The following is a 144,179-nucleotide window of genomic DNA, read 5'->3' on the forward strand; positions in this document are numbered from 1 at the left end:
TAATTTTTTAGTTTAAAGAGAATAAAACCAAGCAAAATAAAATAGAATAAAGCTAATCAAAACAAACCAGTATAAGTTACACAGGACTTCAAAACAATAGGAAGTCAACAATGATTACATAATGCCTTTTGTTGTCTTCAAAACAGCTGTAGATACCTTCAGACATAGTAAAAATCGAACAAAACGAACAGAATAGAACAATAAAAACAAAATAATGAATGCAATAAAGGACTTCAAAGCTAGACAATAGTAACTCCAAAATGATTACTATAATATATCTTGCTATCTTTGAAGTAGCTGCCCATGCGATCAGATAAAACAAAATCAAACAAAATGAAACAGAATTAAGCCCAATCCAACAAAACAATGAAAACAAAACAGGACTTCAAAACAAGATAATAGGGAATTAACAATGGCTACCACTTTCAGAAGGAGATCCCCAAAGATGCCACACTACACACCATTATCCTGTGAACAGATGATCAGACCACCAGCCCTAGACCTGCGTGAAACACCAAACACCACAAGCATCACATTGCAGTTCACCTAATACCTATGGCTGAAGCCTATGTTTTCTGGATCAGCTGGTCACTTCTGGGAGTGGGGTGCTGGCTCTTCTTGTTTCCCAGCCTCTGTGTGAGAAGGGACTGGGGTCTGGCGGTCCCCCCAGCGGCCCATACATGGTGCTAATTCACAGGGAGGGCTTGCTTTTTGGTGACTTGTTCTCTTCCCTCACAGTCTACGAATGGCCAGTCATTTTTAATTTTTACAGAGCGTTTTTTTGAAACTGTGGTTTTGAGAAAGAAGTCAGGGTCTCATGCATGCTAAAGAAGAACACTATCACTGAGCTGAGGCCCCGTCTCCTAACCAAAGGTTTTAGATTTGTAATTTTCATTTCTTCAACTAAGAATGACTAAATAAATGCTCACGTTAGAATTGATTACATGTGAAATATTAGATGACTTAGACATCGAAAACATACGGTAAAATACTAAACTTCTCATTCTTCTTAATCTCAGAACTGAGACTTTAAGCCAGCTGTTGCTAAGGAAACCGACCCTCCACAGACACAATGCAAATTCTTTGTTGTTGTTGTTGTTTTGTTTTTTTGTTGTTGTTTTTTTGGTCCTATAGTACATTACTTCCTGATCTTCTTCACTTTATAAAATTCTACCTGTGACACTATGGTGTTTTGTAAAGGATATACAAGACTTTCATTCAAATAACAGAAATTTTCCAGTATCTCAGTCAACAATTCTTCAGCACTTACCTTTGAGTCATCAAGCTTATTTTTAAGAGATTTAGTTACCTCTAAAGTGCACTCTCTCTACAAATAGTAGCTGCCTTTAATAGGCCCTCAGAGGTGACTTTTCTTTCCTCTAATCTCTCTGCCTCTTTGAACTGTCCTAGAGCAGTGGAAAGATTTTATAAAGCCTGGCTTGGGTGGAAAGAACAGAGGTAGCAAACTAAAACCTGAACAGAATGTCCCTTATTGTATAGAATTCACTACGTTTACATTATCTCTTATATAAACCTATTATGCATGAACCCAGAGAAGTCATTCTAGCCCAAAGAAATAAAATGTGCAAAAGTATGGTGATGAAAGAAGAAACTTTGCAGTTCAGTACAGTACCAGGAAGTTCACCAAACATAGAACTGAGAAGGTGGGGTTTGCAAGGCTACAAAGCAGAGAGCTGCTTTTTACTCTTGATCTCAGATCAATAGAGTCTTCTTTGTCATCTATAAACTAAGAACAGGTTAAGCAGCAGGACTAGGGTAAGATTCTGCAATGGAATGAAACGGAGGAACATAGCAAGGGTGACATTTCATGCTTTACACTTTGCAAAGCAAGACTTCAAAATGGCTGCTTTCACATCCTGTGGTTGTCTTGTATTTCAAGGTAGAACTTCGGAATTCATCCAGCAGGAAACAAGAGCCCACTAGATGAATGCTAGATGAAATTATGTGAGCAAATTTTAATTTGACAGCAGGACTGTAGTCAAGGACTCATCCAGGGCCACTACCAACATCCGTGCCAGAAGTCACAGACTTGACTAAGGCAACAACTGCAACATGGAGAGAAGGAAAGGACTAAAAATAAACCAAGTGTTCCCTGTCACCTTGATGTCTGCTTTTGAGGACTCAAGAAGGACTTCTTGGGGTCTCTTGAAAAGTGGTGCATTTACACTTCAATGAAAAAATGGATGAAGGGATAATGTGGGCAGAAGAAGGTGGATCTCACATTTAGCAGGCTGGGTCTAAGATGCTAAGGATTAACCCCCTACAGTACTAGGCACAAAAGACATGGATTGTACAGAGCAACACTGCTGTCTCATGGATCCCTCCCTCTCCCTCTGCACATGCCTTCTAGGGGTCTCTGAAGGTCAGTGCATTTCTGTCCCTACCTTAGTGTACATTAGCTCCACCTCAACCTGGGTCTATACTCACACTTTCTACTTGAAATCTTATGGATGCCCAGAACTTCAGCCCACATTTCTCTCCTGAGGTTCAGGCTTTTACATCTACATAAGCATCTTCGTCATCTGTCACTCATGCCACACAGCTGTACCTGCTTCGCTTTCCACGTTCTCTCCTTTCATTGTGATTCTCGGAGACGTGGGTAGGCATCTTCACCAGTTCCTTCTTTCATGCCCAACACTTAACTGGATGCCAAATCTCGTTTACTGGAATTCTTACTTTCCTGTACATCATCCTCCCTTCTCTACTTCTCCCCACGATCAGTGCAGTCACATTTGTGTTTCCTGTACTTTCCCAGTCACTTCCTACATGGACTCTGTTTCTCATTTGGTTTCTTTCTCCAGTTATCCTCTGCTAGGAAGCTTTCTAAAATGGCAATCTGATGAGGCTGTTACCTATGATTGAAAACCTTGCAAATCTATGTCCTTCAGAGGACAAACCACCAACATCTAGGCAAAACACTGAGGCCACTAAGGTTTGGGTTTTGTCCTCACTCAGCTCCATTTCATGACCCACAGTTGCTGTGGCTGCCTCTCTCCTTTCTGTGTTTTTTGGAGCTGCGCCCTCCACCCTGATCCTGTCCATTCCAAGTCTATGCATGATTCATCAAAGAGACCTTCCTGATGTCTTCGGGCAGAGTTTGGTGTTTCTCATTTTTCCCTAGTAGCATGTTATGTGCCTCTCTTCTAAAACACTTCCCATGATAGTCATGTTCTTCTTCCCAGCACTTGAAATGGTGCTGGGAATGCAGCTATTGTTTAATACATGTCCAATGTATTAAAACAGATACGGAGAAGAACAAGAGTCACTCGTATGTCTCCTGGAAAACTGCCTATGATTTTTTATGCGCTCTCTTATCAGAATACAGTACATTTCTTTTCTTTTTCTTTTTCTTTTTTTTTTTTTTTTTTTTTTTTTTGTCTTTTTCTTTTTTATCGGTACCAGGGATCGAACTCCTGCTTGCTTGCAACTGCCTGCTTGCAAGGCAGGCGCTTATGCCACTGAGCTAAATCCCCAGCCCCAGCACATTTATTTTCATTCAGAGCTTCCTAACAGCCAGTGCATAAAACAGCAAGGTGTTCATTGTCTAAAAAACAAAACTGTTAGTTTTTCTACTAAGACAAATTTTTTTCCTGATAATAAACTTTTAAAAGAATCCATTGCATGAATTCTTGAAGAAGAAACATTGAACACCATAATGAGCCAGATCGTTAACAATTTTTACAAGAGTTACAGAAATACTCCTCACTGCACTGTTTCTAGGATTAAGACTTTAAAAAAGATGAAAACCTAGCACTAACACATGCTTCATAAAAGAGAAAGCACAGGCTAATGAACAACACACTTAAGACCTTTCTGGAGATCAACAATACATGTTTAGCACACATATGAGAGAGACTGTGCACCTCAAAACTGTAGTTCTTAAATACCAGTTATCTCAGGCAGGCTTTGATAGGAACTAACTGACAACTCCAAATTGGTTTCTTTCATAAGTAACTAGAAAGCTCCCCTTCATTAGAACGTAGCTATTTGTAGCGTGCAAACTCTAGCTTGACTGAGAGAAGAATTAGGCCCGGTGAATACACACACAGACAATAAATGCTCAAAAATTGCAGGAAAAGAAGGAGAGGTTCTTGAATGATGGACCAACCACACAACTTAGCTTTACTGACTGTACAGAGACACTTGAGACAGGAAGTTGGCAGTGTGTGAGCTGATCGCTGGCCACCCAGACACAGGAAAGTTCGTCTTCTATGGCTATGTGTCAAAAGACACTATTCACACACACACCCAGATTCCACCTACAAAGACAAATATGAATTCATCAGGAATTGTAAATGGCTAGAAATGGACCGGGGGGGAAAGTGTGAAAGGGGGAGTAAGATGTCTAAACAGCGAACGATTCTTCGGGATGTTAAACACAACAGAAGATTTCATTTTAGTCATTGACCTGCTTACAAGCAGAAAGCAAAACCAAAGATAACAACTCCAATCAGGCAGGCACCAGGCCCAGCCACACAGCTGCAGACTTCTCTCTGGTTCCGTCATTGTTCTAACAAAAAGATCTGAGCATGGCAAAGTTGGGATTCAGTCACAGAGAATCAATAAAGGAATCAGCTGAAACCAAGAAAGATGTTCACAATAAAGAAGAATAGAAGCCCAAAAGATCATTGCAATAATTATTTTCCACAGCTAACTGCTAAATACTGAGGGCTCTGATATAAAGAAATGAAACTCTAGCTTCTAAAATAAAGCTGTTTTTAAAAAAGCAAAGCAGTTTTCTACAGCAAAGCAAGTGAATATTGCTTCAGTATATTGATTGAAATAGAATCTAAACATATTGACTTATGTGTAATTAACAAAGGAGTTTAATTAATCTGCTGATTGAAAATGTCATCAATCTTATTTGAGTGAATTTTAATTCAAAGATAATATCATTATGAGTATTATGCTCAAGTAATTTCATTTAATTAATCATAAAACTTGTTCTCACATATGCCTTTAGCCTGAATAAATCATAAAATAGCTGACAAAATTTCTTTCTAGGAGAAAATTAAAGATATCAATTTGAAGCACTTTATTTTATATTATTGCTTGATGTGTTCTGAAGTGAAAATTAAATGTTATGAAAGAAATTTTCTTTCCTTTTTTCTCTGCTTTTAGACATACGGGATGACAATTCTTTGTGGGCATCCTTACATCTGTGAATAAAATTCTTTCAATTATTATGAAGGTAAGGTTGTGTTATCTCAGGCTTGAGGAATATCTGAGTTTGTTTTTCTGAAAATTTGGCAGAAAAACAAGGACTGACTACTGGATAATCATTCAAATGACAAGTCTTCATTAGGTTGAATTACTGAAATGAAACTATTTCAGTAATTATCATTCTCCTCTCGTCCTATATAGCAAACCAGAATGAGTAAAATGTACTTTGGGTCCAAAAAGCAGATTCCCCCAAAGCCAATTAATGCACCCAAGCTAGTAGGATACTAATTAGCAATTATTTCTGCCCAATGATGCCCAGGCATTCTGGGTTGCTAAATTTTCCCTTTTTCTAGGTCAATATTTTATAATCCCTAAATCACCCACATACATTCATTGAATAATGGTAGATCTTTCTAGGATATCTTATAGAACACGCATCTTATAATATCCTAAATGTCCTCTTTCCTCCTGCGTGAGAAAGATGAACTGTGTGCAGATAAAAAAGGTGGATTTAGACACAGGCATAAGATGGAGATTTTTAATGAATGACACTAACAATTGAACAGCCTTAGTGAGTGAAAAGCAATAAGAAGCAAGAAGGGGAGAAGAAGTTGTGTTTAGGACGAGATGTGGGAAAGAAACAAACAGATAAAAATTGAGCAGAATTATTTTTTCCACGTCCCTCTTCCCACAGTGTGAACCAAGCTGGGGTTCATACAGTGAATCCTAATTAAACTCACTTGCTCTTTGAACCTGTTATGTTAAGTAATAAGAATGCCAGGAGTTCATCATTAGACTCAAGAAGAAAACATCTACTGTGGAAATGTTCCAGGATGCTGAGCTGTTAGCATAACTTAACTTCCTCTAAGTGCAGTTTTCCTTCAACGAATAAATAAACTCAATGATTTCTTTCTCCTCCAAAAGAAAAGCTTAAAATATGAGGTAGTATGAAAATATCCTTCTCCTTTGTAGGTTATGAAGCCCTTTAAATTAATTCACCAAAGCTCTAGGAGATTCTCTGGGAAGCCATGTGCTCATAGCTGGCGTATTTTTTCAGTCAAGATGAAATGATTCTTATCTTTATTAAATTGCATTTAACAAGCATTTGTTGAACACCATTTATTTCCAAGGTAATATCCAGTGAGCTATAGGAAAATCAGGTATGAAATACTACAATCTCTAAAAACTTTACTGTTGAGAGGGTAAGAATGAAAATAAAGCAAGTATAGATCCACTAACAAATAAGCTCAACAGGTGAAAAATAATGTGAGAGCTTTGAAAAAATTCAAATAAACTGAGTGCGTGGCATTCACCTGCAACGTTAGCATGCGGTAAGTTGAGGCCAGAAAAGTCTAAAGGTGGCCCCAACCCGGGCAACTTAGCAAGACCCTGTCTCAAGATTAAAAAATAAAAATAAAAATGACTGGGATGTAGCTTGATACAAAGGCCTTAGATGTTCTCAGACACACCACACACACATACACACACACACACACACACACACACACAGAAGGAGGGAGGAAAAGAGAGAGAGTAGAGGGAGAGGAAGAGGGAAAGTGTAAGATATAAAAGAGGAAAAATGGATTACTGGTTTTATTGGGGTATTCATTTGTTCATTGAAAAATCACATGATTCCGCTCACACAATGTATCCTAATGCTAGACAGTACACAGCGGCAAATAAAATTAAAAGAGAAAAATAATAAAGTCCTAAACAGTATTTCTGTCCCTTTCAGTAGCTTATTATACATCTTTTCTGTGTGGTCACTACTATATGAAAGTGTCAGACTTTGTTTTTGACAAATAGAAGAGGAAACATGTTTTCTGTTTTAACTCACATTGCCCAGGTAACTAGTGAAATGGAGAGTTTTTTAAGATTGTGTTTCATGTTTGTTTTAATTTTTGGTGCTGGGATTGAACCCAGGCCTCAGTATGCAAAGCACGTGCTCTACCACTGAGCTACATTTCCAGCTTCGTATTTGTTGAATTTATTGTTCATTCACAGAATGTGATGTTTTCCATACCCTGTAAAAGTGTTTTTTCTATTTTGTTTGTCTGTTGCATATTCATTAGTAGGTGTTTTGAGTTTATTCCTGACACTGATTGTCTGTCGTGTACACGGGAAATATCATCACCTATAACTTGCTTTCCAAATTGATTTATCAAATGCTTCTCCCTGATGGAATCGCATTTATCTACAGTTTTTTTATTAATTGTGCTTACTGATCTTTTAAAAGAATTCCTTTCTTATCCAAATTCACTCCTTTGTACATTTTCTCAACACGCTTTTCCTAGTTGTTTTAGAGTTTCACTTTTACATTTTTGCCTGAAATTTGTTTGTATATGGTATGAATTAGTATCTAATCTCCATTTGTTTTTCTTGCAGGAAGTAATTTGTCCCTACACCATGTGCTTTATACCATATTTTCTCCCACTGATTTTGATGTGACTTTAGTAACACACCCAGTTTCATGAAGTCAGTTTCTGGGTTGCAATGCTAGTACATTGATTTTCTTATAAATTCCTCTACCAACTGTATGTTATTTTTGGTGTAATAGCTTTATAGTAAATGTCTACAAGAGGATACACCCCGTCATTCTTTCCTTTCAAATTAGCTTATCATGAATCACTTTTAATCAATATGAATGTTAAAATCACTTTACAAATCATCAAAAACATTCTATTGAGATTTCAGTTGAAATTAAGATTACATTGCATTTATCAAAAAATTGGAGGATAATTTTTATCTTTAATCTCTACTCTTCCCATTTATGAGCATGATACATCTCTCATTTATTCAGGTATTTTTCTATATTCATCAGTAATATGCTTTTATCCACAGAGATCTTACATATTTTATTTTATTTTTCTCAGGTATGTTTTAGCTTTTCTTAATTTTGTGAGTGGCATTTTATTCTATTTTACTTTCATATTATTATAATTTGTCAATTTCCTCATATAACTAAATTTTCAATTTAGGCCTGTGTAGTTAGGTTCGCATTCTTTGTGGACTATTCTTTTATTTGTATAACATTTTTTTCTGTGTATTCTGTAAGTGTACTTATCTCAAATGCTATTTTGTCTGTCATTAATATTGTCACACAAGCTCTCTTTTTGCCTAATAATTGCCTGATATATCTTTTTCCTTCACTTAATTATAATCTCATTATACTCTTTATTACTTTAGCGATGTTTTTTCTTAAATCACGTATTTGTAGTTTGGTGAATTGTTGTTTTGTGCTGTTGGTTTAATTTCTAAAATCTGGGCTATTAATAAGTGAATTTGGTCTCTTCGCTTTGCATTGAATTACTAAATACTTGGTGCAACATTTTCAGTCTCAGGTAATAACCTCAACTGATACTGTAATTAACAGTAATGATATCCATGCTTTTCCAGAACTGGAAGTTCAGAGAGGGGAAGCTCCTGATGGAGTGAGACAGAGTCTCAGTGATGTTGTGAAGGACCCAGGCATCTCCCTCCCCTTATTTGCCAACCTCAGTTTGATCTAAAGCTTACTCCTCTTGTGGCTTCAGAGAGGCTACCAGAGTCAACAGCAGCCACATGCTTCTAGCAGGAAGCAAGAAAATAGGCAGGATAAATCATGTCCTCCAGTTGGATGACACCAACTTAGAACATGAATCCCTCACTCCTTCCCCCCACCCCAGAGCCCTCAGGACAGCATCACTGTTGCCTTGGCCTTTGGTCCCCTGTGTAACACTGCTGTTAACATGCAGATGTCTGGACTGTTAAGGCTTATTTCTGTCATCCTATCTTGTGTCTTCTATTTCCTGTGCTTTTGTTCTCCTTCACTTATTCTCTTGTCCTGGTTTCTGTTAATTAACCCCATTTTGTTTTATCTTCCTTTGCCTATTAAAAGCTATACAGTCTATGTAAATTTCATTAGTAATTATACCTAATTTTTAACATATATGTGAAATGTATATGCATATATAAAGAGAAAGATATTTAAATTTCACTACTAAAATCTAAAGTTAACATTTATCTATCTTCCTTTCAAAATATCTTGTTTTCTGTATATTCTGAACACCCTTCAGAAATTGTATTCTTATGTCTGGTTTTTTTTTTGTTTTTTGTCTGATATTTTGGTTCTATTTTAAGTACATGTTATGCGCAATTTTCTCTTTATTATCATCGATTTCCATGTAGATTTAGACTTCTCACTATAATTTATGTGCTCCCTTTGCATCTTACATTCCACTATTTCCTTCTAAATAATTTTTTTTTCAAACCAAAGCCCAACCATTTTTATTGAGTGTGATCCATTAATATCACTGGAAACAGTAAATTTTTTAAATCGTATAGGCCTAAAAATGTCTTTATTTTACTTTAACTCTGCTGTTTAATTTATAGAGCAGGTAAAATAAGAACATGATATAAGTATAAAATATTCTCACTCCTAAACAATGGGTTGATTCATTATAGATTTCTAGATCCCCAACTATACACCTTTGAAGATTTTAAAAATATATTTCACCCCCAAAACATTTAAAATACATACATCTGACTACCTAAAGACAATTTCTGTTGTGAGAAGCTGCCAATCTTATTATTGTGATATTATAATTAACCATGTTATTTTTCTCCTCCATTGGCTTCAGGATTTTTCATTATACTTGCTATTCTGCACTTGCATTATGAAGTGGTCTAGGGAATTTATCTATGAGTCCATGCATTTATATTTTTTTCACTTTTTAGCCTTTCAGTTGGCCAATTGTATAGTTGTTTTGCCGAAGCACTAAGTTGGAAGTAGCTCTAAACCCAATATTAGGTTAGGTTATGGTTTCGAAGGAGTTCTTCGTCCATAGAGGTAGCATAAATTTGGGGTCCACGCCTAGACAGACATAACCCCTGGAGTCATGACCTTCTCCTGGAAATACCCTGTTCCCGGCACTTGTCCAAAGGCAGCTTGCTTCAGTGGGCAGTGATAGGTTTTTTCTCTATGAGGGGAAAGGAAGCACATTTGTAGCCCAAAACCTCGGACAGACTATGCAATTTCAAGCTTCCCTTACTCTAACCTGGAGCTTGTGGACTTAACCATGTCCCCACCATGATGTCAAAACATAGCTGTTAATGCCTCCACTGGCTCCAGACCTCCCTAAGTGGCATGATTTTGTTTCCTACTCACCTACCTGGATTCTCTTTTTGTTTTTAGCATTGGACAGTTCTATTCTTGTTTTCCAATATTTTAAGCATCATTTCTACAAATGTAGCTTGAGGAACGTATTATAGTATGTTCCATTCATTCTCTTACCCACGAAATTCCTTCCTACTTAAGGTCAACAAAGTTGGAAACCTGGAAATCACACAAGATCTTTCACTGACACACAATCAGTTATAAATCCCTATTTACTATATTCTTAAAGATGCCCTAATTTTCCAGGAATCCTAGCTGCTCAGGAGGATTACAAGTTCAAGACCAACCTGGTTATCTTAGCTAGGCCCTTTCTCAAAATCAAACAAAAAGGACTGATAATATAGTGCAATACTCACTGGGTTGAATCCCAGATGCAACATTTTCACACACTAATGAAAAAAAGGCCCTCAATTTCACACCCTTTTTTCTAATCCCAGTGTTTATTTTAGGCTACCTCCCTGCCTTATCTGAAAGCCTTTTCTCAACTACAAAGGCTTGGAAGCTCTAGGTTATATTTTATCAAGGAAGGTAGCATTGCAAGTGATTTAACGCATGGCGCTTATATGTCTGTCTCTTCTATCTTGACAGCTTACTCCCTCCCAACTGGTAACACAGTGTCTGATGAGAACTTCAAGTTTCTTGAATATGCTTCTATTTCTTCTTCCTGAAATATATTCTGCTGCTCTTTTCTGTCTGGCAATCTGTTGTTCTTTTCTGTTCCAACACTGAAGAACTTCTGTTACCCCTTTTTCACATATTGTCAGTATCTGTCTTTGTTGAGGGACGAGATTTCTCACCTGCTTGCCCGTGACTGGCTCAGGAATGGTCTCATGATGGCCAGGCATAGGAGGGGGATGATGCATGCATCAGTGTGTGCAGCAAAGGAGAACACTGTAAGAAAACAGGAATTGGGGCTGGGGATTTAGCTCAGTGGCATAAGCGCCTGCCCTGCAAGCAGGTAGTCGTGAGTTCGATCCCTGGTACCGGTAAAAATGAAAAAGACAAAAAAATAAAAGAAAACAGGAATTGCTGAGCAGCAGCAACAGCACCACCACCAACAGCAACAGCAGTGACGACTCAGCTTGCAAAGTACTACAATTTTAATTGGCTTCATTCAATTCTTCTTTGGGAGCCCAGACATAGAAAAAGAGAGTAAAAGCTCTCATGGGAGTGGCCTAAAGATGGACTGAATGAGAGGCAGGTGTCACCACTGAAGTGCTGCTAACACAGTGGCTGGTTGCCAAGCAACAGAGCTAAGGGAAAGGCTTAGGGTGGGGCTCAGGAATGGAAATGATGTAAGTTCAGAGGTAGGGTTTAAGGCAAAAGATTCCAGTGCCCTCTTTCCCAAGTTAGCAGGAAGGTACCTATGCAGGGAAGAAAAGTCTTCTATGTGCAATGTTTGGGAAACACTGGATTAAATGTGAAGGTATAGGCAAGTTTAGTAACAAGGTTTCTCTGAAACTTGAATTGGGTAAAGTGCTTTATGAATCTTGAAAGAAGTCAGTGCCAATTTTTACCAAATGCCTTTGGTTGGGTATATTAGTTGGCTAAGGCTGCTGAAACAAAATACCATAAACAAAGTGGCTTAAACAATAGAAACTGACTGTCTCGTTTCCTGGAGGCCAGAATTTCAGTCAGGGCATTAGCAGTTTTCGTTCTTTTTCAGGGCTATGAGCAAGAATGTTCTGTCATTGTCCCCTAACCTCTAGTAATTTGCTAGCAATCTTTAACATTCCTTGGCCTGTAGAATCTTCTTGACCTCAGCTTTCAGATTCACATGCATTTGCACCAGTGTATGTCTGTCTCCACAGTTCTCTTTATAAGGACACCAGATGTACTTAATTAGGATCCATGCTACTCTAGTAATTAACTAGTAATTACACCTTCTTTCTAGATAGTAGCACATTCTGAGATACTGAGGGTTAGAACTTCAACACAGGAGTTTGGGAGAGAAATAATTCAGTCTATAATATATGGCATAGAAAGTGTAGCCCAACCAGTGGGCCACTAAGCTCAGCTTTGGTAAGATTTGCCTAGACTAACTTATATATCAAGAGGTTCAGCCAATATAGGGAGAAGTTAGGGCTCATTCACGGCTCTTCTAGAATGCACTGACCATTCAGGGAAGGAGTAATGTAACAGCAACTTTATAAATGAGAAGACAGATTCTGATCGTTTAAAACACTTGCTCAAAGTGACCACACTGTGATTCAAACCAAGGTCTGCCTCGCTACAAAATCACCTCTTTCCTCCACTCCAACCTGCTATTTCCCAAAAGAATAGGGACCGCATTGCAATGAAATTCTTGGCATGGAAAGAATGGATTATTTTTCCACCCCTCACTAATACCTAATCCATACGAAAAAGTGGTTGGCGTTTGAAACAAAGCAGAACCAATGAGGCTTCCTTCTCATCGTTGAAATAAATCTGTTTAATACATATGAAGCACTCCTGGTTAAATGTTTACCTTTTGAACCCTATACTGAAGGAAATGATTTCCTGAAGCTCTGACTAGTCTTTTAGCAAACTGTCAAACTAAAAACTTGGGTGCTTCTTGATGAGGATTTTAACTGCACTATTGATTAGAGTGCAGCTAGAAACCATTTTCAGTCTTATCTTCATATGATTTAATTGACATTGAGAGGTATTTTAATTGAAACGTTAGATTTCCTCAGTAGAACTACCCTTTGTTTCCAGCGAGGCAATCTAGCTTTTATGCTTTTAATCGCCATCTGTTGTTCAATAAATGTCAAATTGTTCCTAATGGTCTCTCTAAGCATAGGGTTGGATTTTTTTAATTTGCTTTTGTACTCAGTGTTCGTTATGGGCAAATGAGTCCTTGCCGTAAAAGAGTGCCATTTCTCATGGTGCTTCAGTCCCGTTAGAACGGAAAAGTGATTAGAAGTAAAGAGACAGGAGAAATGCTGCTTCTTTTTTAAATTCTTCTCAGCAGTAGAGAGATTTAGAAAGTCTATAAAAATGTTTCCTCTCAGTAGTGCTGGTGATTTTAGTCTCATTTAAAACATAAAAAGAACAGAATTTTCTAAAAATCCTGCAGTCATTTGAATTGTCTGAAATGGTAGAAGCTGATAGATTAAATAAGGTAAATGAGATGAGGGGAATCTACTCACTGTACACAGTCAAGTTTAAGATGTAGAGAGAGACCCTTGACTTCATAAACCAGCCAATGGGAATTATAATTTTTCTCATTTTTATGTTTAAAAAGTTGTGGGGATAAATAAGAAAACAAATGCAAGAACTCCATGACCCAAGACCCTCAGTGGCCTCTGAACTGAGCAGCCCCCCTCTCCAGAGGTGGAGGAAGAAGATGACCACTAACTTCTGTTGACATTCGGTAATGGAAAGGAGCAAGAGAGAAGTTCCCGGAGGAGATTCAGAAACTAATTGCAAGAGACCTACGAGAGTTTTGCTTTGCCTTGTCAGCTCACCTGCACAGAGCATCCATGAAAAGGCATCTTCCAAGGTTGAGCAACCAAATGACATGCACTCGGTGGAGATTCCTATAGGAAAGGATTACGTGGCTGTTGGGAAGGAGAAAAGCATTTCTTAAAACATGTGTGACAGGTCATAAACAGCTTTCTAACCAAGAAATATGCTTGATTGCTTAGATCAGGGTTTAAAATATTCTCCAAGAGCTGAGAAGTATATTCTAAGAGGTAATTAGAATAGGTTGAAATACAGGGCTATAAATGGGGACTGGTGCGATTTTACAAGAAACAGATCATAACTCAACATTCTAATGACTTTTTCTTTGGAGAAGGTCAGCAAAGCTATTAACGAGGGAAGTGGGCATGCAGAGTTCTCCATCCCAGACTGTGACTGAACTTTGAACAAAGTACCTCCGTCAGGATTCTGACTCTAATTATCTGGGCTGGCTGCCTTTTCCCAAGAACAAATGCTGAGAGGGGCTAAATGGGCAGTTGGGCTTCTGAATGCCCTTCTGCTTTTCTCCAGCTCTTGTCCCCAAAGGGACAAGAATAAAGAAGCTGACAAGTTCATTTTTTAGCCACTATCACCAGAAACACAGAAAATTATTCAGAGATTAATCCCAAGTAGGCCTTCTCACACTAAAAACAAAACAAACTAAAAGCAGATAAGACTTAAGGCAGTCCCCTATCAATCTGTCCTCTTCCCCGAAAAAATGTGTAAATACACCCATACGGGCCATGCATGACAGAAGAAGTAAAGTCAAACCACATCCCTGGTGCTCCAATGTAAAAAACTGGATAATTTCAAAATATGCTCACTTCCCCATTGTTACCCTGTGTTATTCATGCATCTCTCCTGAATTGCTACTTAGGTTTGTGTCTATCTTGATTTTCCTGATTCTCCATCCTGCAAACTCAAAACACTGACTTGGAACTCACAAATATTTATTAAATTTTTCTAAAAATTGCAAACTAGAAGTTTTTGGAAGGGCCTCAAAGCAGCTCTGGGAGTAAAATTCAAATTTTAGTCTCCCACGACTGAACCCAGGGATGTGTGGAGTTGAAGAGGCAGACTATTACTTTTGGGCCCCTGTTTTCTCTGTAGATACAGTATCTGTCCTATTCTTTGTCCTCTGGAGTCCATTACATACTTCGGATGAGCTCAGTCCTACTCTGTGAGCCCAGGGCCAAGGTAACTCACAGAGGCAGTGTCAACAAACCACATGTGGGGTGGCGACTCCCCCAACATGTCCCCACTGAACTAAATTATTTGACCTAGGAATCCAGAATCAAAATTGTTAGTGATACAAAGGATATATATCTGGAGCCATCACATCTTATCTACAATATCCCTCAAAAACAACTCTTGCCCATGGTATCCTATATTTATATACTTGTATGTTTTATAATACCCTCTGTATAATTCTGAAAATGTTCTCCGATTATCTAATCCCCATATTTCTTTTGATTGCAACCCTAGATTCTTACGTTGGACTTATCCCTTATAGCTCCCACCTTTGATAAAACTGTGGGTTTAATAGATGGTGCCCTCTAACCCACCTCCCTTTTATCAGTGGCACCCCAGCCTTTGGTTCCAGGCTCCAGGGTGCACCCATCTCCTATTTCAGTTCATCTTCTGCCCATTTATTTCCTGACCCACTTGCTTAGACACCATATGATCACACCCTGGAGATAATTCTCTACAGCTAAGATAACAATACATGGCCTTATTTACTCTTTGAAGGTGTTTATTATAAGAAGGTATGAGAGGAGCTTCTTCAGACCTCCTGCTGTTAAGAATTCTAAAGGTTAAGGCTTCCAGGAAACTGTGATTAGGGGGGAAAAAGCAATAGAATAACTGCATAATCATTCTCTATATTTAGCAAGCTAGATTTCCAGAGTAACCTGGCATTTGTGCCCTGCAGCCTTCTTCAACACCTCAGGAAGTCTCCTGGCCAGAACATGTGATGTTTTGCCAACCCTGCACCTGGAGTAGGACTACCAACCTAAAATATCTCAGCATCTCACATAATAAAAGGGAGTTCAACTCCAAAAGAAAAAGAAAGGAAACGACTTACTATAAAATGGTTGGGTGAGGTACTGCTGGTTCATAAAGCAAAGCTGTTAAATAAAATTCCAGTAGGCTCTTGATTCCCTTGGTTCATGTATAATACATCCCCACTTCTTCCATTGCTCGAGACCCAGTAGTTACTGGCCTCAGTTAGCAAGGGTTCTGTCTTCCCCAGCAGACACTGTGGGCATATTTTCTGTAGTTTGTCTGCTCTCCATGAAAACATGTGAAATATTTAACACATGTTCAATCACACTTAATGAGATCCTTTGCTATTATTTAATTTCTACTTTATGGGTGAGAAACTTGAGGTACAAAGAGGCTAAGAAAATCATCGAAGGTCACCGCTAATAAGTGGCTGGTCTTTTGACTCTATAGACAATCTGATTCCCAAATTCACACTTCCTACCTCTAAATACCATACCTTTCAAAACCATTTTGTCATCACCAAGCCTCATGTCTTAGGGGAGACTGGGGTCAGATGATTAAGTCCAGGCCCTGAGACACAACTGCAGGTCCTGCCTGCACTACAGGTGTGTCTGTGTGTAACCAGTGAGTTTCAGACTCCTGGGAGGAGAAAAGAAATGGCAGGGACAGGCTGGTCTCCCACGTGATAAAGAGTATCTGTGAGGCCTGCTCACTAGGGCTTTCAAACTGCTTTTTTCTGTCCCCAGGATGTCATCATGGGAGTGAGGAGCGGCACTGAAAGACCCTCTGATTTCCACCACAGCAGCGCCATTTTTAGCTGCCAATCGCATAGGGTATTTGGGTGGAATTTTGATTGAACAAAGAGATTCATGGCTCAAGAAAGGTTTGGAAGCCACTGAGGTTGGAATAATCCCACAGGTGTCAAGTTTCTTAATTGCCAAGCCTCTTTCATGACTGATTTACACTGTTCATTGCTTCCTGGAGAGAACAGGAAGGCCAATGTGTAGACCCCAGGAATGTTCTGTAAATGTCTGACTGTCCATTATCATCTCAGTGACTGTCACCTGTCATCCTCAAAAGCAGAGAATTCCCAAGGGAAGCAGCCACATTAGGGAGGACTGTGACTTTATCTTGAGCCCATATAAGCAAACCTAAAAAGTGTTCAAGGGTAAGTGAAAATACAATGAACTTGTGAGAGCTCTTCTGGCAAGCACAAAGTATTTGGATATCCATTTCTTCCCTTAAATATTGCCCTGTGCAGTATTTAAGAACATCCACAAACAGATGCAAATATTCTGTGTGAGTGTGTGTGTGTGTGTGTGTGTGTGTGTGTGTGTGTGTGTGTGATTTAAAACACACTAGTAGGATCACATGTCTCAGCAGGGCTTTTTGGAGCAGTGAATCAATCCCCTGTTCCCAACTTATACCCTGACTTATGAAATAGATCATATTCAAGGTGCCTCAGATTTACAAGCTCAGGAAAGGCAACAGAGCAGGTGGGCAATGGGCAATGCTCAAAGCCAGACTGTAAGGGCTGGGTGTCTATCCCATTTCTGCAGCTTATGAGCTGTGGGACACTGAGAAGAATCCTAAGCAAACCTCTATGTTCTAGGCTTGTTATCTGTAAAATGGGAATAATAATAGTATATTTTGGTAGGATTGCTCTTCTAAGCATAAAGTGCTGGCAAGAGGCAAGACTTCCAGAAGCATTAGCTGTACGTAGCCCTGGAAGTGCCTGCCAGCTCCCTCAGGCCTTGCTATATTGGCCCAGTCCTAATTCTGCTTTGACTCCTACAAAAACTCCTGTCTGCTGTTTCTGTGACGCGCAGATTTGGCCCACAATTAAACCAGAAGATTAGCAGAAATTTTTGGTGGAGACAGTCAGTAGTTACAAGGTTCCCGGGGGAAGAGGGAAGCCTGCTGCTTCGCTAGCTTTCTTCCTGGCATAACTTAAAACTGAAAAGGCTGCCCCAAGCATCTTACAATCAGAACAAATATTTTTCATTCACCCACCATGTACTTATTTAGCACATTTTAAAAATAATAGCCAGCACTGCATAAACAGTCCCTATACAAATGCTGTACTAAGTGCTTTCCTTTAATTCATAAGGCTATAATGTTATTCTTCACATGTTGTACAAGAGGCAGAGAGAGGCAAAGGACATGCCTCAGGTCACGCCATATAAGGGAGAGCTAGAATTCCACCAGTGCCTTAGCCCAGTTTTTAACGTTGCTACCGCTTCCTGATGTCCAAAGAACTTAGCCCCTAACCCACATAAAACTGGCAGAATTGTCTGTGCTTCCCTGCCCCTCTCCATGCCCCACACTCCCTTATCTGAAGAGGAGCCTATAAATCTTACCTCCTTTCTTGCTAACTCATGGAAAAATCCCTAGGCTTCTGTCCATCCACTGAAACCGGAAGAGAACAATGCTGGGGTAAGCACTGTTATTTGGTCACACAAAATCCAGGCTTCAGTTTAAACTTTGCACAAAAAACCCTCTAATCTCTGTGACACTACATTCGGACAGGAGACATACAGAGGGGCCTGCTTGTTTTCAAGCCATACCAATGTAGTTGTGATAAAAATTGTTTTGTGCCTGTGTTAAGAAGTTTTTATTTTGATTCAGGTAGGTATTTTGGGTTGATGCAAACAAATATTTCTTTTTTTAAAAAGATATGAAATCCTTTGTACAGATAGTATAAAGTACAGATAGTATAATTGTATTCAAAAGGTCTCTAAAGCAATTTACAGTGAAATCAAGTTAAATCTGTATTCCCTTAGCACTCTACCACCTGCCAACCCAATCCCCTCCCACACACCCAGTGAAAGAGGGCGACAGAGACAGAGGAGACAGGAGAGAACCCAAGGTCACCTTGGTGGTTTAGCAGCACAGCTCCACTGCTAATCAAAGAAATTCACACAGCTAACATTTTATGCAGTGCTTTGAAATTTTTATTAATAAAAAAAAATTCATGGAACAAATCTTGTGGTTAAAATCATTTTGAACACAGAGACCCAGAGAGGGGACCCAGAACCCATTGTCATTTGGCCTCTTCGTCTCCCACGGGCTGAGCTGTGCATAGACACTGCAGACACCTTTGTTCATGGCATCCCCACTGTTGTAGGCAGGGGTTGTGAGAACAACAATTAGAATCAGGACACAGGAATTACAATATTGTTTTATGATGGTCCCAAGAGTTTAACACAAGAAAGTGCAGGAAATATGTCCATAATACTAAGACCTGGGATATTCAGCCAAGTGCCTGAATCCCACAGCAATATTTTGCATGAGTCCAGATGAAAACCTAGAGCCCATGACACTGCCTCCCACAAGTCCAGCTGGATCCCACAAGAAAGACTCTGTCCGTACTGGGAAGGCCCAAAGCTCAGCACTGGAAGCTGGAAAGTCTATGCCAGTGGGGTGAAGGAGCTGTGCTGGTCCACTGAAGATTCTATGCTGGAGCCAAGAAGTCATGCTCAAAATAAGGACCAGGGCTGTCCTGAAAAGCACCACAGCCATACTCAGTGATATAGAGGTCCTGAGCTCCTCCTACAATAAGAACAGTCGAGTACATGCCAGAAAGACAGCATGACGAGTTTCTCCTGGAGATTAAACAGCTCACGTCTTCCCCTTCAGAGCCAGGAAGTGATGCTCAATGTAAGGACCAGAGCTCCCCCAAAGTGAATCAAGCCACTCTCACCAACAAGATCCCGAGAACACCTCCAATGACAATGGTTGAACTCACACTGGGGCAGCTAGTCATGAGGAGCTCCTCCAGGAGAACCAATGGCTCAAACAGCAACACTTAGAGACACCCACAATGCCTTGCTCGTCTTCTCCACATCTCTACTTCTGCTGGCAACTTTCCTCAGGTGGGACATCTACACTCAGCACCTACATCTACACTGATTTAATTCATCTGGTGTTAAGTTGACCACCAGTTTTTAATCCATAACACTCACTCGCAGGGAAACTTCCCTTCTGTGATTCAGGATGCACAGAATAAAATATCTTCAGAATAATGAAGGTTAATATACTGTGTAACATGATCTTAAAAGAATGGCTAAAATGTTGTTCAGCATTCAAAACATAAACAAAAAAGACTGTCTTATAAAGAAGAAACAAACAAAAGGCAAAACTTTCCTTTTTTGAACAAAAAGAACTAGTAATATCAATGCATAAATGCAAAAAATCTTTTTTATACAAATAAAAACAGTTTGGTTTCATGTTCTTAATATCTACTTGTGTTACATTAAAAGAGAAAAATAAAAAGCAAGAATACCCCAGCTACCTTCTGTGTCCCAGTCAACAGTACCTACTCAAACATAGCCCTGGGAACCTCCCCTTCTCAGCAAGCTCCATCAGGACCAGTCACCCCTGTTCTCCACCAGTGCTAAGTGGCAGACATGTGCACTGGGACCTGGGACTGAAAGCCATTGTTGGGGATGTGGCCCTGTCCTTTGCTGAGTCAGAGACTTAGGGTCTGTTCTCTCTCTGAACCTCAGTTTTATTGTCTATTAGATGGTGACCACAGAACTTATTTCATAAAACTATTATGAGATAGAATACTCCCAAAACACTTAGAAAGTACAGTATTCAATTCAAAATGTCCTGATTTTCATACTCTGTATTTTCTCTTCTTAGAGCAATTTAAAATTGAGATGGTTGATTAATAATTTTTCAATAGTTGTAAGCAAAGTTCTGAAACAAGCAAAGCCAAAGAAGAAATTCTACCTGCAGAGAGCTTGCTTGCAGCTAGCCATGGAGGGGAAATTGTGCATGAGAAGAGGCTCAGTGGGTTCACCTCCTCCGGGTCCTTTGGATGATATCCACTGTGGGAGCCACAGTTCTCAGAGACCACACCACTTCATTAAGATCACATTAATGGTGAAGGGATCAAAATGTAAGTAGACAGGAAATAACAAGTGGCTAGATCTTTAGGGTTATACACTGTAGCTTACCCATCTTGTAAGGAAGCCTCCCTGCCCCAGTGTCCTCTCCTTCTAAGTGGTGGAGCTCACACTGCATGTCAGTAATCAACCACACCACTCTTTCTGATTACTGAATCCTAATCCTAGCCCTAGTACTCAGGTATCAACTACTGATCAGCTAATCCATCTAACTTTAGACTTCTCAAAGTCCTAATTGAAAAGGCCAAAGTTCAGAGAAGGACAGAGAATTTCTCTGACTGGTGGCCCAAGGCCCAGCCTCTGAGTTTTTGTTGCCTGTCTGAAGACATCTTGTCTCTAAGTGAATGACCTGCCTGGGGCATCTTATGTGCTAGAAGACAACGTCTACCCACAGAGGTGACCCCATCTCTACTAATCAACTCTAAATAACGCATTCATATGAACGTTAAAAGAAGGGTCCTCACAGAAGTCTCCACCTCACCTACAGGTCCAAAACCAACACCAGGGATATGGCAGCATCGGCTAAAGATAGGCATCTTCCTCTTGTGATCATTAATCTGCTCTGGTATAATCCTCATTTGGGGACAAAAAAGTGCAAGCTACAAGCTTGTCCTCAAAACTCTGTGGTCCCTACTATACCTATACAGAGTTCCACAAGCAACAAGGAAAAAACATTTCCCCAAAAGTAGGTCAGCCCCTGTATAGAGATGTTCTTAGGGTACACTTATATCAAAGCCCAATTCAGTATCAAGAAATTAAGGACTTCTTCCTCCTTTTCTGAAGTTTTCTGTTTCCCTTTACTCCTGGGGAAAAAAATGCTAAGTAAGTGCTTTATTTGTCATTAACTTATGACACACCACATCTATGAGATTGGTATTCTTCACACCCATTTTACAGATAAAATGATTGAAACAGGTAAGATGATTGAGGTTCAGAGCGGCTAGTCATCCTTTCCCAAAGTCATGTGGCTAGTGAGTATTGAGTGAGAACTTGAAATAAAGACTTCACAGGTTCGAGCCCTGAGCTCCTTCTATAATGTGCTGGCCCTATGACAGACCCTGACTGACCCAGGAATAGAGCCCTGTTACCATCATCCTTAGTCTTAAAAGGCATAGTTCTTCCCTCCATAGGAAGCTTCAGTTATTGTTCAGTATATTATTTACATGATAAATTTCATATAACAAAATAAATTCAAGAATAAAAAAAGTTGTGAGCGATTTGCAGAAATAGCTTTTGATGACCAAAAGCTGAAATTTCTCAGTGACTCAAGAATGTCCCTCAGTCATCAGTTTGACACCAAGAGGCAGGCAAATGAGAGCAATGGCTTAAGTCCAAGGATTCTAACCACAGTCAGTTCATCAGCAAGCACTAGCGGGTCATCTCCAACACAAATTTCAAATCAGTCCACTGTCCTCTACTTCTGCTGGTACAAGCCACCAACATACCTCTTGAGAAACATGGCAGGAACTGCTAATTTGTATTGCTTCATCTACTCTAATCAAACTCTTGTCCATTAACCACAAAACTACCTTCTCAAAACCATCATGGATTCTTGTTGTCATTTAGAGTAAAATCTAGTAACCCTGGTGATGGCTTACAAGTTTTTATTTCATCTAGCCTCTAGTTACTTGCCTCATCTCTATTTACTTAATATTTGTTTGGTGTCTGTTTGCCCAAATAGAATGCTTGTTTTGGAAAATAAAATTTCTGTTTTGTTCACTTCTTAACCTCAATCTCTACTACACTCTCTGAGTTTTACTGAACACTCAAAAATATTGATGGACTGTATAAATTAGGATTGTTTGTAGCATACAAGTGAATATAAACTGTCCTAAAGCAGTGTTCTAGATTCCTTGGTTTGAGAGCCTAAAGGAGTGTAATGGCCTAGCAAACCTAGGATTTGAGTTTCAGTGGTTGCATTTTTATTTTAATTAAGATAAGCCTAGAAAAATCTTGGCTACAGTTTCCTTATCTGCTGCTGTCCGTCCTCCCGTGAGCAGATGTGATGGTTCTACTTAAGAACAAACCCTACTGAATGACTACTGTTTGCAAACACTGTGTGGAGCACTGACAAGGCCAAACTAAATAAGACATAGCACTTACTTAGGAGAAATGCACAGTCTATTTATGATGAGAAGGGTGTGTAAGTGAGTCAGAAGTACGGTTGTCTTACTGTACACTCTAACAGAAAATCAGTAACGAGGCATCATGGGACTAAGGAAGAAGAGGACAGCACCATCTGACTGAAGACCACTCTTAAACTGGATTGTGATGACACCTACGATTTCCCCAGACAGAGGGCTCTGACTAAGATGTGAAGGACATGCACAGGCCTAGTGCATCGTATTCAGGGAGCGACAGGAAGCAGTGCACCATGACTGCTTAGAGAGTGTGAAGGAGCAGACACACAAGTGGAAAGTGCGGTTGGACAAGTAGACTCATGCATGGAGAACTACACTTCTGTGCTGTAAAGTCCTACCCAGTGGAGAAGGGTTTTAAGCAGAGGCAAAACGTTACTGAATTCATCCTTTAAAAGAATTATTCTGATAGATGCCTGGAAGTAGATTAGGAGGAAACACGGCAGAATCAAAGACTGTAGAGAGTAGGCTGTGGAAGTAATCTAGACAAGCAGGGTTCCCTGAAATATGAGAGAGACAGAGACCAAGAAATCAGGCAAGCCTTAATTTCTTGGACAGTTAAAAATTCTAGCCGAGTGATTTGTTGATATCATTTTCCCAAACAGCATGTGAAAGGAGAAGCCAGTTTCGGAAGAAATGTAAGTTGTGTTTGTGTTTGTTTTTGTTTTTTTGAACACTTGAGCCCACTCCACAACGGCAGAACATTGTGGCTGGTGCTCCTGTTATGTGCAGGTGGCTTCAGGAGTTAGCAGTTCTTAAACAAGTCACTTACCACTCCTTCACCTCCTCCCTGGAATGGGGACTGCAGTTATGATCACCTCTTTCCTCATGGGGGTGTAGTGAGGCTTTGTTTAGCTACACCACATTCAGATACAAGGATCTCTATTAGGAAACATAAGGAGACCAAACACAAAGAAATGCTTAAAAGGCTGCCTGAAGGGTAGCAGACAAGCTTGCAGGGGGTTCATTCTGGCTTCATAATTAGATTTAAAGATCTAGAAATGAAAAACAAAAGATACAGGCAGCAAAAGATATGGATTAGTTGTCTCTCCTGATGGATTAACATTTGGATTGTTTTCCTTAGATGTGACTGGCCTTGATTACAAACCTACCCTATTCCTCCTGCAAGAGGACACTCACATGGTGGGAGCAGAGACCTCAGGGGGACCCTAAAGACATAGCTGTCTATTCCTTAGGTCACCTCAGGAAACTCACTCTGCAGAGACTGAGGCCAGGCAGCCCCAGCCATAGACTGTAGCTCTTCAGCAGCTCAGGGAGCCACCATCAGTCCCCACTCTCATAATTCTCATGGGGAAGATACAGCAGACATTTAAGCACAGAAGTGTGGGGAAAAAAATAGAAGTTTGCTTGGTCCTGAACACCAGATGGCTCCCTTTCAGATAAGACTTTCCAAGGGTCCACAGCATCCTTTCTTCCCAGCTAACCTCTGAGGAAGCCTGTTCTCTGACTGCACCTGGCTCCTGCCAGCTGCTCCTCCCCAAAGGACTCTGTGAAAGTGAATCAGACTTCCTGGTTCTGAGCAAACAATTTCACTTTCAAGTTACCAGTCTCTGGATGAAATGGTAGCTTCTTCTGCCTGCATGATTGGCTGCCCCACACTCACCTTCTTTCCACCCACCTCGCTGCACAATCTCTGGCACCTGAGTGTTCTTATCTATTCTTCAAGGCCCCTGACAATCACACTCCCCGCAGTCTTCCCAGGCTAAGATTCTCTTCCTCTCCCTCTCTTGGTCTCGTGTTGCATTTTACTTGTTGTAACACTAAGTTAAATTTATTTGCATTATGGTTGCTCTGGTCCTAAGGTTCTCTCTCACTTTTAGTTTTCAGGCCCTGGAGAGCAGGGCTTTGTTGGACTTACTCTGGTACCCTCCAGGGCTCGCCACATCAATGCTGTTTAGTCATTGTTTGCCGCGTTCTTTGAAGAGGTAAGGAAAAATAGCAAGTTGCCTTCTTGCAGTGAGAAGAGGCAGGTGATTTCAAAATGACTGTTTCTACGGGCTGCCTGAGTTTCATAACCTAGTGTTATTGCAGGGGGACTTAGGGATGTCTGGCAGGAGTTGTGGTTTAGGGCTGAGAATATTCACTGGCCAGACTGCCAGTGGTTCACAGAGCAACTTTATGCTTCTGAGGAGGGTTATGGCTCAAACATGGCTTGGTCGAGCCCAGGCTTTTGAGACATACGAATAACAGGCAAGTCTTTGACACTTTCTGATTCTCAATTTCTTTATACCATCCCTTCATTTGCAGATAATGGCACAAGAAGCCTGTAATATATGTATAATCTATGGTACAGGTAGGCATTTTGCACAGTGTCTGCCACCAAATCGGCATGCAATCAATTCACTGAATAATTCATTCACTGATGGAGAATATTAACTAAATGAAGGCTCAGTCTGGAGTCATGGGAGATGTATGGCCTAGGAACAAGGCTGAATCTTGCTATACAAATTAGCAAAAACATTTCTTGTTGATGTATCTGCAATTTGGAATAGGGGAACTTGAATTATAACCAAGTTTCTGTGGCATCCAATAATGTACTGAATATTTTTCCTAGCATTGACTATACCAGGTGAAAACCATATCTCCCCACCATTTCCACAGGAGCATCATAGGTAATGCACCACACAAGGCTGTGGACTCTCTTATGAAATGGGAACACAGTTCACAGTAAACAAAGCTTAATAGTAAATACAAAGATAAGCCTTTTTTATCTTTTTCCCCTGTAGACTAAATTTTTTGTAACTGGAAATATATCAGTGTTGCTTTGAACTCTGTACTCAGGTCTTTAGTGTAGTATCTGAAAGATAAGGTGTCCTGGTCTTTAGGAAGCAATTAATGACCTGTCTGGTGGTTTTAAAACTCGGAAGCATGGAGGCTGTGGTGATCAGTAACATTTACTCCATTCTATTGGCATCCAATGATTTCCAGTCAGATGCAGTGGCCAGTTCAAAGCGAAGTATTTCAGCTGTGGAATCTGTGATTGCATTGTATCATGAATAAAAATAAATCAACATTTTTCTTTTCCTTCCTCAATCTAGTTATTATCTCTGTGGAATAATTGGGGATTGGGAGAAATTCTATGTTCTTTCTTTTTTAAAATGTTGACCAACAAACTTATGATCTTGAATGCATAATAATAATTAGTATTGATTAACTTGATTTACAAACTTGGGCAAATAGCTTTATGCTGGAAATTCTGCAGATCTGCTTAAGCATAGGCACTGAGAGACAACAATCTAAATCCATGCCACTATGCATTTCCACTAACATTAAGACCCACGCTTTTGATGCTGTCCAAACTCATGGCTCTATGAGAAGGAACAAAGAGGGAAGTAATCATTTTTAATGTGCCAGTCATGGGCAGGGACTTTGCATTTCTGCAGCAGTAATTTGGGCTACCCACTGAACAAATGCTTCAAGTTTTTCTGAATACACTTTCCATCCCCTTTGAAGTTAGATTTAGCTGCATAAAATGCTTTGGACAATGAAATGTAAGCAGGAATGACATCTATCATTTCTACAGTGAAATCTAAAGAGCTAGCATGGTTTTTTGCAAACTCACTTCCCTCTGCCTTGGCAGAGTGCACTGTGACAGAGCCTCCTTTATCTAAGCCCCAGAGGGAGGATGACCCTGGAACAGAATCCCTAGCTGATTCCCCATGAACATGTGTGCTTACCAAGAGGTAAACCTTCGGTGGTTTAAGGCATTGCAACCTAGACCATCATTTGTTGCTCCAAGTAGCGTGGTATGTCCTACCTGATAAAATGGGTTAGTTCATTCAAGTCTCAGTTTCTTAAAAAGTCCTAGAAGAGGGTGTTGGGAAAAATGTTTAATGGGTCTCATGCATTCTGTATGTCTTGTAAGCAAATCACAAACTGCCTTTGTTCCAGAATATTGTATCTTCTCAAAGACTTTTTTACAGCAGACAGCTAGAAATTGGAGAAAGTGTCCTTCTTCCACAGGAAACAATCTACTCAGGATACCTAGGCTCAGGATCCCTCATCTTCAACATAGCTCACTCTGTGTGGGCATTCATCTGAGATGCCAGGAAAATTTTATGAATATGATGACATTCATATTCTACTGCACCATGAATATTAAAGTTCATCTGTCTGACCCAAAAGTCCCATATCTTCTGCCAGTATCTTTGAAACAATGGCAAGCTAACACAGTAGCTTGACAGCAGATAAAATCTCTACTATCATTTCAAATCTCTTCTCAATACACATTAGCATTACTGTTCACACACGGTAAAACTGAGCTTCAAAGAGAATGTCACCTAATGTGACCCCACTAATAATTAGTGTATCCTATTTTCCCCATTATTTCCTACTGTTTACCATAGAAAAATACTTAAAATTGGGCTAGGGATTTAGCTCAGAGGCATAAGCACCTGCCTTGCAAGCAGGCAGTCGAGAGTTCGATCCCCGGAATCAATTAAAAAAAAAAGAAAAATACTTAAAATATACTATATACTGTATTACTTAATTTATTCCTGAATTTATTTTTTTATTTATTTAACTAATGTCTATTAAATAACTACTTTACTCCAAGCACTGTGCTAGGTGCCGTTTTCTAGAATTCTTTAAAAATTACCATTGAGTTTTCCAAACAAAATCATTTTGATACCTAATGTAAAATATTTGAAATTGTTTTTATCTTAGCATGTACTACCTCAGTGCTCAACTGCCTTCACCCAACAAGCAAATGACCTGGACAGTGTAGAAAAGAATCAGACTTACTGTAATTTGGCATCAAGAATACCTTTTGCCTTTTGGTGTCATATTGGGTCTTGGAACTTTGGAAGTCTCTGAAGGAAGCACAGAGTATATGTAGAATCAAGTATGTTTGGGGTCCTATAAATTAATTGCTACTCACCACCAGCACTCAGACCCAAGAAGGGGAATAACTCAGTTGCCTTGTTTTCTCTGAGGTCCTCAACCACACTGGAGAGAAACCAAGGGTTAGTTGTAGCTAAGCCGGAATAAAGATATGCACTTCTTTATACTGCAAAAGCCTCAGGGACTTAGGTCCACTAAAACTGATCCATACTCTCATATCTATCCTACCCTTCAATCCTTCTTTCCTAGAAGGTTAGGGAAAGGACCTAGCTCAACTGATATGGATTCAATTCTTGACTCCAGTCTAACCCACTACTACTCCAACAGTTTTGGGACAGGGTACTTTGTTTTGTTTTATTTTGTTTGGTTTGGTTTGGTTCTGTTTTGTTCTTTTCTGCTTTTTACCTCCCAGAGCTTTCCTTTCTTCTTCCATAAAATAGGATAGTAATACCTAATTTATGAAGTTCTTGTGAAGATTAATAAAAGAGACCCCATATGTAAAGCACAGTTCTAACACATAATTGGCTTTCAGTAAGCAGCAGGAACTTGCATTATTACTATTATCCTTTTGCTTTGACTGGGTAGAATGAAACTCCCTTTAAACAACAATAAAAAAAAAAATAGAAATTAGGTGCAGAGCCAATGGCTAAAAGCCAAAGGGGAACATAAAGCATTATAATTGCCTCTCCTGGGAAAAGCAATAAATCCAGGCAGCTGTGCTGCATCTACTCTTTGGCAGCCATAGCAGGGCTATATCTGAGGACTTCTGAGTTGGAACATGAACATGTCCACCACGCACAAGGCACTCTATGCATGATTCAGTGGGTAAGGACACAGGGCAGTTGCTCCTGCCCTCTAGGAGTTTATTATTTCTAGTGACTGGTATGCAGTGAGGCCTTGACACCAAAAACCCATTCGTATATGAGGCAAGCTGAGAAAAGACAAGAATGTGAAATAGGTGTTTATACAGGGTGGGCTTTCCTTCTGATGAAGGGAGTGGAGACAGGTTTCATATACTAGCATTTGACATGGACATTGAGAGATGAAATTTCAATAGAGAAGCATGGAAAAGGAAGGCAATTAAAGCAAAAGAAAAGCAATACATTTGACAAGGGTCAGGTCCATCTAGAGAACAGTGAGTGATACAGTTTGACTAGAGATTTTAATGGGAAACCAGGAAACAGAAACTGCATAATAGGTGGTCTTGAGAATGTGTTTAATGTGGCTGTCAGTGAAGGGTGACAGCCTTAGGACTATGCTGAAGGAAGATTAATCAGACAACTGCATTCAGACCAGGCCAGAGGAAGAATTTGCCAGCAAAGAGAGTAAATGGATAAGTATGCAACAACTGAGGTACAACAGAATGGAAGCCGTGTGAACTCAGTATTGACACATGAGAATAGAAATGATGACTCAGCCAAAGTGAAGGCTCTGGATTCACAGAAGTGAGGCCTGAGGACAAACTTAACAATACCTAAGCCACAGAGCAAGCATTCTAGAAGGGTTTTCACCTAAGAACGTGTAGGATGGCAATAGGACACCCTTACAATGGAGGGAAGACATATGCCTGAGAGCTCTGCTTCTCAGACCGAAATTAGCCAAGGATTCCTGAAAATTCTCTAGCGAAGGAAAAGTATTATCCACACACTAGACTAAGCAAAGTACTCTTGGGTGGACTGCTTTGAAAGATTTTAGAAATGAGCATGATGAAGGATGTCATTGCACTGGCTTGGGAATTTGGATTAGATTAGTGAAGATCTGGAAGTCAAGCTAACTTTTCAAACCAGTGCACACAAGGCCTCCTTTAGATATTCCAGTATTACCCTCAACTCATAGACATTTCCAGCTCTGCCATGTGCAGCTCAGGAGAAGGAAGAAATTGACACTTAATTGACCAAGTGTCATGGTTTGTGCTTGGATGAGCCCCCCACCCCCACGCCTCATGCAGTCATGGACGTGGCTGAATCTAGGTCTGCGATTGGTTTGTTGTCTAGCATTGGGTTGGCAACGTGAGTGCTGCACGCACCCGGGGACAGAGCCCACATATTGTATAAAGTGAGGAAGAAGGCGTGTCTTTTCTCTTTTGCTCTATTCATGCTTGCTGTTTGCGGTGGCCATGAACAGCTGCCCCACCACACTCTCTTGCCAGTTGGAGCCGGTTGAGTATGGACTGAAACCTTCAAAACTGTAAGAAATAAACCTTCCCTTGCTTCACTTTGGGCATCAGGTATTTTGTCTCAACAACAAAAGCAAATAACCAAGACACCAAGGATGTTAATTAAGAATTTGACTACCTCTTTCACAGCAACAACCTAGTGGGAAACCTTGCATCAGCTCCGGAGAATGAACTTTACAGAACAAAAAAGTGACTTAGTGATGTGGATCAAGATTCTGACACTCAATAAGTTACTTTTAAGAATATGCCCAAAAAATGATCAAAAGTGCAGACAAAGATTTATATGCTAGAAAAGTTATAAAGCACTAAGAAAAGAAAGGAAACAAAGGAAAGTATTTCAGAAGAGAGAAAAAGAAGAAGAGGAAGAGGAGGAAGCAAAGGAAGAGAAAAAGAAGAACAACAAGAGAAAGAAAGAAAAAAGGAGAGAAAGAAAAGAAGGAAAAAATTAAATCACTTTAGGGCAATAGTTAAATAAACTATGGAAGTCTATAGAATATTTGGTAAATACTAAAAATCATCGTTATCAATGACATAAAATCTAAAGATGTGAGGGTATTGCCTTAACTACTGCCATAACAAATTTATACATCCCCTCCACACCATTTTGAAAAATAATAGAGATGTTTTACAGAAGAATGCTAAGTTGTAAAACAATCTACTAAATTATATATACACTAGTACCTTGCGGTAACGTACGTCTATGATTATGATTTTGGTCATTCTGTCCAAAATGGAAAGAGTAGTGGGGGGGGTGAAATAGAGACTGTGGTTGTATCTTTCTTCACATTTTTATAAGGTTAGACGTTTTGTGTTAAGTATGTATTAACAGTAGTCATAATAATACCTTATGGAAGATTTACCACATTTCAGGTAAGCTACTACAATGTTTACATATGTATCATTGCTCACAACAATTACAAATCAGATCCAATGACTGTACCCATTTTATATCTGAGTGGTCAGCCTTATAGAGGTCATTCACTCAGAGTCACTAGGATGAAAAGAATGTAAAGCAAACTCAAAGTCAAATCCAGTGGCCCTGGTCTCTTGGCACCTAATTACTATATCAGCTCTCCTCTGATTATAAATATAAATGTGGATAATGCTTTTGAATTTTTAAAAACTGGTCTCTTTCCATTCTTTATTTTATTCTTCATGGAGTATAGGGTGTTCAGTACAGGAAAATATGACTCTTAGGAAGCAGACTTTGGTTTCCTGCCAAGACATTTATCTGTCATGCCAAAGTCACCACAACAGCAAATGATTAGAAACTTTTTCGCAGTAGAACAAATTTAGATTATAAAAGGCCAAAGAAAAAGGCTTTCTATTTTTAACAATTAGCTAATTAAGTAAATTGTGTTAAGTAGTTAACTCTAGAACTTGTTATTAGAGTTTACAAGTAAATTAAGAACAAATAAGAATGTGCTTTTTACTCTGGAATAAAATAAAATGAGAAAGCCCTGCCCATTTTACCCCTGGGACCCCAAAGTGTGTTTCTTTGATAGGCAGAGCAATGACTAGGAAGTATAATGGTCCTCACCTGAGCACAAGTCCAATCCAGCCCTCGTCAGCTGTTTGAGGGCCTTGGGGGAGGTTTCTCTGGTCTCAGTTCCTTACTTTAGAACAAAAGGACTTATATGATGTTTCTGGCTCTGACGATCTCTGTTTCTATGATAAATTCAGCATAGAGAGTAAACCTGTATCTAACACAGGAGTCTAACATTTTGCATGACCTTTCTCCTGTAGAAAACAGCTCCCTTGTCATTCTCCTCAGTCTGAATATTGCAGCTATGCACACAGGTCTTAGCCAAAGCTTTCTGCAACGAACAGCCAACGTGGCAGTGATGCTAGGACAGTGTGGTGGGGAATGGGCTGCCATAACCACCAAATCCATTGCTACCCATGCTTCCTCTTTGGAACTACTAAGAGCACTGCATTCTGACGCCCTCCCCTTTAAACACTTTCTAGGGGATTTAGGAATCATAATCCCAAGGATCACTGAGCTAATTTATGAAAAGAAAGAAAGAAGTTATTTCCTGTGCATGAAGCCTGATTTCCCCAATGACACTGCACTCGCGCACTGGGCTGGCAGTGCCTGGCTCGTTCTGCTGCACACCAATTGATATGCTCCGCACGGTGCAGACACAGGAGAGTCAAGGCCAAGCACACATGATACACAATAGAAACAGGCCAAGAGTAAGCTGTTTACTGAGGGATGGGTCCTGTCACAACCATCTCGCTTTGGGAGAGCCAAGATCAGAAAGAGGAGCAGGCTCTTGGCAACTGAAGAACACCTTTGCAAATCGCTCAGCCTCTACCTGCGGGAACTTCAGAGAACCAAGACATAATTCTGTGCTGGCTAACTGTGGTAAACCAGCCCCTTACCCCCTTCCTTAGAAGCAGTACTAATTACATATTTATTGATCAGGAGCTGGCATATGCTAGAGTCTATGGACTACACAGTTTGGATGAGTTGAATCAGATCTACACACAGCCTATAAGGAACATGAAAATTGAAATTGTGTGCACACCTGTAATTCCAGCGCTCTGTGAGCCTGAGGCAAAAGGATTGCAAGTTCGAGCCCAACCTGGCAATTAAGCAATTTAGAAAAAATAAATATATATATTTTATATATATATATATATTCCACATAAAGTGTTACAGGCTGGGATGTCACTCAGTACTATTCTTAAACACTACACTGGAAGACAGGGTGAGGAGAAACCTGACTAATGTTGTGGGCCATACAAGATACTAAAAATTGGAATATATTTTATTAGTAAGTCCTTCCAACTATTATATTTCAGTTAAGGAAACTGAGATTCAAGAATTTTAAGCAACATGACCGAAGTAACACAGCTAGTAAACAATGATTCTGGGAGGATCTGAACTCAGGTCTGCATTGCCCTCAATGTTCGCATAACCTGATGTTTCCATTGTGTCAAATCTCCATGTTGAATCCCTGTGGTGTTGTGTCTGTCTCTGTGTGTTCGTATCTCCAGCACCCTGGAATCTGAGCACAGATCAGTTGGGCAAACTTCCCAGCACTTGTGCTATCCACATTTCCTACTTCCAAGATTTCTCTCCTACTCAAGGAGTCAAGACAAGTTTTCACTTTTCACTTTCCTGCTAGAGCTGGGAGCAAATGTGACTGTATCCTTGCCCTCCCGCTTTGACCACCTTTGTATTATGATGCCCCAACTATGTATCTGCATCTTCAGCATACTGCACCTGAAAAGCTCCAATTAGCCCACTGGGCCATAAATAAGTAAGTCCACTGGGCCATAAATAAATAAGTCCACTGTGCCATTTTCCCAAAGCTTCTCCCACAGCACTATAGGTTTACTGCTGAGAGTGACCTTAGCCAGCATGAGGGGCTGAGTAAGAATTGACTCAGGTACCACAGGTTCAACTTCAGCCTGCATTTGTTGGCACAGTCTGATTTAGGCCTGCCTTGCTTTTGTCTCTTCAACTCATGTTTCGGTCTGTGAAAGCAGAAGATGTGTGTCTCCTTGTAACTTCCCTAATACAAGACCCAAAAAAGTGAAGAGATGAAAAGACAAAACAAATGATCTCTTCTTATAAAGGGGCCATAATTAGAGTGACTATATGACGTATTGCTCAAATTTGAATCCCCTTGGGAGTGAAGGGGAACCCACTATCAATATTTACACCAGGACAAAGAAAATAAACCATAGTGTGGCACATGTGCCATCTTTCCTGGATGGCATGTAAGTTTTGGACAATCAGTTCCCTAACCCTGCTGTTTTCTGTGCAGGATCAACTATATCAGGAAGTGGCCCTGGCTGCCGGTATAGCTTTTAAGAAAGCTACGAAAATCAAGAAAACAATCAAGAGTTCCCCAACCCAGGGCAAGGGACCAAGCCAAAGTGGAAAAAATTATGCCTTTTCCACCTGTCCTCTATTCCTATTCCTTAAACTGTCACAACCCCTCTGCACCCCACATTTATTCCCACCTTCCTCAAAGTCTTTATGCCCTGCATGATTCAGACTTTTCAAACATGATTTTAACAAATCAAATCATTCTGAATAAATTCTCTTTGCTGACGATATTTGCATTCTAACTGTGAACAAATCCCTAAGGCCAAGGAGCCATTTTCAGCATCTTGGGATCTATCCCAGCTAGGCAGTTCTCTTGTGAGGTCTCTTCATAATGAAAAAAGCACATCCCCTTCTTACTTTGCCAGAGGGTTTAAAGGAAATAACCTGGCCCTTATGCATAATGAATCCCCAGGATTAACTGATTCTAGGCTTTGTCGATAGAAGGTTAATGAGAGACAGATGCGGGGGTGGGTGATGTGCAGCATACACCTCTGTGAAGCCTTTTGGACTCCTCTCTAGAATCTTCTGTATCCTGTTGACAAAAATGAAGTTTCTTTCCCTGCAGGCAAGACAGCTTTGCAGACCAGGGGTCTGCTGCTGGCTCGCCTGCAGCTTAAATGGTAGTAGAGCAACACCAAGAGAGCTTACAGAGTATTTCTTAATTGGGTGCACAGAATCCTGTCTACTAATGACCGTTTAAATACCAGCACCATTAGCTGCTTCACTGTGGAACTACCTACCAGATGTGTAACAACCATGTTTACGGGGCTGTTTGCAGCTGGTTGTACCTTCTCTGGGCTCATGCCCCAGTCATCGAAATGGGTGTTTTGCCATCTGCTTAAGTGAGACACACACAGTACAGCCCACTGACACATCCTCTCACGCTGCACGAAATGCCCTGTGCAGGGTCAGGAGGGAGGGCAGTGTCAAGGTCAAATGACTGCAGTCATCTGATTTTTATTAAAAATAACATTTAAAAAGAATAACCATCTTATTGCTACCAGAATACTACACTGCATTTTTCTGCTGGGTGAAGAAAATCTCTCTGAATGTTTTATTCAACAGGAACTACTACACTGCTATTACAAACTTTCTTTCCCAAACTAATTTCCTGAGCTTATGCTGCCAGAATTCTTGCTCTCCAGGGCAACTCTGCCCTCACTCATTGCCTTCGCAGTTTCTGCTTTCAAACCTGTCACCCGGGTGCCAGCGAGCAGCAGATCGTCTCGGTGGGGTTACAGGGCTCATTGTGGTGCACCCCCTCCAGGCTGGAGCTGAGAAAGCCAGCAAACTGCATAAGATCACCTGAAAAGCACTCATTACTTCCTTCTGTGACTTACCTGGATTCTCCTCTAGTGGACACGGAACGTGTTGAGGGCCTGGGATGTTCTCCAAACACAGTGTCACATTAGGACTCTGAATGAACCCTCCCAGAAGCAGAGATTGTCAGCCAAGTGACCCCAGAGTTCAGCCAAGATCAGAAGCAATTAATAAAGGAAATACAAGGGACATGAAATACACAAATTTTGGAAATTTTGAGTGGCTCTGCAAATAAAAGATATTCTTATCCAGAGGTAAAAAAGAATTGAGGTTCCTGACCTTCTCCTAGAGCGCTGATGGGTCACCTCTGTGTGACTCATCCACCTTTAAGCTAGGATGGAGCATGACAGAGGGGCTACAAAGTTGTAAAAGCCATCTCCTCTTCAAAAGTTCATTCAGAGTCATTACTGTGGGAGAAGAAATTTTTTCCCTCTATCTTGGCTTGGGGTAAAGCTGCCATTGGCATAAGAACATTAAAAATATGCATGCATACATATCCAGATTGACTCCAGTTAAGATGATTCAATATACAAGTTTTTGATTTATGATGAGTCAAAGCAATACAAATGCAGTAGAAATTATACTTCAAAGTTTGCATTTGTATCTTTTCCCAGGATGGTGATATTCAGCATAATACTCCCTGGAGATACATGGTAGTGACAGTGAATTGTAGCTCCCAGCCAGTCATGTGATTATTTCTCATGGAGAAATAATCCATGATGTCTTGTAGGCTACATGTATTTGATCCATTCTTAAACTGATACTTTAAACTGAACTATACACTTACCCAGACGGAGCTCTTTGATTAAGTTGAAGAATATCTATAGTGATGAATGACCATAAGACAGACAAAATGCTAAAGAAAAGTAGTCACTCCCCAGAACTGGCACTGGAGGGCAAGTTCCAATGTCCACTATTAAGACACCTTCTGACTAATATTTGAAGTGAGCACGTAGAAATCTACCAAAGTCCATCTAGATTCTGAGCCCCGCCCTCTTTGGAGGGTGTCCAAGGATTTTGATTCAAGAATTTTGAGTCAAAAACTTCATCCTTGCTTAATAAGGTGCTCCCAATCTAGCCACATGAGGATCTTTAAATCTATGTATCAGTGCCTGAGCCTTACCTAGATAAAGGGTGTCAGCTTCTTTTAATAAGCGTAGAGGCCCAGACAAGGATAGCCTCTGGGTGACACTGCTGTTCAGCCAGCATTGAAGCTAGAACTTCATTGGTCAGTGATCAACTTTCACAGTTTAAAACAAATGTAAAGAAAGATATTGTTCTTTACAGAATTGACTGCATGACTAAGAGGATAAATAGGACTTAGAAAATACAGAAACAGTCACCAAAGACACTGACTGGGACCGTGCCTTAGAAATGTGCTTGCTTTGTAATTTCTGATGTGTCACTATTCACCTTTTTGTTGCTCCAGAACATTCTGGAACATAGGAGTCTAATTGCTCTTCAAGACGTGATAACTGTGTGAGATGAGCAAATACTCAGACCCAGAACCTGCCTTCCTCATCCTGAAGACAGCACATAGTCAGCCCTTGTCTCTCCTTTCCCGGGCTTTGCTTTTCAGTGGTTCACAAAACAAAAAGAGGGAAAAACACACTGTCAAGGTTAATGATGTAGACAAACTCCAAAGGATAAGTGCATTTTATTAAAAGAGGAGTACAAAATAAGTATCTATTCTCCTTCTGAAGACTGATAACTCTTGTTGACTACAGCAAAGATGAAAAACACATGCACCTACTTTAATTTTATACACAAAGAGGGTGAAAAGGCCAAAAAGAATAGGGCAGACTATTTCTTCTGTTCGTGTTGACCTGTCTCTTACAGTCCAAGTACAGAAAGTCTCAGCTCTGCAGATCAATCCTGGAGATAAATAAACAAAGGGAAGATGCTCCCTTGGAACTCTTCCAGGCCAAAATGCACCTGCTTTCAAGAGTCACTAGTGGTAACAACTATCACAAGGAAAAGATGTAATCTCTAATGCCGTTATTTTTATATTTTGTCAATTTAGTGACTACTTTGAACCAGAAATTTCAAATGAGAAACCGATATCCTTTGTTAAGGGCAGAACATATGCTGATGACTTTACTAAATACTTTATTCTTAATATCATTCAATTCACACCACAGGATTTTGAACTAGGTGGTTTTATTTCATCTCACATAAAAAAGACTGAGTCTTAAAAATGTTAAGGGCACCTTCCCAAAGCCGTGCCACTTACAAGTAATGAAAAGAGTCAAACCCATTTGTGTATGATTGGATCCTTTGTTCACAACTGTTCTACGTGTCAGTGATGGGTATCAGGACTCACTTGGGTAGGAATGCTTGAGACCAGGGAGAGAGACCTGGAGAACAAACTTTGAACATGGCTAGTAACAAGAAACTACCTGTGCTTTGAAAGTGAATCCAGGCAAGTTTGATGGATGGCAAGAACTAGACCTCTCCCCTTCATGGCATCTCCAGACCACTGGGGAACAATTCTAAGGGTAGTAGTTTATCACAACTCTCAGTATCCAGCCATGCAAGAAAAACAATAAAAAATGCGGGGAACCCTACCATCACCTAGAAATTACTTTCTGGGGTGATTTGAGCCCTTATAGTTCTCTTCAAAAGTAAACCTGAAGAAACCAAACTCAAAGGGCTACACTTTTAAGTTATTTCACACCTGCTGCATTCTGGAAAAAGTAAGTGTGTCATGAATGGGGAAAATACACACCAGTGCTTACCAGAGGCTGGAGGGTAGGGTAGGAATTAACTGAAAAACGATGTAAGAGAATGCTTTAGGTATGGTGAAATTGTATTATTTTCTAATTGTGATAGACTTTACATGACTGTCCATTTGTCAAAACTTACTAAATGTTAGATGAAAAATTGTCAGGTTTTACCATATGTAAATTACACTTCAATGAAGTTTTTTCTCTAGCTGATAAATCTGGAGTTAAGCTGTCCACTATGTAACTGCATTACGGAAAATCCAGAGGCCTGAATACCTCAGTCATTCAACATTCCCAGGGGGAAGATTTTCTGCAGATGGTCACTTCAGGCTGATACTACAACCAATGAGAAGGAGGTACTAAAGTGAGTTTTCTGACAAAGGCTTCTGTGGCAGTTCGAATAAGAAGCTGATTGCTAGGGTTACTAGAATGATTTTATGTCTCCATTTCCCAGCTCTTCAGAGGCCATACTGTATGCTTGATGGAAACATTCATTTGGAAAATTGGCTTATATCAGATGAAATATAACATCAGTGTTTTTAACCTATATCTCACATGACATACATATCTTTATTATCGTGTCTTGTTGCATTTCGAAGGCCATACTTGTCTCTGTATGCACCCCAGAAAAAAATAGAAGAGAAATTTCACTAAAAATACTAAACACTAAGGCTACCAGCAACCTTGGAAAGCTAAGCATTGACTTAACATAAGATTTCAGTAGGAATGTGACATCATCTTAATCTATTTGGCCTTCATGCTCTAGGTCACTTGTCCCCCTATACATTCTCTTTGGTAAAGGTACTTCTTGTCTTGATGTATCCAATTAGCCCCTTTGCTTTCTATCAAAGACCGCCTGCTTGAGGGAGATCTAGCCTTCTGATCCATGTTATTTAATAGCTCAACTGGAAAAGGAACACAAGGCACACAAATATAGTCTAGCACTGGAAATAATCAGATCAGTCATGCAAATTAATAAGTACTAAGGTCGTATCCCAAAAGATGATAGGGCAGTCCAGTATAATAAAAGCTGTCAGAAAGAAGGGATTGGAAAGACAAATGAGAATTAAAAAGCCAGTGCAATTTTGTACTGCTGTTTAAAGTTACGGATTATGTTGTTAGGTATGTGATCTCCTGGCCATACGTATTTGAGAGGTAGCCATTCTCAGTGCCTCACAGCAAGATGTAGGCTACTCTGTTAAGATTTTGTTGGATCTTTTTTATAATTTAAAAATAAATAAATAAAGACAACTGATTTTTTCCCAAAGGACATTTTAATCATTTACATAAAAAAGTATAGCATTAAAGTAGCCAATCCTAATACTAGGACTTAAACATCATGTAAAATAGCTAAAAGTGTGTGTGTTTGGGAGGGGGGGAGCCATCCAAAAGTACAGAACACCTAAACCTGCAAAATTTTCCAACTGATGTACTGATTATCAGATACTTTATGTAGATTTTTTTACATTGCTTCCTAGGAAGAAGTTAAATTTTCACTTTCTTATAAATTCCAAGCTTAAACAAAAACAAAAATTGCATGAAACAATAGACACAACTCTCACATATGTCCAAAGTATTTATTCTATAACCATAAATGCTATCATTTTATCATTGTCATCTGATTTTATTATAATCTAGAGTCATTCACATAAAAGTTCATGATGAGACACAAAAACTAATTTTTTAACATATGACTATCCTATAGAAAACTGGCTAATATTTATTGCTATTGTTGTTACTGTTATGGTTTACCAAAAAAATGCCAGCCATAGACAGGGGTTGGGGGCATTGAATGGTAAGTCTGATTTTAGCTGTATGATGTAATGTGCCTTTCAAATTAAATTACAAAGTAAAAGATTCTACTGACTCTTAAAGTGGTAGAAAACGAGAAAACAGGAGAAAAAAATCAAGCACCTCATCCAAAGATCCTTCCAAGACCCACAGACAGTATACAATTTAATGCATAAAATTTCCTTTCTCTAGAAAACCCAGAGCATTTTACAGACATAATATAGAATGCCAAGTTTACTTATCTGGTATTTTCAAAGTATTATTCCAAGAGATACTGAGAAAACAAAGTTAAAAATTTGGTCACTTGAGTACCTTCAGCTATATTAATCTGCCTAATTAAGCCTCAGTTTCTTTTTATGCATGGAAGAAGGGCTACAGTGAACAAGGGTTGTTCACAGAACAAATTTTCTTGTACAAAGAACCAACAAGACCTATGCAGAGTTCCCTAATTTAAGTTCCTTAATTTTTACATGCCTTCCTAGAGGCTCCATTGAACCCACTGTGCCCATTCACCTCTAACAATTGTACTCTGAAAGAACCTTATTTCCATGGGAAATGCATCTACAAGAGGCAGAAGATTCCCAAGAGGACTCATCAAATCAGGACGAATATCTTAAGTATCCAGTGATATAACACTTTGCACCTAAATATCATTATTAAAGAAAAATATTTCTAGATTCTCCTGCATATATCTAAATAAAAGGAGAAGACTGTTTATGACAAACATTTTATTTCTTTTTGACTCTAACAGCTAGACACTTTACTTGGGTTCCTTTTGGAAGAAAAGATCATAATTCACAAGGTAACCATCATTATATACATAAAGTTTTTGGTCATAGGGGTGGTAATTAATGCTCTGCACTACTTCCTGCATTTTAGGCATTGGAATAGCCAGATTACCTTCTTTTCCTGTGTTTGTGTCATAGTAGTAAAAAATTTCTTCCATTCTGGTATTCAAAGTACGAGTGGCATAGAGAACCCCACATACCATGAAGGTGCCAGAAACAGATGGCCTGTACATCTTGGTAACCCAAGTGTTTAGCACCTCAAGTGAGGTATCATTGAGGAGACTAATCACTATGTTACCAGTGCTGGCTTCCGTTGCATAAGTCACCCACAGACCTTGCTCATCCACAGCAAAGTCAATATCTTGCCAAGCGACATTGGCATATGAAAAACGGTTGTTATAGGCAGCATTAGGGAGCTGTCGAGTCACAGCCACTGAGTGGGGGGTTAAGTTAATTCTGACAATGTTCCCAGTGTAGTGCCAATTGACGTACATGTTGTTTTTGTAAACTGTAGCACCACTACCTTGGCCAGCGTTAATTGAAGATTCTTGGAAGTGTGTATACAACAGCAAGTTATCCAATGTGTTGTAGAGTCTGTAAGATGAAAGTGTCCTTCCATTTGTTTCCAAAGGTGCTACCCAATACAGTGTTTTGTTTGGATGTTCAGGAGAATAATCCCGACCCCAGGAACCATACTTATAAGAAAACCCTCTCCAGTTGAGCTGAACCACAGATGGTCTGCTGATGTTCACCACACCTCCGTGATTACAGGTTCCTATATAGAAAAGAAAATTTAAAAAGACATTCTTTAAAAAAATGAACAGCAGGATACAAATAAGTTATATCTGAAAAGCAAAGCATCCATCCATACTTTTCCTGTCAAGGTTCAATGATAACAACAACGCAGACGGAGAAGAACACAAATCCCTCTTGGTTTTAATCTCATTGTGAATCCACGCTCAGTCCTACAGAGAATCACCTTCTATTTCCACTGATGGGCTCTCAGTCTGAGAAATAGGAATACTAAAATGTCAGGAGCCGCATTTAAAGGTTTAGAAGGCCCAGAGAGTCAAAAATGGGGGAAAATGATGACTTTAATACAAGGGACCAATCCTGCTACAAGGTGACTTCAGAAGAGGAAGTTTAAAATACAGCATGTTATGGATCTAGGAAAATCATCTTATGATGGTGGGATTTCAGCCTTGAGAAGACAGGAAGTTAGTTCAGGGTAGCAATGCCTGTTGTGTGCCAAGTACATAATCCAATACATAAATCACTGGATGACCATTTTGCTGCAAGTTATGAGTTGAGTCCTGCTGTTCATAAGCCATATGAACAGTGCACATATTTCAACAACAGGCATGTGTTTCATCCTTCCTATTCTGATATAGTCATTGTCACAACGTGTATAATCAAGTGGGACCAGATGCACTGGTCCATTGAATCTACATTCCCTGTAACACTTGGGTAAATGACTTGGCTGGGCAACTGGCCCTTCACGCAGTCCCTCTGAAACGCCTGCCAACCCAAAGTGTTTATGAGCTACAGAAAATGAAATAAAATTCCCCCAGTGTTTTAATAACCAAACAAAGAGTTGCATACATATTTTTCTGGAATCTTAACAAACATTATCTTTTTAAAAAACTAATGATATGGTTTAAAAAAATCTAACTGTACATGAAAGGTCATTTTCCATTATCCTGCTGCCCAGGGAAGAGAAGGTGAGGAAAGGAAGGAACAGAATTTGAATCACTGAAATCTGACTTTAAACTCATGGAGGGAATCAGGGAGCTATGGAAGACACATGAGTGAGCTGGACCAAAAGCAAAGCTCCACAAAATTGCCCGAGATTAGCACTGTGGTGGTACAGGGAGCAAAGCTTGTCTCCGAGTCTCTGCCTTTGGCCAATATCCTTTCCTTCTTGCGTGCTTCCTCTCTATCCTCCTCAATCAAGAACTGCTCGGTGGTGAAACCACATCTGGACTTTTGTTTTTATTTTCCCTATCTGCTGGGACTGTTTATTCTCAGAATTAAATACATGTCCCTTAAATGCTCTCATATATCTATAGTTGGTGGAAATCCAGCCAACCATACAACAGGTAGAAAATGAAACCACTCTGTACCCAACCTCAAATAATTTTGCATATCATTAAGCAGAACACAGTCACAGGTTTATTTTAATAATGCACGCGCCATTTCATAAATAAAAAAGCAATGGGTGTTCAGCCAAGAGACTGCTCTCCACTAAAGAAATAATAAATAAAATTATAAATTATTATTTCTCCTCCTAAAAATGATCTCTCAGATGAATGCTTGTTTGCTTTGTTTATGAAATAATGTATGAATTATTAAAATAAAGTTAGTGGTGTGTGCAGTTTAATGTGAATAAAAACAGTTCCAGTTTCCATATGCTGCAAACTGAATTTTTTTAGTTAAAATATCTTCCTGACACCTTAGTCACGCAATTGCATTTCACTGTGAGGAAATGAAAGGAAGACTTTTTTCCTTTCAGGTTGGAAGATTTAAGAATTGTTTGCTTCACTGAGTCTTACTTTTCTAGAAAGAAAATATCACAAACCAACAGTAACAAAGTATTTCAGGAGAATTTATGATGCATGTAACTCACTCAAGCACTATTGTGGGGTTAAAGATAAACCATTCTGTCTCTCAATGTAGAAATCTGAGGAACCAAAATAAACTTCCAAATATTACTGTTCAGACTACTATTATTATACCAACAATCCTATTTTTTGTACTAAGCATCAGTTTCCTCATCTTGAAAGAAAAATAACATTCAAAGACGGAAAGAAAAGAAAGTTTTTAGAGTGTCTTAATGAATTGCAACATCAGCACTCTAATTATATCATGTTTCAGGTGAAAAAATTTGCACAACTGTCTCCTTTCCTCCATAGTGGCTTCTGGGAGCTTGTTTGTTCATTGCAATAACCCCAGAACCCAGAATACAGCCAGCCACACAATGGCATCAAATTATGTTTGTGAAATAAAAGACAAAAGACATAGACTCCCACTTAACCTCATTTATAAAGCGCAACCCCCACACACACTGCTTCACATCCGATTTTTCAAAGAGCCTACTATTTACTCTGCAGAACATAACATGAGGAACTCTTCTGTGCAAGTGAAGCTGTAGTTGTCAATCCCTTCACCATGCAACTCACTAGATCCTTCCCCAGTACTCCTATAATATCCAAGGAAGCCACAGTAGTGAAAGTTTAAACTATGTTTTTTTTAGCTTTCAAAGTTACCACAAGCTTGGCATGTGGTGTACACCTGTAATCGAGCGGCAGAGGCAGAAAAACCAACACAAGTTCAGGACCAGCTCGAGCTACGTAGTGAATTCAAGCATAGCCTGTTCTCCACAGCAAGACCCTATCTCAAAAAAACAAACAAAACTGGGTTTTTTTTTTAAACCAGAGAAACCTTAATCTTGGGTCAACGCACTAAAAATGCACTCTCTTACCTGGGCAACTAAACTTTATTTGAACCAAAAGGAGAGAGAATATGATCACCTTGGAACAAATTAGGCAATTAAAATGACCATAATCATAAAAAGTAAGACCAGACTGACTCTGAATTATCTGCTGGTTAACAGTCTTTTCTAATGCTGGAATTTCAGCAGATCATCCTGTTTTTCATGCCCATGTACTGAGGACCTACTGTGTACTAACACCACCAAGCAAAATAGTGATTGAACCCAGAGCATTCTCATTACATGCCATGTCAGTCATTTAGATTCAAAATAAAAAAGAGAGTGAAGTGAGTTGTTTTAAGGGAAAAAGTTAATGAGAAGGCCAATTATTTTAAATTAGAAAAGTCTATGAAATGAAGCAGAAAAGAATGTTATTTGCAGCAAAAATCAAATACAAAGTGCATTTTTAAAACCAAAATACACATACTAATTCTAAGTTCAAGATGACCACAGAATTGACAAACTATAGCCACAGAGAGGCCCCCAAAAAATGCAGAATTGCTTTATAGCTCAGACATGCACACAGCCTTTTTTGTTCTGTGAGGCTCTGCAGTGCAGAAAAGCAGACAGGCCAGATTTTAAAATCTCATAATAGTGAGTAACTTTAATTAAAGTCTCCATAGGCTCACAACTTTGTGGTTCCTGGGTATTTTCCAATTCTGCGTTATCAACCAATCCAAACAGAGAGCAAGCTATAGAAATTGATTTAAAAACAGGATAAAAGTCAGTTTAATATAAACATCATAAATATAACATGAACAAAGCTGGAGGAGGGCCAAGTGGTTTGGCAGTGACCCAGACAGAGCCAAAGTTGTGGGAAAGTGAGGGGAAATCTGGGTTCAATTTGCTTAAACAACACAGCAGGGCTAGATGGTTCACAGAAGTCTACGTGTGAGGGCTGAAGGGAAAATTCTGAAAAAAATTCTAATAAAAATAATCCAACAGGTTCACTTGTTTTCCTCCCTGCATGCTAAGCACTGTATTTTGTCCCTCACAACTCATACGCTGAGACGTCATGGAGTCCTTAGATGATCAGGGAGTGAAGACCCTTGCATTTCCACTTCAGCTCTGTTACCAGCTACCTCAGGGAAAACAGCATCCTCACAACTCAAGTCCCCTTCTCTGAGACATGCACAGGCTAATTTCAATGGCCCTGAGTGCCCTTTCTTGCTCTAAAATGTCCTAACACATTTGTAAAAGAAAATATGCCAGAAAAAAACCATTGCATGAGGGATATTTTCTGAGGAAGGGGGACACTTGTTTGCTGATTATCAGAGGTTGTCACATTGCTTGACTTCTGCTTCAGCGATCACCTGTGGTCCAAAAGAACCATCTCTCAATTCCAACACATACTTAGACTACTGATCCCCAGCCAAATTTAGCCTTAGTTTGTTCCAGAGAACAGTCTTCAGCCTAAACATCCTCTCATGGCAGGCTGTAGGCAGGAAAAGTGTCCCCTGACCAAAACCTAGAAGCTTACAAGGATGGTCAGATTTAATAGATGTCTTAAGCAAATCAGTTGCCCTGACAAGGAACCAGAAATGCACAGTCCTAAAGAAAACAAGTTGTAAAGATTGGAACGGATAAGAATAACAAAGGCTGTATGATTTGATGAAAAGAGACAGCCCTCCTGCAGCTGAGAGCAGAGAGCAGTTGGCTGTGACATTGGGTCTCCGAAGGATAAGGCTGAATGCTGCAGCCAAGAGGCTGCCTTTAGTCTACCTGGGGGGCTGCGCCTCAGTGCTCATGGATCCAGCCCTGCTTCTGTTCACAGCTAGGCTTTCCCTGCAATTATCATCATTACTGATATTATCCATTGCCAGAGAATAGGCGCTGAGTGAGAACCCTGAGCTCCCCAAGTGCCGTTTTACTAATCCCCATAGCAACCTAATAGTGTAGGCACTGTTATCCTTCCATTTAAAAAGTAAAGAAATTAAGGATTTTGGCTTATAGTCACGTGGCAAGGAAGCTCAGGTCTTCAGAAATGCTAACTTTTATGCTTTGAAGCCCCTACTTGGCTGTCTCCGTTCATGGGTGTGTTTCCAGAATTCTCTGTCCCAAAATATGCTTAACACTAGGAGAATCAGTGAAACTCACAGTCCTGGACAGGTGGCAGGACACACCCAGGAAGACCACAACAAGCGGGGCCATCCTTCCGTCCTCCCTGAATCCCACAGCACACAATGCAGCAGGAGCTCAACATGCATTCAAAGGAAGAATATTGGAAAAGGAGTAAGAGAGGAAAGTAAAGAAGAATTCAGCACTCACCCAACTCGTCAGATAAATAAGCCAACCAGCCCTTACTATCATTAGGACAACAGGTGCCACACAGACTTTTTAGGCTTTCCCCAGGACCCCTGGTAGCTCCTCTCTCACCAGAGAGATGGTTTTCCTGTTAGTGAATACAAAGGGAATCTGCGTAACTTGTGGATTTTGTTGTAAATCGATCGTGTTCTTTCTTTATAAACCCCAAAATATGACAGTGAAACTATTCAGAGGAGGAGAAAATGTCCTCTGAAAAAGATCAAGGGGCCTTGGAGAGAACAGAAAATTTAAAGTATGGAAGAGTAAGCTAAATAAAAATGCTACCCTACCTCCACCGCTAGAGCCCCAAATCCCTTTCCCAATCTACTCACAGCTCATAGAAACATGGTGTGCTTACCTGGGGCAGGAGCAGGAGGGACAAGAGAAGCCTGTTCGTTTTGGGCCTCACATTCCTTCAGCCTTTCCTTTAGTGCCAAAATTTCTCGGCGAATGACAAGGACATTGTTTTTGTCTAACGTCTCCAGCTTCTCTATCAGGAGAGTCATATTCCTTATCTAAGGAAATAAAAATTCACAGTGACTTTATATTATTGTGCAATTTCTTTCATAAACATTCCAGGGCTGAATTTGTCACTTAGTGAAACATTGCTGCAGAATACACCAGAGATTCTTCTGAATGATTTCATTTGGAAGAATACATTTTATGATTTAGTGTGAATGCCTGTCAGATCTCAGCAGATGTGAGTAACAAGAAGAAAATGGCAAAGGCTTTAACAGCTTTAATAATAGAGCACAGATTCACTCTAAGCATCCACAAATGTCCATTAAAGTTCATTTCTAATAACCTTCCTTTCTAAGCTCATGTTTACTCATGTTGTATTATAGTTAAGTTTCTAATGAAGGATGAGGGCTAGAGAAAACTTAAACTCTAAAATATGTAGCTCAAATTCTCAATTATACCCATGTCATGACTGCAAGTAAATTCTCATTGATATAAATTACCCAACCGTAACATTAATGCGATGATCTTTATCCACAGATCTTAAAAGACTTCACTAAAACATACTCACAAGAAATTTCTTAAATGAGGTTGCCAGTATGTGGAGAAGAATTCCAAGAGGGATCAAGATTAGTCCATTGAGAGAAACAGTTAGTGCTAATATTGTTTGATCAATTTTGCAGGCCTATATCTGGTAATCTGAGCAACTATTTTGAAGACAACAATATAGAATATGATAACCATTGTTGATTTCCTATCATCTTGTTTTGAAATTCTGTATTGTTTTTATAATTCTGTTTTTTGAAAAAGTAAAAAACAATTAGATGTCCATTCAAAAAGATAAACAGTTCTGACATGTTCACATTTAGGTATATTGTGGATTTCTAGACCCACTAGGATAAAACCAGAGCAGAGTAAACATCTGATCTAGCATAGCCATGGACAGCTGGCCAGATTCATTGCTCCTTCTTTCTAAAGAACTTGAAAGACTGAGGGACGGCGTTCTGTCCATTAAGCAATATCTGTTCCTCTACCAACATGTTCCAAATGTGCTTGATTTGCTATACAAAAACAGGCATCCACTCAGAGCAGAACATGGATATGCGTATCATGAAAGAGTGACAGAGTTAGAATTGGTAAAAGAGAGATTCCAATCCAAGTCTAGAATTTGCTAATAGTCACTGAAAAGCCATTAGTACTGACACACAGTTAAATGACTGGGTTCACTCCTTACCTCCATTTCTAGCTGGACAACAATTTGTTTGCTTCCAACAAAACTCTCCTTCAGCCGTGTGATCAGTTTTGTCATTTCCTTCACTTCTATCTTGATAAGCTCAAAGTCCAGTTCAGTGTAAGAAATGCTGTCCTTCTCCATTATTTCTACTCGGACAGTTAAGTTGAAAAGTCTCTTTTCGTAGGTAGTGATTAATTGGGCATATTCCTTCACCTGAAGGGGAGTCAAAAACCTCAAGTCAATCCCCAGAGTAATACTTCAGAATCTTCTATCACTATTAAACTCTTGAACACTGTTTGATCCCTTAAAATCATCAATCACTGTTTTGTTGTGACAAAGAAATGAACCAAAAATAATACTTAGGTTTTAAAAATCTATCTGTGGTTAATCTTGACTTGATTGGATTGAAAAACACCTAAGAAACTAGTAAGGCACACTTGTAAGTGTTTGCATGAGGGTATTTCTGGAGACATTTGGCACATAGGACAGAAAGCTAAGGAGGAGATACACCCTGACAGCGGGCAGCACCATCCAGTAGGTAGGGGCCTCGAGAGGAAAAACGGAGAAGAAGGTTGCTAGCACAGGCTCTTGCTAACTGCAGTTTCTCTGCTTCCTGGCTGACATGTAAGTAGCAACTCCTCTCTTCCGCACTGTACCATCATAAAGTTTCTGCCCCCACCAAAGGCCTAAAAGTGTTCGAGCCAGCTGCCCATGGACTAAAATGTCTGAAAACACGAGCCAAACTAAACCTTTTCTGTTTTAAGTGTTAGTCTCAGTAGTTGGTCAAAGCAGTTGAAAAGCTGACTTCTTCACCATCTTAATAAATGCAAATTAAAGGAACATATTACTTTAATGGGGGGGAGGGGCAGGATTGCACTTACCCAAACTGAAAAGTATTTTGCTTTAGGATCATCACATATAAATAATGTTTGAAGATATTAGCTCCCCAAGCTAAACTGGTTTGACTCAGAGCCTCTTTTCATTCGTCTTCTTTTCAACACATTTGCCGTACACTGGAGTATTTCAACCTCACCACTACTGACCTTTTAGGTAGATTTCATACAGAAGGCTGTTCTGTGTACTGTCGGCTATCCAGCTGTCCCATATGCCACTAGTACACTCCTACCCACCAAATGCAACAACCATTAATCTCTTAGGACGCTGTCAAATCTTCTCTGAAGACCAAGTGATGACCACCCTCTCTTTGTTTAGAACCGTTGCTCTAAATCTAAGAATTTTGCTGAAAAAATGGTATGTAGAATTTCACTTTTGATGATCAATGTGCAATGAGCTTTGAGCTTCTCTGCCTTTTATAAAATGGCAAAAAGACTCAACTTACTACACAATGTATGCGTGTGTGCGCGACTGTAAAGTGCACATTTCATTAAGTACGCTCACATTTATTCCAAGAACTGATTATTGCAATCAGACCTTTAAATCACACATTTGTTGCATATATTTGAATGTCTGATCATTAAGTTAAAATACTTCCAAAAATTCCCTTGGTGGTTTGGTATATAATTGGAATCTCCAAATGGATATTTCAATAAACAGTTGGTGGTACTTTCTGTGTCTGATCTCTAGAAGAAATGTCATGGCTTTTTAAAGAAACTACTCATTAAAAGTTGCTGGTTTTACTTTCTTTTTAAAAGCCTGATTACAAATGATGCTTCTCTCCAAACCGCTGTAATGTCAAGTAGCTGATCCACAGCTCCGAGATGAGTGCAGAGCCACATGCTGACCTCTAATCCTTCTAATACCAAAGGCAGCCCGAGCTTCTGTCATTTTAGCCCTCCACTTAACCCAGCTGTGCAAATTAGACCAGACTCACAGGCCACAGACCTAAAGGGCCAGGGCTTCAGGCAAAGAGGATTTTAATGAAAGTTGAAAATACAGCCCTTGGCGCTGCTGCTGTAGCTCCTCAGGCAACTGATACTCTGCCATCAGATGTGCCATTATTTGGATGCTGTTAGGACTGATGACATTTTGGTGTGCTGGGGCGGGCGGGGGAACACGCAACAAAACAAGTTGCTCTCAAAAATATACACACAGATATAAGGTAACCAGGTTTCAAATTCTACAAAAATAGGTCTAAAACTTTGTTTATGATTAATAATAATAATAATAATACCGGAGCACTAGTGCATTGCAGAAATGGAAGTTTGATAAATGAATGCACTTGTTGGCATTTGGCCTTCGCAGCTCTTGAAACAAATGAAACACCCTCAGCTTTCCTGGAACATTTTGGTGGCTCATTTCAGCTGCTGTTCTGCAAAAATGAGTGATTCAACTGTCAGCTCTGCTGAGTAAAATGTGACTCTCCTCGATTCTCGCAGAAAACCAAAGCATAGCCTGGAGTCTGAGAGCTGTGAGAAAGTATGTAGGCTGCCCAGGTTCAACTACAAAATAAAAGGGCTCACAATATGCTTGGGGTAAAAAAAAATTTGAGGTTCTTTCAGCTGACATTTAGAGGAAAGCTCTGTGTGCAGGAAAACTGAAATTATCCCCAGAATTATAGAAGGCAAGAGAAAATTTAAAGATGGGCCAGGAAAACTTCCCAGTGTGAACTTTACTAACTGAAGTAGATTATTAGTATCAATCTTTCATATGTTAAGTTGGACAACATGGATAATACCAAAAATTATAACTTTTCCTAGAAGTACAGGCCCAGCAGAGGCAGCTAAATTTGCCCAGGGATGTGTCTAGCCCCACATGCCTGGCATTTATTGTACTTAATGTATTGTGTTCCATTTTTAAGAAAATGCTTAGATTTAGAGCTGTAGATCTGAACAGATAGTTGGTGGTGGTGGTAGGGATTTGTCTTCAGGAAGCATTCAGCAATTTCTGGAGAGATACTGGTCATCACAAGTAGGAGATAGGTAGGTGCCACTGACATCTAGAGACAGGGATGCTATAAAATGTTCTAGCCAGAAACTGGATCTCACCTTAAGTGGACACATGGCTGCCTCAGCATCTCACCTTCTGACTGCAAATTTGAGAACTGCAAGGGCATCATGTGTGTTCACACTACTAGCCTAACACTCAGAGCCATCATTTTATTTTAGCTACTATGCACTTACTCAGTCATAAAGAATCCAAGGTTGCTTAGAGGTTGGTTTTGAGGTGGCTGAGTTTTTTGTTATTGTTTTGTTTTTCTGTTGTTTTGTTACAACAAAAATGTGATCTTGCAGTAAATGAAGATATAGTAATATTTAATTTAGCTATTAAACTAAAGCATATGTCTGGTTCCTATTTCTGTTAGTTCCTCAAAATCTGTGATCATGTCTACAACCAGATTATTTAAAACAAAAAAACATACTTTTCAATATATTATTATTTTCAACATTACCTGGAAAATAAATGTGGTAAGTTAGTTGAGCCTGAAGTAACAATTGAAACATAAAGTACTTTAATACTAGACTCATCCTAGCTTAAATCTGACTTCAATTGTATTTTTAAATTAATTTTATTGGTATATTATAGATATACATATTAACATTTATCGTAGGGAATTTGTACCTATACATAATATATCTTTTATTTTTGTACTGGGAATCGAACTCAGGACCTCAGTCTTGCTAGGCAGGGGCTGCTTACTGAGCTGTATCTCTGGCCTACACAATATATCTTGATTCTTCTGTTTTACTTTTCCCTTCCCTTCTTTTACCTTCAATCCTTCTTCCCCTCTTTATTTACAAAAGCTTCATTTTCATTTTTCCTTCTATTAATTTATTCTTTTCCCTTCTTTCCTTTCCCCCTCCTGACTTCAGTTCTTAGTGGAGAATCAATTTTTACAAACTTCAGTTTTCTTCCCAAATAGTTAATAATGGTATCAATGTTATAAAGGCTAGAGATACTGTATATTAAGTGCCTCGCTAGTGAATATTCTGTAACTTAAAGAAATTAATAAAGAAGCAGTGATTTCAGGGTTTTCTAGTGAAACCTTTTGATTTATTATATTTCACTACAAAAAAGCATTGCTCAATCAGTGTTGTTTGTTTATGAGTTGCCCAAATGTCTCCCAGGCTGCTTCAGCCTTCTCATGCATGAGGATCTATTAGCAAATGTGTCATATTAAATTAGCTGCCCCAGAGACCATGAGCCTCTAGAGAAAGAAAAAATCCTGAGCTGCCTTTTGTCATGTCTCCTTCCTAGCTCAGTCACAAAAAGACATGTCATAAACAACAGAAAAGGCTTTCAGCATCTTATACAGAGGCGGTGCCCTGTCTTCCCTGTGTACTGACAGATAATGAATCAATGTAAGGCAGTCAAAATCCTTTTTTATTGACCTGCCTCAAATGGGCATTCCCCCAAGACCCTCGGATAAAAGGTGATTTCCAAGGCAATCTGGGACAGCTACAATAATTCACCTGCCCTCAGCTAAGGGGATAACTTTGAGTTGAAAGGCAGTAGTGACCTACTGTATCTCTTCTTGGGTCTGCACTGGAGGATGACAACAGCCTGGTCAAGAGGAAAGAAGGCAGGGATGATTCCCAATATTCAAATTTTGATCTGGCTCTACCAGCCAAGAGAAGAATGACCTTAGGAAGGCACCTTTACCTTAGTGGAACCTAGAAGAGGGTACCTTACCTCTCAGCCTTAGCTTGTTTGACAGGGAAAAAAAAAATAGATCTGGAAACATTTGGAAAACACAAATGAGAGTCATTGTTGTTATCATTGTTATTGTAACTTGTCATATCAATTAAATTATGTAAATCCCATTGACAGGTAAATTTTTTTAGGTCTCAATCACAATTTTGGGGGGTAGGGGAGAGAGACCAGCTGCTGAAACTCAGAACTAAAACTTTTCCCACCTATTCTACCCTTCTTCTCTACCAACTATTAGCAAAACCAATACCACCTTCCCACAAGACTGGAGTTAAATGCCCCATATTCACAAACCTGGCAAGCTCAATAGTCTCCCCGGAGCAGCAGGAGGTTTCAAACTGCCCTTCACACACATAACAGCAGAGACTACATGCAAATCAGTGGCTTCCACTATTTAAGAGCAAATGATTCCAACTGAAAAGATCTTCACCTAAGATTTTCCTCTACTTGTTATGTTTTTATGCATAACTTCTTATCTGTGCTTGATTATGCTGGAATAAGGCTATGAATATTAATAGTTGGAATTTATAATTTAGTGCTGTGCCTTTTCTGCTGATTAATTCAAGGACATTTTATTTCTTAAGAAGCTGGGTTCCTGGAGTAGTCAAATACATTTTCTAGGATGCTCATTTAAACATAGAATATTTATCTACCAATTCAAGTTGAAGGTGGGTATAAGCCTCACCATAACTTTTGTTTGAAAAGATAACTGTGTTGGATGTTGAGGTAGTTAACCTTAAATTTCTCAAGAAAACTTATTTTGAGTCTTACAGTAAAGACAGAGCTCCTTGTAAATTAATGAAATTGAGTTAAATAATGCATAATGTGATTAGGCCCTGGCTTGTACTCCACCTGTATGGAAAATGGGAGGCTTTCTAATTGATTGGTAACTTGGCTAAAAACCTGAAATGGGTCAAAACTGGAATACTAAATCACATTGCTTTTGCCAGCTCAGAAAAAGAAACTTTTGGATAGCTTCTATTGGCTGGAAAGAAGCAGTAAACAGAGGATTCAAGTTAGGATTTTAACCAAGGCTTGGTACAAAGTCCCAGAGAAAACCTTTAATGTGGTCTAATGTTGGACACGCCTAATGAAATACCTTTTCTGAAAGAACAGAACTATCAAGAAAGAAAGGAAGAGAAGAAGAAATTAAACAATTTTAAATATTATATATATGAAGGATGGGAGGAAGAGAGAGAAAAGATCCTGGGGAAAAAGAAGTAGGTAAAGAGAAAAACAAGGAGAAGGGACCATACAAAAGTGAGATAACCAAAAGAATCAAAAAAGAAAAAAGTAGAAGAAAAGAAAGAATTGAGAAATAAAGGTAAAGACAAATTAGAAGGGATGGTCAAGGCAACAGACTGAGGCAAATGGAATAAGACAAGAAAACAGAAATAGACTAAGAATAAAAGAAAAGGTGAGATAAGGAAGGGAGAACTAGAGAGGATGGAGGAGGGGAAAGAAATGACCACAAAAACTGGAGGAACAATCTAGAAGAAAACCAGAGGAAAAAAGAAATAACAAATGAAATAAAAATAGCAGGTTGAGGTTTGCAAGGGGACGTCGCATTCCCTGTCTGACTACATGAGGGCCCCAAGTCTGGAGTCAGTGCATCCCTGGTATAAATAATCTCATCCTGCTTTCTTCTTTTCCCTTGCTGTGAGGAACACAGACACGTGCTGGAGAATAAACACTACAACCACCATGGCATGCAAGATGCCATCTTTGATACAGTAAAGAGCACAATGTTTAATATGTCCCGAATAAAAACATGTTTTATTTTCCTTGTTGGTGTGTTACTGCCAGAACATTTGTTGCAAACACTTACTTTAGAGAGCTCTGTCTTGAACTTCTCGGAAAGGACATGAGCTGTGTATTCCAGGCGTTCCACTCTGTCCACGGGAAAGGTGGTATCTGGCAGGGAGACAGAGCACTGGCAGATCCCACGGTCATCCACGGTGCCGGTGAAATTAGAAAATGGCTGTAAATAATAAGATGAGCGTCAGTAATAAACCGGAAAGTGAGCCCTTTTGAAAACAGGAGTGACAGAAATTGGCTTGTCAAAGGAGAGCTTGGAGGCAAGGAAGTGAAGCCCAAAACACAAATGAATAAGAGCTAAGACACTGTTTTCAAGAGGCGGTAACTATACAGAGTTCAGCTGCATCTCGAGCTACTGGACTGAGCCTCTGGTTGCAGAGGAAGATTCTCCACTCCTGAGAAGTCTTAAAGGAACCCTTACTGTCTCTATGCAAAGAAAGGCAACTAGAGAACTATAGAAGGAAGGAGAGCTCTAAATTTACATATCAATTCTATTTACTCCACGGGATACTCTAAGTCTGTTTCTGCCTCGGTGACACCATGAGGCCATAGTCACAGGGTTCAGCATATGGCAGGTGATCAGGGCCTGTCACTTCCTCTGTTCTTCTATTGTCATTTTCTTTCCCCCACCTTTATCCTAACCTCAAACCAGGTCCTCCCCGAAAGAGAAAACCATCTAGGATGTGGGCCATGGTGAAAATAGATAATGTAAATTCATGTCTTCTCCTTGGATGGGAATTGTGTAATCCACATTCTTCAGAACGGAAACAGTGCAGTCATTTGCTAAAAACCAAGCAATGTATGAGTTTGGAGGCTTTGTGCAATATTTTTATAAGTAAAAGTTCTCCAGCTTATCACTTGCAGAAAAGTCATTTCAAAATATTTGATGTTTCTTTAAGATATTCAGGCTCACACTTCAGTGCCGCTGCATATTTTAAAATGACAGGATTGAAAGATTCTGTTTTTCTTTTGTCCCCTTTGAACTACCCCAAGGGGATCCTAGCACAATTAACATTTTTTTATTACTACCATTGCTTTAAAGAGTAAGACCTGGCAGCTGAATGGCTGCCCCTTTTAATGAGCTCATCTGAAGGCCCTCCCAAAGCTCACCTGTGGAGCAGCAGCCTGAGGGCCTGTGTGAAGCTATGAAGTACAGAACAGTGATTTTTTAGAACTAAAGAATCTCAAGCCACGTCTCAAAGTTCAAGCCATCTGGCTAGGCTCAGGTTGCATGCTGTATATCCACCAATCTTCAAGACTCACAAACAAGCTGAGTCTAGATGCTTCTGTAATCAAGACCCTCTGGGGCCATCAGTGACCTCTGGACCAACCAAGGCATTTGCAATGAAGCTTTTGTTTGTTTTGTTCTTAGTTTAACCTAAGCTTTTTTAGGATGAGTAGAGAAAAATAAAATACATGTACCTAAAATCCTTCATTCCAGGTAACTTCTTACCACTGACCTTATTTTTTTCTCTAGTCACATCCTCACACCTGCAGGAATAAACCAGCAAAGAGGAAGAACATGGGGTGTTAAGTGGATTAGGTCTTTGCCAGGATGAATAAGGATTGGACAACAAATACCAGCAGCCTGCCAGAGAGGCTGGCTTTTCTTGGGCCTAGCTCTGTTTCCCTCTCAGGATGGACTCTAAGTGAAGTCTGCCCAGTCTTTCACAGGAAGACTCACATATCACAAGCTTTTGAAGAAATAGCTTATTACAATAACTGTCTAGCAAAAAAAAAAAAGAAGAAGAAGAAGAAGAAATCTTGCATTGCAGTTGACAAGGAGAGGTTAACTAGCTGCAAAAAACAGGGTTGGGCCATTCTTAGAGTCCTCTGAAAGCTCAGCTCTGCCAACTCAGGAAACAGTGGATATCATCAAGCAGTCTCTAGACAAATCAAGAAGGAACCACTAGTTAACAACTTTTGGTCCTGAAGTTCACCTGAAAGACAGGCAAATAATTATGAGCCCTGCTGACAGCCGTTCCACATATTTCTACTGAACATCTCTGCCCCAGCGTTGTGGACTCCAAACTTCCATCCCGCTTATCATCAGCCCAGTGTGCTCAGCTGACATCGCAATGGCCCATAAGTTTGATCAGTGCCTCCCATTAGAGATATTTCTGCTCCTTGAATTCAAAGACAATGAAGCTAATGGTGATGAGTCTGTCTCTGTGGGGAATGCTTAAACTCTATGTAAGTGTAACATGGGGAATGGGAGACAAAGACAACTGCTGTCTCCTTGGCCTTTGGAAGGAAATGTGATCCTCCTTGTGTAAGGAAATAAGACCCTAGGAGTTCTACAAAACATGTATGCAGCTACGCACCCCCTCAGCCTTTGATCAGTTAGTATTTACCGATGTTGCCAATGTAGCAGATTCTGGCACTACACATTGAAAACCAGTTCCTGCCTCAGAATTGAACCTGTTGTCATTTTGAAAGCCTTTGAGAGGTGGGGTATTTTTTTTCCTTTATTTTCAACCAGTTCCATAACTTGACAACAAAATCACATGGCTCTTAGTTTGTTCAGTTTCTGTGTATGCAACAAAATCCTGAATCTTTGCCCAGTCCATGAAATGAGGACCAGAAGGGCCATTTCTCTGAAGGCAGATAGAGGGTTCTGAGCATGACAGTCGAAGGTACAACTCAAATTTGTGATGTAAGCCTGCGATGGGTTCTAATTAGCAGCCAAGTCCAAGTGCCCACAAAGATTTAAGGCATAATGGTACTCAACATTTTCCAAGTGCACAAAATGATACATTTGGAACTTGTTCAATGACAGTTTCAAAAGAGCTTTGTGCCACTTTTCCAAGACCTCATCGTACTGACAGCCAGACTCAGAAAATTAATTAGTTCTATGGTGTGATAGTGGATGGACACCTAGTCCACTATTTTAAAAAAAAGAGGGGAGTTGGAGCTGTGATACTGGCTCACCAGAGGGAGATAAGTAAAGTTGGAAGGAAATACCTAAGTATACCATAGTGACCATTCCTTATCTCCTTTTAAGTATTTGTCTTCTTATCAGACAATAGGCATTTGGAATTTCTCTATTTCTTTTTTTATTTTATTATACTTTTTTATTATTCTACACTTTTTTATTATCTTAGTTGATGATTTCACTCAAATTTAGATAATGATGAAATGCCATAACAAATTTTATTGTTATCTTTACTACAAAAAATGTGAACAAGTACTAATTATCCCCAGAAATTGTTCAGTATTATGTAACAAAATCATGCACTTGATTTTTTACTACAAAGAATCCCTGTACGTATTTATGATTCCCAAAACTTTCTCCTGTTTGATATACATCTCTACTCCGTGGAAATAGAAGCAGAAAATTACACATAGGGAGTGTGTTTACTATTCACAACCTGGAAATGACTTACAACCTGGGTGAAATAACCAAAACCAGCATAAGCATACCTAAATGCTCAACTACATAACTTGCTAACTTTGTAACTTTAACAAATCACTTCAGCTCACTAAGCATTACTTTTAATCTCTCCAAAGTGGAACCATTCAAACATAATGCAATATTATACGTACATAAAGAACAAAATTTTGTCATTTTCAGGAAAATGGATAGATCTGGAGATCATCGCACTGAGTGAAATAAGCCACTCAGAAGAACAAATATGATACATTCTCCCCAATATGTGGATTCTCAAAAAAGTGGAAATGAAGCTACTATTTGGTAAGAAAAAGGGAATAAGAGAGAAGGGGTCTATGAGATCCAATAACAGGAGAATGGCTATGATCAAAATGTGTTACATGCATTGAAATACCTCTAAGAAATGTGAAAGGGGGGAGGAGAAAATGGTGGCTGAGAGGAGGTGAAGTATTCACAGTGTGTTATATGCATGCACAAATTTGCCAAAATGAAACCCATTAATCTGTATAACCAACAAAAAAAGAGCAAAAAGGAATAAAGGAACAAACCTAGAAAAAGAACAAAAATAAATAAAATAGGACCATTAGTTTACTTACCTCTTAAATTTAAACAATATATGTTGTGTATTTAACCTAGTCCAAACCTTAGGCAGACAGTAAATATTATCACTATGGCTTCTAGCTAGGGCCAATCCAAATGCCCATTTTTATTGTCTACATATTCCTAATAGTACAAGTGAAAACAAGCAAGAAAAAAGCCCCTTCTTCCCCTTCTCCCATTTGCCTTTCCATCCAGGCATGCAAACGTGGATACATTGCTGCCTGATTTTTGAGAAGAGCCTAGAAGCACAGAGGGAAGAGCTTTGATGGAGTTGGGAGCCTCTTCCCCAAGTTACGTGGCAGCAAGTCTATCCCAGAATGGGTACTTGTTTCTTATCCTCTCATTTCTCACTCATCCTTCCCATTTCTTTAAAAAAGATCCAAAGAAGTTCATCAACGAAGGAACTATGGATCCTAAAGAGGGATTTCAACTACACCAATCCTTCATAATACATGATTTTTGATGGTTTGGCTTGTTGCTACAGTTATCTAGCCATAGAAATGGCCAATTTTCCTTAAGGAAGATTGAAAGGAGTTAACACTCCCTCAGGAAATATCTACATGTAGTGGCACTTTCCAATAATTATTCTCCCTTATTTCTGTTACCCATTTTCCTTATAATCTAGAAGCAGGAAAACTTCCAGGACTCCCACTACATGACTAAGGCTGTCATTCCCTGCAGGTCTGTTGTTCACATGGTGGGCAGGGGTGTGAATCTAGGCCACAAATCAATTGGACAAACTTTCGTGGAGCTTTAGCCTGCAGTGTCTTCTCCCTAATAGTTTCCATCCCATACTGCATATTACAATCACCTGGGGAAAGCTTTTTAAATATATGCAATTTGTAGACATCTGAGCTATGGGTCGGACCTAGGCAATATGGGCTTTTAGAATCTACCTGGCCACTGATCCTAATGCACAACCCAGTTTGAGTCATTCAAGTATACATTCTTTCTCCAAAGTTCCCAGCTAGAGAATTGGGATATTGTCACTCTTGCTAACAATTTAATTATTTCACACAGATTTTAATTCATTTCCAGGGCACCTGCAATGAACAGAAAGCATCGTAAATCTTTTAGAGTGCTCAGTTCCAGCCATCCATGAAATTATATTCAAGTCCCCAAAAAGCAAGAGGAAGGGAATGAAGGTAGCTCACTAGGTTTCTGGGGACTCCTCACCTTGGACACAGCACCACCTCCTCCCCAAGATGTGGCTGCTGAAGTCTCTTCCCAAGGAGCTATGTGCAGAACTTCAGGTTGAGTTGAACTTGGAACCCAGGTAGGGCCAGTGTTCTGGGCTCCCACAGTCCCAGAACAAAGGAAGGACAGAAGGGCTAGTAAGAAGCCAAGTCCTTGACTCATCTTGTCCTCTTAGCTGGATCCACTTGCTTCTTCACAGAGCCCAAGGGCTTCTTATAGTGCCCAGTGGGGATTTCCCAATGCCAGTTTGTGGGGAAAGAGGAAGGAGCCAGAGAACACGTGACTCAAGCCAGGAGGACCAGGGAACCTGAGTACCTGAGTCACGTCCACACCTGTCACTGAATCCTGCTCTGTGACCTGCCCTTAGATCTAGATTATTCCCTGCCAAACATTTGCTCAAATGTGCTTTGTCAAGCCCAAATCTGTTACTTCCTTGAAAGAGATGGTACAGATATATTCCTTACAGTTCAGAGAGAGTTCAGTGGTTCCAGGAAGGAAAAGAAGCATTTGATCCTTTGCCTAGAAGCACTTCTGAGTATTTACTCTCATTTTACTGAATCCTGCTTTCCTGGGAAAAACGGGTCACTTGCTCTGCTGACTGTATTTTTCCCCCAAAGCTTCATGAAGCTGTCTCTTTGGTTCTCACTGTCCAGGTTACTTCTGACCTGTGCCTCATGGTGTCTGCCTCTAAACCAAGTTCTCTCAAAAACCCCACTCTGAAGCAAGGATCAGCAGGACTTTGTTCCCTAGAGATCTATGCAGAACTCTGTACTATGCGGTACTTACTTCTGTGCACTCTATGTAGGGAAGGAAAACCACCCCAGCAAATGAAGGGTCCCAAATGACCCAAGGCTTGCTCCCCAAAGCTCAGGTGTTATTATCGTAGACTCAGTTGAGGAGATCCGATGGTGAGCAGTTTACCTCTCCAGGGGCCCATCTGACCTCTCCTGGCCCTCTCATGAGCTAGCCAGACATTCAAGACTTCATGCGAGTGAGAAATAGGGTGCATTCACTCTCATCCAGCTCTCCTGGCCATGGGCTTCAGGCTCCATTTGCATCTCTCCAACACTGTACACACCTTTATGATCTCTGCCTTCCTCCTTGCAGAGAAGAAAAGATTGGCCTGAACTTAAAATGCAGCTAGATCTCTCATGAGTCAGTGGACCTAGCCGTATCACAGAACCTCCAAGGGTTATAACAATTCCTAAATTGCTATAATTAAATAAAATATACACTGAAATTTGCTGATAAGGTTTGAAGCGGTATACAAATGTCAGTTTTTTGGTTTCATGTTTAATTTCCTAAAGCTTAGATTAATATTAATGTGTGGTTCAAAACAAAGAAAGCAAACTCATGCTCTGCTCCATCCCTGTCCTATCCCAGGAGCACTTTGAGAGACCAGGTTTGCAGGATTCTTTCACAGCATAATCTCACAGGACTCCTCAACCTCTCAGAATACACATACTGCTAATGTGAACACTTAGTTAGGGGACTCCCAAAGTTCTACTTCTTCAACACTTGCAATATGCAGGAAAGATACATATAGTCATCACTTTAGTTTAATCCTCCTGTTATCAAAATGCAATGCCAAACCAGAATCTTAAACCCATGGTGCACTTATTCAGAGATTCAGGAAAGGACGTGGGCAGGAAAAATGCAAATAGATAAATAGAAGTGAAGGAGAGAGACTACAGAAGAAAGGAAGGTAAGTTTATCTCATTTAGGTCAATCCAAGGTCTCCTTGGGCTGCATCCTCGAGCCAGTATCCCTCAACTCAGAGGGAAGAGTGGATATCCCATCCAGACCAGTCTCCCCAACTTCAAAGTCCATATCCTCCCAGCCACCCTGGCTGATGTTGCTATTGTCAACCAATCTCCACACTAAAAACAGATTTGTGGAGCCACTCACGTATATTTTCTCAGGGCAGTCTCTTCTCAGGCCAATCTTGTGCCATATCACGTGATTGTGGGAAAGAGTAGCAGTTAGAGGAGACCCAGAAAGGACAAGAGCACTTTCCCAGCAGCTTCTAGAAACAACATGTTCTACCTACATCACCTACAATGGTAATTTACGGCAAAAATAAAGGTCAGCAATGAGTGATTCATGGTCAGCTGTTAGGAGATAAGAAAAGTATTTTTAAGCCTCCCTTTATTCATATTGTGCTCTATGTAGGGTTGCCAGATTTAGCAAATAAAAATGTAGGCACCTACTCTCAATTTGTAATTCCAATAACAAGTTTTAGTGTAAGTACAGTGGTACCTTGGTTCATGAACTTAATGTGTTTGATGATAGGGGGGAAAGATGGCCACATTTGTGTTTGTGTGAGGAACATGGCTGCAATTGTGTTTGTCACCTGATGAGCAGTTTGTGAGCAGAAGCAAAACTTTGTCAAATAGTTTTGTTTAAGAGCCAAAGTGTTTGTGAACTGAGCTATTACTATATGTCCCATGCAATATTTGGAACATACTTGGACCAAAATATATTACCTGCTTAACATTTACATTGAATTAGATATCCTGTATTTTATCTAGAAACACTGCTATTGAAACTAAAAGAGAACTGTGAAATTCATTGTCCTCTGTTAGAAGCAATTCAGACTTGACCTCTTTGGCCTAATGTTCTAGACCTTCAATGCCTGGTCCAAGATAGGGAAATCACAGGGCATGTGTGAGAATAGAAATTAGCACATGGAATCCATCACTCTGAGATTGAGTCCCATGAATATAGATAGAGAGAGGAGAACATGGCTCTACATCCCATCTCAACTCCTCTCTTCCTCCTGATTCTCATCAAAGCAAAGGGCAAAATCTGTTCTCATTTGCTTCTACTCTCTGCCTATGATTCTAATGAGCTTTCCTTGACCCCTTTTTTCAAAGAGCAGAAAAAGGAAAAACTTGTTAACAATGGTTGCCTGTCGTCATGACTACATTTGAGAGCTTCAGTGGGCAATCCTTTAGAAGACCCCCTGCCACAAAGGTTTGTTCTCCTGTGAAAAGTAGGACAGCACTTCTCTCCAACACAAAGGTACCTTTCCCAGGAAAACAACTACCCCACTGTGCTCCTAGGCTGCTTGTTCCTGTACGTATCCATAGTTTCCAGAATAAAGCTTTAATCTCTTCGGTAGCCCCAAATGCACAAAAGCATTGCAATGCCTTAGTAATGAGATTACTAATAATAATAGTGTGATCAGTTCCTCTGCAAATACCTTTGTCCTGAAAAACAACAAGCTTTCTGTTATTTGACAGCCTCAAAGATAAAAAAATGATCCAGGCTGCAAAGCAAACAGTGTTTTATTTATAAAACTGTATTCTGACCCTGGGCTTCCTCTAGAGTAAAGGGTCAAGGATATTCACCTGAGTAATACAGCATTCTTCACTGACAGATTGAAAGAAAGTTACTATTTATGCACTTAGTTTGGGGAACTCCCCAAGATTGTATTTCTTGAACAGTTGCAACACACAGGAAAGATACCCATACAGTTACCTCTTAATTTAATCCTCCTGTTTCTAAAAACCAATGTCAAACACTGCAGTACTTTCAGAAGATAATTCCCTTATGGTTACCTGATTTATACAAGAATAATAGAGGATGGTTTAGTCTGCAGATTGACAATGGAAGCTGTGTAGCAGTGACCTTTTCATGTAAATCGATTATGTCCCTAACTACCCTCAAATCTCTGTGAAATCTCTCTTAGCAATACCAGTAAATGACACGTATAATAATCAATTGCTGCCACGCATTCAATCTGAAAAGCAGTCCTTTAGCAAATGTGTATTAGAGCCTACTATGTGCAAAGTATCAGACCCTATGGTGGGCTACAAAGAAAGTAGAAAGGAGAAATTTGCTAAAGAAAATTCTACTTACTTAGAAATTGCAGGCCACTTCAGGTTCATAGAATAGAAACAACAAATTTATCACAACATCATTTACATGACCACTAAGGAATGATTGGTGATCCAGCCCAGGTAGGTGAATATGTGAAGAATTCATTAGGGGTGAACTTCTTGAGGATAAAGACGATGACCTCATCTATTTCAAGTTCCCAGCACCTATCCTAGTGCTGGCCCTTGGTGCCCAATAATATCTGCACAGCCAGTAATATATTTAACAAAAGAATGAGCATATGCATGGAATCAATAGGTCAATTTAGCAAAAAATTATGAAGGAAATTCTTAATGATGACTGAAGAAAATACCCATTGCTTAAGTAGTACTGGAGAAAAGGAAGAGAATTTCAAGCAAGAAAGTTTCATGAGTAAAAGAATTTAGGCAAGTTGTATTCTCTATAGGATAACCACCATGCCCCTTGCAAGCTCCCGTAGCCAACTAATTCATCCCCACATTGAAACTATCAGCGCTGTTATTCAACCTGATTCAAACCCCCAACTTAACTTTACCAACTCTCGTTTTTGTATCAGAAACTACCCAGATTTGACCATCTCATCACGGCTTAGTATATTTAATCCTCAACTTACATAATTTTCAAATAATGTTTACGTTTTTTCAACCTGCAGCAAAATCATCACTGTTGAGAGAATGCAAAACCAAACTAGTAAATGGGACAATTTTGATAGAAACCAATGCAAATGCCTGTGAAAATCCTGAAAGGAAATAGCAGAAGAGTTAAAAGGTAACGAATATTAATTGAGGTGAGGAAGAAACGTTATGTACTCCACAGAGGAATTTGAGACAAATGAGCTCCAACATACTCAGAAGAAATTCTATCTGTCAAGAAACACACTCCACCCACACCACCAGAGGTAAAAATACTCCGGAGACATCAAACCTCAGGCTTATCTTTGTACCCCTCCAGATGGGTCTTCCCAGATATCTAGAACCTAGGGCTACCCCAAAATTCCTCTTGCCATCTCCTAACTGCTGTAATGAGATGCTCTTCATTCCACCCCAACATATAGCAGAGTTTTCCGTGGTTCTTGAATATTATAAATCATTTGGCTATCCCTCAAAGGCCGAGTAACCTGGTTTCTCCAAACAGAGGTAAGATGCTTTATCTTCTTGCTTGTCTCTTTGCCAAAATCTCTACTTCTTTCATATCTAAACTGTCTAAGTTATATATCCAAGTTCCTAGCAAGATAGAGTTTCTCCACACTTGGCATGTATCTAGCCCTATACACTTCTTGCTGTGAGACAGAAACAAACTCTTGTTCCATCTACCATGAGATGTCACTTGGAAATGTTCAGTGTAACCATTACTGCAATGTTCTCAGATTTGCTTATGCCAATTCATCAGTTTCCATTACTGTAATGATAATTGAATAAAACAGAGATAATCAATTTAAAAGAGGAGAGTTAATTTTGGTTCACAGTTGGAGGAATTTAACTCCATGTATGGCTGAGTCTATTGCTTTTGGGCCTGTGGTAAAGGTAGCACTTCATGGCAGCGAGTGCTGGGTAGAGCAAACTGTTTCATAGAAGCTGCAAATCATAAGAAAGGAGGGAGAGAGCACTGGCCCACAACCTCCTTTGAGGACACACTCTCAGTGACCTAAAACCTCCCACTATGACACATCTTTTAATGTTTCCATCAATTTTCAATGACACCAATCTGAGGAGAAAGTCTGTAAGACACAAGATTATAAGAAACATTCCAGAACCAAACTATAGCTAGCACATGCCTTTTACATTTTTGTGTTTGCTAGTTTCTATTCAAATTTTCTCACACCTTGTCTATGTTGAATGTTTGTGTCCCGCCAACTTTTATATGTTGAGATTTTAGCCCTGACTATAATGATATTAAGAAAAAATTGCCAATGGAAATAAATTAGGTCCAGAGGGTAGAATCTTCATGATGGGATTAGAGTCGTTATAAGAAGGATACCGGAGAGCTCTTAGGCTAACATTTTACCATTTTACCATTTCCTGAAAATTTAGGAAAATCCAGAAGAGGGCCTTCATCAGAACCTAACAAGATTAATTTTAGACTTCCAGCTTCCAGGTTCTGTGGTTAATCAAACACCAAGTCTACAGTACTTTGGTATAGTTACCCAAACTAAAACATCCTACAAATATTAGCCCAAGCAAGATGTACAAATTCTGTACTTTATATTTAGGAGAAGTAAATTTGATGAGTAGGGTAAAGAGTACAAAAGAGTATGAAACACTGAGCAAACCCATCACATCTACCAACTTCTTAGCTAGATGACTTTGGACATAAAAATACAGTTTATCATTAGGATCCAAGCTTTACAATACGCTAAACATTAGCCACATGCAGCTAGCTATTGAACACTTGAAATATGGCTAGTCTAGTTTAATATATATTGAAAGTAAATATATATATGCATTATATTTCAAATATACAAAGTGGTAAAAATGTAAAGTAATTGATCATATAGTGAAATGTATAATATTTTAAATATATTGAGATAAAATATTTTATTAAAATTAATTTCATTTATATTTATTTTGGGGCTATTAAATTTTTTATTTCATCCGTGGCTTACATTGTATTTCCATTGCACAGTACTACACTGAATCGAGCACCATGATTGATTATGACAAAGCTTCTGGAGATTACCAGAACATAGGAAGTTGTACCAAATGTCTCTTACTACTTACAGGAGATTAGCTAACTAGGTGGATTGCTGTCAATAGATTTCAGATTTCACAAATGTTAAATGTTACTGGAGTTATCTCTAAAGAACCTCAAGATAAAATCGGAGAATTGTTTCTTTATCATAAACAGCTTATCATACGCAAGAAATGAAAAATATGTCAGTGCCACTTGAGACAAGGTAAAAGAACTATGTCAAGAACTACTTCCCCCAAACAGTCACTAAGTGATTTATTTGCACCTTCACTTTTAAAAATTGAAAGATTTAACATGAATTTCTACATTTGAGTGTCCTTTGGTTGAAGAGAGGAAGGTCTCCTAACACCAATGCTACAGCTCCGGTGACCACAAGAAGCTGGATCTAAGAAGCATGAACCCTTCTAGATGGTACACATTTGACAAGGTACCCCGGGCCAACTGCATCACAATTTACATAATGACCTGACTAGATCATATAGACTTCTGGTATACGCTTATTATTTAACATACTAAATTTTGGAGAATTCACTTTTCAGAAGCAAAGAAAGTTTTAAAAAGTAAAATAAAAGAATAGCCAGGTATAGTTGTGTGTGGCCCTAATCTCAGCACTCTGGGAAGCTGACGCAAGAAGATCTCAAATTTTCTTTTCTTTCTTTTTTTTTTTTAATTTTATTTAAGGAGAAAAGAAAAAAAAAGCAGAGAAAGGGTACAAGTTATACAGATTTGCAGAAAAAAAATGAACAGTAGGAAATTACTAGTTAATGGATTACATATTGTCATCTTAGAAATAATTGTTCAAGTCACAAAATTAAAGCTTGTAAAGTGGACATTCCATCAATGATACTGCAAACAGTTCTGCTCAATGATCCAATATAACTCTGTGATATCATATTCTATCTTATACACTTAAACATACATGCAGTTATAGAGTTTAGAGCACTTTCTTTTCCTCTCTTTTGTACAATGACTATTACACATTTTGGGTTTCATTGCTCTCACGGTTCTTATTACTTTTTTGGAAGAGAGTAAAACCAAATGTGACAGAACAGAATTGGTCAAGTCAAAAGGGTGGACATAATAGATAATGTGAAAACATAATACAAGGTGATCAACAATGGTTACCATAATGCCTCCCGCTATCTCTAATAGAATTGCCTATACCATTAGTTATAATACAATTGAACAAAACAGTAAAGAACAAAACCGACAAAACCAAACCATTGGAGACATTGTAGGTCTTCAAAAGTAGATAAAAGTCAACGAGAATGGGCGTTATAATGAATCTCATTATCTTCACAGCTGATGCCTAAATTTTCGAACCTGATACTATCCAGCAAAACAGAATAGGGGAACATCAGTTAAAAACCAGATGGTGAGAGTAATACAGGGCTTTGAATCGAGGTAATGGAAAGTCAAAGTGGGTTATTATAATATATCCTGTTATTTTTTTCCTTTAATTAAAAGGATAAAAATTTTTAAAAAGTATTAAAAAAGTAAATAATGGAGTGGAGATTGAGATAAAAGAGGGCATAACAACGAAACAGCACAGATCAAAACATAACCATTTAAGCAGAACAGTGTTTCACCACCAGATAATCCTGACCTAAAAGTAGTTACCATATTGTCTCTTTCCTTGAAATCCTTGAGTACAACTTCGTATACTGTAGCATTAAGTATATCAAAACAATGTAAAACCATTTAAGAGAATGACAGCATTACAGAATATTTAGAATCGACTAACAGAAAATGAATAATGGTTTCTGTATAATCTCCTTGTCTTTAAAAGGTTTTTGCTTATACTATCATACATAATAAAATCCAGTAAGATACAACCTATTTAGACCATTGGAGACAGAAGGACAAAAGCTAGATGAGACTTCAAAACAAGATGATACTAAATCAGTATTACCTATTAAGATGTCATTTTCTCCAAAATAGCTGTTCCTATCATCCAATCTTCTCTGCCTCATTTCTGTTGAGCTCTTATTCTGTCAGTAGCTGTCAGTTTGTCTTCTTCACTTTGTTCTCTGCTTCATTAGTTGTGGCCTCCACTATTTCTGGATTCTTTGTATTTTTCTTTTTTTAGAATATCCTGCAATACTCTCTGTAGAGTTGAATTGGTGGTGGCAAATTCCCCCAGTTCCTCTTTATCCTGGAAGCACATTGTTTTTCCATCAATTTCCAGGGACAGTTGTGCAGGATATCTCAATCTTGGCTGGAGATTATTATCTTTCAAAGCTTGAATTATTTCGCCCCACGCTCTTCGTGATTTGATGGTTTGTGCAGAGAAATCTGCTGTAATTCTGATGGGTGCTCCCTTGTAAGTGGTCTGTTTCTTGTCTCTGACAGCTTTTAATATTCTGTTCTTGTATTGAATTTCTGGAATTTTTATTATTATATGCCTGGGTGTTGCTCTGTTTGGGTTGTAGGTAGCTGGGGTCCTGTATGCCTCATACATCTGAGTATCTTTACCTTTTGCTAAATTAGGAAAATTCTCCTGGATTATTTCTGTGAGTAGCTTTTGTAGTTCATTTGTTTGTGTCCCTACTTCTTCTTTTATGTTCTTAATCCTTAAGTTATGGATCCTCTTATCATCTTCTTGTCTTTGTATTATTGCTGTTTGTTTCTTTGTTATTTTTAAGAAGTTTTTCATTTCATTCTCCCATATTACAATTCTGCCCTCCAGTTCAGATAGTCTGTCCTTAGTTTCTTTCAAGCTGTTATGCCAGTCTTCGATAGACTTCTTAGTTTCTTGGTAGTCCCTTTGAACCTGCTTCACGTATTCTATGCTTTCCCTGTTTTCTCCATCAAACAATTCTCCCCTCTTTTTCTGTTCTTCCATTCCACCATCTGTTTTTTCTTGGGTGGGGCTTAGCATTTCTCTAACTATTTTGCATACTTCTAGCTTCAGGTCGTTGATAACTTCATTCCTGAATTGGTCTATGAGGCTCTCTATATGGTGCTTTATGTGTATTGGTGCGGTGTCCGCTATTGCCTGTTTCTCAGAATTGGGGGCCGAGGAGCCTTTCTTGTTGCTGCCTCTTCCCATATTCTCTGTTCCTTATATATGCAAGCTTATATGAGAGGCCCAGCTTCTCTCCCTGTCAGCCACAGCCTGATCGAATTGCGCCAGTTAGGTGTTCCCACTCACCGCTGCGCACCAGGCAGCCTACGCGGGGGCCCGCCCCTCCCGGCCTCCGTCAGGCTCTGGGATCTGGTTTGGGCCAGCCTACGGGGTCCGCCGGCAGCGTCACGCAGGCCAGGCACTTTTCACCAATCCCACCCGAGAGGGGAATGTGTGGCTGGAGTCGCCACCACGCCCTGCTCCCGCAGGACTGCTCGGGCCCAGAAAGTCCACTGGAGTCAAACTGTGGTGGAATGTCAGTTTCTCTCACTCACCTCGCCACAAGTCAGAACATGCCTCCCTGCCCGTCCTGTTTTCGACTCCGTTCGCAGACTCCCGTTCTCAGAGTTTCCGCGCGTCTCTCTCCTTGCCGAGCGGATGTAGAGGCAGCCAGCCACTGCGCGGCGGGAAACCCAAATCGCGGCTTCCAATGGCGCAGGGTCCAGCCTCAGCAGGGAGACTTTTCTGTTCCTGTTTTAGCACCAGGACTGCATTCCAAGTTGGTTTCTCTCAGCCGAGTTCGTTCCTGAGTCAGCAGAGCATAACTCCACCTGCTTATGTCTCTTTAGTCCGCACCATACCTGGCTTCTGAGCCTAGTTTTTCAGAGAGCCTCCGGTAGTTGCTGTTATCTGTCCGCCATGTTCTCCCGGAAGTCGAAGATCTCAAATTTTAAACCAGCCTGGCCACTTAGCGACTTAATGAGACCTTGCCTCAAAGTAAAATTTTTGTAAAAACTCAGTGTGAATTCCTAGGTTCAGTTCTCAGTGCCACAAAAAAAGTGTAGCAGTTTGGATATTGCATTTCCTCCCCTTTCATCAGGAGTGCAGCATAATATTAAAACATATTACCAAAGATAATATGCTGTATCACTAAACTTAGATTTATGAGTTCTGGAAAACAATCAGAACACAATGAAACAAATTTTAAACTGCTATTTAAATGGAACAAAATTTCATGAATCATTAAATGAAGCAATGACCAAACATGTGCAGTAAATTTATGCAAATGAATTTCATAGAACTACCAAATAACTCAACCTCATCAATGACTGCATAAATGTAACTGAAGTGGGCTATTTTCTTGTCCATCCTCCTCCTCATTTAACACTCTTTAGCTTGCTCAGCTGACTTATGGATATGACTTAGCCCCTGTGGGGCACACGGTAAAGTGAAATTGTGGGGTCCATGTTAAAAAGTGATTAAGATTTCTAAGACACAGATAGCAAAGTGTTACAGCCTCTGTGAGGTCCTGTTGGGTGTCGGGCCCTGTGTGACTAGAGGTGCGTGACCATACAGCTCAGCCTTCGCCACAGTGAGACATCTTTTCAGCTCTGGAGGTTCTGGGAAATTTGTTCTTTAGAAAGAAAAATCTCAAAATGAGACTCGAAATGTTATTTTCTAATCTATATCATGTAAAACTGGGTCTAGCAGCACCAGGTTAAAAGCAGTACTCTTGGAGATGTCACTTGTGCCCATCTTGCAGCAACTGACAACCAAAACAGCTGGACCCTCAGAGACCCAGACAGACCGTGAGGAGAGGACCCTGCCTTCTGTAACTTAGTCACACTTTTAGGAGTTTGTACTTCAGTTGCTATGTAATCGTAGACAGCTTCAGATGTCCTTAGTGTATGCAAATCTTGCTACTATACTTAGAGTTTAAATGACTATTGCTTCGATGTCATCATGAAAATTAATATTTAATGAAAAATTTACAAGATTGCTTTACAATAAGTATGTTTATGAAACGTTAACCTGAATTTTTGAAGTTTATTGCTTAGTTATAACCCTCTGGTGGTGAGACCAACAATTACCAAATACAAATAGTGCATTACCCATCCTGACCCAGCATCACCCTCCTCCTCTGGGACAAACAATTTAACTTTGTGAGGCTTATACATGGTCAAATTTTTGTTTTTCATGTATATGTGTGTCTTCTTCTGTGAATGTTTGGTTTTATTTTTGGACTTAATGAATTCCCATTTCCTTCATGAATAGAATAAAGAAAAGAACAATAATATGCTTACTGATGGAACTATCCCTTCATCTCTTTACACATACTTGGGGACTGTGTCTTATATGTCAGGCACTGTTGTAGATGCTGGGGGACCTAGGTGGGGAACTAGAAGTCTCAGCCCTAAAGGGTCTAACAGTTTATTTGACAGAAAAATTAGACCACTAAAGAAATACATAGCATTCTGGGGGAATGTCAACGTGCAGGTGATGCACGTTAAGGTAGGATAGTCACGGAAATCCTGACTAGAAGGGGACACTTGGATAACACACACAGTGGTAAGGAAGAAGGCACAGGGCTATCTGAAGGGGAAATGCGAACCCTGAGGTAGGTATTTCACCTGGAATTGAATGACACAGCAAGGCAGCCATGAAATGAGGTGGAAGAGACTAGTTTGAGGTCAGGAGAGTGACACATTGTAGCGGGTCATCACAGCATCAGGAGGATTTGAATTTTACTCTGGACAAGGGGCAGTCATTTCAGTAGAGAAGCAATCTGATGTATATTTTAATAGAAGCACTTTGCCTGCTCTGTAGAGATTTAACTGTGCTGAGCAAAAGGGAAAAATGGAAGCCAGGGGAGAGATTTCTGACCTAGTCAAAACGGGAGGTGATGGACATTCAGCCCGGAGTTTCAGCACTGGAGATGGTAAGACAGGGCCACATGCTATATGACACGTGATGTTAGAGATGAAAATATAAGCTGTGGGTATGAAAGAAGAGAAGACTCGAGGGAAACTTTGAAGTTTTTGCTCTTGCACTGGAAGAATGAAACTGGCATTGACTGAAGTGGAGAAGACAAAGGGCGGAAGATGTTCTGAGAGAAAATCTAAAGGCTTGGTTTGGGAATATAATATTGGAAGTGATTTTCAGACATCCAGTGGAGATGTTGTTTGCACAGTTGGTTATATGGAATTAAGAGGAGATATCTAAGCTCATGACAAATACTTAAGAATTATTAGCATAGAAATTAAATTTTGACCCATGAAATTCAGAAAAATCAGCAATGGGAGAGTTTTGATAGAAGAGATATCTAAGACCTGAGATCTGAGAAGTTCTAAGATTCAAAGTCAGGAAGATGAGAAGCTAACGGCCAAGGAGATAGAAAGGAGCTGCCTGTGAAGTCAGAGGAAAACCAAGCAAGTGTGACGTCCTTGAAGCCAAATGAAGAAAAAATTTCAAAAAGAGAGCAACAGACAGTACTGAGTGACCCCAATGGATCAGATGTGATGAGATGACTGAGAAGTGACACGGGATGTGGAGCATTTGGGTCTTAGTCATGGTGACCTTTATGAGAATAGTGTCAACAGAGGCCACATGATAAAGGAGTCCATAGGAAGCAACTAGAAAAAAATTGTAGCCCTCGAGAATAAGCATCTCTGATCAGTGTTTTGTTTAAAGGGGCATTAAATAGAAGGACCAAATGAGATATTGTGTGAAAGCACTTTGAAGATCAAGCAAGCACTATGTAAATGCTGAGTATTGTAAGAAATACCCTTCTGTCTAAAGATATGGCTTTCAAAATGTCAAGACATCTAGACGGTCACTGTGCTTAGTTAAAGCTTTGTTACCCTCAAAAGATCATGTTTTTATTAAACTCATGGCAAGTCAAAGCAACCACCAAATTCCTAACAAAGGAAATCCAAAGACACCTACAGTACTAAGCATGGTCTACTTAGTTTCTCCCAACTTGGTTACATAATCAGCCAAAGAAACCCAGAACAAGGAAATAGTCAAAAGTTCTGTACGCAAAAGGAAGTTACAATTCCTCTTTTGAAAAAGAGTTCTTTGTTATTTCCGGATGAAGAAATTTTCTTGGAAAATCTTCAAGATAACCAGTATATATTGTTTGATTACATGATCAGGATATTGTAAAATGAGAAATTTCCAGTAAGTAAAGTGTCCTTGCTCATTGCTCATAAAAATAAATATCCCTGATGGTATCACAGGATGTTTTAATTGTTCAAAATGAGCTACTGTCCTGTTCAGTGAAGGATATCATGTTAACATTTTTGTTCCTGAAAATGTGAACATAAGTGTACAATGTGCCTACAGGCCAAAATCCATAGGCTTACAGTTGACTATTCCATCCCAGGCTGCTCCATTCCTTGGGGAGTCAGACTACAAACAGACAGCCAGGCTTTCCAGCTCAAACCTTCCGCATGAAAGGACTGTAAGATCCTGGAGCAAAACACCTGAGCTGAGATCCAGGTGTGAAGACAGCCACCTATTCATTCATAGAGATCCATGCACAGTTTATCCGTTCCATAGATGGGCAGACAATACATTGTAGACCAGTGATGGCAAATCTTTTAGAGACCAAGTACCCAGACTGCAACCCCAAACCACTTCTTTATCACAAAATACCAGCACTGCAATTAAACCTGAATATCCAGTGCTCAGTTGCAGGGGCAGTGCTGGGTGAACTGGCTCGCATGCCACCAGAGAGGTTCTGCATGCATGCTGTGGCACAGGTGCCATAGGTTTGCCACTGCTGCTCTAGGCCAATGCAGTCCAATAGAAACAATGTGAGCCTTACAGATGGCTATAAAATTTCTAGTAGCCACATTTAAAGGAAATTAGCAACAATTAATACTTTTGTCTTTTTCCTTTTTATCGGTACCAGGGATCGAACCCATGACTGCCTGCTTGCAAGGCAGGTGCTTATGCTGCTGAGCTGAATCCCCAGCCCCAACAGTTAATATTCTTATTTAACACATCCAATCCTAAGACTTCTAACAAGTAATCAATATTAAAAATTACAAATGAGAATGTAAAATTAGTCTACATTATCTTTTTGCACGAAGTCTTTGAAATCCTCTGTGTGCTTTACTCTCCAGCACACGTCTCAATTGAGAGGATTACATTTCACACGCTTAGTAGTCACTTTTGGCTAATGGTAACCACTCAGGAAAGACCAGCTCTAGGAGCAGAGATTCCACAGGAACAAATCATCTATCTTAACTGCAAGAAAGCTACAGAGTTCGGGGCAAACAGGACTGAGACAGGCTGTTAGAATGAAGCCAAAACTGGTTAAAGGCAACATGTTACTGGCATGCAAGAAAATAGCACCTAACAGAATTTGAGGAGAAGAGAATAAGAAAGCTGCTTCAGGAAGTGAAGTGAAGTCTTAGTCCCCCTCCCAGGAAAGTAAAAATTAAAAGGATTGCGATGCAGGGACATAAAAAAAACACAGGACAGTCTCTACAAGGCCCTGGGAAGAAGACAACCTCACATCACTCACTATTGCTAGCCCACAGAATCTAAGGAGGAGAGTAAAACTCAGGCTCTCATCGCAGAGGGACCAAACCATGAAGGTCTTTGTAAGCCACAATGAAGAGCCATGTGGGTGGCCATGTGGGTGATGGGAGTCCTTAAGGAATTCTGAACAGTGGCTCCAGACTGTCCCATTTCTCTCCCCAGTAACTCAAAGCATCTCTGCTGCATTGAGAAGGAATGAGAAGCTTGTACAGGGAAAGGAAAGAACTTATGGTTCGCATGAGGTTGGCAGCAAAGCAAAGAACATCTGATCATCCAAGGCCCTTGCAGTGCTCACCTGGAATTTGAGTAGGAAGAGAGGAAAATTCTATAGCTAAATCCATCATCTGAGGTCACTGTAAAGAGCATACCAGGAGGTAGAACAGCCCTGGGGAAGAAAAGGATAAAGAGTGACCATCCAGAGTGAAGATTCCATGCCAGTGCTGCTCATCAGCCAGAGCCTGGCTGGGAGAGAGCGAGACCCATCTCTGAGGAGGAGGGAAAGGACAAATGCCAGCTAGGCCAGTAGTCTTAGGACACGGGGATGGGACACCTACCCCAGAATCCCAAAAGGGAGTCGATTCTGGAATGAATCCACATTTGTTGTGATATGAAAATAGCACATAAAATGGCCATATGTGGTGGTGCATGCTAGGGCATTCTCCTCCTCTCCTGCTCAAATGCACCTGTGTCTTACCAGGTGAGCCTGTAATCGCAGCACTCAGGAGGCTGAGGCAGAAGGATCATTGCGAGATCAAAGCCTCCTATGAGACAGGGAGAGCTTAGTGATGAAGTCATAATTTCTGTAATGAAACTCAAGACACTGAAGGACAGAGGAGTCAAGATTAGGACCCATTTCTCCAGAGTCTTTGTCCACCAGAATCTAAGTAGACATAAGAGCTAACTGACTCAACAGAGAGATGGCTGGAATCTCTGCTCACCTCTATCAACATCTTCCTAGCTGTATAATCCTTGTGGCTTACCACCACTGGGAATGGACAAGTTTATAACTCTAGTACAATACTTCTCAACGCAAATTTCTCTAGGAACGTTCCAACCTTGAAATAGCATCCACTGACAGATTAAATAAGACAGAGGAAAAGTTGATGACCAGGGCCCATCATGAGCATGAAAGGCTCTGAGAGGGCAAAAGAGACTCAAAGACCCACCTTACCTTCTTCAACAGCTTCCTGTAACCAGGCCTGAGGCCGTAAAGCAAACACTTACTGAGCACCTAATGTGTACCCGCACTGTGTCTCACTCCGGGGATATACAAAGAAGAGAAATAACTGTCTCTGTTTTCTCAGAGCTTAAAAATCTAGGTAGGAGGTATATTTGATTCCATTCCTGCTATAACAATGCACCACAGAATTAATAGTTTAGAACAACACAGTTTTTTTATCTTTAAAAAGCAATATAAAAAAAGGGTAGGAATAATATAGAATTTCAACAAAATAACAGTAAGAAATTAATACTAGTAAATATATTACATATCATTACCTTAGAAGTAGTTGCTCATTACAAAATCAAACCATAAAAAGTGAACAATCAAACAATGACAGCACAAACTATTCTTTTTGTTGAACTAACAGAGAATTAGTAGTAGAATTAGTGGTATGGTTATCTATCTTATAAAGTTACACACAGATTTATTATCTTACTTTTCTGAAGATCAAAAATCCTGAACAAATCTCATCAGGCTAAAATTAAGGTGTTGTAAGGGCTTCACTCTCCACTGGAATCTCAAATAGAGAACTTTTCCTTGTCTTTTCCAACTTAGAGAGGGTGCTTGCATCCCTTGGCTTGTGACTCTTCCATCAGCATCAGTGGCAGTCTAGCTGGAGGAGACTTCCTCATATCACATCGCTCTGACTCTGATTCCTTTGTTTCTCTTTCTACTTTTAAGGAGCCTTGTGATCACACTGGCTCAAAGAAGATAATCCAGAATCATCTCTTCATCTCAGAATGAGGTGATTAACAATTCTATTTGCAATCTTCATTCTCCTTCGAAAGCTTTTGCATGTAACAAAATATTCTCATCTTTCAGAGGAATAGCCTCTCTCTCTCTCTCTCTCTCTCTCTCTCTCTCTCATGTCACTACTCTGCTTATCACAGGGAGGTTAACCATCCATATACAAAATTAACTCTTACATAATGTAAGAAGCATATGAATCATAAATATGGTGAAATTCAGGCAGTAAAAGGTCACTCTTGCCAAGGCATTAAGAAGACTTATCAGGGTGGTGTGCTATGTGTGCTGTAGCCCCTCTCCCCTGTCCAGTGCTGAACATTATGTTCCGCAGAGGCAGCAGCAGGAGATGAAACAGGAGTGGGATGATCTTCACTGTGACTGAAGGTGCCTGGAGAAACCACAGGCTCTGCTAGGAAAGGGTCACAGGAATAATGATTCCTGTGAAACGCATTGAGTGTGGACCCAAAACTGCATAAGATGGTTATCTCAGGGGCTGTGAAGATGAAGAGTGATGAGGCATGAAGAACAGGCTCCTCAACAATCCAACCAGAGGTAAACGGAGCGGGCAAGGGTGGTGGTCTGGGACTGGAGAAGGGGGTAAGGCACATGCATCTTGCAGGCCTCACAGAGAGGGCAGGTTAGAGAGAGCTGAACCAGAAGAAAGGTGTATAATGACAGGAGGGAAACGCAGCATTTAGGAGGAGTCTGAGGCATCAACAGAATCCTAGCAAAGAATAGTCTCACTGGCTGTGGAAATGCAGGCTGCCCTGGGCTAGTGTCAGACTTCAGGTCTACAAGGAACCAAGAGTAACAACAGAGGACAGAGCCCTGAGCACTCCACCTCAGGGAGCAGCCTGCTCAGGGTCTAGGAAAGAAAGAGGGAACTGAAGAAGGTGGAGGCAAATAACCCTGTGAGCAGATGCTCTGTCGGCCTCATTAAAGCGTAAGCGTCTTATCAGGAGGGTACAGTGTGGTGACTTATCAACCACAACACCTATCTGCTACTAAACTGCTAAACCCAATAGCTCACTGAGAACAAAGAGGCCCTGAAAGGCTGTGACAGGTGGGTCAGATTGTCAGCCTGGGGCTCTGCCAAGTTCAAGTGAAGCCAAGTGGGCACCATTCCTCCACAGGGAGAATCAAGAGTATCACTGTCTCTTATTGCTCTTCCTTAAGGGACTCCTTGAGCGGACAGCAAGGGCACTAAAATCAGCTGGCTTAGCATTGTCCAGGCTCCCTGCAGCCCCAAGTCCACTGAGCTGAGCAGGGCCCCTTCCTGGTTTCCTCCAGAGCCTCAGTTGCAGCATTGCAACATCTCTTGGGCAACTGGTATATCCACACCTGGCACAATGTCCCAAGTGTAACAGACCAGCCGCACATGCTGTTTGCAAGGATAGGCGGAAGGGAGGGGTAAGACCACTCGCCATTCCTGCCAGCAGGGCCTTTCTCCACACAGAACCACAGTGTGGCGAGAGTACACACACTGTTACCTCACTACAGAAAATGTTTTTAAATGGCAAAGCTCATGTCTGGTGGCAGGAGTCAGGAGGACGGGGATTCTCAGGGCTGGGAGGGTTTCTTGGTCTGGGGTTGGTTATATGAGGCGGCTTATAATGAATTTGGTGGAAATTTATTAAGCTATACTCAAATGTTGGTACATTTTCCTGCATGCCTTGTGCTTCCATGAAAAGAGCTACTTTTCTGAAATGCTCTTATAGAAGAGGGCCTTATATGTCTAACTGGGGGTCAGCAGAGTCAAGATAGAAAAGAGAAACGGATGCCAAAGGAGAGAAAGTTCTTGGCCATCCCTCATGGACCATATAGGGCTTTACCCCAAGGGGAAAATCTAACTGACAAAGAAAATCAGATTGGCCAAACTCCACAGGCATGGTCAGGTGAGAAGCACAGCTTGGAGACCGCTGCCTGCTGTGTGAAGCCACTCCAGGCCTGCCATCAGTAGGAAGCTTGGTCTCTGTGAAGTCAGTTTCATGCATCAACCTGGATAGGCTTTGATACCAATTTGTTTGGTCAAACACTAATCTAGGTGCTGCTGCAAAGGTATTTCCACATGTGTTTAAGATTTACATGAGAAGCCCAAAGTATAAATAAAGAGCAAAACAAAAGGTAGACAACAGGAATTAGAGAGATAGGTCTTTCTCAAAGGGGTGGGGAATTAAGAGATGGAGGGAGGGGTGGGAGAGAGAAGGGAAAGGTGAAAAGGGAATAAAGATGTGTTACATGCATGTACCAGCTCCACACCAAGACTGTGAGCACTGTACTGCAAACAGGTACGAAAAAAGAAGGAGCCTCAAGAGGTGGATGGAACGGGGAGGGAGGGAAGAGTAAGGGGATAAAAAATAGGAATTAAGACAAACATATACTGGGAGAAAAAGATTTCCAATCAGTTGAGATGAAGTAAAGCACATTACATTCCATAATGTAAATGGGCTTCATCCAATCAGATGCAAGCCTCAAGAGTAGAGGTTTCCCAAAAAGAAAAGAATTCTGCTTCTAGGCTGCAACAACAAAATTTTGCCTAGATTCCCATCTGGACTCAAGACCGCATCTCAGTCTTCCCAGAATTTCCAGGCTATTCCACAGAGTGTTAATTTGAAACTCATGAGTCAATTCCTTTAAAAATTGTATATTATATATATGATATAATATATATTAATATTATATACTATATATTAATACATAATTGGTATGTTATATATTAATTATATGTTATATAGCTATGTTACATATATTTTTATATACTATATGGATACATAACATACCCATGATTCTGGTCACAAGCCAGACTGGATAAGAACTACATTGAAATCAATGGTTAGGTTTAATATTGACCTTACGAGATCTATATCTATATCATCTATGTCTATATCTATATGTAGATCCTTACTGATTCTCTTTGCGGAAGAACTCTGAGTAAAACAATTTCCAAAAGGGTGTCCTTCCACGGCCCAAAGCATCTTTCTCAGCCTGCAACTGAGGGCAGACAAGGTGGGGCAATACTTCAGTTTGGGGACCGAAGCCTGAAGCCAGGGGCCCCTCTTTATTTGAAAAAGAAATAAGATTTCATCCATTTAATGGCTGAATAGCGTTTCGCTGTGAGCATATAAACACAGCTTTTGTATTCACGCATTGGCTGATGGGCATCTCCTAGCATCTTTTGTTGTCGCCTTCCCTGGCTGTCCAGATGCCCGTGCACTGGGTCATAGCCAGGCAGGTCTACCACTCTCTGCCTCCTATTACTCTTTGCTGAAAAATGACCACTCCACTCCTTTAGCCCACTCCCCCAAAGAGACTGGCGTCGTGATGTCAGTCTCAGAATCTAAACGCTGGCTCTGTCCTCTTGACTCTCTTCTTGACTAAGGTAACCAGGCAGATGCTAACAAAGTCAGAAAAAGGGGAAGTCCTAGAAGAAGGAAATATTGTTAGACACCTGTACATTTCCTCGCTCTCCTACTAAGGATCTTTGCATGACTCTTTTCAGAGTTCCCAGAAACTCCAGATTAACAGCCACATTCCTGAAGATGTATCCAAAGCTACCTAAACTCTCTGATCCAGTTAGATACAACATAGGGAATGAACAAAATAAACAAGAATGGTTGCAAGCACTTTAATCTTCTCAATGCACTGAAATATTGTCGAAATGTTTTATCTTCCATTGCACACAAAGGAGATTAAAAACCCATGATAAATAGTATGCTCTCCAGGAGAGAATGCCATATATAGGGCAATATATAATTTCCTGCTTCTGGTACCATTCAGAATAATTGTCCTGGTAATGTGAAAACAAGAGGGATATTAATTTAAGATTAAAGCACAATTATAAGCTTTGTCATACTGTTAATTTCTTTTAAATGTTCCTCTGAATAATTCCAACTTTGCAAGATGGAATAATCACACAATTAAAAATTGCATTAAATAAATGAATAATTAATTAATGAATAAAAGAAGATGAAAATACAACAGGCCATGCGATTTCTAAACAATAATTTTAAACAATAGAGCTTAATCCTTCAGATCTATGAAGGAATTGTTTGGGTACAGGTAGATAGCATCTCCCTCTGGATTTAGATGGGGAAGGGCTGTGTTCTTTGTTTACACATTGCTCCGTACTGGTACTGCAGGCAGCCAAGCTGCCCCAGAACCAGGTATAACTGAGCAAATAAACAATATTCTACCTCTGCAACCTTAACACCACTGCCTCCCCATAAGGCCTGAAATTCTACACTTTCCCTCATCTTCTAGAAAGAAATTCTAACAGGATCACTCTACTATTGATTAGGAATTCCATCAGAAAATGCAAATTTCATCAAGGAAACTTATGAACAGTAAAGGTTGATTGCTCAACCTGATATAAATCCCCTTAATCTAATTGCTTTCCACCCAACACTCCATGAAGCCAGTCGGTGTGGAGTGGGCCAAGGGAGAAGGGTGTTCATTTTCCACAAAGAGTAATAGGAAGCAGAAAATGGTAGGTTTGCCTAGTGATGACCCACTGCTTGGGCGTTTAGAAAGCCAGTGAAAGTTACAACACAGAACACCAGGAAGTGCCAGCATCTGGGGAATGGATATAAAAAAATGTGTTACATGTTCACAGTGCAACACTATTCAACCATTAAAAGGATGAGATCGCCTCATTTGTGACAATGGAATGAAACTGGGGCTCATAGTGTAATGTAGTGCAGGCACAGAAAATAAGCACTGCAGGCTCTTATTCGTATGTGGAATATGTAAAAAAGATTGTCTCATATAACCAGAGAGTAGGGCGGTGATTACCAGAGGCTGGGGAAAGAGAGAGAAAAAATGTTGAGAAAAATTGAGGGAAATGTTACAGTTAGTGAGAAGTAAATGTTTCTGAAGTGCAGTTGTATGGTAGGACTATGATCATATATCTCAAAAAGTTAAAAGAAATGATTTTGAATGTGTTCACCATAAATAAAAAGTAAATGAGGAATAAATATGTTAGCCAGATTTAAACATTATGCAAATATATCTGTGTGTCAAGTGGAGTCCCAAGATTGCACTTGATATATATATCTCAAGACTCCACTTGATACCCCAAAATATATATAATTTTTATGTTTTCATCTATCAGTGTGATAGCAAAGGTAGAGTGTCAGTTTGATTGGCTTGAGAACCACCCAGAGGACTAGACACTTGGGTATGCCGGGTGAATGGTGGAGGTGTGACCTTGGACCTACTTCTGGTGCCATTCCCCTGCACTGCTTGCTGTAAGCTAAGCAGCTTTCCCCCACCATGCCCTTCTGCCATGATTTTCATGCCTTGGAGTCAGCTGGTCATGGATTGAATCCTCTAAATCTGTGAGCCAAATAAACCTCTTCTAAGACATGGGTATCAGGTATTTTGTCCAGCAGTACAACACTAATTAATGCAATCAGTCAAAATTCTTAATTGAATCCCATAATGAATCCCCATTACATATCCACAAGAGAAGCCAGACTGAGAATGAACCTTAGGGGAAGAAGAAAGAGAAAGAACTGTCCTCTAAGGTTATCTTCCACGTGTCAAATGAAAGCCAGCACAATCACTTGACGCTGAAGAAATTAAGACTCTTAAAAAGTTACTCATGACTCAAGACCACACAATGACGTAGTAAATGCAAAAGGAAAAAAAAAATTGTCATCTGATCCCAAAACTCATATTCTTTCTTTTTTTAAAATTTTATTTAAAAGGAAAAAGAGAAATAAAACAAAACAAAGCAAAACAGTATAAGGGTACAAGTAATACAGAACTACAAAAAAAAACAGTAAGAAATCCCATTTAATAGGTTACACATTATCATCTTAGAGATAGTTGTTCAAGTCACAGGATTAAAGCATACAAAGTGGACATTCAAACAGAGAGACTGCAAACAGTTGTGTTCAGTGATCCAATCAAAAACATTAATATGGTCATCTATTTAACACACCTAAACACACTTGCAATTGTATCCTTTAGAGCACTTTCTTTCCCTCACTTTTTTTTATTTAAAGAGAGAAGAAAAAAAAAAAGAAAGGACATAAAAAAAAATACAGTAAAAGGGTACAAATAATACAGTATTTCTAGAAAAAAATATATACAGTACGAAATCACCAGTTAACAGGCTACACATTATCTTCCCAGAAACAGTTGTCCATATCACTAAATTAAAGCATATAAAGTAAACATTCATACAGTGGAATTGGAGACAGTTCCGTTCAATGATCCAACAAAAGCTCAGTTATATGGTTTTCCGTCCTACACTCTCGAACATACCTGCGGTCATATTCCTTAGTCCATCTTACTTTCCTCTCTTTTTTACAGTAACAATTAGACTTTTGGGGTTTTATTACTCTCATGGTTCTTATTACTTTTTTGAAGAGAAAAAAAACAAATGTGACTAAGCAACACAGAGTCAGAACAGAAGGGTGGGCATAGCACGTGATGCAAAAATAGAATAGCAGGTGATCAAAAGTGGTTACCATTGTGCCTCTTGCTATTTTCAAATTGAGTTGTCTATATCATCAGGTATAATAGAATTGATCAAAACAATATGGAACTCATATTCTTTCAACCACAGCTCATTTCCTCTCAGCAATCATAAGTCAGATATGGTCATCCCCAATTTTCAGATGAGCAAATAAAGTCAGATACTAAAGAGGCAGAAGTGTCAGTAGTTTCAAGCATAAAAACATTAGGCACGTTTGGAAGGTGTGAACTCTCTGGCCTTTTGTATTGAGTAGTAGCCCGGTGGGCAGTGAGGCTGTGAAGACCTGGAAAAAACAATAATGCTGCCCACAAGCATGAGTCACGTTCAGTTCCTAACCTTCAGGCAATAGCAGGACATTCTGATCCGGAAATAAGGCAAGTCTGAGCAAGAATTTAAGCCACACTTGAAAGCATTGTTTGCACTTCAAACCAGCTTGTTCTAACGGGCACTGATAAGAGCTGCAATTAACAGTTCGGTTATCAGCAGCAAATTGCCAACAGAAAACCCTGCAGTTGCTAAAATTATCATTTAAATTTGGAAGAGGATTAAGAGATAACTCACTTCGGCAGGTGTCAGGAAAGGAGGAGATTGCTGGGCTTACAAAAATGCCTGGGACTCACACCTGAGGAAGGTTCCCATGAGGCTGGCTGCAGGCATCACAGAGCCCCATTTTGCTTGGAACATCCTGTGGGAAATCTCCCAAGCCAGGAGCCTGCTGAAAGCCAGCCAGAAAGCCACCAGGCTGAGCTTCTCACCCAGCTGACATACCACCAGCACACAGGACACTCAGAGATATCCTGCTACCTCTTTTGCTCCATCTGGTTCCCCCAGTTCCACCCCTTTCAGAGCTCCCCTGTCCCAGGACTCCACCAGCCAAGCTTCAAGCACCTGCTTGGCTTAGAGGAGGAGTCAAGCACGACCCCTTCTTTGTCCATCACACCCCAGTCCCTCCTGTCCCTTCTTCTGTCCATCTCTCCTGTCTCTTCTCTTTTCTAGAGCTCATCTGCTAACTCACAGTGCCTACTATGCCTCACTTCCAGCACTTGTGCATTGCAGATTGTTGGGGCAATATCAGTCTCCATCCGTGTATTAACTTTCCACTATGTCTGGGCACTTGGGTGCAGTTGCAGAACAAGAAAGCATAACTTTGGTCCTTCCATTTGCCCTCTACATTGTAAGTGCCTTGGAAATAAGGCCTATGACAAATTTATCTTCACTATTTAATTCATTGTCTCAAAAGGTGCCTAATATACAGAGGTCAAATATCAACATTAAAACTAAGGGGCATATAATTACACTTTACAGAAGTTTTTGAAAATTGTTTTAAAGAGCTTTGGTATTAATACCTAAAGGAGAATCAATAGGTTTTCTATTGTGGATAGTATATGTGCATCTTCATGAAAAACTAAAAACCCTTAAAACTCACTAACTAAACCTACGCCTTCCAAACCCTTCCTGATTAGGTTATAACCTCCTTGATTCCAAAAAGGAAGGTACTATATCTGGCAGAGAAGCTCCTCCAACCACACTACGTTAGTAGGTTTCTACTCTCGGCATGAAAAGTAAACCTGTTGCCCTGTTTAGACTCATTGAATTATGGCTGGAGAGTAACATGTTCTGCATATCTCAGGGAGCTAAGATTTATAGGCCAAAGTCAAATTTAAACTCATACAGGTTTGTAAGGCTCCGTGTTATTTATAAAATTTGAATTGTATGAAGTGCACATTTTAGTTAGCCACAGGCTTCACAATTCTCTTACCTGGGGGACTAACCAACAGACATGTTACTTGCCTACTGATAGAATTCTGACACAGCTGAAAAGATAAGTATGAAATATAAATGACCTTTATTTAAGAATGTGGGGAGAGACCCCCGACCCACTGGGGTCTGGCATTCTCTCAGGTGTCTGGCAATCTCTCCATCCGACACGTGAAATGGAGATATACATGCACCTTAGGTTTGGGGTGGTGCCTGAGGGGCATTAGTGATGCTCAGGTAGCCCACTGCTATTCATTTTGTGCCATAGGTAAATTCATAGGGGCAGGGAATATGGAGTCACAGGCAAATTCCTGGAGGTGGGGAAGATAGAGCTCCTTGGTTCTGCCTCCAAGGCTTTACTGGCTACAGTGTCCCATCTGGGCCAAAATCCTTTCAGTCCCATCTTTTGATTATTAGGAAAAAGGGCGGAGATTTCTTTCTTTTCTGCTTCCTGCTGGAAGGGGGCGCTGTACTGGGGTTTAGGAGAGTCGACGGGATGATGGTTGATGCCCATGCAGAAGCTGGTGCCAGGTGTTTTAGCCAGGACAACTTTATCACTGGTGAATGCACATATGTTAGACTGGAAAAAAAAATAGACAAGATATTATGAGGAGGCATGGCACTATTGAAAGAGTTGCTGGCCCAGGCCGGATACTTTAACCAGGAGAAGCCTCAGCCAAATTAAAGAGCTCCTGCCTCCCCCGCCCCTAGGAATTTACCTGTAACCCTATACCCCCATCCCTAAGAACCTGTCCCTGGTGCCAAACGTGTACCAATGAAATACCTGTGCATCCCTAATGGCCTTAGGGCACTGCCCTAAGCTTAGGCTATTTATATTCCCCCACACCACGTGTCCGAGTGTGTGAGAGTGAGTGTTCCAGAGAGAGACTGCCGGCCCCGGGGTGGAGATGCTGCACCCCGGGGCCGGGGGGTGGAGGTCTCTTCCCGCATTCCCGAAATAAAGGTTACTTATATTTTATATTTCTTATCTTTGCAGCCACCGCTGCCCACTCCTTTCACGGCCGTCCACTCCACTCCACTCCACTCTTTCCTCTCCTTCCCATTCCTTCCACTCCACTCCTTCCACGGCCCTCTTTCCCTTCCACTCCTTCCTCTTCCCCTCTTCCTCCCCTTCTCAGACCTAACACTATCATATTTAAGGACCCAGGTGAGGTAAAAGGAAAGGTGCCTTTGATTTTGATATATCAATTCTGAAAAATAAATGTGGGGTTAGGAGGAGTGAAGTTATGAGAGGTGATTATTCCCCCATCTGAAAAGGTAAAAGTTAAGAGGGTAGGTAGATAACGCTTGTCTCTGGTATGCATGATGTGGAAGTCTTTAAGAAATACTATTGAGAGTCCTGCTGTAAAAGGGATAAGAAATTAGGAACCAAATTGGATAACAAAACATGACAGCCTGAGAGTTGTGGCTGTGAGGCCCTGGTGAGGTGGAGATGAGCAGGCAAAAGGATGGTTAGGTATAGGGCTGGAAGGGCACCACTTAGCCTGAGTGATGTGAACCAGGATGGCAATCTAACAACTTTGATCACTGTTGAGTTTGTCAAGAAGACCAGGTATGGACTGCTTTAACTTGGTTGTAGTCCTTGTGATGATTTGCTGTAAAAGGACTTTTAGTAAGTATATCAGCAGTCTCCCTGGTTGTGGGAAAGGCTTTTATGTATTCTGAAAAAGTATAAACAACGGTGAGAAGACAAAATTTATCTGTTAGTCTTGACCAGGGTGTCTGAGAAATTGTTGAATAGGAAAGGAAGGGGATATATATCCCTGAGGAGAGGTTTATGAGCAATAACAGGTGTCTGTTGAGACCTCAGAGTGTCTGGGTCAGTCTGTATAAACACATGGGAATAAAAATCATTTTTAAGATTTAGGACTGTAGAGTGAGTGGTGGAGGGAAGATTTGGCAGCGCTGGGTGGATTGGGAAGAAGCAGTCTGGGACCTTCATGAAATAGGCCCTGTTTGTAAATGGCATACGTTAACCATCAATACCCCCAGAGGCTGAGGATTTAATATAGCAGCCTGAAAACTCAGGAAGAACTCCGTACATATGGCCTCTATGTCCACAAGTAGAGAGAATGTCTTACCTGAGACTTTTAGTGGGACTTGAACTCTGAGACAGACACCTTAACGGGGGCTATTGTTGGCCCTGAGCCCAATCAGTCTTCAGCAACAAGTTTAAGCAGATCTGTCAGCGATGAATCTGGCAGTGTTGGCATTTCCTGTGAGGGCTAGAAGTTAGGACGGCTTACCCACTCTCTGGTGGCTAGGACAGTCCAGTAGCCCTGGTGTAAGGTCCCAAAGGAACGCCAGGATGGGGCACTCTCTTGCCCAATGTCTTCAGCTGCATTTGAGGCATGGTCCACGGGGGGCCCAGGCAGCTCCACCTTGTGCCGGTTTACCTGTCTCAGAACTCCAAGTGTCACTGCTATTTCTGTTGTTAAAAACATGAAAAGCCATATTAAGGAGGTCTCTGTGGGGTTTGAGGGTCAAGTTTTGCCTTTTGTTTTTGGGATCTGGTCTACAGTAGAAGGTATCTGTAGAATTAAGTAAGTATGCAGGAGTCAAATAATATAATCAACAAGGGTATTTATGATTTTAGTCTTGGCTTCCCATAAAGAGGACAAGGTCTAGGGAATTTTAAGAACTGACATGTCATTTATGTCATATATAAGTATCTGTTTATGTTAGTAAAATGTCTGATACCATCTGATTTTTGGAGGATGGCCTGTTTTATTAATTTTTTTTTCCTTTTTATTTAGGAGAGAAATCAGCTACGATGTCATTTAACATCTAGTGGTTTTTAGCAAAAGGAATTTATAATTACCTCTTAATTTTAGTTGTTAAACATCTAGAAGATTGGTAACAGTACATTAAAATATAGGCAGTAAGCTTAACATAAAACATTAAATAGCTATTAACCATGAGCATTTTAACATTTAAACGCCAAAGAAATATATTAAACATCTCTAAGCGTATATCTGCATCTGAAAGAAAACATTTGCCATGGCTGGAACACAAGAAAAGGCAGCAGAAACAATCTGAATTTTATATTTGAAAGCACGAATACACCATCAGATCAGCAACAATGAATTGTCTGCTATGACCTGTTGCATTTGTCTCTGCACTGGCAGCCAGAGCTGTGTTTGCACTTTGGGGGGGGGCTGACTGCTCCAGCTCGCGTGTAGGGTGGGCAGAGCGGGCCCAGGGTGGGGGCGACACACACAGAATGACTGGCAAAGTGCATGTCGGGCTGCAGTGTGTGGGGTGGAGCTGGAACTGCTCTGGAGATGCACACAGGGTGGGGGCAAGCACGGAACTGGGGCACACGTGAAGCTGGGACTGCTCCCAATGCACTGGGACCGGTGTGGAGCTGGGGCACCATGCGAAGCCGGGACCCCACATGGAGCTGGGGCTGGGGCACAGCGTGAGGGCTCGGAGCAGCCCGTGCAAACCTCCCAACACTGTCGGTGGGAATGGGTCGGTGCCCGTGGAGGGGTGGAGTGGGGAGGAAAGAGGAGCCGCTGAGAAAGATCTTGAAAGGCTTGCCTCAGTGTGGGGAGTGGGGAGGGGGGAGGAATCGTGGAGGAGCAGGAAAAGACACATTCCTAAAATAAAGGCTTAAAGATAGAGAGTTTTGTAAACTTGTCAGTGTGATAAGCTATAAATAGGTATGGTTTTGGGGGGAAACAGGAAGTGATCCCCAAGATAAAATCTGGTGTGGGACCTGGCCCACAGAGTTAGTCAGGTGAGGCAATGGATCATGGTGCCTAAGCAGGTCAGATCATCATCTTTCCTCGTAGATAAACGGTATCAGTAATTTAGTTCCAAAGCTCATGATTGCTTGGTCATCACCGGGACCACGAGTGGATTTCCCGTGGATTTTAGTAATGGCTCTGCCCGTGAGAGCTTAAAAAGCTCTAAAGGATGTGAGAGTTTTCCAGGGTGGGGCCTGGCCCACGGAGGAAGGCTCTGCTTTGAGCTGTCTAAGGATGTGAGAGGGTCACCCAAGTCCACAGAAGGTGGAGAAAACTCGCGTGGGGCCTGGCCCAGCGGCTGAGTAATCTCTGGGGGTTGCTCACCTGTAGTAAATGAATTAGACCGGTGTTGTTTGCAAACCAGCAGTGACAAGTTTATCAGCTCCCAAGTGTTGAGAAGTGAGGAATTAATCCAGTACGCAGTCCAGTCTGCGAATGGCAGGGGACTCACTGGCAGTCTCTCTTCTGCTGTTCCCGGTCAGGGAACCATATGATAGAATTCTGGCGTGGCTGAAAAGAGAAGTGTAAAATATAAATGACCTTTATTTTAAGAATGCGGGGAGAGACACTCCCCACCCCCGACCCACCAGGGGCCGGCATTCTCTCCGGGGTCTGGCAATCTCTCCATCCAACATGTGGAGTGGGAGCATACATGTAGCTTAGGTTTGGGGTGGTGCCTGAGGGGCATTAGTGATGCACAGGTAGCCCATTGGTATTCATTTTGCGCCACAGGTAAATTCCTAGGGGCGGGGAAGGTGGAGCTCCTTGGTTCCACCTCCAAGGCTTTACCGGCTACAGTGTCCCATCTGGGCCAAAATCTTTTCACCTACTCCTAAATCCAGAGGCTTTTATGAGTTTTATTCCAAAATAATATATAACAATTTAAAAGTAATTTAATATCTATGATAATGAGTATGAGCTAAGTAGGGCAATATTATTATCACCATTTTGTAAATAAGACTTTCCTGGTTTTTTGTTCATTGATTTTTGTGCACCACCTGGGCTTTGCCAGTAAACTCTGCATCGTCTATGCTTGGAAAGAGGGAAAAAGAAGGGCGTCATTGGTCCTTAGAAGTGGTCCAGCTAGAAGTGAGCTCAGGCTCTTCTGGAACTATCTGTCACAGAAACTTAAAATATTATTCATGGGCAGAGGAAGGAAGATGCGGTGTCTTAAGGCACTGAAGGTGTCCTGAGGATGATGGGAGGGGCAAAGCTAGAAGGTAAAAATGACTACATAACACAACAGACTTCAGCAAGACAACCATAGGGGTCCTTCCTCCTTGCTGTAACTTCCCCCTACTTTACCCCACTCCTGACACTCAGAACATTCATGATCTGGCAGTTTCCTCAGTTCAACAACAGTGATGCCAAAGAAACATAAACCTGCTCCGACTGAAGTCTTAAAGGACAGATGGAACTCAATAGTGTCTTCTATAATTTCTTTGTGGGTTTTGTGTTTTTTGGGAATAAAACACCAAGTCAAAAAAGATGAATCTCTTCCAGGAGAACATGGCGGACAGATAACACCAACTACCAGAGGCTCTCTGAAAAACTAGGCTCAGAAGCCAGGTATGGTGCGGACTAAAGAGACATAAGCAGGTGGAGTTATGCTCTGCTGACTCAGGAACGAACTCGGCTGAGAGAAACCAACTTGGAATGCAGTCCTGGTGCTAAAACAGGAACAGAAAAGTCTCGCTGCTGAGGCTGGACCCTGCGCCATTGGAAGCCGCGATTTGGGTTTCCCGCTGCGCGGTGGCTGGCTGCCTCTACATCAGCTCGGCAAGGAGAGAGATGCAGAAGCTCTGAGAACGGCAATCTGCGAACGGAGTCGAAAACAGGACGGGCAGGGAGGCATGTTCTGACTTGTGGCGAGGTGAGTGAGAGAAACTGACACTCCACCACAGTTTGACTCCAGCGGACTTTCTGGGCCCGAGCAGTCCTGCGGGAGCAGGGCGCGCTGGCGACTCCAGCCACACATTCCCCTCTCGGGTGGGATTGGTGAAAAGTGCCTGGCCTGCGTGACGCTGCCGGCGGACCCCGTAGGCTGGCCCAAACCAGATCCCAGAGCCTGACGGAGGCCGGGAGGGGCGGGCCCCCGCGTAGGCTGCCTGGTGCGCAGCGGTGAGTGGGAACACCTAACTGGCGCAATTCGATCAGGCTATGGCTGACAGGGAGAGAAGCTGGGCCTCTCATATAAGCTTGCATATATAAGGAACAGAGAATATGGGAAGAGGCAGCAACAAGAAAGGCTCCTCGGCCCCCAATTCTGAGAAACAGGCAATAGCGGACACCGCACCAATACACATAAAGCACCATATAGAGAGCCTCATAGACCAATTCAGGAATGAAGTTATCAACGACCTGAAGCTAGAAGTATGCAAAATAGTTAGAGAAATGCTAAGCCCCACCCAAGAAAAAACAGATGGTGGAATGGAAGAACAGAAAAAGAGGGGAGAATTGTTTGATGGAGAAAACAGGGAAAGCATAGAATACGTGAAGCAGGTTCAAAGGGGCTACCAAGAAACTAAGAAGTCTATCGAAGACTGGCATAACAGCTTGAAAGAAACTAAGGACAGACTATCTGAACTGGAGGGCAGAATTGTAATATGGGAGAATGAAATGAAAAACTTCTTAAAAATAACAAAGAAACAAACAGCAATAATACAAAGACAAGAAGATGATAAGAGGATCCATAACTTAAGGATTAAGAACATAAAAGAAGAAGTAGGGACACAAACAAATGAACTACAAAAGCTACTCACAGAAATAATCCAGGAGAATTTTCCTAATTTAGCAAAAGGTAAAGATACTCAGATGTATGAGGCATACAGGACCCCAGCTACCTACAACCCTAACAGAGAAACACCCAGGCATATAATAATAAAAATTCCAGAAATTCAATACAAGAACAGAATATTAAAAGCTGTCAGAGACAAGAAACAGACCACTTACAAGGGAGCACCCATCAGAATTACAGCAGATTTCTCTGCACAAACCATCAAATCACGAAGAGCGTGGGGGGAAATAATTCAAGCTTTGAAAGATAATAATCTCCAGCCAAGATTGAGATATCCTGCACAACTGTCCCTGGAAATTGATGGGAAAACAAGGTGCTTCCAGGATAAAGAGGAACTGGGGGAATTTGCAACCACCAATTCAACTCTACAGAGAGTATTGCAGGATATTCTAAAAAAAGAAAAAATACAAAGAATCCAGAAATAGTGGAGGCCACGACTAATGGAGCAGAGAACAAAGTGAAGAAGACAAACTGACAGCTACTGACAGAATAAGAGCTCAACAGAAATGAGGCAGAGAAGATTGGATGATAGGAACAGCTATTTTGGAGAAAATGACATCTTAATAGGTAATACTGATTTAGTATCATCTTGTTTTGAAGTCTCATCTAGCTTTTGTCCTTCTGTCTCCAATAGTCTAAATAGGTTGTATCGTACTGGATTTTATTATGTACAATAGTATAAGCAAAAACCTTTTAAAGACAAGGAGATTATACAGAAACCATTATTCATTTTCTGTTAGTCGATTCTAAATACTCTGTAATGCTGTCATTCTCTTAAATGGTTTTACATTGTTTTGATATACTTAATGCTACAATATATGAAGTTGTACTCAAGGATTTCAAGGAAAGAGACAATATGGTAACTACTTTTAGGTCAGGATTATCTGGTGGTGAAACACTATTCTGCTTAAATGGTTATGATTTGATCTGTGCTGTTTCGTTGTTATGCCCTCTTTTATCTCAATCTCCACTCCATTATTTACTTTTTTAATACTTTTTAAAAATTTTTTATCCTTTTAATTAAAGGAAAAAAATAGCAGGATATATTATAGTAACCCACTTTGACTTTCCATTACCTCGATTTAAAGCCCTGTATTACTCTCACCATCTGGTTTTTAACTGATGTTCCCCTATTCTGTTTTGCTGGATAGTATCAGGTTCGAAAATTTAGGCATCAGCTGTGAAGATAATGAGATTCATTATAACGCCCATTCTCGTTGACTTTTATCTACTTTTGAAGACCTACAATGTCTCCAATGGTTTGGCTTTGTCGGTTTTGTTCTTTACTGTTTTGTTCAATTGTATTATAACTAATGATATAGGCAATTCTATTAGAGATAGCGGGAGGCATTATGGTAACCATTGTTGATCACCTTGTATTATGTTTTCACATTATCTATTATGTCCACCCTTTTGACTTGACCGATTCTGTTCTGTTATGTCACATTTGGTTTTACTCTCTTCCAACAAAGTAATAAGAACCGTGAGAGCAATGAAACCCAAAATGTGTAATAGTCATTGTACAAAAGAGAGGAAAAGAAAGTGCTCTAAGCTATATAACTGCATGTATATTTAAGTGTATAAGATAGAATATGATATCACAGAGTTTTATTGGATCATTGAACAGAACTGTTTGCAGTATCATTGATGGAATGTCCACTTTACAAGCTTTAATTTTGTGACTTGAACAATTATTTCTAATATGACAGTATGTAATTCATTAACTAGTGATTTCCTACTGTTCATTTTTTTTCTGCAAATCTGTATAACTTGTACCCTTTCTCTGCTTTTTTTTTTCTTTTCTCCTTAAATAAAATTAAAAAAAAAAAAAAAGATGAATCTCTACCCATACAATTTCTAACATCAATTCACCTGTGAGTGAAAGAGACGTCTATGTTGCCTCTGAGAAACCTCTAGATAAGCTTGATAAAGAAGTCAAATACATTAGACCTGGACTTCAACTTATCTTACATGTTGGGTTTCCTTTTAAATAAAGATCCCTTGTCTTTTAAAAGTGGGTAAGGGTGGTTGAAATCATCAGTTTAAATATTTCTAAGGTAAGACCTTTTAGTATTTAAATACATAAAATGAATATGATTCCTAGCTTTGTGCAATATCATAATATTTATCTGAGGCACAATTTTTACTAATTTAAAAGACTCTATGATTCCAAGGATAGATATCATATACAAACCCATCCAAAAGTCGGGCCAAAATGTCTAGGTGCTCAAGATACACATACAGAAGAACTAACTTTAGGGTTCCACACCTGCTCACCAACCAACCCACCCACCTCTGGGGCCAGCACTCCAGAAGCGTTAGTATTCACCTTTTTCTTAATGGCACCATTATCCATCTACCAGCTGGAGCCAAAACCCCAGCATCTTCTTCAAGTCTTCTCTTTCCTTGGCCCCCATAATCAGCCCCATGGTTTTACCTCCAAAACATGTCTGGAACCTGACATGTTCCCCCAGCTCTTTGCCCATCTGCATGGACAGCCGTCACCACCTCTGCTTCTGACCATGGAAAACCTTATAACTGATTTTTCCACTTCTGCTTGGTCCCCTTTCCCATCTGTTCTCCCCTAGCTGTCAGGAAAGTGTTTTAAATTATAAAAGGAATCTCCTTGGAGTAAGAGTAATACATTTCCTGAGGTTTCATCATCTGCTCCTTTATTTCTCCATCTTCATCTTCCATCTAAATCTGATTTATTCCACTACCTGAACTTTTCCATTCATTTATTTAGCAAATATTTATTGATCACCTAATCTCAAGACCTAACGTTCAAGACCTCATCTAAGTCTTGACAATACAGTAATGAACAAAACAATTTTTTTAAACAAAGCAACAAAATAAACCTGCCCTGTAGAGTTAACATTCTGATTTTTATAAATAGAGTTTATTTGTTTATTGACTGTCCTTCCTGCTAAAATGTAAGTTTCTTGGGAACAGAAATGTTGATCTTTCTGATCACAATTATAGCCCAGGTACTCCTGTTGCCCAATAAATATTTATTTAGTGACTAAATGAAAGTGAGCTTGAGTCCAAACTAGCTTTGCCCACTGTTCAGAATGAATATCTGCTTACACTCCAATTTGGAAGAATTAAACACAGTCTAAAGGGACCCATGAAATGGTATCGCCCATCTGGTCTTCACCACACCCTGGGAGACCTGGGACATGGCTGCTCCTCCACAAACCTACTTCTGACCTCAGGCAACCAGGCTGGCTAAAAAGGAAAGTTGACTTTTCCAAACCAAGGGTCCCAATCTATCTCTCTACCTTCTAGGAAGCCAGCTAGAGTCTCCCATCTCAGGGTATCATGCCTGGCTCATCATTACAACACTTTGTTCCATCCTCACCAACTCCTGAGACAAGAAATCCCAGAAGGGGCCCTGCCCACTCTGGCCTAGGGAGTTTCTGCTCTTCCCTTCCAGTGCATCCATAAAGTGAGCTAATTAACTTGATGGCTGTTTCATCATCAAATTCCCACCACCACCACACCCTGTGGCTATTTCACTCTGGAGAATGAAAGACATCCCTACCAGATTCCTATTAATGTGTGGAGATTCCCTATTTACTGAGAGCATTAAAGAGGCTCACTTTGGAAGTAATGTTCAGTGCCTTCCTCAGCCAGAGCTTAAAACACTTCATAGGCAACATCTAATTAATCTTCACCAAGTCCCTAAGGGGGAAAAATAAATTATCCTCTTTTAGCATCAGCAAAAAGAGAGAGAGAGAGAGAGAATCAGCATTTCCTCCACAGAGTGGATCTGGACCAAACTATCGTGGGAAGCCACAGAAGAGGGCACAGAAAAAAAGAAATCTAAAGATCCCTCCCACAGTGGTGGGACAAGATGTCAAAGAAATCCCATGTCATGTAGCTGTTAGGACTCTTCCTTCTCTCCTGTCCTTGGGAAGCACCAGCAGGCTTTCTTTGAGATGTAACAAGCTTTCACACTGAAAGATTCTTTTTCATCTCCCCGGGAAGTCGGGATACCTGGAGACTATGTTTTGAAATACATATATTGACAACCAATTACACAGCTCTCCCTCATGAAGCTGCTTCTCTGTCAGGTCACTCTCCAGTCCTAGCTATGATCTCAGAACTGCTGCTGCATTCCTCCTGAGTAAGTCTCTTGTCTGTCTCTCTGCCTCTCTCTCTCTCTCTCTCTCTCTCTCTCTCCCCACCCCTGGACTTCTCAGCAGCTTGCTTCCCCCCCCCTCCCGCCCCAGGAGTGATGACCCTGCATGGGAGGAGGCAGGAGGTGAGACAGTATCAAGAGCGTGGCAAGGACAGGTGCCCCAGGAAAATGATTACACCAGAAAGATGATGCGTGCAAACACCTACTTTGTGCCTCCAGCTACAAAGGTTTCTTCTCCAGTGCCCCAAGGAGAGTCTGCCCTTGGTGTGCCATGCTTCAGTGTGTCAGGTCACAGAACTCATCCTGGTGTGGTTACAAATATCAGGAGCTCAATAGGATGGTGCAACAGGAGACAGCTTAATCACAGCCTTCTGAGAACACAGTACACTAACCTAGGTATTCTTGATCTGGACTTCAGAAATACATCAGCTCCCTAAACTATAGCAAAATTATGTAAAATATAAATAGGTACATTGCTAAACAAGTCAGTGTTTCTAGCTAATTTTCATAAGTCTGCATCCTTCAAAAACACTGGGAATTATCTATACAAAGTAATAGCTCTAGGAAGGAATTTTCAAACAATCTGACCAGAAAATGAAGGAGAAGGGAAGGACAAGCTGGTCGTTTTGAGGACAAGCTGGTCCTTAATGCTAACAACTGGCATTCACAAGAATCTTCTTAGGTGCTAGGAAGTGTTCTAAGCACTCTGTTTATAAAGTCATTTAATCCTTATAGCAACCTCATATAGTGTAACTATTCCTCAGCCCATTTTACAGATCATGAAACTGAAGCACCAAGACTCAGAGAAAGTGAAAAACAAGCCTAGATTTGCAATAAGGCATCCTGGGGGTATAGTGTCTGCTCTCAGTCACAGCACTGTGCACGTGGCTGTCCAGCCTCCTGTTCCACACTTACAGGCTCCTCCTAGTGGCAACACTGAATAGTGAGTGTCCAGCTGCAAACCAATCCCTACCTACTCCTTGCAAGTCACTTCCAGAACTATACGTTTGTGATGACTTATTATAAGGAAGTGTCTCATGGGCACCACAGTTCTGCTTAAAGAGGTAAATGAAGATGACGACTAAGGTTCACATTTTGCCTCATAGAGTGTAAGTTTTTTAAAACTTCCCGGTACCCAGGGCATCTCCACTTGACACAATCTGCTCCTAGCTTTCTTCACTCTTGATCACATTTTATAGCTACCAGTCACTGCTCGCAAAGTTACTTTACATGGATGAATTCTGACATCCCTGATTAAAAGTACTGGAAATGTAAAATTCTCACAACTAGAACATCTGGCCTCACAGCAGCACAGATGGGTGTGCCATACATTTAAGGGGTTTGGGGTTTTTTCCAGTACTTTGCACCCAGTGGGTGCTCAAATATTTTGTCAGTGTCAGAGGTGGCATTGTAAAGAGGTTGCGTTTCTCCTAATGCTATTGTTCTTATTTTCCACTTCAAAACATCCAAATAATTGAATATGAAGAGTCCACGAGAATTATCCAAATAAAAATCATCTTCATCCGACTGAAAGCCTTTTTCTCAAGATCCCAAAACTTTGTAGACATAAAAAAACGCAGCTTCGGTCTGATTTAATGCCTCCTCTTCTCTAGAGTTCAAAACGAAACAAAACACATACCTAAATTGGGCTACAGAAAGATCAGACCAGGAGGACAAAATTGAATTAGTCCTGCAACTCACCTCAGTCTTGAGCCTATTTAGGATGGCTTTTAGCGGACTTCTTACTAACTTGTTCATTCATTCATTCATTCAACAAATATTTCTTGAGCACTTCCTGTGTAACAGACAACATCTTCAATTCTTGGTCTGCAACATAAATAAGGCAGGCAGATTGCAGCCCTCACAAATCATACAGATTCATAAAGAAATCGGAAAATAAATTTAAACAGTAATGAGTCAGTACGATAAATATGTTAGTAAGTTTAAAAGTGGTGAGCGCTCTAGGAAAAGCAGGGTGGGTTCAGGCAATCGTGAGAACCGGGAGGTTGGGGGTTGCAGTTTTACACAGGATAATCAGAGTGACCTTTAGGAGGAAGGTGAGAAGGAGCAAAGTGTGATGATGATAAAGGCCACTTGGGGATCCAGGAGCAAGGGATCCAGCAGAAGTGTGAGTGAACAGCCAGGGCTTTGGGGGCAGAGGGTGAGACCGGAGGGTGAGGTAGGTGGACGGTCCTGGCCTCCTCCACACGAGATGGGAAGCCACTAGCGGTTCGCAATGGAGACGAGGAGAATCTGACTGTTCTATCAAGAGCAGTCCCATTCTGGCTACTCTGGAAGGACCACGCAGCTGGGGAACGGAGTGGGGTGAAACCAGGTAAATCAGGAGCAAAAGCAGGAAGCCCATTCAGGATGCTTCTGAAGACAACAGGACAAAGCGAGGGGAGCGGTAAGTAGGGAATTAGCTGTGGAGATGGGGACATGTGGCCAATTTTTGGAAATAATTTTTGAAGTACAGCATATGGGATTTCCTGGTGGATTAGATCTGGACCATAACAGAAAAAGAACAGTCCAGGATGACCGAGGTGTTTGCCTGAGCATTCTGCTACTGAAAAGAGCCAGTTCCTCTTCAGTGTTCTAAATGAAGACTCAGGAGACTCGTGGGAGACGGCGATGGGCTGGGCTTAGTGTGGCAGATGGGGCTGCGCGGTGATAGAGAAGGACCCAGGTGGCTCTTGGCTGTCTGCAGTCCTACCCCAGGAGAGGCAGGGAGGTCACTATTTCCTGTGTCCCTTGTCTTCCTCATTCATACAAACACAGCACCCTCCAGACTTAAAGGACCAGGTGAATATCTGCGTTCAGTATTTCTTTTGTTTCCTGGTGGCACTTGTCTTAATTTTTATTCTTCAAGCTTCCAGCTGGAAGCTTCTTCCAAGCTTCTTCAAGCTGGAGCCCTGGTCTTGTGGGACTGATGAGTGAACATGTTGTTCATATTTTCAGAGATACAGATTCTATTTTGATTTTATTCCCCTTCAACTTCCAACTCTGTAGACAGAATGGGTTAAACAGAAATGTCATAGATTAAGAATATGTCACGAACTTTCCTGAACATATCTGTAAAATGGTTTAGTAGGTGACATATTAGGTACAATCTAACCCAGGCCCAGAAGTTCATATTTGTTCTTTTTACAAAAGGCACCTCATTAAATCACTGTCTAGTCCGTAACTGGCTTTATTGGGACATAAATTCATTTCACTAAACCAATAAATGTTAATTCTTCACCCTGGAGATTCTAGTCAGTCTGGTTTTACCCTGCTCGAGCTCCTGAGGCTGCCATCAATTACTCATGTTTGGGTTTATCTGTCATTATGGAATCGCTTTAGCTAGAACTAACGGGAAGTGAAAGGACAATAAAGCTAAGCCTCATTCCAAAGAGAATATACCGAAGAGGGCATTCACCTGAACCCCATTATTCTTTTCTATAAATTAAAATACCCTGGCATTCTGCAGCAGCAATCCATTATATTTAGATTCCCTGCAAAAGCCAGGGCCGACGAGTGGTGGATACTAATGAAGGCGGCTGGTGGGTCCGGGGAGGAGAACAAGCTGGGACTCGGCAGGTTTGGGCTGGAGACCTGCTTTGCAATAACTACGTGTGACTTTCAGCCGGTTGCTTAATGTCATGGAAACTCACATTCATCTGTAAATCCAGTACCATAATACCAATTTCACAAACATGGAGGAGGGCGAGAAGCATGAGACCTGGGGCTGGGAGTGGAAGAAGGGTATTACATCTCTGTCTCTGTCTCTCTGCCTGTATGTGTGTGTGTGTGTGTGTGTGTGTGTCTGTCTGTCTGTCTGTCTCTCTGTTACTGTCCGTCTGTATGTGTGTGTGTGTCTGTCTGTCTGTCTCTCTGTTGCTCTCTGTTACTGTCCGTCTCTGTGTGTGTGTGTGTGTGTGTGTCTGTTGCTCTCTGTTACTGTCTGTCTCTGTGTGTGTGTGTCTGTCTGTCTGTCTGTCTGTCTCTCTGTTGCTCTCTGTTACTGTCCGTCTCTGTGTGTGTGTGTGTATGTGTCCCTCTTTGCCTCTTTTTTTCTCTCCCCTCCTTCCCCTTCTCTCTCTCCTCTCTTCTCCTCCTCCTGTTATCAATCTGGCTGCTAGGGTCAACTGCCTGCCCCATCACCCTCCTATTGCAGTCTTAAACAAGTGATTTAACCTCTCTGAGCTTTAATTTACCCACTTGAAAAGTAGGGCTGATCGTATCTGTCTTCCATTCTACCCTCTCAAGGTGCACTGATAGGAATCATCTCTGTAAAGTTCTTAACATCTGACTGGAAACAGGGTCAATTTTAGAAGACAGTAATACCACTGAAGCAGGAGTCCATTTTTAAAAACAAAAGCATTATCTTCTCAAGCAAATGTTCTTTCTTATGATGGAAGGTTTCTCTTTAAAGCTGTCAGCTCTTTTTTCCCTTCTGATAGAAAATGGCTTCCTCTCCTAGAACCATATATAACTTCAGAAGCAAGAGGGAGCGGGGAGCAGAGTTGCCAAAAACTAGAGGTGAATTGAATGCCTACACATTGCACTCAGGATAAACTGCCCTTGGTGTAAAACACTCAGTAACATTTTACAAGGAAAAAGTGCGGATAAATGACTGCAGTCCCTGGGCGGTGCTCGGGGTGGTTTTTATAAACCATGCACGCTGCCCGGACGCCTCTGTGCCTCTGCTCCACCTGGAGAGTGTGTGAGCCGGGCCTCAAGGCAGCCAGGGGCTGCCAGTGCTCTCTCCGTCTGCAGGCCAGGCCGGAGAGCCTCATGTTAGCACCAGCTCCTGACCTGGGACTCAGAAGGTTCTAGGGCCAGACCTAGACCTGAAAGGAGCCTCAGGCCTTTGTGCCAGGCCCTAAGCCAGGCATCACACAAAGCAGAGGCTGCAGAGCAAAACAGAACTGGTGTGGGCTTGGCCTCCTGGGAGACCAGTCTATTGTACACAAACAGTATGACCTTGAACCATCTCCTGCTTCTAACAACAGAGATTTATAAACCTTACCATAGAGGTTCCCGAGAGGATAAAGTGCTATGACATCATGAATGAACTTTACACACAATTGATGTTTTTCCCAAGTTGCTAAGGTGAGCTCACCTGTCCTTCCCAGAATACTGCCAAGTAATGAGGAATTCGTAAATAAGCAAAGTGACCCACAAAGTGAACTGCTTATAGCTGCTCATCTCTATCTCTAATTCACATTTATCCTTTTTATGTAAAGAGCCCAAACTCAGAAGTGAATGGGTTGGTTAAACACCTTTCTGAAATCTCTAGGACTAGATCTAGATCAGGGCTGGTTGTTTCCAGTTTAATGCTCTTTGTGTTAGCCTAGAGCATTAAAGATCATCTTTATTTCACAGATAAGGAAACTAAAGCCCAAAAAATGCCTTAGACAGTGACTTAGATAAAAGAACTTGAGAGTTTTCAGGGTACTCTAATGTATCTTGGTGACCTATGAGCTCATGACCCACAGATTTTTAAATAGTTTATTGGGAGCCTGCTATGTACCTGACCTAGACCCTGCTTTCAGGAGTTTACACCAAGTGAGAAAAAAAATTTCCACCTGCATCACGAAGGCTATCACAGAGATAAACCCAGGTGGAAGGGAACATATGGGTGGGACGCATAATCCACCCATGGAGGATTGGGGTTGCTTCTGCAAGGGAAATAGGTATCATTAAGTCAAACAAAATTCAAGGAGCAAGGTGTCCAGGGAGTCAAAGTACAGTGTCAATAGTCCCAGTTTTAAAGAATGTGACCTATTAAGAAAATTGGAGCATGAAGGGAACACAGTGGAAAACAGGATGCAAAGGCAAACCGCTAACTGAGGCACGGTTATGTAGTAGGATTGAGCTCAATGCTGCTGGAGGCAGTTGCTTCTTGGAACTGTTATACGTACTTGTGCTTGGAATAACAGTACCAGTATGACTACGAGACAGCAATGGCTTTGTCTGGTAGAAGACACTTCTGGTTTCACATCAAACTCCAGTTCCCATGAACATCCAATAGAAAGAAGTAATCAGGCATTGCACAACATATTTCGATGTTAGTAAACCATTTCAATAATCCTCCATGCTTTCCCTGCAAACAAGATGAAAAAACTTACTTCTCACATCAGTCAATGTTTACTAGAGGAACAGATATAATGAGACATACGATTGTGTAAGAAATTACAAGATTGGATTACAATGACCAGCCACAGAGTGACTGTGGGAGTATGCAGAGGGTGTCTGCACATTGGAGACTGAAGGGCCCAGTCCAAGGTCTGGAGCTCTTTGCAGTGTCCCGTGCAAGTCTGTGTTAAAAGGATGGTGGGTCTGCGGTGGAAGGCAGAAGAGTCTGTGAGGGAAGGCTAAAGGATCCACAGCAGAAGCCTAAGAGTCTGCACTAGCGGCAAGGAGATGACATCCAAACTGAAAGCAAAGACTGGAGCTCCTCTGAAGAACAGAAGAAGCAAATCCATCCTTCCTCATTTCTCCTTAATACCATGCAGACAATGCGTTGCCCTAAGCTGAGTCTTCTGTACCCTAGGGTGCAAAATCACTAAGCCATTTTAGTTAAGCTTCTCCTAACTAAACTTCTCAAGGTGACAGTCAACCATTACAGTTCCAGTCTGTGAATATATAAATAACTATCTAGACATAAGTCATTCGAGGAGCTGGTTAAACCACTGATGTCTTACTCAAAGGAATCCTCTAGTACCATGCCACAGGGCTCTCTTCCTGGTCCATTTCTGCAAGGCAGGTGCTTATGCCACTGAGCTAAATCCCCAGCCCCTGGTCCATTTCTGATAGGCATGTAAAAAAGCTTTGAGGTAGAAATGGAAGGCTAGCTTATCAATAGTAAAAATGACTGCAGTATGGGAAGAATATCAAGTACTTCAGAAAGAACAAGATTAAGATCTTCAATAAAGTCATGTAAATAAACTTAAATATAGCAGAAACAAATGTAAACTGCAGTTAGCTGAAAGAATTTAGTGCTAAATGTGGAAAATTTAATTGGTAGTAGTAAGCTGGGGATTTAGCTCAGTGGCATAAGAACCTGCCTTGTAAGCAGGTAGTCATGAGTTCAATCCCCGGTACCGATAAAAAAAAAAATTAAGTCATTAATTAGTGGTTTGTGAGAGCTACAAGAATATTTTTGCTAACTGAAAGACATGATTGCTAAACAAAAAAAATTGATTGATGCAATTCTCATTAGAAATAGGAAAAAATTGAACAAATGAATAAAATATGCTTCCAATTTCCAGGCTAGTAAGGTCTAGGGGAACTTGAGGAGGTCTCAGTGAGTCATGAAGCTATGTTTCTTTGTAGCACAACTTGCCCCTATCCCCCCTCTTGGGGAGATGTGTACCTCTTGGGAAATGTGTCACAGTGCTGTGACCTGTTCTGAATCTCTAGTTTTAAGCTCATTAACAACGTTAAACTACAGCATTCAGTGACTTAGAGAAACTATAGGGTCACCCTTCCCCTGAGAGTCCATTATTCTGCTAAAATAGCATTTGTCAACATTTTTTACACTAGGACAGGTCTCTTCCTGTGGCCTCTTGATTCTACATGTGAATAGACCAAATGAATCTGCGCTGTGCTCACCCTCCTGCGCTGACCATGTGAGTGTGAAACCAAGGTCTTTTCTGGCATGCACAGCCTCTCTGCATTAAGCCTATACCCAGATCAAAAGAGATTATAACCTAAGTATGTTTTGTGATGATCACCCCATATTCTCTGGACACAGTGTTATAAGCACCAAGACTGAAATAGTTACCCACAATGGTGAAGTGGGTTCTAGAGACACTCTGTTAGGAGAAATGACTGAAGGACTTGGACAATTTGTCTTGGAAAAATATTAGTGCAGATATGGTATTTGTGTCCCATAAAAGAAAAAAATACACATATTTTTGTAGAACTCAAATACAAATAACTAGGTTTGAAATATGTAAGATGCAATAAAATATATTTTGGTTCTTGTAAGGCAGAGCCCCCTAACAATTAAAGCTATCCATAAATGAAATGAGCTGCCTAGGAAAGTAATGATTTCCCAAGTACTGGAGTTGTTCCCAGCATATTCCTGGAGGCCTGAGAGCAGGGGCATTGCAGAAAATGCTTCTGCTTTGGAGAGAAATTGGACCAGAAATTGGGTTCTTTCCAAGTCTGAGGTTCTGAAAGCAGCTGAATTTTTGCTCAGATGGCCAAGGTGCTTTGTGGCCCCCACGTAAGCACACAGGTACCGGAGTATCAAAAGACAGGCACAAAATCACAGGAAACTTGACTTGTTATCTAGTCTATCCTCCCGCTTTTATTATATGCAATAGATGAGACTCTGGAAATTACATTATTTCCCTAGATAAACTATTCTACTTTATATCCCTTATCAAAAAGATTTCTATTTTCCTCCTCCTAAATCTCTAGGCCTAACTCTTCAGCCTATTCCTTCTGGCTTTATGCTCAGCGCATATGAAGAACAATCAATCATATCCCTCATTATACCAATTCACACAACTAAAACTGGATTTCATAAGGCTTCTCTTCTCCAAACTGAGAAATTTCAGCTCATTTCCTGCTCCTCTTAAATGTTCTTTTTAATGATCACTTTCCCAAGTTCCTCTAAAAATTATCTAAAAGGAAATGTAGAACTTATAATGACTCTTTGTTATCTATAACAGTGCTGCCCAAATGTGTTCTATGGAACATTAGTTAATAATTATTATTTTTGCATGCTCTCTGACCAAATGAATGTAAAACTATCCAGGGGTTAGTCAGGCCGGGGATATGGCTCAGCAGCACAGTGCCTGCCTGGCAAGCACAAGGTCCTGAGTTCGATTCCTGATACTAAAATAATAATAATGTTAATCAGAATACTCAGTTTGTATTATGAATCTCCTAGACCATGATAGAGTATGTAGTATTTCCCAAACATTATGACAGAGAGATATGTTTCAGAGCATGTTCAAGGCCTAATGTTTCACAAAACATCATTTTGGAAGCATCCTGTCAAAGTCCAAAACCCACACCCACCCCTCAGAGCTCTGTATACTCAACCACATAATCTATTTCTCACTGCTTCCCTACAGAAAGTCTCCTTCCTGCCCAGGCTACTGTCGGGACCTCATCTTCCCTTTATCATTCAGGTTAACCCTTCCCTCACCAACAAGCCAGGAATTCTTCAAACTTCAATACCAGCCACACAATGGTACCACTGAGTGACTATCAGAGAGGCAAGTAACTACAATCTCAACAAAAACAACACCTCCAAGAGAAAGACAGGCAACTAAGAACAGAAAAGCTGGCTTACCCAAGTTACAAAGACAGGCAGGGACTGAGAATTGAAACTTCCTGTTTGGAGCTTTTCATACAATACCAGTAGGTTAATCCTCAAGCTAGGAATTCACTGAGACAACATATTTCTAGGTCTCTTTCAAGCCTTCTAAATAGACTGTCTTGGAAGTCTACTTTTAAAAAATCTCTCCTTATCCTGTGCCAGGTTTGAGAACCTCTATATTATGTAACATTATCTCCCACAGCAACATCACACCTACCAACCAAGCTGGCGCCCACTCCCAATTTAGAGTAGTTTGAGTGAGTCAACGAGTTCTGAGTGTCTTTTTCTCTATTGGTAGAATAAGTTGGTTGGACCACTTCACCTCTAAGATCCTCCCTAGCAATTTGATTCTGCTATTTCTAAGTGTTTATTTAGTTATGCTCAACATTTACCCACCTATTCCAGTGGACACCCTACTCTCCAGCCTCTGAACATTTATATAATATATGAGGACTAAGCCATAATGTATTATTTGGTTCACCACCTCAGAGCAATGTTTGTGGAGTGTTCCAGTGGGGCAGGTGTACTACAAATGTTATTGCTAATGCCTGAAATAGTCCCAAAGGTGTTAATATCCATATTTTGGTATAAAGACACTAGGAGTCTAAAGTATGATATAACATTTCCTATTTCCAAAGTCATATTACTTTTAAGCTGTGGAATTGGATTTCTAAAACAGGTTGGTCTGATTCTAGATGCTCTGTCCATCATGCCATGCTGCTTATGAATTTGAGTCACATTTCCTCATTATAGGTAGTAGCTGTCCTTATCGTGTATCCCCTTCAACACTAGCACCTTGCCAAGCATCAAGTAGGCACTCAATAAATATTTGTTGATTTGATTAGTGGATTAACTGTCTCCTTCTACCTGGAACACAGACCACATCTTTTCAATGTTAAAAAAAAAAAAAGCATGCTACACCCAGAGACCATCTGCAAGTTTTCGGTTAGCTCAGAGCAGAAAATTACAGCTGTGTAGACTGCACCTGTAGACTCAAGCTTAATTAATAGGCTTATCTAGGATTGTGTCTGTAGCACAGATATAGTACTGTATGCACAACACAGAGCGTGTTGACATAGCGGGGGCATGTTTTATTTCTCTCGTTTCATACCATTAAGACCATGTTAATGAAAGTGAATTATTGGTAGTGATAATAATAAAGATGAAAATCTTCCCCCTCCTGATCCCTTACAAATGTTTTTCATTTCAAATCTCAAATCCTCAAGGGAGAAGTGGGTGGGAGTGTCACCAATCCCGATAATGATCTTGGGTATTACACTGTTCATTTGGAGCTCTGATTTAGCTAAGCTGACAGATGTTGGGGAAAAACATGTCTCGCCTGAAAACTCTCCGGTGGCTGCCCAGCTGTGGCTGCAAAGAGAAGCAGAGTTTCTCCAGGAGAGCTTCCTGCTCATTTAAATTCAGGATTTGACATGCAGAATCATCCTGCTCTAAAGGTGGAAGTTGAAGCTCCCTGATTTTAGGAAATGACTCCAGCTTGATGTTTCGGAGACAGATTCCACCACTAATCACCCAGTTCCTCTCAAGGTTCTTCAAACTGCGGTGCTCACTGTGCTCTGGTATCTTGACAAACCTTGTCTTGTCGTGACACAGTTAACCATGTACACCAGAGAAGAGGAAAAACATCTCCGTGTTAACCAAGATCATGTGACATGTCCTTTGTTCTCTCCCCAGAGCAGTTTAGACAAGGGGAGTGTTTAATTCACCTTTAAATGATAACCAATTTCCCTAATGACAGTCTGAACTCATCGCGTTCTTTTGTTTTGCTTTGCCTTGTTATTTTCAAAATAAATAGACAAAAGACGCCACGGGAAAAGACCTATTCTAGAGAGAAAAAATGACTTACAGGGTGACCTTTGATATCCTTAGGTCTTAATTTTCCCACTTGAAAATTTTTTAAAAAGCATTTTGATCTCCAAAAAGGAAAATCTGCCAATTAAATATAAGGCAGAAGGCCAATTTCTTCCCAGCAACAGTAGAAGGAGGTCGGCATTCACTCAGCCATCAGAGAGCAGAGGGGACGCGGGGACAAAGCCCAAAGCTGTCTCTGGGCTCAGGACTCCAAATAAATGAATGAACCTGGATTTCAGAAACTCATAGCACAAAATTTACATTGCCTAAATGGTCAACGTGTTTTCTGAGAAGCACAAGCCTTCCTGTAATCTAGAATATGTGGCTTCAAGCAGTGATAATTTTTATCAACTGAAGTTTTTGGTAAGACAAAAGTGAGGGAGATATTTGTAAATGTAGTTACACTGATTCACAGAAAATCAGAATGGCATCAATAGTTAAATCATCAGTGCAGATGAGTCTTAAACAAAGTTCTCTTATACTAATCTCCTCAATCCTGAATCCCCTCAACCGAATAAACACAGGGTTTGAAACAGGTGTTTCAATGAAGGAAAAATTTAAAAGCCAATGATACCTATAAAACAGAGGGCTGTGGGGAGGCCACTGGTCCCCATCCCTCACCCCTGAGTCATTACCAAGATGCTGGTCTTCCTGAACTGCTATCTGCTTCTCAGATGCTGGGCTCCGGGTAAGCTCCAATTATTTTAAAAGCCGGCTACCTCGTTTAGACATTAGGAGATCATTATACCAGAAGCAGCTCTGCTGCCATCTCATCAAAATTCACCTGTGTCTTAACAAAACCAGGAGAATAAAGGCATTATTCCAGGGTCAATTGTCCATAGGCTGCCTGGAATTTGCACTGCACCTTTATTCTAAAAGGACTTCAAAGTCATCAGGGGAAGACATCTTCAGTTAATACAGTCACGCAAAATGCTTATAAGGTAGGAGAACTATAGCATGATTTCCTTTTCTCTCCATGCTTATGAATGGAGGCAAAGGCTCCTAAGCACAGAGTTTGTGCAGCTCGCTCGGGGTCGTGGTCACTGGGCTCACTCATCTCACAATCATTTACAGATCATCTTCTCAGAAATAATGGTGACTAGAACTCTGTGCTGCCCTGGAAGAGGTTCCCGGCCTATAGGATTGGCTTGATTTACAGACTTCAATATAGAAGTGATGAGGTTGTATTTTAGGATATATACAGGGAGCTATTGGAGTAAAGCAGCTCTTTTTAACTTGGAGAGAGAAAATCCAGAGTAGAACCTAAATCCTAAAAAACAGAGGGAACCATTTTGAAAGAAAACTGCTTTCTTTCTCTGAAATCAGTAGTTTTCGGCCCTTAACTTCATATTAGAACCCCTAGTTTTTTTTCCCAGTACCACTGCTCAGGCCTTTCTCCAGATCACTTTGAATCATAGTGTCTGGTATGGAGACCAAACATTCGTTTTTTAAAAATCCTAAGGCAATCCTGTGATGCAGTCATGATCGAGAGCCACCATATTAGCAAAAAGGCTTTAGCCACAGCCACAGAACCATATCAATTCTCTCTTCATATGTGTGCTTCAACTCACATTTCCAATCATTAGCTTCTTCAGGACAGGAACCAAACTTTTAACTCTTCCACACTCCAATCGGATCCCCATGGTATCAAGAATGCCACAGCTTCTGGATAAATGTTCAGCCAACACATCTCCAATGAAGAAGACAGCAAAGTGATCCTTAAACTTGTCCATGAAAATGTGACTCAAAGGCTTCACCAACACGATAACGAGGTATAACAGGTAGATTTAGTTCAGCTGGATCAGAAAGATGTTTATGATTAAATCCAAAGAGTGGCTGACTTGATGACTAGCCACCATCTGCTAATGAATTTTTCCTCTTTAAAAAAAAGTAGAAAACAAAAAATGTTGCCCAAGATGGCACACTGCCATTGATCAGAGGGCAAAGGACCTCAATTCCAGTAAAATGGGTTTAAAAAAAAAAAAAGCAAGTTGATGGCATCCAGCTCTCAGCTGGCAATCAATGGGTATAGAGGGAAATGAATTCAGGCTTTTGTTGGACTAACTGCTGGCCTTGTAAAACGGAAGCTGCTGCAAAGCTGTGCCAAGTTTGGGGTCCACTAAATCAGTCAGAAGTTTCCAGCGCTAAAGTCTCCCTCACAGTGGTTTCCTGGGACAGCAGGACAATCACAGTGGCTGGCTGAGGCCCACCTGGTAAGACACTGCTCAGTCAAGTGCCCACACCAGCCCTGCTTCTCCTGTGCCCAAGACAGAGTGGAACTTTTCTGACTGAACTAAATCCTCCAAGCCTCATTAAATCACGCTTTAGTACCACATTGTTCGGCCATTGCCGCTCCCAGTGTTGTATGTCAAACCTGTCCCCTCACCGTCTTGGATAATAAAATGTTTTATGGTTTTGCTGGATGATTGCTCCGCGTCCCTTTTATTTTTGAAAAGGCACATAATAAATACCCCCGCAGAGCAAAGACTGATTTGATGGAAAACACTGCATAGTGGAGCCAAAAGCAATCAGGCTCACCCAGAAAAGATGGCACAGCTGGCGGGGTTCTGGGGATGTGTCATTTGCAAATGTTGCCTCGGCCATTCAGGAAAAGCACAATTAGCAGGATATGGCTCTGAGCCTCCAAAGAAGTGGCCAGAGAGACAGCCAGCCCAGCCAGTTTCATCTCCTATATGGTCAGTCCCAGCCAAGCTATGATGACCAGCCCTAAGTTCAGGCAGCATACGTGGTAGAGTGTATAGGTGGACATGTACACTGTGCACTGCAGAAGCACCAATGGCTCATGGTAACCACAAGAGGAAGGTCAGGCAATCCTTGTTTCTATCTGCGCCTTCCTCTGCAGAATAACTGTGAGTCCTACCATGCCAGTGATGCGTGAATCACATCATCCCATTGTTTGACAGCAAAGCTGTTATCCCCCTGCTTGAAAAATCCAATTTAGCTTAATGCAGAGGGACTCATTATCTATAATCAGGAACATATGGAATTCTCTGATTCAACTTCGGCCTGATATTTTGATAGTCCAATTCAATTATTTTAATAATGCATAAGCTCAGGTTTAAATCCAAGCAAGCTCAGCCAACTCTTAAAAAATGAAACTTTGATTCCTTTTTGTAAAAATTAGCCTTTGACTTTGGTTTTCGGTTACTAACTTGGTGTGATAGATTCTACTTTGGCTCTGGAGCTTTATTTAAGTATTTTGTTACAGTTACACTTATTGTCTTAGGGATGGCTACATCTGTGAGGTGTGTCCTCCATCGCAAAATCACTGACAGTAGTTCTGCACATAATTCAGCTCAGAGGTAGCACAGCTACCCAGCGGAAGGATTATACTTATCTCTGCATCTGTTTATTAAGATATACTTAAATAATTTTCTATTATTATTATTATTATTATTATGAGTATGAGGCCACCGTTAGGATAACTTAGAGACATATGAATTATAAAGAGAACAGTCTGTTTTACTTCCTAATAGAAAAATGCGAATGTCAAACATCTTCAAAGAGTGAACAGATGCATCTGTTTGTGGTCACTAATAGCCACCTTTAATCGTGACACCATCTTTTTAAGGAAAGAAATGAGTCAAATTTGTCTTGTAGGTAAGAGATAATTCTTTAATGAGGTTATTGCTCTTCCCAGCCAGGACATTAGCCAGCAACTGATAAAAATGAGCCTTCTTTGCCAAAATCCTATCAGCCAAAAAAAAAAAAGAAAGAAAAGAAAAGAAAAAGCAAGATTTCTCCATCACAAATCTCATCTGGAATGTTAAAACTTTCTTTAAAGTGAAAGCAGTTTGTCTCAAATACCAACAGCCAGGGGAAGCCCAACCACAATATAGGGTACAGTCACTTTAGATGCTTTGGATAGCGAGTATCCAAAGTGAACACCTAGGTCATCCATAGTCAACATCACAGGCCCCTGTGCTATTGGCTACACAGTACAAAATACACCAACCAGGTATCAGCTTCAAAGCATAAGCGCACTTCCCAGGAAGGAAGTTAAACATTTGCATAATTTTCCTAGCCTCCTCCCCACGACACAAAATCAACACAGAAGCCTTAAGATTCCCAGAAGCTGGAGACCTTGAAAGCATCCTTCTTTCTAGGTCACATCCACAGGCACTGAGGAAAAGGGATGCCTCTGAGATGTGACACCTGATAACTTTACATTTACTCATTTGTAAATTTCATGCCCACATAACCATGTTAATAACACGCTTTAAATTTATAAGTGAATAAGCACAAATTTACAAAATAGACATGTTATAAAAATGAGATAAAACATAAATACAGGACTCCTCTTTTTTATAACAGACTAGCTAACTCAACCAACCCTTTCTCATGAAAATAAAGACAATAAACAGACATTTAATCTATATAAAATTGAGAATAAGCCAGCAAGAAAGTAATGGATTTTCAGAGGCCAAAAACAAACTGAAAGATTGATCCCAGGAAGACTCAACAGAGGACACAGACATCTTCCACCTAAGGGCGTTTGCTTACTCTGGTGAATTTAAGCTTTAGTTTTACAGCCTGTGAACTGAGTGCAGGAGAAAAGGACAAAAGCCCTCCAACTGTAGAATTCTGATTTGAGATCCTGGTTAGAAAGTTACACTTTCACGCAAAAATAAAACAAAAGTCAACTAATCACTCCCCTTAAAGACAGCCCAAGAGTCTACAAGCTGGACACCTTGACCCTAAATTCCAGAATTTGTAACCAGTGGTTTAATCTCACCCAGCATTTAGCTCATGTTCACTGTGTCTTACACCAACACTAGTGATGCTGAAGTGGTCCCAGGCAGGCGATACTCTAAGCACTTCATAAAACAAGTGCAAGGAGTCTCTGAAAGAATCCGCTTTTGGTTCAAGCCTTAAAGAATTCAAACTGATAAAAAGTTTCAATAAATAGGATCTCATGGTAAAAAAAAAAAAAATTAAAAATGCACAATCCATAAGGAACTAAATTGGCCTGTGAAAAAGCCTACAAACGATTATTGATAGAATCAGGCTTGGAAAAATTTGAAATACTGAAATAATTAAACACAGTATATACAATGAAACTATACCATAGCTAAATCTTGGGAATAGCCTATATGCCCATCAACAGATAAATACTATAGACTAAAATGTGTTATGCTATAAAGAAAGATAAACCTGAGGCATTCATAGGTAAGTGGATGGTCCTTGAGACCACAATAGTAAATGAAATAAGTCAGACACACACACTTTAATAGCACATGCATTCTCTTATGTGAAAAACTCAAATATGTAATATATATATAATATATATATTATATAATATATATTTTATTATATATTATATATTATATATATTATATTATATATGATATATTATATATAATAAAATAATATATATTATATATTATATATATATATATATATATATATAAAACATAAATGATATACACTGAAATGGAAGATAGGTAAAGTAAGTAGGGAGGTCTTTTCCAAAAGGATAAGAGAACGAGAGATGGACAGAGGAGGAGGAGGGGAGGAGGAAAAGGGAATGGGGGAAAAAAGAATTGAAGAAGAAAAAAATGAAAATAGAGTTTTCATAAATGGGAAGAGGATCGAGTTGGAGGGAGGTGAGAGGAAAGGGATGGGAAGAACATTAAGATGTCTCGTGTGCATGTAGCCTAATAAATGTAATTATCATGTACCGCAAATGTACTAATAAAAAGAGAAAGATATGTTTAAAGAAATGAAAATTTTAAAGTAGTGTAAGGAATAAATTCATTTGGGAGAAAAAACTGATGGTAGAAACTTTTAGAAGTCAAAAATTGATTTGAAATTAAAACCCAGTCGATAGATTTAACAGCAGCTTAGACATAGCTAAAAACATGAGCAAAGAAGAAATACCTCAGAACTATTGGAATTTCAGTCCAGAGAAACAAAACTTTGGACACTGCTTAATAGATATTAAGGAACAGAGAAGATAGAGTGAAGTGATTTGTCATACATTAAATTAGGGTTGGAGAACAGGAGAGTGTTAATTGGGTAAGGATAGCTATCAACACAAAAGGGCAAAGAATTTTTCTGAAGCGATGAAAGATTACCTCAGATTTGAACCTCTAAATATATCAAATAGCAGAGTCAAATTTTTAAAAATCCACACCTAGACACAAAACAGTGAAGCTGCAGACAATACTAAACAAAGAACAGATATGTTGCCTATCAAGGAACAATTTCTAAACAGCTCTATTCTCAAAAGCAGCTGGAACACTCACTATAAGGATGGCAAGCAACCTGGATTATTTACCCAGCAAAAATATTTCTCAGAGACACAAGTGAAATTGTCAGACAGGCAAAAAGAAAGAAAGAAAGAAAGAAAGAAAGAAAGAAAGAAAGAAAGAAAGAAAGAAAGAAAGAAAGAAAGAAAGAAAGAAAGAAAGAAAAGAAAATGTGCCATAATAAGCTCTAAAATCCTAAAGGGTGCAACTTAATAACAAAATTTTTCTCAAAATATATTATCTAGAAGAAGAAAAATTATGAAGAGGAAATTAGTAAACATGTGGTTAACTCTCAACACACATTAACCACATAAAACACATAAAAACATAAACTGCTTTGCTGGACAGAGCAGCAATAAGATAAGACCCTGAGCCCCTGGTACCTTTAACACTGCAGCTTTTGATTACCTTCTTCAACTTTTCCCACCAAAATGCTGCAGGGATTAACAATAATTTATACAGTAAAATGCACATAATGTAAATACTCAGTAGAACAAACTTTGACGATTAGATATAACCATGTAACCACACCTATACAAGATACGGAATCCTTCCCTTACCCCAGAAAGTTCCCTCATTCATCACCCCAGGACATCCTGTTACAGGGTTGTAGGGTGCAGAAATCGCCTTCTGGAGGAGGTTTCTAGGTTCTTTCTATCCTGAGTGAAGAATTGGTCAATGTGAGTACAAATGGTAGCAAAGGTTTATTAGAAATAAGAAACAGGCTCTGCAGAGTAAGTTTGGGCCAAAACAGGAAAACAAGTCCACTCTACGAGTGAGGGGGTCCACTACGACGAGAGAACACAGTGGCAGAAACTCGGTGTGGATGTCCTTTTCATATCACCCAACCCTCAGGCTGATCCCAGGTCTAGGCCATCTTAGGCTTAATTCTCACAAGATATCCATGTGGAGAGCTTTGGGAACTGCACCTCTGCCCTGGGATCTGTATTACCAGGTGAGGCTGCTACCAGCCAGTTTGCCATGTCCTAATCTCCTATCTCAATCCCTCTCTGATTTGTATCCCTAAATTAGTAAAACCTGTTCCTGAACTCCTCATAAAAAGAACATATGAACCATTCTTTTGTGTTTGCTGTCCCATTTCTCAGTGTAACACAGTATTTCTGAGACTCATGTGTGTTATACATCAAGTGTGTCTTTTTTATTGTAATAACATTGTATGACTTTAAAAACAACTTATTCTCCTATAGTGGACATTTGGATTATTTCTAGCTTGGAATTCCAAATAAAGCTACTATGAACATTCTTGTTCAATATTGTATGAATACACATCTTTATTTTTTTGCATAAATACATAGAAATAAAATTCCTTGGCTTCTACAGTAAGTGTAAGTTTATGAATACATAATTACCAAACCGTGTGTCATAGTAATCACACCATTATGCTCCTACTAAGCAGTGTGCAGTAAGTTCTGATTTTCCAATATGTGATGCTGTCAGTTCTTCTTATATCAACAATTCTAATGGATGGTTTTTTGAAAATTTTTTGTTGGTTTTTGAGAGAGGGGCTGGGTATGTAGTCTAGATTGCCTTGAATGCTTGACCCTCCTGCTTCAGCTTCCTCTGTGCTGGGATTACAGGAGTATACCACCATTTTCAGCCTAGAGGGTGGTTTTAATTTGCATTTCTTTAATGATTAATGAAATAGAGAATATTTCCACATCAGAAAGTGAAGTATTGACTATTGACTATTCGTATTTTTTTGTTGAAAAATATTGATTCAAATACTTTGTAAAATACCATTTTACTGTGTTGCTTCTATTTGTTTTGCTGACTAGTAGGAGATTTTATTGTTTTATTTTGTTTGGGGAGGTTGTTTTGTTTTTGGTACCAGGTATCAAACTCATGACCTCACGCTTACCAGGCAGGAGCTTATACCACTGAGCTATATCCTCAGCCCATTAGTAGGAGTTTTTTTGTGGATTCTAAATGACTCTTGCCAAATATAGGCAGTCTGATGAATAGAAAATTTTATTTTTATGGAGTCATTTTCTCCACAAATTGATCTACAAATTTGATATTACCCCAGTAATAATTCCATTTAGAGTTTCTAAGACCCTCGACACAATCTAATCTGTATGGATATAAATGTTTACACATAGTTAACCTAACAGTGAATCAGGAATAGAGCAATTGACCAACCAGGCTTAAGACACTTTTAAATAATGATAATAATAATAATAATCATAATCCAATTTTGGTTCAAGAAACTCATAGGCAGATTCATAGATATACAAGAATCTATTATGCAATAAATGTGGCATCAAAAATCAATGGAGGAAAACAGATGGTTTAGTAAATACTGTTAGGAAAACTGCCTTGCTACATAAATGAAAATAAACTGAATTTCTTCCTAACCTGTATACAAGGATGAACACTTGAGAAAAGAACATAAGTATAAAACATAAGAGGATAGTATTTCTAGAAGAAAACATTTATTTTCTTTATAATCTATTGTTGGGAAAGATTTCTTAGCGGGGCATGGTGGTGCATGCCTGTAATTCTAGCACTCAAGAGGATGAGACAGGATTGCAATGCATTTTGAGACCAGCCTGGGCTACATTGTGTGTTCGAGGTCAGTTATGCAAGATCCTACTTCAAAAAATAAAAAAAGAAAAAGAAAACTTCTTAAGTGAAACTTCAGAAGTATAAACCATTAGACAAAACAATTGATGAATCTCATAATAGCAAATTTAAAGAGTTCTCAGCAAAGCTCATTAAGGTAAAAATTAATAAATGGTCAAGAATATCAGAGAAGATATTTGCAACATCTAAAGCTGACAAAAGCCTAATATGTCATTCAAGAAATGCCTGCAAGTTAATGAGCAAAAAACAAAAACTATAATGGAAGTAAAACATCGTGAAAAACATATGAGCATGCAGTTTAAAAAGAATATCCTGAAAGGATAGTTAGTACATGAGAAAAGACCCTGAAGCATTAATAAATTAAAATGTAACTTAAAACAAAATGCTTCACTTTACAGCTAACAGGGCTGCTAATATGGGGAAGCTAGATGAATTCAAGAGATAGGGACACGTTTAGGGTCTCCCACCCCCTCTAGTGAGATTGTAGTTCAGTGAGTGAAATCAGCCCTACTAACTCAAACTAGACACAGAGAGCCCTGCAGGTCAGACACTCCGTTCCTGAGTATCGTACTCAAGCAGGCTCATGCAGAGATACGTTCTAGGGTGCAAATTGTACTACTGCTCTGGAAAATAGAGATTTGGGGCAACTTGCAGTTCACCACAGGAGAGTTAATGCAATAGGGATTATTTAAAAAGCCAAAAAGAGAATTTTTGAAAAGAAAAATATTGATGAAACACGAGCTGTATCATTCAAGAAGAAACAAGGAACAAACATACATTCTCAGGAACAAAAAAAGAGGTACCTGGGAGTAATCAGTATTTAAGAGTATATTATGAATAACTCTAAGCCAAATAAACTTGAAAATTTAGAGAAGATGGATAAATCAAGAAAAAGTCCTAGAAATAAAAAAGGAATAATATTAAAAACTTGAATCAGTAGTTTAAAATCTTCCCATGCAGACAACACGAAGGGTTTATTCTGGATATTGTACCAAACGTTCAAGAAACACATAATTTCAAACTTAGAAAAATCTATACAGAGAAGAGCAAAAGAGAATTCTCTTTCATTCAGTGTAAAGGTTAGCAGCACAACCTCAACTCTAAAGCCTGACAAGGACAATTAGAGAAACAAAAATTATGTATCCATCTCATTCATAGACATAGATGCTAAAATGTTAGCAATCCAAGTCCAGAAATCTTTTTAAAAATTCCGTGAACATTTTACATTTGTACCAGGATTGAAAGTTAGTTTGACATTACAGAATTAATTTTATGTACTTTACATCAAAAGATTAAAAAATGTGGACACTTCAGTAAATGCAGAAGTTGCTTTTGATAGAATACAAAATATTTCGGAGTAGAAGAAAAAGTCTTTAGCCTGGTTAAAGGCATTTAATGAAAAGCCATAAGTCTTTATAATCTTGGGGCAGGCAAAATCTTAGCTATGACACCAAAATCAGGTATAGTCAAATAAAAATAGATAAAACAAGTTTTACGAAACAAAAACTTCTGTATTTTAGGCAATGTCAAGAAAATGTAAAGACATCTCGTCTGAAAGATCATGTATTTGATGAGACTTTTTCTAAACTGAACAAAAGACACAAACTCATAATGAAAAGAAAAATAATCTAATTTAAAGACAGGCAAAGGATCTGAAAAACATTTTTCCAGATACAATATGGAAATTTCAATAAACACATGTAAAGATGCTCAGTATCATTAGTTGTCACTGAAGTGCAAGAATCCCAATGAGATAACGTTTCACAATAGCAAGCGCTGGCCAGAATGTAGAGAAACTGGAGTCTTTGTAGGAATATAAAATAGTACAGGCACTTTGGAAAACAGTCCGGCAGTTCCTCAAAAGACCAAATATAAAGATAACATATAACACAGAATTTTACTTCTATAAATGTGCTAGAAAAATGAAAACATCTGTTCGCACAAAAATTGGTACATGCATATGTACAAAAGCATTATTTACAATAGCAAAAAATAGAAATAATAAATTATATATATATATCATCTATCAGCTGATGAATGGATAAGTAAAATATGGCATATCCGTATAACAGTCATGTAATGGAATATTGTCAATGAAAATGAATAAAGTACTGATCCATGCTACAACACGAAAACACTGTGCTAAGCAGAAGAAGCAAATTACAAAAAAATCACATGTTGTATGTAATATGATCTGTTGAGATGGAAAGTTGCCTAGCAGGGCAGTGTAGGTCAGGAGTGAGTGGCTCTCATGCACAGAGTGTTTCCTTTTGAGGGTAATAAAAAAGTGCTAAAATTAAATCATGGTGATAGCTACATCATTCTGTGATGCACAAAGCTATTGGATCAAACACTGTAAATGGGTGAATTGAATGGTATGTGAGTTAAATCTCAAAAAGCTGCATTTTTAAAAAGAAGACAGGGTTTCTACCATCTATTCGACACTGTACTGGAGACCCTTGGCAGTGTGGGAAGGAAGGCGAGCAAGAGAAAGAAATAGAGGGTAGAGGACTGGAAGGGGTAAGAACTGGGAAAAGATGAACAAAACACAAGCTGACTTGCACGATTTCCCAAAGAGAGCTAAATTACTGCAAGTAATAATAAAGTTAAACAAAACTGAAATATAAAACCAGTATTTAAAAATCAATTGCATTTCTATAAATCTCTAGTAATACTAGGAAAATGCAGTTTTGAAAAATATATTTGCTATGACTTGAATCTAAAATTTCTCTCAAAGGGCTCATGTGCTGACGGCTTGGTCCCCAGTGCAGCAACGTTCAGAGATGGAACTCTGGGAAGGTGATTGGATGGCGAGCACTCTAACTTCATCAGTGAGTTAGTCTATTGATGGATTCAACACTTGGCGGTGTTACTGGGAGACAGGGCCTATTTGAGGTGAGTGAGTCACGAGTGCATCTTCTTGTCCCTGCATTCTGAGCCCAGACATGTCCTCTCTAGGTCTCTGCCTTCTGGCTGCCGTGAGGGGAGCAGCTTTCCTCTGACACACCCTTCTGCTGTGATGTCTCTGCCTTGCCAAAGGCCTAAACGCAATGGAGCCAACCAACTTTGTGCTAAAATGTATGAAACCACAGTCTGAAGTAAATCTTCCCTCTTTAAGCTGTGTTTCTCATGTATTTTGTCACAGTGAGAGAAAACTGACTAACACGATATTCATTATAATATTTTCCAAAGACACAGGGTATATGAGAATTGCAAGTTCAAGCCTAATCCAGGCAATTTAGCAATTGAGCTAGATCCTGTCACAATTTTTTAAAAAATTTTTTAAAAGGCTGAGAATATAGTTTAGTGCAAAGGTCCCTGTTTCAATCTTCAGAACCACAAGATAAATACATATATAAGTAAATAAATCACTCTGTATACGAGTTAAAGAACCCTGTAATGTAAAAGGTGTTGATGTTTTTCAAATTGCATCTACAGATGCAATGTGATTTCACCAAAAATATTGCAATTTACTTATGGAACTTGACAAGCTAATTCTAACCTGCACACAGAAAAGCAAAGGCCAAAGCAATAATGCTCTATAAATCTGGGACTTGATGTAACACACATGAAGAATTATTGTAAAACTAGTACTGTAATTAAAATTACGTGCAAAGATTTACCTAGGACCATGGTGACAAACCTATGGCATGTGTGGTACTGTGTTTGTGTTTTATGACAAAAGATGTTAAGGTAGAGTTGTTTTTTTCTAAACCAAATCCTCAGCATTCAGGTATGGGGTGGCAGTTTGTCACTTGGTCTGTAAAGGTTTTGCCATCACTGATCTAGGAAATGATGGGAAATGACATTTATGTAATCTGGGCACATTTCACAGAAAATAATACAAAATTGAAAATACTAAATCAGGATCCATGCAAATAAGCAATGCTGAAGTGAGGTACTGAATTTAAGTTTTTTATCTCCTTGGTAAATTCACATCTAACTGCATGGTAATGGTGTTGAAATAAAAATACCAGTGAGACAGATTTGAGAACCTCAAAATAGCACTGTGCTTAAATATGCACACTGGATTTGAGATTTAAGTAGAATAAAATCAGTTGAGAAAGGATGATTTTTAAATATTGGAATAATTAATTAATATTACTTTGGTGCCTTGCTCATATCATAATCCAAAACCAACAGCAAATTAATTGAAAATGAAAATGGAAGGTATATCTATAAAATATATAGAAGAAAATATTGAAAAATATCTTTATCTCACAGTAGGGAACACTTGTTAAAACACAAAATGCAAAACCATAGAGAAAAAGATGTTAAAAAATTGGAATATATTAAATTAAAAACTAGTTTGTATCAAGAGACTATATAAAGAAGTATTTTGTAAAATAAATACCAATTGAGAAGTATTTTGTAAAACAAAATATAAATTTAGAGGCTGTACTTTAAAATATACTTAATTGCCAAGGATTAACATTCAAAATATATAACATTTTATCATGATAAACTGTGTATCTCTTATAGCTTAACATCTCTTTATTCAGGATGCATCTTGCAGTGAACAGTGTCACAGTTTCAGTGTCTTCCTATCTTACTGGTAAATAACAGCACTGCCACTTAAAATGAGGTCTCCTAAATTCAGTGAAATGTAGCATAAAGAACTACATACAAATCAAACACACCAAAAGAGACAAAGAAAACTCAATCAAAAGCAGCAGGCTATCTGAACAGACACTTACCAGAAAAACACTTGAATAGCCTGTAAGTGGGAGTAGGGGGTGCTCAGCCTCATTAGTAATCAGAGAAATGCAAATTAAAACTATAATGAAATACCACTTCATACTTGTCAACTCGGTAAAAATTAGAGGTTTGCTAGAGAGAATAATGAACTAACGTGCTTACACGTTGAGGCCAGGAGTGTAAAGTGGCGCAATTACTATAGAGAACCTTGTGGTTTTGTCTAGCCTACGACTCACATAACCCATGAGTCAGCAGTTCCAATCAGAAATTCACATTCAGGGTAAACTCCTGCACATGTAGACAGGGGACATACACAAAGCATGTTAACAGCAGCTGCTTGTACAAACAAAGCCTTGAACCAAGCCAGCAGGATGAATAAATAGATGTCAGGTAGCCTCAGAATGGGAGACAGACATCAGAGAAGCTGAATGGATTACAGCTATGTTCACTAACAAGGAATGATCTCAGGAACAAAATAGTAAAAAAAGAAAAAAAATCAGGTTGCTGAATATTTACAGTATGACTCCATTTAAAAGCAGTTGGCAATATGCAAAATTAAATATTGTATTATCCAGCTTTAAATGCACATTTTTGAAGTAAAAAGCTAGATAGTCATGAATACAAAATTCAAAATAATGGTTGCATTTATGGGTAAAAAGAGAGAGAGTAACCAGAAAACAGCATCACCACATTTTAGCACTCTTTTTTTTTTTCACAGTTCCATTAAAATGTTGTTTTTTGAAACAGGGTTGAGGGTACACATGTGATCTTTAAATTATTAGTCTTTTTATTCTATGTGTATTTTGTACATTTTCTTTTAGGACTAACTCAGTATTTGACTTCTTACATTTAAAAAAATGAGATCTTCACATAAAAGCAATTTCTCTACCAAAATACTGTACAACCCTGGTAAAAATCATAAATAAGTACACTTTAATGTCCCAAACAATGATTGTGATCAGAAAAAGGATGTAAATCAGTGTACACCTTCAAAAAAGGCAGAAAGAGTTGTGTGCATCCTGGCAGTATTTTTTAAAACAGAACATAGAAAAAATGTTTTGGTGCTAAATAAGATAAGTTTTAGTTATTTAGAAAACTCTCTAGTGTGGAAAGAGTTGCATATTCATGAGGACAGATGAAGTTCTGTAGTATACCACATTCAAAATAAACTCGTTAGGAATAACATTCCTACATTTTCTTCCCATACCAGTGGAACACGCCTTCATTTTGGAAAACACTGATTGAAAAAACAAAAAGGTAATGGAATTGTCTGACTCTATCAAAAACTCACTAGTCCAAGTTTCCCAACCCTACTTCCCCTCCCTGACCTTAATCTAGTTCAGATGTCAACTTTTGACAAATATATTCAGAAAGGAAATGTTCCGAAGTCTAAAGTTATGGAATCTTTAGTTTGAAAAAATCATGAAGGTTTTAACTAAATAATTGCAAACCTACTAAGTGCCAAGATGCTGGGGATGAAATAGAAGGCAATGACCAACGATCCACTGAGAAAGCTCACTATCTACTAAAAACATGATCACTTAGATTAGCAATCAATTATGTGGCTATAAGTGCTCCATGTGGTGAAAATTTATGTCCTAGTCAAGTCAAAGATAACTGGGATTAGCTGTGAAGAAAAACAGGCTTGAGCTAGCGTGGACAGGAGACAATGAAAGTTGAAGGGAGGCCCATTCCAGCAGAGGGAGGCAGAAACTACACCTAAAGTCCATACCCAAACTAAAGAGAAATACAAGCAATAATAATACGCATATGATAGTTTTCTAAACTGAGTAAACAGAGTGTCAAATTATTCAACAAATAGTGACTCTTAGCTAGACTTTGGTGTTTACAACTAATCTTTGAGTGTGACCAGCAATATTTGCACCACCTATTTCCTGGTTTCAATTCAGGCTATACTTGGGAACACATGAATATTTATATGGTGAACTCAAGAGTAAAATGTAAGACAACAAGAAACTGTTGGATTCAAAACACTGTAGTGCCATATTTAGCATCTGAAAGTAAGCTCACTTCAGGCATTTAAAGCCTAGAGTCATTTGTTCAACACTCTATGGAAATATAGTGATTCACTCATTCATCAAATATTTAATGAACGTGCAATAGGTACTAGACAAAGTAACAGGTGCTCACAGATGAAATGATAATGAGCTCCCTTAAAAGAGTGGATTCCTTTGTAGTGAATTTACCTACAAGAGACGGTCACGTGGAAGGGAGAGAACAAAAGAAGGATCTAAGAGATTGTTAGAGTCCAGTATATCACTGAATATTTGAGATTGAGAGGTTATGTTAAGAACAAATACTAAAAAAAAAAAAACAATTAGAAACATGAGCAAAACCAATAGTTGTTGAAGACAACATATCACAATACTATACTGACTCTAAAGTACAAGATACCCAAATATTTATAATAATGTGATTCCTTCATTGTTACATCTAAAAATCCTTTTTTGAAGAATACAAGGAGAGAGGATTTGGAATAGAGTGTGAAAGCTAAGTGATCATAGTATAGAAAGATAATAAATAATATCTAAGCCAATAAATAGGTAATAACTACATAAAAATAGCTATGAAAGTTAGAAATGTTGCCACTGAAAGATGAGTGGGTGGGACAGTTTCTATTGCTGCCTGTTCTAATGCTTTTTGCAGTCTTGGATTTTTCATTATGTTTACATATCACTTTGATTATTTTTAAATAAAAACTTTTTAAAACACTACTATAATGCAAGGTCTATACAATCTCATAAGCTACATATAAATAAATAAGGAATATAAGGTGGTCCTTGCTTTATTAAAAAGACACATTGGAAAGAATGAAGCATAGATTGATAAAATACTATCCAAAAACCCTTTTAGAGCCCAGTTTAAGCAGGTTCTAATTACAATGTGGTTGATTCCATTTTTGCTAACTATATGTTAGCTTTCCACTACTATGTCAAAATACCTAAGATACCAAGTTATAAAGAGGAAAGTTTATTTTGGCTCACAGTTTTGGAAGTTTCAGTTAATGACTGATCAGCCCATTGCTTTGGGGCCAATGATGAGGAAGGACATCAAATCAGGGGGATCTGGTAGAGCCCTCATAGGAAAGATGAGAGAGAAAAGGGAAGCCTCCTCAGGACATGTCTAATGACTGCAGACCTCCCAGAAGGCCAAACCTCACAAGCCACCTCTCAATACTGCCACAGGCTGAAGGCCAAGTTTCCAGTACAGGGTCTTTGGGGGACATTCAAGATCCAAACTACAGCAAGCTATGTTACTGCCCTGTCCACTTGCTTTCATTCCAGAGGGATTTCTACAGGCCCAAGGCTCTTCATATGACTGCTCTGCCTGTGTGTGCCGTAACTCCTGGGCATGTGTCCTCAGCACCCCGAGGACATTTTTCAAACTTGAAAAAATGAGGCCAGCCTTTCAACCTGCCACTCGTATCACTTCTTGTCTTCTCATGAGGAAATAATAATATCATCCAATTTTGTCTCCCTATTTCCAGCATGATAACTTTCCCATAGAAATAAGAAGGTAGAGATGGGAGGGGAGATGCAGGTATCTAATTATCCTAGAAAATCCTCTGGGAAGGGATTTCTTCTAAGGAAATTTTCTTTTTATGGGAAGGAAAGCAAAGGCTGACCAGTTCTCAGACTGCTATCAATTCAGCCCGCCTTCCAGAGGGCAAGGCAATCACTCCCTCACCTGTCAAGGGAAACACACATACTTAGCGGGAATCTCTCTCCTGGATTCAATATATGAAATAACCATTTACCTTTGGGTGATTCTGAGGTATCTATCACCACTCACCTTTCCTCATCTATTTTGCCTCCTCCAGCCCCAGCAGCATCAACAAAAAGCTATTGATCTTGTTGAGTGAAATACTGAAGAGGTTATTGAGAGTCAAGGGGATCCTGCTATTGAGGGCCAGGAAATGCAGCCACATTCCCAACTCAATCAAAATTGTATCCTCAAAAAATGGGCACTATATATCGGCAGGCGCTACCTTCCTTCTTGTCAAAGGAAAGGAAAGTGAGGGCTCATATCTGCCCAAGACCAAAAGTCCCCAGTTAGGAGTCCTAGTGATAGTTTGAAAAACTCTATGTTTTGTTCTTCTCCATAGTTTATTTTTTGTACCAGGAATTGGAACTCAGGACCTTACCCTTAGCAGACAGGCACAGTGCCGCTGAGCTATATCCCTGGCCCCTTCCATAGCTTTTAAATGAGTAGCCAATCAATTACTTTACTTAATCCCTCAGCTTTCCAGTTTAGGAATCAATTTATCCCTTAGTTGGTGAGACACAGAAAATGGCAAGGATAAAGCTCCCTAACTTGGAAAGGGTGCCCATAGTTACCTAAACGGGGACAAAACAAAGTCTGAAGATGATAGTTGCAAAATGTCAGGTTCTAGGAAAGTGAGGAAGGAAACTTGATCTATGTTTTTCCAAAATGAGCTGCTTGTTCACTCAAAATATCTAGCAATACTATCGTATCTCAAAAGCTGACCAAAATTTCCTTTTAATCTATCACTCATTCAACAGTTATTTGTAAAATACCTCCTCAGGGACCCTCCCCTGACTCTGAATACTCTGTGCTCTTGACATGCTAAAGTATCACTTGTCTCCAGGAAACCTATTCCACATCCTGAAACTTCTACAAGCACCCCTGAAACGTGCTCTATAGTATCTCTTATTTCCCTGGTGGGAAGAACAGCAGTGCTTGCCGACCTCTCAAGCAAGGCCATGCGTTCCGCAAGTATTGCCACCAAATCTCTACAACAGGGCCCAGTCATCTGTAGAGTAAATAAATATATACTCCAGAATGGTACTGCTATACCTGACACTACGAAAGTGTAAGATAAATTATTTCCCTGAATTCAAGGTCAGGCAACTGAGGTGAGAAACATCAAACAAATACACAACAATTACTGTACGGCAGGCACCAGTGTAATTACTTTGCATGCACTGACTCACTCATTTAATGCTCACTGTTACTCCCCAAGGTAGATACTACTAGCATGAGCATTTTCAATTAAGGAAACTGAGGTACAGAGTGTCTTTGCCAATGCATTAGTCAGCTTCCCTCTTGCTAGAACATAATACCTGACATCCATGATTTAAAGGAGGAGACGATTAATTTGGCTCATGGATTCAGGGGATTCGGTATAGACTTGGCCAGCACCATGGAAGGAACATCATATTGGAAGGGCATGGTGTAACAAACCTGCTTGGTTCAGAGCAGCTAAGAAGCAGAGCAGAACAGCACCAAAAAAGAAGGGGCTGGAGACCAGATACAGATTCCATGGTCAAGCTCCATGACCTACCCCTATGCACCCAGAAGTATGTCTTACTAACACTTGGACAGCTCCACAGCAATCTAGTAGACAGTACACCTTAACGAACAGCTAATAGGTGGCAGAGGTGGGATAAAACACCAGCGGCCGGATCCTGAGTCCAGGTCCTTAGCCACTTTGCATGTAGCTCTTTGTATCCCCTAATGAGAACATTAAACAGGACAGACGCGACACACTCCTAACATGAGGTACCCGCTGTGCTTGGAAAGAAGAGGGAGAAATTGACTCCAGATGAAAAATTTTCTGAGGTCAGACACCAGCAACACTTCTCTGTCCTCTCACTCTCCCTCCTCCTTCTTCAGGCAACCAATTTTGGAACCAGTTTAGAACTTTAGAACTAACCAAAACTTTAGAACCAATCAACACCCAGTCAACTCAGTGCCCAAAATTTAAATGGAAAGTTAAGGATCTAATTCTAATAAATTTCAACCTTTGATCATAAATTACATCATGAGTGGAGCTAGTAAAAATCCTTTACTTCCCAGAAGAGAGAAAATAAACTTGCTAAATATTATATATCACACAGCTTGGCATAAAATATTGTTCAAAAGAAAAGACTCTTGTCCTGACCCCTATATTTATGGGCTTAGAAGTTGAAAAGTTTTTAAATGAGGGTTTTTTAAAAATGTTTGGCTTTTTTGTCTTTCATTGCTCTTAAAATAAAGTAGCAATTCATAGCTACAATGGATAATTCCAATGCACCCTATAGAAACTAAAGAGGAAGGAACCTTTCCTACTCAGTATTCATATGTTCCTGTGGCCAGAACCCTGACCTTGTGGCCTCCAGCTGCTAATACGAAAAGTAAAACCCTCTCATTCTCATGCTCCTTCTTGTTCAGAAGGCTCCCCCAGCATTTTCAGAGGACAATGAAAACATTCCTGGGCATCTGGTCTCCTTAACACCATCCTTCCAACAGTGCATTCTATCTTTGAAGAGGTCAAGATTTACTATTGTAATAAACAGCATTTCTGTGCTTCTTGCAAAGCTGAAAAGGGAGGATTGTCTAGCACAGAAAATGAGACAGAGGTTGAATTGCGTTATGAACAGTCACTGTGCTTGAGATGCATAACAGAGGTCTCTGAGAACAATCACTTTAAGTAACCTTTACAAAATAGAAATTTTTAACAAAGGCTTTTAAATTTCAGTACTTGAAACACTTGCTTTTCCTTCCTCATTCATTTAAACTTCAGAAAAGATAAGAAGGGAACCGTGAGAAGATAGAAGGTGATTTCCTCATGAAGGAAGAAACATTTCATCTGTAGAATTCCTATTTTCCAAACATTTTGATATAGAGAACATATTTTGTTATAAAGATTCCAAATATATTTTGATATAGAGAAAACCTAAATGTGAAGGGGTCAAAACAGAGTCAGCACTGGGATTTCCTTTTATATATTCTCTTCTCTTTGTTTCTGAATCAGTTTCAATCTCTGAGAATACCACTCCTCTTCTCCCAAAGCCCGTGTCAAGAAAGCCTCTCCTCTTCCATCCTAGATTATCATACAGTACAGTCCATGATGACCTTAAAGGAATCAGTTGAGCATCCCTCTTCTGTCCACTAAGTTCATTGTGTCTTTCCTGGATACCAAGTGGGTCTTCCTAAAGTTACTTTTTCTTGATACCATCATCAGCATCATAATAAAGCCTAAATAACAAGCGCTGTTTCCCATCTACAGTGTTTCATTCACTGCTCACAACAGCCCTGGGAATCAGGAAGTGCTATTCCCACTGGACCTGAGCCTCCTAGAAATTAAGAAGCTGATTAAGATTTCAAGGAGCACAGGTAGGTTTCATCACAAGACCATTATTCCTAGCGTCTAAAAGGCATTCAAATGGGCCTTGATGGTATCAGATCATTGAGAGTCTAAGAGTGTGAGTGGAACTTAGAATTGTGGGAGCATCACAGTAGAACCTGCTCACACTGGCATCATAGAAGAGAACAAACTGAGCAAGTGGGAAAATCACGACTTCACCGAATTGAAAGTTACCTTACGAGGCTTTTCAAACTCCCTGGTAGAACTAAATCTTATAGGAATCTTATGCAAATGTAGATTCTGATTCAGTTAATGCCTTACTTACTTTCTTGTCACTGTGACACAAAACCCAACACCCACAATTTAAAGGAGAGGTTTATTTGGGTTCACAGTGTCAGAAGTTTCAGTCCATCATTGAGCAGCTTCGTTGAGTCAGAAACAGCATGGTAGAAGGGCCAGGTGAAAGAAAGCTGCTTGCTTTGTGGTAACCAGGAAGCAGAGAGGGAAGGGAGGAGGTAGGGCAAGAGATACACCCTTCCAGGTTACATCTCCAGCCCGACCCCACCGCCTAACAGCAAGTGAGTTACAGCGCCACCATGATCCAATCATCTTCCAAAAGCCTTGCCTCTGAACATGAGTCTCTTCTAGGATGGTCTAGATCTAAACCATAACAAGGGGTCTAAAGAGCCTGAAACACCATCCTCATTCACCTTCTAAGTAGTATTAAGTGCATGTGACCCATGAACTACACTTTAAGAAACAAGACCCTTATCTATCTCCAGGACATGATTATTCTGCACAGATTACCAAAAGACAGGAAAAAAAAAAAAACTTTAGGGAAAATTTGATAGCTATGAAGCATCTAGAAATGTAGGGCCTCTAAAATTGACTTTATTCCTCTACCAGAAGTTCAATAAGTTTGAAATTTTATACTATTACTTTATTGTGAATGAGAGTTACCTATTAGCATTCTAATTTGTATTCAAGCAATATCAAAATCAAACTAGAAATAGACCCAAAAATGCATTTGGTAATGGAAAAACACACTGATCTTAACTTGTGTTGTGACACGCGAGGCTTTAATTATTTACCAGTTCTTAATGCCTGATTCATAATTAATACCAGAATGCACTTCTCTCCCTCGCTGTTCCTTGATTGTTGCCATGGCTAGGGGATTAGCATATCAAGATCAAATTCATCTTTTCCTGGGAAACCTATGAATATGTATCCAGCTCAATGCAGGAGAAGTTTAGAATGCAATTTGCCAAAGCATTAAGGAACTAATAGGAAAGGAAATTGATAATGGTCACCTTCTTAATTTGAATTAATTTCATTAAATGTAAATTAAAAATTAATATAGCTGCAAAGTATAAATAGGTCCTTCTCACACTGACAAAACAGCAAAATTGTCTGTAAGTTTTAAAATGTCCCTTGTGACATGATTAGAATTCTAGCTTTGTCCATAATAGCATAATTTGTTAAAATAGACAGACCATACCTGAAATTTTACCTTCTAGAAATCCAGAATAGGAATACTTCTCATTGAAGATTCCTCTTTCCAGTGTGGGAATTCTTGGCTCTAATAATCCAGATAATCTAAACACTACCTTTATCCCCACACTCTGGCATATAGCAAACTGTTTTCACCTTCAGAACTAAATCAAGAATGAAGCAGATGTTTTGGTGTGTCAGCGGTGCTCTTGCTATGATCACTTTTCCGGAAAATTTGGAGGCTTTGCTAAATAACAAGCAGAAGATTTAGAAAAACAAACAACCCTAATTTACGTTTCTAGTTTGAAGTATGCAGGCAAATTTGCATTAGGAAGGTTTTGAGTAGTCCTCGCCTATGGTTTTTACTGATCTAGTTAAAGTCAGAAAGTACAATTTTGATCTTAAACTGGATGATTTCTTCCCAGCAGCACCCTAATCAACGTTTACAGATAGAGCCCATCCTTCCTCCTGCCCACCTGACCTCTGGACATAAAGCAGTACCTCCCTCTCTCTGTGTGACCCATCCACACTGGGGCCCTGCTTAGACTACCTGAGCTCCAGCTTCCCCTCCCGCCACACACTCACGGATTTTCCTGACAACTGTCCGCTGGTAGTATGGAATGCCGATGCCTCCTACCCTGTGAAACTTTCATGACTCAGCTGCCCACACCAGTACTAGTGTTTTCTCTGTGCTGTCTGGCATGGGGAGCATGGTCTCATCCTCATCATACCATTTTTCTTATGGGTCCACCTGCCACCTGAAGAGAGAGGAGATGAGCTGAGTCCTTAAGGAAAAGTTCCTACACTTCTTGGCAGGTTAAAACCTATAAATGAAAGAACAATTGAGTGAATTATTGTCCACATTGTTAAACTAGTAATTTTGGGCAGTCTCTTGAATCAAATGAGACTTCCACGAGTTGTCCAATCTGTTGTGCAGTGATCAGTGGTTACTAGCGGACTGTAGATTCCAGAGGAACACAAACTACATCTGTAGACCCAGTGCCTGGCACATGCCTAGCATATCCAACATTTCATCAAATATTTCAAATAAATGAATGACACACGGGTCAATAACAATCAACTTTCAAACTGACCAGAATGGCATACCGTAGCATGAAGGAAAACCCTATAGAAATTCTATCCAGGAACATCACAAAATGCCCCAGACAAAAGGACACACACACACACACACACACACACACACACACACACACACAGTATGGCTAAGGGCTTAGGCCTCTGAGCCTTCCTCTTCTCATGCCTTTCCACTAACTAAACAGTATCCAAAGATAGAAGATGGTCTGTAACTGCGCAGCAGCAAATCACCTCTCCTCTGGTTTCACTTCAGATCACTTTGTTTTAAACAAAGCTTTCCAGAGCCAAGCTGCTACCCAGAGCTGCCAAACTGAACAGGTTCTCAGCAAATCCTGGAGGCTACATTGAAACACACCGGGGCTGACAAGCATCCAACCCAGAGCCATATTGTTTTTCAAAATCAACAGTGATGTCCACAGCGTTTAGCAAGCTGTCGCTGCCACTCACCACCAGGCTGTCCCGATTGCGGAGTGGATGTGCAGCCAGTTGATGATGCCCAGAGAGTAATGGCCTACTTGAATCTTCTTTCTGATGGATGTCACCCACAGGGAGACTGGGATTGAGCCTTCTGTCCCTCCTGCTTGCAATTTGAGTTCAATCTTCAGAGATAACATCTTCCTTTCTGGCAGAGAACTCTGCAAAGGTCACTCTGTCACCACCCTGCAATCTCAGCCATCCTTTCTCCCTGGCTCCCAGCCATCCAGCAGCTGAAAGACTTTCTGAAGCAGTTCTATGTGTCTGGAGAGCAGGGCTACAGAATGAGCAGGATATTCTATGACTACCATAATCTGTGACAGCCAATTTGTGCTATGCCACTGTCCAGGGCATAAGAATCAGGACATGTCTCTTTGGAACTTTTAGGGGCCCTTCCCTACTGTGCCAAAATAACAGACCATGACTCTGCAAGAGGCCCATCTCAAGGGTCTTCATAATATGAGACCTCCATGACTCAGCCACCATCACTAGTCTAACAGCTGAGCAGGTTCCCCCTGTTCTATGCTCTGGATATTCAACTCAGGTTCTCATTGTGGTCACATTGTTCATCCAGGGTTGTCCATAGATGCTGAAGAGGGACCTTGAAGCACCCAATCCCAAGAAGCACTCATACACACCCTTTTGAGAAGGCCAGCAAATGGGTTCACATATTTGTATCAAGTTTCACATTTGGGGACACTTTGCCTGCTCAGGACCTTCCCTTCTCGTGTCACAATTATTTTATCTTGACCTGGTCTGATAATATAATAGCAGAGAAAATAAAAGAGGCATAAGAGCAAGAGAAGGTTCTCTTGCCCTTAGTATTACTGTTCAGGGAGAATCCAGAGCCAGGAATCCATTGGAATAATTTTGCATCCTACTCCCTGCCGCAGAAAGAAGGAGGCTCAATTCATCTCCTCCGTGTGTGAATCAGCAAACACTTCTCAGAGCTTATCATGGCCCAGCACTGTGCATGGCACTGGAAAAACACAGCAGGTGGGAAGAGAGAAGAAACCCAAGACATGGTCTATACTGACACTAAATTCTGCTGCAGATTGTAGGTTGAGTGGGGCAGCAGGGAAGGGAGAGAACTCATAGAAAAAATCTTCATGGAGCATATGGGGTTTAATGAGTCTTGAAGAATGAGTAAAATTTAGGTAAATGGGTGCTGGTGGTCGAGAGAAGAGGGTTCCAAGTCAGCTGCACAGCATGCACAGAGGTGGGAAGGCATCCAGTGTGTACAAGGAACAGATGCACAGATTTTGCTTTCATTTTCACTGCCTCCCACAAATTTCAGTGAAAAATGATCAAAACAGGAATCCCAGAATACTTCAGATTTGTCCTGGTGGGTACAGTGTAGAGTAGTCTTCATAGCTTTGGGTAGATAAGCCTGGTCCCACAGGCACCTCGCATGCTTCTGAGCAAGCATTTTCATTCTGCTCTGGACAAGAACAAGAGCAGTCCCAGGAGTGCTGGGATGGGACACTCATCCTCTTCACGTTCCATCTTCAATATGGCCAGGTGGCAAAATACCAGCCCATTAGCGCCTATTCTGGAGGGTATTTATGGGCACATATATTTTTTCTTCCCTACTAGATACAGAAAATGGATGAAGTTTGAGAATCCCCAAAAAGCAAGAGCCCAGGTCTCCCTGAGAGTTTGTGCTCCACTAATTCAGCAATCGTGTCCAGAGCTATTAAGGATTCTGAACCTCTGACTACAAGTCAGAGAAAAATAAAAAGAAATACAAGGAGTAAAAATGAGCACTCAAAAATGAATTCTTTCACACAAACCATTTCTCCTGGTTGAACATTATCAGCCTTTGGACCTTGGTTGAAACCAAGTAACTTCACCGTCAATTCACAAAATACAATTATCCGCTGTCTGGTTTTCTGATAGCAATTCTTTTCTAGGTGAAAAATGCAACTTTTGAGTCCACTATTGAGAAACCTCGATGCCAGAAAACAGAAGAGCCAGCAGCAGGCAACTCATCAAACTCTGCACCTACTTTCCCAGCACCCGGGTAGTGAACTGAGAAATTTGCACTTTGGGGTGAACATGGGGAAATTAAACACCTACATAATCATCAACACCAATATGAAGAGAAACACTCTGGTTTTCAGGCTCCGTTTCCTAAAATCTTCTTCAGTTGGTGTGGAGGTAGGCCAGGGATCCTAAGTAAGGAATCATGGAGAAGTTCATTCTCTGGCTCTCATGCAAATAATAACAAAATTAATTAATTATCTCTCTTCCTTGAGCTATGGGCTTGTAATTCCTACCAACAAGGATGGGAATATTGGACCCCATTCTGTCGTGAGCTGCAAAGAAGAAACACTCTCCCAGGGAGCCAAGTGCTCACATATGTGAAATAAATTACTTCTTCAGCAGTGCAGAATGGTTAGGATCCTACCATTTGGGCCCAGGAAAACACCCTCTTGGGAGTGATATGCTCAGCCACATGTGATAACTTCAGTCTATTTTTAAACCATGGTCTCTAGCATGTCTGAGTGTGAGCCCAGGTGAGGAGAACCAGCCAAAGCAAGTCAATCAAGTGAACTTTTCCTCCTATCTCGTCAGCTTCTTTTTAAACACTCTCATTTCCCCTATGCATGTGTGCGCACACACGCATGAGTACACACGCACACACACACACACACACACACACACACACACACCTCTTTGTTACTCAGCCTTTACTCTTTCCCTTTGTAATCCTCCTCATACTATTCCCTATTCCCCACCTCACCCCCACTGTCCCCTCCTCTTTTTTTGGATTCACTCCTCTTCCCTGAACCCCTCTCTCCTCCAGCTTGCCTCTCCTAATAAATGAGTCCTGGCAAGCAAAAAGCTCTAGCTTTTCAGTACAAATAAATAGAATGAAAAAATTCATCAGGAAAAGAAAATAAAAGGGATTTCTTCTTCATGCACAGTGTAAGCCTTCCAAAGGCTTAATAAAATGTTTGCCACACATATGGCATGCGAAGCCTGCAACTCTGCATTATAAATCTGACATCAACTCACGGATATAATGATTTTGACTGTTTTCCTTTCTAAAAGAAGACAAAATGTTTGCAGTCATTATTGGCGTTACTGTCGAACTAGAGAAAAGAAGATTCTAATTATGACTAGACAAATCACGAGCAAGGTTCATTTCATTGCGATCCTGGGAAAACAATGCATTGGGGAAAATTAATGAGGGCAAGGAATAGATAAGAGAAATGTTTTCAATTTGACATCTGTCCTCAATTGCTCTTCCAATTCAGCCACCATGGAGTATGCCTTCCTGGCTGTGTGACTGTCCCCCAAACTCTCCCATCTAATGTCCTTTTTGTGCTACCTTAAGGGTTGTGCTGCTCATACCATAAAAAGGCACTTGAAAAATGTGGTGACCTAATTGAGGAACACCAAAAACTTCTTAGGAAAATTCATAGTTTACAGGATACTGGAAGGAGGCCTTCTGTCCTAGGAGTAGCTATGCCCTCATTTCTTGGCTTTCCATGGTTTTTGTATCAAATTCTCTTGAAATAGGAGTTTGCTGGTCACCTCTGAAGCCACGTACACAGAAGCAGGTCAACAGCATTCTCAGCATACACAAGAAAAGCTTCATTGTTCAGGATCCCACCCGGGATCAAGGAGCAGGAGCCAAGGAAGCTCAAGTCAATGATCTGCCCAGGCCACATAAGGCACCAAAGATTTGCCTTTCAGGGAAGTGCCTACTTTTGTCCATCTCTACATTTTGGTTTTCATGATACTCAAACTGTGCCTGATGTGAGAAAACAGTACAAGGTTATGATCTTCAACCATTTGACAACCCTTCCTTCCTGTCTACTTGCTGGCTAGCTGTACAGAGCCTCGTACCAGGAACCTGGGGCAGCCAGAAGTCCCCTTCTCAGGCTCCCCTAAGGCCATATGTAATTTCTGGCCCCTCAGAAGCCTCACTCTTAACGCTTCCTGTACTTATTTCCATTCCCCACAGTGAGGATCCAGAAATTTGGACAGAAAGAGGTCTTTGAGAGATCAAAACAACAGGTACTGTTCTGGCTTTACCCAGGAGTAAAACAAAAGAAAGGGACATGTGAAGGTCACAATCAATCCAATAACCTGCCTCAATAAAACTCTAAAACTGCTTTAGTCAATAGGTGATAAACAAGCATGCAGAACCATCTCTGAAGGCCTCAGCATGCCTGGTGTTTTGCTGATCTCTACTCAATGGGCACCATCAAAACTACATGCCGTTTATTTATTTATGGAAGAAACAGGCCTCTAACTGCCAACCCAATCTCTTCCAAGGCACTATGGTATCCTTCAGTGAAAACCCAAATGACCAGTGCTAATGTCTATTACCATTGATTGGGTTTGGTGAGAAGACAAAATGGCCCACTGTCACCTGGAGGAATGTCGCACCTCTCCACTCTTTCAGGCCTGGTCTCACTGTGGCTAAAAGAAGGTGTGAAAACTGAGGACAAAGAGCATCCATCTGTTGTCCCATTTGCCCAGTGCCATGGATAATTAGCCATTAGCTGTTTATTTACATAACTTCTTTGGCTTAGGGACACATAAGCCTATTTATGTATTCCAATGAACAGAGAGTGCAACACCTGAAAAGCACAAAGAAAAAAATGCATGCCTTTTTTACTGAAACAGACAGGACTTTTTATTAGTAAATGTACATATGACACTGGTAGATTATAATCAATATTGGATTGATGTGTTTTAGAAGTGCCTTCAATTTGGAAAATAATAAAACCTTATTAATTTGAAACTCTAAAGACCAGAAATATTCCAGCAGCTTAATTCACTTTAGAGCATCTCATATTTTTGCCCAAGGAAGAGTGGGACATCAGGCAGCTGAAGAAAAGCAGTTGCCTCCAATCAAGCATGATTTTGAATAACCAATATTGATTTAATGAGGTTTTACTCTATATCAGCATTTCAGCTGCAGCATTATAGCTGTACAACCTTCCAAGGTCAAGCCAGAGGTTTACCCCTTACCTGAGGTGGAAAATAATGAAATCCATTTTCCCCTGGGGGGAAAAATACCTATAAATCACATTTTCCACACCATGTGGTTGCCTCAAATGGCCCACTCTACAACACATCTATCTGTCACTCCTTCAGCTACCTCAAGGAGACTCCCTCAGGCTCTGGGGAGAGAGGCAACAGGAAGGAAATGACAACTTGGGCATCACACTGACAGCCTGAGCATGGGCTGTGCCGCGGTGAGGCCAGTAGTTGAGGGAAAGACTCAGTATTTCCGGGTATTTTTCTCTCTAAGTAAAATAAGCATGAACCGTGAGAGTCAGTCAGCCTAAAACTGGAAGCAAACTCAGAATAAAAAGGCGTTTGTCTAGATGACTTTTCCACACTGCCCTTTGTTTTCATAAAATCAGGACTATCAGCTACATTGTTACCACTTTGAATTTCTATGTGTCCCCCTAGATTGCAGTTAATACATATATGTAATATTTTCCAGTTGGCGTTCTTATCATATGGATTATAGATCATTCATAGAGTTGAGGATCATTATTAGAGTTGAATCAACATATCTTCTTTTCAGAATTTTACATAAGCATATCCCTTGGACTGAGTATACAAATGAATCTCTGTGCCCTAAGATAGGGAAGATTTGTGCTGTGGCCAAGGCACCTGTGCAGGGGATCCAGAGCCTACCTGAAACACACAGGGAGTAAGAACCTTGCTCCGGGGAACAGTACATGGGCAGAATTAATATTCTGTGATGTTGTACGATTATGGAGTTTGGGACTTCAACTCTAAAGATGAGTCTTCCATAGTGGTGCAATAACTTGTTGGCCACCAGAGGGCGACGCAGGGACAATGCCAGGAACTGCCCTCTATTGGAGGTTTTGAGGCCAAAAGAAACTGTCCAGGGACCTGCTTGAAGAGGAGCAACTCAAGGAAAGTAGGTTAACTGGATCTGAATGAGATTCCGGGGTGCCACACATGTCCAGTCTAGGTGAAAATAAAGAAGAACTCAAAAAGTCAATGCCAGGAATAAATTATCCTAAATGATCTCTTTTATATCACTCCTGACACAAATCAGTATCATCAAACAAGACAATCATTTCAGAACCATGAACTCTAGGATGCCTGGCATAACACCTAACCATCTGATGCTGCTTCTTGTCCCCAGTTCCTCCTCAGTGGAGCGGGGTGCTCTCTCCACCGAAGCCTCTATTACCATTCAGTTCATTATCATCCATCACCCTTCTACTCATTAAGGAAGGTGCTAGAGCCAGAATCACAGTGGGTGGGGGAAAGCACAGATTCTGAGATCATGGAAATCGTCATATTCACTTGGTGGGGGCAGGGAAGACAAATGGGGAGTAAAATTCGGGAGAAATGTTTTAGATCCAGATAGTGAAACACTAAATTTCACGCCAAGGATTTTACATTTTATACATGACAGAGGAGATCAATGGACTATTTTAAGCAGCTCTAAATCCAACTTTGAGTTTCCAAAGATCTGGAATCTTAAAAAATAAAGTCAAGTTTATTAGTGATATAACTAGAACATCAAAGTGAAATTTTAACCTAACAGATTGCCAAAGTTGTTTTTGAAAAAGAATACTCATTTCTGGCAAAGAGTCCTTAAAATTAATACTATTACCCCTCACTGGCAGGAATATAATTTGGCAAAATCTCTGATACATTTGGCAAATATATCAGACACAAAAAGTGTTGTGTTGCCTTTGACCTAAGAATGGTACTAATACAAATGAGAAATAATAGAAGACTAACATAATGTGGGCCTAAGGCAAACAAGACAGTATAAGAAAGGTTTATTCCAGACATCAACCCCATGAAACCTGGTAACCAACTATGTTGTGAATGATGGAAACGTTGAGCTTGATGCAATGGATCCCAGCCTAGGCAACTAAATCTATGGAGATGTCTTTAAATTACAACTAAAGTGGAAAGGGTGCTAAATTCCAAGAAGACAATTAATATTCAACCACTGGACATTTGGAAGTGCTAACTATGAATGACCAATTGTCTTCAGAACACCCAAATGAAAACTCTAATTAGACATGAAGATTGCTGGAAAGGGAATTTGCGAAACATTTACGATACTTAAGAAGCTACCCAGGGAAGCTAGAAATCATCTTGTAAGGACCAGAAGAATGACAGACAAGCAGAGGAGTACAAATACAAGGTAGAACATGGTGGTGTGGTACTCCCTTGAAAGAGCGTAGGATTAAAGGGATAATTAACTTTTATACAAGGTATGCAGTGCAAGAATTTTGAGAAGATGTGGAAGATGAGTGGAGGCACCCAGTGGAAAAGAGAAAGGTGAACTTTTAAGAAAGCATTGCAACTTTTACAGACTATATAGGATTCCCAGTTAAACATGAATTTCAGATAAATTAATCTTCAACATAAGTTTGCCCCATGCAATATTAGGGAAACACTTGTCAAAAAACTCGCTTACTGTTTATCTGCATTTTTCAGACAATCCTGGTAAGGGGAAAATCATGAGTTTAGAAAGAGGCCAGAAGTGGGAAAGGATATAAGGTGTGTCTGTTCTGAGATATGGAGAGGACAAGCGCAGTGGAGAGAAAGCTGTTTTAGAGGAAGACATGAAATCTGTTTATGGAGCTCTGAAATTATGCCTTCTGCTTTCTGAACCATGGTCAGGTCATCTACAGAAACAGAGCAAGTCAGAGGACAGAATGAGGATCTGATAGAGCATGTAAGAGTGAAAGCTGTCAGCTGGGAAGGCTGGAGGGGCGGCCGAGAGGAGCCTGCCAAGAAGCACAAAGGATATGCTGGCTCTGCCAGGTCCCCAGACAGGAAGCCCAGCGAGACCCACTCGGGAGCCAGGACCAGGTTAGGCAGGACTTTGTAAGACATGCCGGGAAGTGTACACCTCATTCTTCCCAGGACATAGGAACCTAACCCACTGAGAGGTTCCGTGTTTTTCTGAAACATCACCTGACTGCCGTAGCAAAGAATTAAAGGTGAGCAAGACCGGTGTGGGATATTACTTGGGAGACAAGGATTATACTTCTGCAAGAAGTCAGAAGCCTGGACTGCGGGTGTAGTGGAGACACAGAGAGGAAGAGGAAGAGCCAATGAAGACTTGGCAGATAATTGGGGAAATAAATGGTCTAAAAAAGAGAGACGAAAAGGAGATGAGTGCAAGATAATTTTCTAGATTCTGACTAGATAAATGGCTAAATAAAACACATTAACAAAAAGAACGAGATTATCAGAAGGGGTGCTAAGTTCAGCCTTGAACACCACAGTCCCTTGGAACTGTGAGGCCATATTGCCAGTGTGGATAGCCAGCTACTCTTTGCATATCTCAGTACAAGCACAACAACAATACTTCAAGGAGGATGGTATTATCCCCGTGTGACAGGATCATATTTGGAATTATTCATTGATTTTCTGTTTTGCTCTGGATAGTTCGCTTTTTGTCCACCTATTCACTAGTCCCAATTCAAGCAGCTATATCAGTCAATACTCACCACATTAGGAGAGAGATAAAATACATAGAAAGCAGATAAAAGAAAAGAAGCAACGCTCTGGTATTCTGTTCTAAAAGTTCAGTGTTCTTTTAGACACAAAAGGACCTTGGGCATAGGTTAAACGTTTACATGGAGTAAAGTTTAAGCGCAGAGCTTTGCCTCTGCACTAGAATTATTTTTCCAGCTACAGAGAGGGAAGACAAAGGAGAGGTGACACAAGGAGCGGATCCTGAGCCTATGAACAAGCAGAGCCCCAGGGAGCCACAAGGCCTCCAGAGAGAAATATACAGTGAGTCACGACAAGGGCACCTTGGCAGAGTGACAGAAATTTTTACGCTTCAGTATTGCCTAAAAGCAGCAGATTATTGCAGGAGTCTCAGGCATGATAGGCAGTGGAATAGAGAAGCAGAGAAACTGATCTGCTCCAGGACAGGATCAGGGCCACCTCCGAACCGGTCCGAGGCCCAGATCAATCCGAGGACAATGTGTTAGATTTTGGTGGGCATGTCACATGATAACAAGGGGGAAACGGGCACTGCTCCATGCTAAGAGATAAGGAAAAGTGAAGGGGTCATCAGTCTGCCTGTGGTTGTTTCTGTTGTCTTAGTGGCAGGGTCTTATCGCAGATATAAAGTTCAGTTATCAGAAATCGTGGCAATTACATTTTTCTGCAGACCAATTATGAGTTAAGATTTATATCCATTGCTTACATTTTATAAACACAAAAACTGAAGCTCACGGAGTTGTTAAGGCCTGGCACAAAGTCATGTAAAGGTGGGGGGCACAGATTCAGATCCTGGCTCCAAAGCCCCTTTCCTCTCCCTGTGCTATGATCTTTTATTCAGGGAGAGCAGTTTTTACCAGTCTGCCTCCTATTTTTTGGAAACAGTGACTTCCACCACAGGTGAGCCTCATGAAACGGTGGAGCTGTCAGTGCCAACAACAAGTAGGGTACTTTGAGATCCCAAGAGCTAAGAAAACCTCCAAATTAGAAACTTTCTTTAACAGTCAGTTACTTAGATGTGGTTGCTGTCAGGATCACTAGACCGGGAAATGCAGTAAAAACAATTTGCATTCTTAAAGCCTCAATAATGCCACCCTGAGTTAAACTGAGATTTTTATGCTGCCATTAAAGAAAAGCATCAGCAATTCCTCGGGGAAAGGAGAAACCAGGAGTTCAAAGGACACATTAGCAAGTTTCTCAATTAAATGTCAGGCAGTGATACAAGTTTGTTTAGCACCCTCTTACTTAGTCATTTAATTTTTCTTGAGGAAAAAACAAAGCAGCCCTCTGGGTGTCAAACCTAATGCCTGTCTAAGCAGACGGAGTTAATGTTTTCTCAAAGAGGCTACCAAGCAATAGATCTGATTATGTCTATTTCTGAACAGGAAAATTGATCAATTAAAGGAAAAGAAGGCTTACAGAGTCAAGCACTGAAAAAGAGTAAGAAGGAAACTGCAGGCAACGTTCCTGCTGAGAGCTAATGAAAGTTGCACGTACGAAGTTAATTCTGATTGCAGGACATGAGAGCTGTGCTCACTTCAGCCACGCCGAGCAAGGGAGTGTGTTGGAGAAAGGGACAAGAAAGGCTTTTAACTAATTTATGGAACTGACAAATGAGCTCATAGTGCACCCTGGTCACACAGAGTTCCTCTCTAAAATTGTCAGTCCTCAGAGGGCAGAAGACAAGCGATGTCTTATCTAACCTTCAGGGGCTCAGCAAGACTACCCAGATCCAGATGCTTCTGATGCTTGTTGCTATATGTGCAGTGCAAATATACTGTATACTTGCTAATTGGATGATAATGAACAGTTCCCAAAGAAAATAGAGAATGACAAATGCATTACACAGTATATCACAAAATACTCTGTGCTAAAGAAATAAAGCTGGCTTCTAGCAAGGAAGTGGTGGCACATTCCTATAACCCCAGTACTCAGGAGGCTGAGGCAGGAGAACTGCCAAGAGTTCAATGGGTAGCTTGGCCTACAGAGTAATTCAAGGCCAGTCTGAACTACTGAAATACATAGAGAGGCTCTGGAGAGAGAGAGAGAGAGAGAGAGAGAGAGAGAGAGAGAGAGAGAGAGAGAAAGAGAGAGAGAGAGAGAGTTGGTCTTACAGTTTGATCAACTACAGGAAACCAAGGCATAGGGCCTGAATGCAAAGATAACACCTGGTATATAGTAAGCACTCGTTATGTGCTTGATGAATGAACAAACACCACAGAGATCTACAATCAAAAGACTAGGAGTAGCCTCCAAAGGTCATGTCTGTCTCTTATGGAACATCTTTGGGAAGAAGACAGAACCTACCGTGGCAATTTGAGTGTAGTCCTGACTAGGAGGGAGTTCTGGGGACTAGAAGGATGTGTAATGGCCTGAGACTTCCCAGTCTAAGCATCCTTCTAGGGCTCCACCCTGGCCCTAGCCAAAGTTGCTCATCCCGTTGTGCCTGTGGCCTTGTAATGAATCACTAAGATGAGAGATCATCTAAAATCACTCTGTCCCTGGCCTCAAATAATTAACTACCATTCTCTTTCCTCAAAAGTAGATCAGACTCACAGAAATATTCAATTTTCTCTTGCTAAATTTGTCCTGTATAAGAACAATGAGTCTGGGCTAAATCTTGAGAGGCTGACCCCTTGAGTCCTTTCTCATTCTTAAAAAAAAGAAAGAAAGAAAGAAAGAAAGAGCCAGCTCCAGTCTTGGAAAGTTGTTCTCATTGTCCTGGAAAGTTAATACGTACTGAGCCCCAGAGAGTAGCAAGCACAGTCCTGAGCACCAACGTAGTCGCTGTTCTCATCCTTGGGGAGCTCACATAACAAAGCCTTTAGCCCCAAAAATATCAAATTGCAGGTCTAAGATCTGAAGCAAGTGACCCATAAATTCCTTTAACACTTCCAATGGAAGTTAGCACCAATCATGACACAGAACTTAGCAGTCATAAAGAACACATGTTCACACAAGGGTATTTTCTCTTTTTAAATGAGTTTGTGGGAACAGCCTTTTGGGAGACGGGGACAGAGCGTCTGTGAGTCTCACTGAGACGTGCATGGATGGCCGTGTCCCTGCCCACCTCTGACCCCCGCCTCCCTCCCTCCCACCGTCTGACTTGGACTCAACAGTTTGCAACACCATATGGCAAAGGTTGAGGTCAGACAGATAAAAACATTTCATTGCACTGAAGAATGGTTAACAAACGCGTGAATGTAAATTCTAACACATTGTAAAACTGTGGCAAAACAGGCTGAAAAGGGACTTCAGTTATGGCAGGAAATCTGGTTTTCAGCTCCACCCCAGCCCTTCCAGTTCATTACAGGCATTGTGGAGAAAAAAATGGGGTTTTGTGTCCTCTCTTGGCAATCTGCACCCTTCTTTTCTGCCAGGTTTCTAATGAGTTTTCAATGATGATTTAAGAGATTTAGTGAGCTCTTGCCTCTCGCTTCCCTCCACCGCGGGAGCACACGCAGTCCCTGCTCAGCAGGACCAGAATCAGCAATTTTTGTCTGAGGCTCACTTTGCTTCAGTTACCTTCCACATCACAGTGCAGTGCCCTCTGAGGTCACTGAGCCAATCTAGTGGCACAAGAAAACCCACCAAGGCTCAGTGTTTTACACTAGAGTTGGGTCCATAGCAATTTGTAAACATCGTTGGTGGCATAGTCACCCCTCCACCAAAAAGGAAACTCCTCATAACCCTGGGGAAGAATGAGAATGGAAAACCAACTCTGTTTCTTCAAGCCAGCATCTGTCATGCACACACACACACACACACACACACACACACACACACGAAAACAGGATAAACAGATGAACTGATAAAGAAAAAATACATAAATGCACAGCAGAGCACTATCCAACCTTTAAAAATGTTGTCATTTGTAGTAACATGGATGAAACTGTAGGATCCCATGCTTAGTGAAATAAGCCAGACATAGAAAGACAAATGATGAATTACCTCTCTTACGTTGAACAAAAAACAAAGTTGAACTCAGAAATAGAGAGTACAATGGGGACTGCCAGGGGCCACAAGGTAGAAGGAGAAGGGAGATGTCAGGTAGAGGGTTCAACTTTGTCATAAAATATTAAACCTTGGGAATCTTAATGGGCACCACTGGCGGTGATGAATGTGATAATTGACTCAGTGGTTATAATTATTATACAATGCATATGTATACAAATCATCACATTATACACCTTGAATATTCAATCTTCATGCTAATTTTTGTGGTACTGGGGAATGAACCCAGCACCTCTGTACTGAGCTACATCCCCTGCTATCCCATCCCACTCCATCTCTTTTTTTTTTTTTTTTGAGACTCTAAGATCTCACTAAATTGCCAGCATTTGTAATCCTTTTACCTCAATCTCTGATAATATCAATATTATAAGCATGTGCTGCCATGCCAAGCTCCTGTCAATTAAATATTTTTAAATGAAAAAAAGAAAAGAATTGTCTTCCCCAACAGATATCCACCACTCTCCTCTCTCTGTCTCCCTTCCTTCATCACCCAGCTAGGACCATGAATCAGCAAAAACTCATCCACCCTGTTGGAGCCTCCAGTACATTAGCAAAAGCACAACTCACAACTCCCACCCGGGCAGCCTCAGCCCATGCTATGATACTTGGCTTGGCAGAGTCCCTGTGTACCCATGTGGGTAGGCAACTCCCTTCAGCATATCAACTACAGCACTCCTCGCTCCTCAGGAGACTTTACCTAACCCTAAGTCCGTTCTCCACCCCCACCTGGCTTCCATGCTCAGAGAGAAGTACAGAAGGCTGAAAGGGAAACCACAGACCATGTAGTATTCTTCCCTCCATTAGAATCTCAGACTAACCTGGAGTCACCAGATCCTAATAGGAAGCTCACTGTCCTTGTTATATCCCATAGAATGTCTGAAGACATTTCAACCTTTGGTTTTTCCACCCAAACACAGGAACCATAAAAATTGTCATCTTAAAAAAAGTCATCTTTGGGGCTGGGGATTTAGCTCAGTGGCTTAAGTGCCTGCCTGGCAAGCATGAGGTCATGAGTTCAATCCCCGGCACCAAAAAAAAGTCATCTTTTTTTTCTTTGTTTTTCCTTTTGTCTTCTAAAAATATTACTTTTTACTTGCTGTCTTTTCCTCAAGCACGCACATTCTCATATTATATAGACAGCTAAGTTATCATAGGCTATCATACAGGGCTAGGCTCTCGATGGAGTCAGTGCAAAAGATGAGAATACTTTACAGCTGTAGCTGGAGGTGCATCTGTTGAAGGCCAGGCCTCAAGATAAAGACAAAATTGCCAGGCCTACCTACTTCCCCAGGGAATAATTGGTATCACCTGGTCCAGTAGAGTCTAGAGATACATCAGTCACCCCAATGGGTGAACAACACCCCCAGTGCATCTCTTCCTAGGAAGGTCCTTGTTCTTTCCATGTACT

At 40.2% G+C, this 144,179-nt stretch overlaps 1 protein-coding gene and 1 long non-coding RNA gene across 2 annotated transcripts; both read right to left on the minus strand.

The window, feature by feature from the left end:
- Nucleotides 1-39,022: 39,022 nt before the first annotated feature.
- Nucleotides 39,023-59,645, minus strand: Olfm4 (olfactomedin 4). Its single transcript, XM_003477292.4, has 5 exons — nt 59,427-59,645; nt 54,270-54,422; nt 47,834-48,046; nt 46,499-46,655; nt 39,023-41,121 (listed from the first exon to the last, which is right to left on the minus strand). Exons 1-5 carry the CDS (start codon nt 59,607-59,609, stop codon nt 40,319-40,321), a joined length of 1,509 nt encoding a protein of 502 aa, XP_003477340.1. The 5' UTR covers nt 59,610-59,645; the 3' UTR covers nt 39,023-40,318.
- A 22,339-nt stretch (nt 59,646-81,984) lies between these two features.
- On the minus strand, nt 81,985-101,403 carry LOC134471990 (uncharacterized). The gene is made up of 5 exons (XR_010041801.1): nt 101,226-101,403; nt 97,021-98,322; nt 88,703-88,888; nt 86,708-87,054; nt 81,985-85,185 (listed from the first exon to the last, which is right to left on the minus strand). It is a non-coding gene; the product is annotated as an uncharacterized LOC134471990 (long non-coding RNA).
- Between the last annotated feature and the right edge of the window lie 42,776 nt (nt 101,404-144,179).

This window comes from Cavia porcellus, unplaced genomic scaffold (genome assembly GCF_034190915.1).
Source record: "Cavia porcellus strain 051 isolate PalLab524CR breed Dunkin Hartley unplaced genomic scaffold, mCavPor4.1 scaffold_21, whole genome shotgun sequence".
Lineage (NCBI taxonomy): Eukaryota > Metazoa > Chordata > Mammalia > Rodentia > Caviidae > Cavia > Cavia porcellus.

Coding starts and splice junctions, on each gene's coding strand:
- Olfm4 (XM_003477292.4), bottom strand. CDS start 59,609: ATGAGTCAAGGACTTGGCTTCTTACTAGCCCTTCTGTCCTTCCTTTGT. Junction 46,656..47,833: donor TTGTCCAGCTAGAAATGGAG/GTAAGGAGTGAA, acceptor TTATTTCCTTAG/ATAAGGAATATGACTCTCCT. Junction 41,122..46,498: donor CCCTCCTGCTCCTGCCCCAG/GTAAGCACACCA, acceptor TTTTCTATATAG/GAACCTGTAATCACGGAGGT.